This window comes from Alexandromys fortis, unplaced genomic scaffold (genome assembly GCF_014885135.2).
Source record: "Alexandromys fortis isolate MF-2015 unplaced genomic scaffold, M_Fortis_MF-2015_v1.1 scaffold_89, whole genome shotgun sequence".
Classification (NCBI taxonomy): domain Eukaryota; kingdom Metazoa; phylum Chordata; class Mammalia; order Rodentia; family Cricetidae; genus Alexandromys; species Alexandromys fortis.
In genome coordinates this window covers 1,030,299-1,171,990 of record NW_026067973.1, presented here as the reverse complement: position 1 = coordinate 1,171,990, position 141,692 = coordinate 1,030,299, and the positions used below count along the sequence as shown (strand labels likewise).

Here is a 141,692-nt window from a genome sequence, read left to right as displayed (position 1 = left end):
CATGTTCTAGAGGGTGCCATGCCCCTGTAGGAGGGGTGACACGGGTTCTAAAAACCATTAATGAGCAACAACGACAATGATAAAGCTAGGGGAGACTGCTGAAGGGCGTCCCCAGGAAGAGGGCAGTCTGGGTGGTGGTCAGACCTCATCTCAGCAGCAGTCGGAGCAGAGGGCTATTTGAAAACACTTTGGAGGGTGGGTAGAGTTTAGACAAAGAAAGTGGGGAGCTTGTAGCAAACAAATAAATAAAACCCCCCAAAAGTCATTAAAATTGTGTGCCCTAAACATGTGCAGCCAGGAAACTGGTCTGAGAGCAGAGGTCTACGCCTGAGTTTCACACCAGTCACCAAGAAGGCTCAGCTCTGTGACCCACGTTGGGTGCCGGTCTGTTGTGATTGGAATAATGTAGCTCACTAGCTCAGAACTGAGTATAATAAAGGTTTCTTTATTTAGGAGTAGACTCACAGATCAGCAGTCTTCTGTGTGAACGGGGAACAGAAACTGAATCCAGCAGCTAAGGAGCTGAATACATTTTTTACATCTGTATGTGTATATATATATATATATATTTTATATATATATATTACATTTGACCACACCCAAAGTGGGCCATATCTTAAAGGCTATTGGCTGAAGGAGTTCCCACAACATCAGGGCCCTCTCCAACCCTGTAATCCCAGAAGCTCACTTGTAGCCTACTTACAGCCTCTTGATGGTGTCCTGGAACCGCTATCCCTTTCATGTTTGTGTCCAACCTTTCGCAGCCTTTTTACTTAGAGAAGACACACAGGACTGAAGTTGCCTTAAGGTCACCATACATTCCAGAGCCAAAGCCAGCTTACATCTGTTTAGAGCATTGGGATCTCTAGACATCAGAGCTGAGGCAGGCAGAAGGTCAGGTCTCAGTTCCAGGGTCAGGGTTCAGGTCCCTATGTCTCCCATTAGAACCAAGAGCTGGTGCCCACTGCAGCCTTCATGGGAAAATGGCTATCTTGTCCACTAGTCTCCACTGTAGAAGTCTGTTCTCTATCAGAAAGGCCAGAGCCTCTGGTCACTGCACACACAGTCAGAGCTGGGTACTTAGTGACATGTTTCTGTCCCCAGCCAAGTTCAGGAGTCAGGAACAGGCTCTCCCTTCTGGATTGAAGTCCAAGGACAACATAGAAGACTTCTGGGGAACCTGCTCTAGAGAATCAGCAGGAAGCAAAATATGCCAGAAAACACCCCCTCCGCAATCATCTGTATGGCAACGAGGAAGATGCTTAACTTCCATGGGCCTCTATATTGTCATTTATAAATACGGGGGGGGGCATGATTTGTCTTAAAAGGTGATTGTGAGGATTAGCAGTAGAATACATGAAATGCCTAACCCAAAAAGAGGGTTCCATACATAATGGGCATCACCCTTAATCTTGTTATTTTTAATCATTCTGTTGCAGTGTTACGCTGGTCCCAGGGATAAAATGATGGGAAAAGAAAACCGCACACCCTCCTTTGCAGACGGTTAGAAATAATGGGAACAGAGCCAAAGGAGCCGTAACATCTGCGTCAGGCTTGTGGTGTAGGCTCATGGAAGGGGACACATGGGCACCAAGTCCCAGGAGAAAGGATGACTAGGGCTGCGATAGGAAGAAGACATGGGTAGATAAGTCAGGCCAGGAAAACATCAGAGACAAATGGAGAGAGATGGGAAAGTCCGTGAAAAGCCTTGAGACCCTCTAGTCTGGGACCAGTCACTAGAGAGGTTCAGAAGCCTGGTAAGGTGATTTACACTTCCCTGTGGGCAAAGGTGGGTACCAGGGCAAGGCACTGTCTGATGAGAATCCTTGAAGCAAGGGCTTTTTTCAGAGAGATCCCCTGCCAAACAGATTCCCTTTGTCCCTGTTTATCCCCTCCCCCAAGATGCAGAGTCCCTGATATACCCCCATGCTGGACCAAGGCCCAGTGACAGCCTAGCATCCAAGAGCCCCAATCCACACTAACAAGGCAGCTCAGCCAGGCTCATCTTCCAGGGCAGCAGGGGATACATCTGGCTGGCATCTGAGCTGTGTCCAAAACTCCCCACTGGGGCTAAGAAAGCCAGTCAGGATGCTGGGGAAGAGCATGCTGGGAAACTCCCACAAGGAGCCTGCATCGATATAATCAGGTCTGGTGGAAATTAAAAGCTATTAGGAACAGGGCCGGATTTATCTTTATATCCAATAACATGCATTGTAATGGTGATCATGCAGATGGGAAATTAAACCACATCTTGGCTTCGCTGAAGGCCTTCATTCTAACCTGTTTATATACCGCTCTTAGTCCTCTTATGCCTACCCTGCCCACTCCGAAGCAATGGTTTTATCTTTCTACACACACACACACACACACACACACACACACACACACACACACACGGAACTCTAGGAGGAACGTTGGGGTAGGAGTCTGGCAGGTCAAAGATTTTACACTTTTAGAAGGTTGAAAAACAACACATAGTTGAAGGGAGGAGAGGCTGGGGAGGCAAGCAGAGATGGGAGCAATAGTTAGCTGGGCTGTCTTTCTAGCTTCTCCCAGTTCTGGGAAATCATAATAAAAAGCTGGATAGGGCTTGGGTGGCCAGCTCCAAGACAGCATGGCCAGCCCAGAAGGGCAGCCTCTGAGCAAATCCTCAGCTCCCATACCAGAGCTTGTTTCAACACCAGGTTCCTTCAGAAAGAGGCACAGGAGGTCTTGCTCCCTTTCTGTGGCCAACAGGCCCTTCTTCCCGGGGTACATGCATGCTTTTCCTAAAGAGGATGCTTTCTGAGACCTCAACTGGTACATTCCGGCGTCTGGGTTTTCCTTTGACTTTCCAACACCTGATCCTGCTGGCCCTGAAGTGTAGAACATTAGAGACTAGCCCCATGGACCCAGAAACCGCAGTTAACACAGGATCCCTGCTCCAGATGCTAACACTGCTGCTTCCATTCTCTGCGTTCAGACCAGATTATCGCCTCCGCCATGCAAAGAAGTGGCATCCTGCTGTCACAAAACACGGGCCTAAACATACAGAATGCATGCACACTGGGCATGTGAGGACATGGGGGGGTATAAAAGCCCTATTTCATAAAATTTTATAAACTACTCACATTTTCCAAAATTAAAGCATGTGGCATGTATCCCCAATCTCTGGTCCTCTCCTACAGAGACCAGATGCTGCCAAGCCCCACTGTCTCCCATTCTCCTGGATTTCCCTCGGGGGCATATTAGTTAGACTCAACGTATTGGGAAGACTGCCTTTGGACCTAACAAATAGCTAGAGAAGGATCTAGAATGACTATGGCTGGAGCTGGAAGGCTAGGCAGAAGAGGAAAATTCTCCAAGACCAAAGAAAAGAAAGGCAGTTTACCAAAATTAACACAGTCCCACAGATTAACATCAAGGCCACTTCTCTGGTAATTATGCCCTTTGGGGCTACCAGCCTTGTCTTGACATCAAAGACAGCTCTGAAGAACCAACTACAAGGGGTGCCTGGGGGAGCTGCCGCCTCCAGCTCCTGGGTACACAAGCTAGCTAACCTTCCCTCCCCACCTGCTCTGCTCTGGCTACCTGGTTCGCACCAGCTTGTCCTTGCGTCCCCATCTGTCTAGACTGCCTCCCAGAATCCCTTGGAACTCTCAAGCAGCCATTCCTTCCTCACTGGACACTGAATGAGCCCTTACTGTTGTGAGTACAGAGGGCTCAGTGTGTTAGGAGCAGAGGATGCACGCGTAAACACAACACTCTTCTCATTCCTAGGAGAGCCAGTTGGGAATGAGATACAAGGTCAGCTACACAGCAGGAATACACACACCACACCAGGGACCAGTGCAAACATCGAAGGACTCTGTCTTGTACCTAAACAACGGCAGCTACAACTCAGCATATCCTCAGAATGGCAGACAACGTTCTAAACACTGTCTATTTTTATTCCAGCCCTATAAACCCATTCTATAGTTGTAAGAAGTCAGGCCCTATGTATGACGACAATTCACCCAGCTAGTAGCCACAAGGTGTCTGGTCCCAGATTTTAGGTTTGTTATCATCACCTGCATTTGGTTCCATCAAACCATCCCTTTAAAAATCAACATAGAGTATTTCCCCCAAAGCTCTCACTGCCTATAGCACACTGTTAAAGCTTCATGGTCCTCAGAGAAGCTGGGCACATTTGTGTGCACACAGGGGAAGCAGGAGCTTGGGGGAAATCCTGCTTCGGTTTAAGCCTCATCTGAGTGATCAACACGTGACCTGGAAGAAACTGAGTTCCTAGGTTTTTCTCTTCTGTAAGTGGAAAGAGGAAAACTCACTTCTGGGCTTTGTGCGAGGCTAAAATATGATGAATTAAGGTGTCTTAGCCCGGTGCCAGAAAAATAGCGAGTACTCAAAAAGTTTTAATTACATAATTATTATTTTAATGGACACAATGCTTCATCCATAAACCTAAGTGTGTAAGAAGTACTACATTTCCTACTGGTCTTTAAATGCCTTAAACCTGACTTTTCTAGAAATACAGGAACCCCGGTGTCTATCGTTTCGGAAGCTTCCCCAGAGATGTGCAGCATCTGCTAATCTGTGCTCCCTACTTGGATGGCATCTTTGGGTCTTTGGCTGTGTCTACCATGTCTCATTTGGGACCTCAGTCCCAGCCTTGAAGGGCTCCCACAGATGCTCCCTGAAGTCCAAGAAATCTTTCCATAGACACTTACAGTACCATTCCCAGCCCCAGATTCCTTCTCTTTCCTTTGTCTATTTCTCAGAGGCTCTCCTTCCAGGCAGCTCCCATTAACTCACGTTTTTCCAAAAAGGAGAGAAGGAATCTGTAAGTAGTGTGGAGTCTGCCTTGATCCCACCAGGCTGCTAACCTGTCTGCTACTGAGAGATCTTTTGGCCTGGCCATCTGCTTGGAACTGAGAGAAAGAAAGTTGTGAGAACAAGGCACATGCTTATGTCTTTTTTTTTTTTAAAGCACCTGCCATGCTAGCTACAAACATGTAAGCGTAGGTCTCACCCTGCTGTACCCTAGAACCATCTAAAGAGGTCTGGTCAGTGCTGAGACCAAGGCTGGCTCCCAAGTGATTTGAATTCAGCTGACCGGATCACACCTATTTCAAAGGAGCTGCTCACATCTCGAGGTGGAGGGGGCTCACTAAGATGAAGAATCCTCCTCTATGACAGGTTGCTACAGAGGCTTCTCATCCTCACTTCACTCCGAAGGCTGCGGATCATTCCAGACAACTGGCTGGGAACCTGGGTGCCAACAGCCTGCTTAAAGAGCACTGGTCAGGATGCTACACTTTACAGGAAGTTAAGGATGAACCTTGAGGAAAATGGAGCCCCTGTGGTGTGGGGGATGAAGGGATGGGATGGGGTTTTTATTGGATCCTTGAAGGTTGAATAAAGATTTAAGAGAGGTCCTTTTGTGAGGTTCCAAGACCTGTTTCCTGTTGGAGGGACAATCCTTCCCAGGTGAAAATGAACCAATGAGGGGTTTCCAAGACTCCAACACAGTGCTAGCTCATTTCCAATGTCAGTCACCGACGACGGGTCTTCTTACATTTCAGCCAACTCACGGGAAAGCAGAAGACCTGTATGCACACTTCCTTAGACCTGATTCCCCAAATGTGCAGCCTCATTACCCTAGTCATGCAGAGAACACACATGTACTCTGTCCTATATGCACACTTTCTTAGGCCGGGTTCCTCAGATATCCAACCTCATTACCCTAGTCACATACAGAGCACAAATGTGTCCTGTCTCTCCTACCACCCTTCACAGGTGAGATTACCAACGACTCTCATAAGTCAGGGCAAGTTCAAGAGAAGCCCCAGTATCAACAGCAACCCCCGACCCTGTGTCTGTGGGACCGTCCTCGACAGCACGGGCCTCAACACATGGACCATCCAACACAGAGATGATCAGATGGATGCCAAAGATGCTCGTTTGCCAAAACTCCACAGAGCAGTAACAAATCATTCCCTAAAGCCATTGTCACAGCCTTGCTCCATTCATAGACGAATTCAGACACCGTCCACCACCCAGGCAGCTCTGTCAGCCGCCACCCACGATTCCTTACCTGGAGTGATGGAGACAGTGTCTTTCTCCCAGGACACAACACTAACATATTCCTGCACTGAAGAGGGGATGAGGCACTTAAAGACGGCCACGTTGCCACGCATTGACCTTTGATCCTCCACCCGGACGGTGTAGGGTTCCCTGAAAACTGTGAGAGATTGAAAAAGGGGTGTCACAAGGTCATGGTGGTGGTGAAATGGAACAGCAAGTGGGTTCAGAACAGTGACCGTCATTTCCCAAAATAAAATCCAGATTATATGAGCTAACTACCATGTGGGGCTAGTTCAATGTATCCTGGGAAATGTAGTTCAGATAATTGAGTTCGTCATGGCATTGGTGGCATCCAATGGGCAGTAGAAAAGAATTATTTAGACCGGGGTTGTCTGAGACACAGGTACAGTCCTCATATTCCTATTGCCCTCCAACCTCTTGTTGCTTCTATCCTGTCCCAACTTTGGTCCTGATTTTAGGACCATCTTGTCCCTCTAGAGTCTACTCCTGTCTGCTCCAGCCCTGCACTCATTTTTTTTCACATGGTGTCGCCTGCAGTCACTCATGTGTCACATCCGCAGGTGAACTGGCCCTACCTTAAGAGTGGAATGAAGACCTCTGCCTCCCCGTCTTTCTCAGCTCGGCCTTAACCAGGGGCTCACTTTTTCCTTCCACTCCCTTCTCCGACAAGCAGAGTTTGACAGTCTAGAGCTCCCACTACCTACTGTCCTTGTCCCCAGCAGACACCTGGGCAACATGCCCTTCTGCTCTCCTTGCCATGGTTGCCAGGGCGACACCCAGGGCCCTGGCATCCTCCCCGCAAGCAGTGCACCTGCAGCCTCTCTGGCATTGTCAAGGGCCTCTTTAATTGGTTGTGTTTCCAGTGGACCTGGCCCTCCCCGGGCCTTCATCTTTCTTCGTCTCCGGGCAAGGGGAAAGGAGGGAGGGAAGGGAAGAAGAGAGAGAGGGGAGAGGTTGGCCATCGGGCTTTGGTCCAGCCCTCGCTTAGGTCTGGCAGCATTGCCTCCATCCAATCTCACAAAGGAGCCTCGCGGTGGGGGGAGCTGATCCGAGTAGTGGAGGACAAGGACAAGATGTGTTGCACACCAATCCTGGGTATCTTAGAGAGGCAGCCAAGGTGTATCAGACACGTGTATCAGATACGCAGGCCCCACTCCTCCTCTGAGCAGCATGGGGATGTTGGATACAGGTCAGTTAACCTGTGAGCCTAAATTTCCTCATCTGTGGAGCAGCATAGAAAAGACCAGGCATGTGGGAATTACTTCTTTGACTTGGCCTTCTCATCAGTAAGAAACCTTGTGTAGACTTACTGTGAAGACCGAATTCTAACTCGAGGAGAGGAGTGTACCCGATGATGGTCTTTCCCAGGGCTCCTAGATATGGAGGCTAGAACTGAACTTAAATCCAGGCTTCAACACTTCCAGCTCAACACTTGGGGTTGTATTGGGGTCCAAACAATGCAGAAGAGACACCTGCAGAAGCATGGGAGAGAACCCTTGCTCCGGTGGCATGGCCAACAGTTAACCCCCAGGTCACACAAGGGCATGGGGGAGCAGGGCCCATCCCTCACTCTCCTACAGCTCTGGGCTTAGACCCTTGCAGCCTTGTTCTTGTGAGAAGTCCTGTGGTGAGAGGTCAGAGTTCAGGAGCTCATCCTGAAGGGCCTGTCACTAGGCCTGCCCCCTAGTGATACTAGCTGCAGGACAGAAGACACACTAGCGTGACATGATAGGCTGGCCTCTTGCACCCAGAGTCCCTTGTAAGAAGGCGAGTGCCCACACCTGGGTGCCTTACTGCTCTCTGAGGCACTTCCTGTCAGTATCAGAAGTAGAGTGTTTTGTGATGTCCTAGTTCAAAAGAGCCGTTCAAAGCCACTTGCTCACTTCCAGGCCTGCCCTACTGAGATCAGACTTTTGGTTTCACCCCTGCCTCTCTGCCTCCACAGACTCTTCGGAGATCCGGCTCTCGGAAATGACAGTGCTCCGAGTTGTTTGGCGCTCAAATGTTCATCAACAGTGGGATGGACAAAGAGCGTGCGGCCTAGTTACATGGTGAAAGACCATGCATGAGTGCTAACGAGTGACCTTCCGCCACACACAACAGTGAGAAGAAATGCCATGATGAGAATAGTGAGCTGAAGATTCCAGAAAAGTCAGAATGTGGGCCCCCATTTTGTAAAGCACGGACAAAGCAAGACATCCAGATTATTCCGGCTCAGGAGAATGGCTGTCCTGAGGAGAACAGAGACCAGAGAGAGCAGGAGGGGACCTCCGAGGTGCTGTGGGTATAGCCCTGTGCTGGGTGTTAGCTGAACCTTCGGGAAACTGCTTCAGTTACATCGGATAGCACGCACTTTCCTCGATATAGTTCAGGGAGAGGTGTCCTAGGGCTTCTATTGCTCCAGCAAAACACCATGACCAAAAATAAACTGGGGAGGAAATGAAGTCAGGACAGGGACTCATACAGGGCAGGTTCCTAGGGACAGGAGATGATGCAGAGACCATGGAGGGGTGCTGCTTACTGGCTTGCTTCCCATGGCTTGTTCAGCCTGCTTCCTTACAGGACCCAGGATCACCAAGCCAGGGATGGCACCACCCGCAACAGGCTGGGCCCTCCCCCAGTTGCTCACTAATTGAGAAAATGCATTACAGCTGGATCTCATGGAGGCATTTCCTCAGCTGAGGTGCCTTCCGCTCTGATGACTCCAGCTTGTGTCAAGTTGACACACAAAATCAGCCAGTACAGGAGGCTTGAGAAAATGAAGCTCGAGCAAGTTTCCTGCTTCAGTGATGTGCACTCTGTCATTTAACTCACGGGCAGTGCTGTGCATGGTAGAGAGATTGGCACTTTGAATGTGCCCAAGCACCACAGTAGATGGCCAAGCTTACCCTAGGTAAATGTTTCTTCCAAGCTCTCGTGCACACACCACATATACACCCTCACAATGCCAGCCTGCCTCCCCCATTCTGTGTGCAGACCTCACAGGGAGCCCCCATCAAGGCGCAGGTGTCTGGTCCCTCACCTGCTTTGATGCGAATGTTAGGGCTCCGGATCTTGCCGGCTGCATTCTCCGCGGTGCAGAAATAGTCATTGTCATGTATAAAGCTATTGAAGGCGGAGGGGGAGAAGGGGTAGAGCTGCAGAGTCCCGTTGGCATGCACGTGCCGGATATGCGGTACATCGTAGATGTCGTCCCCCGTGGCCAGGTACCATCGAAGAGCCGCGCTGGGGGAGCCCGCGGCCGGGCAGGGCACCACCACACCCACAGAGCTGGAGAAGGTTACCTGCTGCAGGGAGTCATTTACAAAGTAGAGGCTAGTGCCAACATCCTCGGGGCGGGCTGCAGGGAAGAAAGAGAGAGATTTGGTTAGGGTCTTCTGGAGAAATGTGCATGGAAGCCTTGCAGTCTGGCACTGATTCATCCAGCCCTTCGTGTGTCAGCCAGCCAATAAACACCATTGAGTGCCAATTATTTACCAGGAAAATAGCAGAGAAGAGAAAGGACACTTCTGCCCTATAGATATTTCTTGGTTAGTTGGTACAGAAATGACAAAAGTCAAAAGTCTCATTTTCCAGACTGAGCCAAGTCCATGGAGAGAGGCTACCATACACCTTGTTGCAAGAAGAGTCCAAAGTCACCACCTACTGTGGCAATGCACATATCGGGAGAGACGCTGAGATGCCTAGATCCATAGCTACTTAGCACCGACCCTTCACAGCTTGGCTCCCAGCCATTTCTTTAACTCACTTGCAAAGCCCCAAGGGGGAGATGGTCTCTCTTCTCCCCACTCCCCTTCCTCTCTCTCCCTGTTTTAGAATGTTTTTGTTTTATTTTATGTACATATGTGAGTTTTTTACCTGCATGTGTGTACATGTGCACCACATGCATGCGTGGTGCTCACAGAGGCCAGAGGGGTACCAGATCTCCTGGTACTCTAATTCCTATGTGGGTGCTAGGCACTGAACCTGGGACCTTGGGAAAGAACAAGTACCTTTAGCCACTGAGCATTTCTCCAGTCCACAACTCGCCTTTCATCACCTATATTAATTAGAGTTTCGTGGCTTTGATCAAAACTTGACCAAAAGCAACGTGGGTAGGAAGAGGTTTGTTCGGCTTACAGGCTACAGTCCACCATCAGGGTAGGCCAAGGCAGGCACCTGGAGGCAGGAACTAAAGCAGAGACCATGGAAGAATGGTGCTTACTTACTTGCTCCCCATGGCTTGCCCAACCTGCTTTCTTGGGACTCAGGACTACCGGCTCAGGGGTGGGACCACCTACAGGGAACTAGGCCCACCCACATCAATAGTTAGTCAAGAAAATGCTGCTCAGGTTTGTCCATTGGCCAATCTGTTGGGGCATTTTCTCAATTGAGGTTCACTCTCCCTAAATTACTCTAACTTGTGTCAAGTTGTGAAAGAAGAAGAAGAAAAAAAACCCTAGTCAGAACATTGCCCCCTTCTACAAGTTTAGGATACCCAGGGATTGTCCAAGAGCATAGGGCAGTTATAGAGCTAAAATTCGGAGGCCTTGCAAAGTAGGGTCCCTTGCTCTTCCCAGCCTGCAGGTGGCAGGGAAAGGATCTCACTGTCACAGCCTGAGGAGACTAGGTAGAGGAAGTGGGGTGCTAGCCTGGGAGAAAGAAGGCAGTGGGGGTCAGTGAGGGGCTTGGATTCTTAGAGGTCATCAGAGCATTTTCCAGGTGACCTTTCTGGATGAGGAGCAAGAGGCTCAGACTTGGTCTTGACTGCCTGCAGAAGTCCATGCTCTTTCATGACCGACGCCTTCCCTTCTCAACTGGACAGTAAGCAGGGTGGACAAGCCTGGGAATACCCCTCCCATCCCTGATGCTCTTCCAAACCCCAGTCCCATAGAGTAACATCCTCCGGGCCACCTGGCAGGAAGGGCAGTGTCTGTTCCTCCCATTCCAGCATCAGGCTTTAGAACCACCTACTCCTGCCCTATTGTGGGAATTGGGGGGCCCTCCTTCCCTATTTAGGGGCCTTCCCCTTTAAGAAGGCCAACCCAAAGGAAGAAAGAACCTGGCCCCCAAATCTCCTGTGGGAAGCCGGTCCCTCTCCACCAGCAAGATGAAAGAGTAAGCAACGGGCTGCTGCTTGTTTAAAGAACGTTGCGGGGGACCCAACTTGACCTCAATTTCCACAACTTTATGGGGAGGGTGAGAGCCCACATCCGGACTGTATTAATATTCTTGCCTTAACTCGGAGCAGAGCCTCTAGGGAGAATAGACCAGGCAGGTCGTTGAGGAAGGCCATTAAGCCTCATTGGCCAGAGCAATTCACATCATCTCATAAAAAGCCGTGATGAAGCCATTAGCAGCTGTGCTGGAAAAAAAAAAACATCCGTGGGCTCCTGGCTGCAGTGTCAGGGGCATCCTCTTAGCATCAAATGCATTTGCTGTCCCCACCAGGCCCTGCACCCCCAGCGGCTGAAAAGCTCGGGGGGGGGGGAGCAGCATCGCTTGGTAATCTCCTCACACTGCCTCCCATGTAATAGTCCATGGTTGAGTGTGTCGGCTCAGGGAGACCCTCAGAAGCTCTTGTAGCAGGCCTGTTCTCTGTGGCTGGATTATTCCTCATGATCACAAGATCAGGCCTTTTTACGAGCTAAGCCATGGTTCAATGAGACTTTCCAGCATATATGTGTGGGGGTCCATTCTCACCTTCTGAGAGGCTCTCCTGACCAAGACGCATTCAACAAGTAATTGGCATTGTCTCCTCTGTGGCCTCCTGGCATCCTCCCAATGGCCTAAGACTGAGTGATCTACAAAGGCGGAGATTGAGGCACTTCCTTGTCTTCCTCGATACTCACACAACCAGTAGGTGAGCTCTCTGGGATGCCCACCTAGGCAATTTGTCCCAGCATTGCTTTCTTAACAGGCAATGTATGGCTGTAATATGATCAATGCGATAAAAAGAGGGCCTTCCTCAAACAAAGCCAGGCCACACCAACATCTCTCTCTCTCTCTCTCTCTCCCTCGCTATGTCCCTCCTAATAGACTCAGGGTCCCGCAGTCCTTAGCTTAGCCTTAGGGATCAGGGACATCCCCCTGGGTTTCTGGGTGCTTCCTCAGAAGGCCTAATTACTTAGCTACCTCTACCATGTCAGCTGCGTGAATATAAGGAGCCAACCTCCACCAAGATGTGCAATGACTCTCCCTTATGCCTGAAGAATAGACACAGGGAAAATGAGAAAGTTCCCAGACAGAAAGGAATCCAAGAAGTGCTCCATTCATGGGAAAATTCTCCCAAATACTTATTGTAGAGGTCTGAGGAAGAGGTTTAAGTCAGACAGAACCCTGTTGATGACAAGGGATCCACCATAAGAACAGCAATCACTGACTTCACTGTCAGCTCTGGGCCACACTTTGGGTCAGTCACTGTATTTCTATCAGTAGTTTGTAGCTATTGTCTTTCGTCTTAACTCCCTAAAGTGAACTATCATGATTATCATCATTAATATTATTTCCATTTTACAGATAAAGAAATTAAGACTGAGACGATAGACCTCTTTGCGCGGCTGAATAATCAAGATGGAGACAGATCAAAATCCCAGAAACCTGACTTTCCAGGCTTGGGAGCCCTGCCTATCCTCTCCCTACCCCAACCACACCCAAATGCACATTCCTGTCTCTTCCACCGGCCAGCCATCCCTTCCCCTCTCCTTGCCTCTGAGAACAGCCCTTCTCCAGGCCTTTCTGCTCCCACCAGGAGCATCAACCACAATGACAGCAGCCCTCCTGCACTTGGAGGCCTTGGCTCTTCCCAGAGCCAAGGACACGAGGTTCCCAGCAGCTACAAATGGGTAGATTTAATTGATGAATTGACTGGGATTGTCCAGCCACCTGTCAGGGCCGATGAAACAGCAGATTTATAGCAAAAGACGAGCAGCCTCATATTTCTCCCGCCCCAGGACGTGAGCCGCTGTCTTCAGAGTGTGGGGGAGCTGGGGAGCATTAGACACACCATTCGTTTCTGCTTACGGTTCTGACAGTGCATTGCCGTCGTGAAACATCACCCTCAGGTGTAAAACAATAGCATTTTGCACTTAGGTTGGGTTCATATTTTACCCTCCCAAGGCACCTGTCATCTCAAAATGCGGAAGCTCTTAAATAAACATTAATTTAGCCTCACCCTACCTGCCAAGGGGTGGGAGCGAACAACAGATCCATAGGAGGGAAACTGAGGCACTGCCAGGCGGATATCTGGATTTCTTGCCACATGGAGAGCAAAAAGCAGGGCAAGTCATCCGGTGAATAAATGCAGAAGCAGTGATACACAAGGGAAGCAGCAGGCGTTCAGCATCCCAGTCTGAGCCCACGGACTCTAGTGTGGCCTGTCCAGGACTTCGTCTCCTGCTCCTGAGATCTACAACGCAGCAATGTCGCAAAGGAGCAGGGAGATGGGGCACTACAGAGTCTTGGATGCAGTCTGATAGAACTGTCTGTCTTCTAGAGTCTCACATCACCTGCTGTGTGACCTTATGTACGTGGCTTAGCCTTTCTGGGCCTCATTGTGCCCATATCCAAAAAAAGCAGGGTAAGGTGGAGAAGGAGAAGTTGCATATCTTACCTATCTCGTGGGGTTGCTTAGTGTAAAAGAGGGTGAAAGCCTCAACTCCCCTAGCGAAGATCTGTGGGTGGGAGGTTCCAGGCTGCCTAAAATGATCAGGGCACAGCTCTGCCTGCAGCACTCCAGAATCCAAAGCCCTCCGTTTCCTCTTAGCTGACTCCTTATCCTTCCCAGCCCCTTCCCAGCTCCTCCTTGACTCGAGGCTTTCATCGCTCCAGGAAACACACAAAGCACCAGCTGAGTGCTCCAGAGTCTTCCAGGGAAGGCGGAGGCATCAAAAGGCAATGGAGTAGTGTGCCGTCTTTCAGATCTCCTAAAGGGAGAGCCAGAAAGGGGCTAAGCCTTGGCACAGAGCTGAGTTTGGGAAGGAGCTACTCTAAGTACAGCTCTCAGGTTAGAACTGGGTGCTGCAGGCCAGTTACTCCACAGGTCAGCCTTTGCTGGGCTGGAAGGTGCATGGGACGGAGAGGCTGGCCCTGAAGGCATCCCTGAGAAGCTCAACATGGCAGCAGTAAAGCCTGGCAGTGAGTTGTGTGTGCCTGGGGAAACTGTGGAGCCTCCAGGCTGGAGAGAAGAGGGAGCAGCTGCAATGACCTGCCTCCTGCCATGGTGGAAAGTGTGGGGTGTAGGCGGTGCCTATGAACTGGGAAAGGCACCAAGCAGGACACCCAGGTGACTCCTCACATTGGTGACTGCCCTCGTTCAAGTAGATCCAAGACACTCCTTTTAGGGCCGGACATCTCTCTGGGGACTCTTTGGCATGGTTGATGGTACCAGGTTCCAGAAAGGGAACCAACATTTCCTGAGTGGAGGCTGGACTGTGCAGCGGGTACAGGGTTTGGGTGCTTCCGTGCCCTTATTTATATGTGCATAGACATGAAAAGTGAGGGTCCTGTGAGTGAAGAAGAGGAGGTTGGGGGGGGCGGGTCGGTAACTTCCGCAAGATCATACAGGGAGGAAGAGAAGGTAGCAGCAAGCCATAAATGGTGTGCCCAAGGATTCTCAACTTCTCAGGAGGCTGAGGTAGGAAGAGAGCTTGAGCCCAGGAGCTCAAGACCAGGCTGGACAACAAGAGTGACTGTCTCAACAAAGAGAGAAAGAAATGGGAGAGAGGGTAGAGATATAGGGTGGGTGGGTCAGGAATAAGGAATGGAAGGGTCGGGGAGAAGGCCGGAAGAAGGAATAAAAGGGAGGGAGGAGAAAGAAAAGAAGGGAGGAAGGAAAATAAACAGAAAAAGAAGCAAGGAGAGAGTAGGAAGGAAGGGAAAGGGAGGAGGAAAGAGAGAGAAAGAAAGAAAGAAAGAAAGAAAGAAAGAAAGGAAGAAAGAAAGAAAGAAAGAGGAAGAGGAGGATGATAAAGAGGAAGGGAGGAAGGGAGGAAGAGAGGGAGAGAGGGAGGCACAGAAGTGGAAGGAAGAGATGGACCCAGGATCCAGCTGAGAGGTAAGGGCACCCGGCTGCCCAGCTGCGTTTTTCCCATCACAGTACAGAGTTCCTAGTCCGGTGCCTAATGACATTTCTCCTTCACCTTTCTCTCCAAACTAACCCCAGTTAGAAAGGAGATCCCATGACAGCAGACCACAGCTTTCTCCTTAAATCTCTGTCATCCCCTCCAGCGCTTTCTTCTCTCTGCAGACAGAACCGAGCAAATTTACAGAGAGCCAGGAAAGGCGGGGGGGGGGGGGAATCCTTCATAAATAAAGAGAGAGACATTCAGATCAACAGCATAGCTGCTTCTGGTCAAAGGGGGAAATGGCTTTTTAATAGAAAATGGAAGTTATGGGCCTGGCTGTCATGTGACAGACGTCCAGACTTAAACCCATTTAATCTTCTCTACCCGTGTAACATTGAGCAGCACCACCCGGACGCTGTGTTTCATAAAACAGGCTCCAAACCGCTAGGAGATTAGAAGTGTAGAAATAGCACGGCAGTATTTTTAAACCAGAAATCGTCCCCAGGCATCTGGCTGCCCCCAGGGTCACAGCTAGAACCTGCACATCCATCCTACCTACCAACTAGCTCACCCTTGGCTTGTCTGGGCATCACATGGGGGGATTAGCTTGGCAAAGGAAACCTGACACGGTGTCGCCTGTAGCGACACCAGCGGTCTCCCATCCACCTGCCTGGAGTGGGGTGAGGAGGTGTCTGGCTGCAGTTTAAGGCCCTCCCAGCATTCCTCTGGGGTGCACACTGAATTACCCCATGTCCTCATCGCCAGTCATCAGAAGTGACAACCAGAGGGGACTGAAATATTAACACCTCCCTGCCTCCACGGGGACAGTGAGTCATTTAGTTCTCTTCCTTTGCAATGTTTACTCCTCTCATTCACTGGGTTTTGCATGGAGGCGTGTCTGCCAGCACTGGGCACCTGAAACACCCACTCAGAGCTCTAAAGAACACTTGCCCAGGCCTAGCGTGTGAGTAGAGTGTGTGGCAGGTCTTCAGGGGAACAAGGACCAGAAGAGAGGAAGGACCAGGGGGACAGCAGAACCCCTCTACGATGCAGGACTTTGAGTTCCTGAGGACAGTGACCTTCCCAATGATCCCTGGGCGCAAGAGCAGGTTCTTACACAGTAGTAACAGCCTTAGTTCCAATACCACACTCCCTGGGTTCGAATCCCTGCTTTATCAGTTACAAGCAATGTGTGCAAACCCAGACAAGACAACCTCGCCTCTCTGTGCCTTAGTTTCTATAAAAACTGAGGTGACGGTATCTACCTCAGCGACAGCTTTTGGAGAATCCAAGTGTCTGGCACCGCTCAAGTGTTTGGAGCTGTTGTTGTATGTCTGATTGTCATAGGAGACAAGCGACAAGCAGGAAGTACTTATGGAGCAAACAAGTCCTTATGCAATAAATATTTACTGAGCATCCAGGAGGATGGCGATAAAACAGTGGTGGACAAACAGGAACATGTAGAAGAATCACCTGGGAGTTTGCTAAAGCTACAGCTCCTTAGACAACAGTCATCCTGTGCCTGTCACAGGACCCACAATGCTAGTTTAGAAGTTAGTGTCCTCTGTTCATGCTCAGTAGCAATTGGTGGGAAGAGTAGATAGATGTACCATGATAGATTTCGTGTTTCCCAAGCCCACTACATAGTTCTTGTGGTCTTGCTGACAAGCCTTCCCACCTTATGTATTAACTGAACTTGACAATGGAGTTAATCCAGGAAGAGTTACATGGTCAACGAACGAGCAACACAATAGCAGTCCGGCTGCTGTCCACCTCCCCTGATGCCCCCACCCCCAGCCGTCTCCCACGGAGTCCCTCAGGTAGGAGGGCTGCCCGGGCAAGGTTGACAACATCTATGCATTTGCACACAAAGGTTTGCAGGTGAGACAGACAGATTGTGTAGCATCACTCTGACGGTTCTTATGCCCCAGCTGGGGAAACTGGGCCCAGATGGGGAGCAATCAGAGGGCCTCTGTTCAGTCACCAGTATGTGCCAAACCCCAGAGGACCAGCTAGACACCAGAAAACCCTTTTGTGGTTCATTTGCACTTGGAGACAGTGTGAGGCTAGGCTCTGGGGAGGAGTGGGTGAGTCTCCCAGACAGCACCACAGTGCTTCCCAGGTAACACGACTTTGTGTTGTCCTTGGGCGAGATGAAGCCACCACAGGGACTTAGTCTCCTGCCTTACCCTTGGTTTGCCTCGTATCTGGGCACACCTGTTGCTCATCTGCTTTCTATTACTGTGTTAAAACACCATGACCTAAAGTAACTTGGGGAGGAAAGGATTTGTATAACTTAAATAACGGATGGACATCAGGGCACCCAGAACCGAAGCAGAGAGTATGGAGCAATGCTGCTTACTGGCTTACTGACTTGCTCCCCGTGGCTTGCTCAGCTTGGTGCTTTCTTTTTTTCTTTCTTCTTCTTCTTTTTTTTTTTAAATAATCAATCCAGTGTGTCCTTCCCAGAATGGCACTGCCCACGGTGACCTGGATCCTCCCACATCAATCATTAATTTTTAAAAATACCTTACAGGCCAATCCGATAAAGGCACTTTCTCAATTGAGGTTCCTTCTTCCCAAATAACTAGCTTATGTCAAGTTGACAAAAACAAAATAAGGAAATTAGCTAGGACACCTGGGTCACCACACTCCTCACACTGCCTCTGCCACTGATGCTTTTCAGCCTCTCGCTGGTGCCAGGCAACCATGGATGAAAAACCCTCCCCTTGCCCCATTACTCACTGAGTTCTTACGCCAAGCCTTTAATGCCACCATTGCTCAAAATCCCACTGTTAAAAAGACCGCACTTTATGGATAAGCAGATTGGTTTTTTCCTGACATTGCCCTCTCTCTCATACATATCTGTGTTTCAAACTGACACCCACCTTGAGTGCCGCAGCCATACTACAGACAATAGATTACACCTGGACTGTCTCCAATGGTGTACACGTTACAGAGGGGTGTCTGATACAGGGCAGCAATCTGGAACACGACAATTCTGCATTACTTGGGCTGTCTCAGGTACTGGCTGTTTTATTTCTCTCTTACCCCAGTGCCAGCAGCTCCTTACTCTAGTCACTGAGATGACCACTCTGTCAAAGCTCATTGAGAACGGCTGGTCAGGCTCTTCTTCACTCCCATCAGAAACAGCAGTGGCTTTGGTTTTTTTGTTTGTTTGTTTGTTTGTTTTGTTTTTTAGTATTCTTGACACAAACACAGTTCCTCCAACCAACATGCAGAGAGCTTTGAGATCCAGTGTGGGGGCAGTTAGCCTTCGGCCTCCAAAACCCCTGTCCCTGTGGCTCCAGGAGGGGTTATGAGTAACAGCTGTCAGTGGGGCAGAATCTTTAATCTTCCAGCCCTTTCTAGACAAGGCCTGTCAGAGGAAGGCCCCTTCTGGCTAGAAAGTTCTTTCTAGGGAGTCAGCTCAGACAGCACAGTTGTCCCTAGAGAATCCCAGACTTAGATTGTTAACACTTGAGGGATTTAAGAGATTATTGTCTCCAATCTCTTACATTCACAAAGCCCAGAGAAGTGGAGTCACTCACCCCAAGGACACAGCTAGCCAATACCTAGACTGGGGTCAGTGCTGGCTCTGAGGTCCCTTCTGTTTTGTCCTCCTTGGGCAACTCAGGCATGCTGGAGCTTCATGAAACAGATGCTGTCACCTAATGAAGCATCAGAGGGACTAGGGAGGTTCTACAGCTTTAGGAGCGACCCCATATGGGAAAATGTCTATTTATAAGTAGCTGATGGGTGACAAGTGGAAGAGGGGTTTGTCTTGATCTGTATTGCAAAGATGGAGCCAAAATGAGATTAAAACATACAACATCATGACAGGGCTGGGCTGGGTCTAAGACTGGACTTTAAAATACACAGAATCACAGGAAACATCAGCCTTAAGGAATACATTCCCTGCTACTGGACGTATAAGAGAAGAAGAAGGGAACCAGGTAGAGTAGCTGCAAAGGGACCATGTCTGGCTGGAAGGCCCATTCCGTGTCCTTCAAGGCGCCTTCCAACTCTGAGAGGTCACTCGTCATCACTAGTAAGATTCTTCTCCTAGTTCCAAAGCTGGATTCCAACTTCCCCTACCCTCCTTGACTCCAGGCAGGGCATAGGAGAACCAGGGTATCCAAGACCCTTGTACTTCAATGAGATCACCAAAGTGGGACTCCCACAAAAGACTGGATTCTCTAGAGGGGCAGTCATACCTGGGGGCTTTGGTTAGGGAATAAAAGCATATCTAAGAGCCTAGGAGGAGGACAGGGGAGCTGAAGTGGGCTTCTTTCCACCACGCATGCATGGGGGCGGGGGACTGCAGGAAGATGCATGGGGGTGGGGGACCATAGGAAGATGCATGGGGGCAGGCAGGGGGACTGCAGGAAGATGGCTGCTGCAGAACTGGCAGTATTCAATAGCTGTCTCCACAATGACAGAAAGCAAAACTAGGGAAGTTCTGCATCGGTGGGGAGTTGTGGGGGCATGGAGGGAGACAGGCACAAACAGCTGTCTTGTTGTGAGGTCTTCCTCATTACCTATGATGAAACAATAGTGATTATACTTTAAATTTTTATAAGATGAAAACCGCTTTGCTGTGTTTTTTCAAGTGTGTGTGTGTGTGTGTTTACACGGTATTTGATTTTATGCCCCTTATTCTTGCATGCATGCAATAATACCCGAGATACTGGCCATTCTACCCATTTTACAGATCATAGAAAAAAAAGCATCTCAACTTGCCTATGATAGACAGACCAAGCCTTGTTTTCCAGGTCCACAGAGAATGCTCTCTCCAACCACTCTCCAACCACGCATGTATTGTGAGTGTGTGTATGCGCACGCACACATCTCTTTAGGAAAATCAGCTTAATGAATATGCAGCTGGCATTTGAATAACTGTTCTTAATGAAGATGGTGACCTTGGAAACCGTCAGAGCAAGCTTCGTGTAGAGCAAGGGCAGGGGAGGGTGCCGGGGCGCTGAGCAGACATGGCGAGTAGCAGCTGGAGTGGCACGGGTGATACCTAAGGCTAATGCTGCTCAGGCCACAGCAGCACTGGACGAACATCTGTCTAACGGGGCACGCGGGTGGATGTGCCCACACTAACCCCTCCCCCCATTTACAGAGCCCAAAGGCTACAACCTGCCATGGGCAACCCTTGATCTCTGAGTCGCATGTTCTTTCTATATAGCAGCTTGTGTCGTAGAGAGAGGGATGATCAGGGACAGCAAAGGTCATGGGTATTCTCCCAACATTGGACTGACTACCTAGACAACAAAGAGGCTTACCCCAGCTAGGTAATGTCCAGAGACACGTCCAGAGACATTTGGAGGGCTCACCCTATGATGAGCACTTGTACACACTCCCAACTGAGTGAAACCCATGCTCCTTACTTTTGCTCCACCAAGAGTACATGGTAAAAATGCACTGTGCAGTCTCAGCCTTCACTGCAGGCAGGAAACCATCCCTGGCGTCCCTCAAAGGCTGGACTTCAGAGTCTAGACTCAACCCCAGCCCTCTCCATCTCCACTGCGGTCACTAGCCATGATGAAGAGAGCGAAGGGTGGTGCTGGACTCCCCAGGGACACCTAGGTGTCCACTTGGCTGCAGCTCTCTTGCTAAAGCAGAAACCTGAAGGTTACCCTGCGAGGCGATAGTTGGGAAGGAGCGCGTGTCCCCTGTCCCAGCCATCGCTTGGTTTTTCTTAGTCTCACAAGGACTAAGACAGTTGACCTTGCTGGAAATGTGACTGGATAATACAACTGCTCAGGAGAGACGAGATTTCCAAATATATTTTGGGGTCAAGCAGGAGGATGAAGGCGGGAGCAGTGTAGGAAGCAGAAAAGGCCTAATGTTTATTGAGCACCAGCTCAGTTCTGGCTACAGTAGTCCTTTTTCTTCCTTAGTCTCACTGCACAGATAGAAGAAAGGATGCTCAGAGAGCCTCTCCCCCTCCCCAAGTCCTATGCCTGGTAAACGCAGAGCTAGGATGTGTACAAAAGGCTTGATTTGGATCCAGATTTCCACCATAGAAGCCAGGCCAGTCTTCCCCGACACGTGCATGTACGCACGTGCACATACACCAACATACAAAACAGACAAAAGCACCAGTTGAAGGAACTGGATAGGGAAGGGCAAAGCCCTGTCCTAATTCTACCCATCCCCCCAATAACCCCATTTAACCCCTCAGAGCTCCACACAGCACCAGATGGAGCACGCACTCTCTGGGCTCTGGTCGGCCAGGATCCTTCCGGACCAGCAAGTATGCAGCACATTCCAGAAGGCCTCAGAGATGCACTTGCCAGGGTGAGTTTTGCCTAGAGTCCCAGAAAAACAGACAAGGCCATCCCTCGGCCCTGCTCCCATCACAGATGTCCCAGCTGGCTGCCCACGAGTAATCACGCAGCTCTCCTAAGCGCCTGCCCTTCGAACATTACTCCAAACTTTACACAGTCCACCTGCCTTCTCACTGCCCCCAGTGGAACCATCTGCACGCTCAAACTGCCTTCATCATGATAGAAGAAGCAGCAGGCTCTGGCTTCATCCCCCAGAGGCCACCACCTTTCCCCAAGCTGGATATTGACTGACCAGAGGACGAGAGAGCATTGTTCCTTACCTAATACCCCCCATCCCATCCACCGAATGTTCCTCACTCCGACCCACAACCCGAAGCACCCAACTCTTTCTTTTCAAAAAGGCTAATGTTGCCCCTATGCTCCAATAACTGGAACCCTGAGGCACCAGAGGAATGACCCACACCCCATATTTCCTCTGCCTCGGGCTATCTGTCCGTTGTTACCCATCCTATCCTAATCACCCAGGGCCACTACTTATCCTGGGTACAGAAGGTGAGAGCTGCAGGGCTTGCTCTGCCAGCACTAAGTGCATGGAGGCCTAAAACCTGGAAACTGTATGGAAGCTACTAGACCATTTGTCTCCCATTCCTGTCCATTCCTATTCTGTACAAGGAGGAAACCACCGCTTAGCTCCTAGTGAAGCTGGGATTAGGATGCTCCTCACAGAACTAGGCTCTTGGCCTGGCTAGGTGAGCATGCAAATCTACATGTAAATGATATGCAAATCTGGAGCCTGCTCTTGGGGTCCTGGCCTCCTGCCATCTCTGCTGCCTACAGCTCACCCTACTCTGATACCCGGGTTCCAGTCAATGTACTAGGTTAAGGGCTAGGTGCACTTCGGAAAACTCGGAGATCCTTCTTTTTAACTACTTTAATCCCCCCCCCCTTCAAGAAACATTTTCTCCAAGAACTCAGGGGAGGAGAGAACCTTCAGCCTCAGGCCCGAACACCCTGATAGAGCTCCCTGAACAAATAAAGTCATATTTTACCAGACAAGGCAGGGAACCAAACACATCACAAGGATGGACTCCCTGAAGATGCTGAGAAGGTAAATGCTCTTGTGGTCCATACCCTACCAAAAGCCCCATGCCTGTGATGTGCTCTAAGCAGCCCTTCACTCTGTGTTTGGGATTCCTAATCTTCCTGCTTTTTGAGCAAACCACCTCCAGACCAACCCTGACTGTTTGTGTGCCCACCTCTTCCCTCTTTGTAAGAAAAACAGCCGCTCTGGCCAGTGCCCAGCACCTGCTCAACTTCGACGCTGTCTTTGGGTCAACTGTTTCCTAGCTTTTCTTTCTAATTGAGCTCCTCATTCTGCGGCAGAAATATGTTAAGGCAACTAACTGGCTTTGATGCCCAGGAAAACGAGGCATCAGGAAGGTTTGCCTGGCATCGCGGCGATTGCCTTCTCCTTCATGTGATTCCAGCAGCCAGGGTCCCTCTGGCCACCCAGCCCCTCCCAGCCACTCACTGGTCCTTCGCCTACCTCCCCTAAGTTGTACTTGCCACTTTGAGATTTTAAAAACATGCCCCCCAGTAACCCCCCCTTTTAATTAGATGCTGAACAGAATGCTAGAGATTTTCTTAATGGCCTGACAAAGGCTTTTAATTTGGTCTTCTCCAGAGAGAGGAACCCTGAGTCTCCATCCGAGAGGTTGGGGTGGGAAATGAAAAAAAATCAATGCCAACCCATTATTTTTGCTTTTAGAAAACAGGAATTTTAGTGCCGTGGAAGCTTGTTCTTTTACACAGTAAAAATGCAAATTCGGGCAACACAGAGGCTGGCACGCTGGATGTAACAACAGAGAGAACCTCGCTGGGGTTCATCTGGCTGCCCAGACCTGGATTTGTTTTGGCAATAATAAGGCAGTTATTGGAGACTCGATAACCGATTATTAAAACACCTTCCCCGTTTAGTTCTGGGGAAACGGGCTGAGCTCAGGCTTCATCAAATAAAAAAAAAAAGGGTATTTTGAGAGGAATGGAAATAACAGAAGCTTAAAACATTCAATAACTGCTTAATTCCATCCAGAGGACGCTCCATCTCCCCGTTTTCTTCTCTCTGCCTGCCGCCTCCCGCTCCTCACAGATGGACGTACAAATTATTGCAAGAGGATATTGTTTTCTGTAACAGGCTGGAACATTCGCATTTACATTTTCCTTGGTGCCGCGGGGGTGACTGGCAACGGGAGAGGAATAAACCACGCCCCATCTTGCTTGCTTTCCCCACATTACATCTTCCCTGAGCCGCCTCCACCACCCACCTACCATGCCACCCCAAGCAGAACAGGCCCCTGGGGATCAGCCTGGCACCTAAGACCCAATTAAGGCACCAAGGAAAAGATAGGCCTGTCTGGCAAGGCTGCCTGGCACCCAACACAGATGCTGGCACTCTGAATGGCAGAGGAGCCAGGGATCCGCAGACCCAAAGGCCACCCAGGGCCGCCATACCTGCTAACTCCTATCTACCCATAAGACCTACTAGTGGCAACTTCTTGCTGGAGTAGGAGAGGGTTCTGCCCCTCCAGCTGTTGCCCTGTGGCCTTCTGGGCCTTTCTCCACTCCCACCCCCATCTGCTCCTTCCCTATCAAATAACTTGGGCTTCATTTATTCATGTAGAGCTCCTGGATGGGGGAGGGTGGTGTCCTGCAGGTATTTGGGAAGGGGTCTCCTTTGCTGAGAAATGGATTATTCCCGGGGCAAGGTTGGGGACAAAGCAGCTGAGCGTGGCCGCAGCTCTGGTCTGTGTTTCTTTTCTGACAAAATGGAAAAGGAATGGGGGTTGGAGTGAGAGCTATGGAGAGAGAAAGCCGCTCCTCACCTTATGTATATTTAATATTAACGTAATTAAAGCTGTGAGCCAAACCAGCCTGCCGGGGTGGAGGGAAGCAGGAAGAGTCCCAGCAAAGAAAACTGGGGTGTGTAGTGGGGGTCGGAGGCAAGCTTGTTGCCTAAGGTCGGATGAAGGGTCAGTTCAAGGAGCAAGGAGTTAAGCCACCTAGACCAGCCTTACTGTGTTACCCAGTGGCCCTCACTGGGCCTGAGAAAGTCCATTTCTTTGCTCACCTTCTAAGACCACCCACTTCCCAGCACTCGGATCTTCTGGGCAAAATCCCAGCAGACAAGGCCATCAAATTGGCTCTGACCCGGCCATATCCACAAATAAGGGTTAGCCGCCTCCCCCAACCTACTGGGTATTACTTTGGGCTCTAGCAGATTGCAAACTCGGCTTCCGCAGAGGACTGGACCCCTCCCCCGGGCTCTCGAATGCTCTCCATCGCCTAGGGGGCAAGAATTATTGCTGGGCCAGGCCAACCCAGGCAAAGGAGGCAGAAGGAGAAGCTGCCCTCCGGGCGCGAAGGAGAAAAGTTAGAGGGTTGAGCAGGTAGAGCCGAAGAGCGTCTGTGCTCTACAGCGCAAGGGCGCGGAGTTCGGCCGCCTCCTCTCCCTCCCGCCATCCGCGCGCCCGGGGGCACGTCCTCTGCCACAGTCTAGAAGCTCAACTGCCCGCGCTGGCCAAGTCCCAATTGAGTGCCCAGGTTGGTTACGATCGGGAATGCCTGCCTCTGACCCCTCAGTTCAGGCTACCTCTTAGATCAGGTGTGCTGCGCCCCAGGAGCTGGTCTGGATGTGCCGGACACTTGGACCCACCCCTAGTAACCTTTTCTCTCCCGGGAAAGGGACACGCCCCCCAGCCTGAACACTTGTCTCCACGTCCAGCAGCCCAAGCGCCGGAACGGAGAGTATCGCACCTTGGGGCAGGCTGCTTAAGGTGCCCAGGGAGACTAATAGAAGCCGAGGCTAGCGCCTGGGGCACAGGGGTGGGGTATAGGTGAGGGCGACCCTTGGGTCTGAAGAACAAACTTGCTGTCCGATGGAACCCCCGCTTCTCGGGACCCCCAGCTCTCCCAGCCCTGCACCCAGCCAGGCGCAGATAAGAGCCATGCGGTGCGCCGGCATTTGCGCCAGGGCGGGGGTCGAGGGCAGTCGAGGGGTGCACGAAGCTACAGCAGGAGTGAGCTTTCCTAGGTCCGAGGACCCAATTACCGAGGGCTCGCGGATGAAGTCTTGGTCCGAGGACCACCTGGCTCGCAGGGCACCCCGGGGTCCCAGCTCCAATAAGCCGCGGGAGCGGGCAAGGGGCTGGGGGAGGGGGTCAGGGCAGAACTGCGTCCGGACTAGGGGAAAACCAGGGGTTCCTTGGCCACCGCCCCCCACGGGCGCGCCCCTAAACGGCGCAGGGGGGCTGGCAAAGGGTCCCAGGCTGACTCTTACCCTACCCTTCTCGCTGAGCTGCCCCACCCCTCGCGCCCACCCAATGCCATACACCCGAGTGGGTCCGGCACCCAGGCACCTGGAGCCCACCGGGCACCGCACCTCGCCTCCAGCCGCGCGCATCCCGGCCCCGCCGCCTCCACCGCCCAGCCACCGGCAAAGCGGGTCTCACCTTTGTGTAAAGAGTCCAGGAGCAGGAGGAAAGTTACCAGCCACATGCCATAAAGAGGCCCTATTCTCCGGGGAGGTGGTCCTGTGGCCGGCCGTGCGGCAGCGCCTCTCCCCCGCTCAGCGCGCTCCCAGCCGCCCGCACTCGGCGCCCCGCTCTCTCTGCTCCTCAACCCAGCGCACGGCGGCGGCTCCTCCCTCCTCGGCTCCCGGGCTCCTGTCATCCGCGGGGCTGGGCTAGGCGGCCGCTCTCTCCGCCCCCCCGCGACACCCCGGGTGGTGAACGCCACTCTAGCCCCAACCCAGAGGTCCCTTAGCCCCACAAGCTCAGGGACAGAGGTGGAGACCCTGACCAGACGTCTCGATCTTGCTTCTCTGACCAAGAGAGGAGAGGGGTCCTTGCCACCCATGGGCTTTGAGCCTATGTTCTCAGAGAGGCATATGTCATACATGTGCCAAGAATCCGCCATGCACGGGGCAAGGACGCTGGGTTTCTCCCGGCTGGGTCATCCAAAGCCATTGCTTGGTATTTCTTTTGGACTCGGTTTCTCTGCACGAATGAGAGAGAATGTGGATACTCTGGCCAACATCTGGGCTAAGATCTTTGAAGACATCTGGTACCCTCCTTACTCCCCACCCCAAAGCTTGGACCTACATGCTGCCCCAAACCGTTATTCACTTCTGTAATTGGAGAAGCCAGCTCAGTCCACCCCATCCTGGCACTATCCAAATTTGCAACAGCACCTGATACATTGTGAGCTTTTAAAGAGTCGTGGACGATGCACAGAGAACGCCTGTTCTGTGCGTTCTTTATCCCCACCCCAGTCTCCATCACTACAGCCTTCTCCCTTCCAGAAACTGGTCAATAGGTCATAAGTGAGGCGAGAACCCCCAGCAGTTACCAAACGGAAGCCGAGCACCTGCTGAGCTCTGGGGCAGAGCTGTGGCACGGCTGACTGATGTGAAAGTCTCCTTTTGTCTTAATTCTCACATAAGAGGCCGCACAGGGTCCAAGTAGCCCCGCGGATAAACTAAGTGGCAGCACTGGAGTTCTCCGTGCCATCGGTCAGGTAGGTGGCCTTGGAGATCCTGTTTCCACCTTGACCCACTTGGCTCCGACTGTGTGTGCATTTGACCCGGCTTTCTGAGAGACAGGTAAGGGTGTGTGTGTGTGGGGGGGGAGAGCTTGCCATGCTGTTTTAACAGAGAGAGAGGTGTTACCCCCCAGATGTCTCACCCAAGTTCAGGCGAAGAACCAGGTTTTCTCATTCCCAGGTTTTGCCAAAATATGCCTAACATTTTAAACTAAATCTTGAAAACTCTGCGGTTTATTTTTTTAAACATAGTAAGATATATAAAATGTGAAATTGCTGTTTTAACCGTTTTTAAATTTGTGTGCGTGTGGTGTGTGTATGTGATTGTGCATGCAGGGGCATGTGTATGCGTGCATGTATGCATGTGTGTGTGTACCACTGGTTGATGTCAGGTCATTTTTTTTTTGCCCCCTCAATCTCTATTCACCTTATTTTTTGAGACAGGGTCTCTCACTAAACATAGAGATCCAAGCTCTGGGCTCCATGTTCACACAGCAATCCTTATATGGACTGAGCTGTCTCCCCAGCCCTCATTTTAACCATTTTTTTTAAAAAAAAAAAACCTCACTACTAAGTAAATCCCCAATATTGTCCAACCACTGCAACTTCCAATATTCAAACCTTTTCCACTAAACCAAGTAGAAATTCCTCACCTATGAAACTCTAACTTCCTCCCCTCAGGTTCTGGAACCATCGTCTGTTCTCTGTCCCTATGCATCTCACCACTCTGGGTATCTCATACGTGTGGGATGCATAGCTTTGGCCCTTTCATGTCTGCCTGAACATATTGTGTTCAAGGTTTAGCCATGTTACAGCACGTGTCAGGATTTCACTCCTCTTTACGGTTGAGTAGTATTCTATTGTGTGTCTATACAGCCCTCTTTACGGTTGAGTAGTATTTTATTGTGTGTCTATACAACGTTTGTTTACTCAACTCACCCATCAAATGCACACTTGGGTGGCTTCCTTTTCGGGGTTCCTGTGAATAGCGATGCTATCAACACAATTATAAAAACGTCTCTGTGTCCTTTCTTTCCATTCTTTGGGGTATAGAACCAGAAGCAGGATTTCTGGATAGTGGAGTCATTTTATGTTTAATGTTTTGAGGGACTGTCAGACATATTTAATTTGGAGAGTTTAAAGGACTCTCACTCGGTGTAACCCACATAATGTCTTTTAAAATTCCATTGGGCTCTTTTAAAAGTGGTTAAAAAAAATTGAGGTTCACACACATGATCGCCAGGCTTGCACCAAAAGCAAGACCTGAATCCAGGCCTCTGGACCCCAGCAGCTGCTTGCTCTCTGCTGCGCAGCCTCTCTGGTGACTGAGCTCTATGGTGGTAAAGTCAGCACTCTGAAGCAGATGCCCTTTGGTAGGTGACTTGCCTGTAAATGCACAGCAGAGCACAGGAGCCAGAGGTAAGCTCGCAAGGGGGCGTTTGAGATGGCTAGCTCCAAAGATGTGCTTTGAAGGTGGGGCAAACTGGTTCACAGAATGGAGAAGTCATGCACCTGTCTGAGGACATACAGAGTGACAGAGACCGCTTGTATTCTCTCCTGTATTGCCTTCTGTCTCCTTCCCTCACCATCCTAGCCTGTGGGACTCTTTCTTTCATTGTGTCCCTTCCTGCCAAAAGGAGATACTCATGGAGAAGAACCCGGTTATTTAAAGCTAAGCCTATTGACCCAGAGCACCTGGTCAGGCTGTGCCTAAAATAAACCACTAAGTCAGACAGGATGAAAGAGCTCTGTCTGCTGCAAGGGGAGAGGGCCAAGAGAGGGCCTGGGATGATGGCACAGCTGCTCCAGCTCTGAGCCTCCAGGCTGGAGGAAAAGGAAGCCTCTTCCCTCCATCCACCTCAAGTGCCCCCTAGATCTCAAATGCCTCCTTCCTGCCCATCACACACAACCTGTGTGTTCCCTGAGGGGTGAGGTCACCCACCACGTCTGTTGTTGGACAGGAGCAGACTATTCTGAAACAGAAAGAAATCTAATGGAGGGCAGGTGCAGGGACACATTCTAGCGAAGAGACTTCCCAACATCGCCCTTAAGAGTGTGAACTTGGACTCGGGCTGGGTTCTCAGTCCAACCTTGCCACCACTTGCTGCAGAGTCCCCTGGGAAATGCATGTGTGTCAGACCCTGGTGTCCTCACCTGGAAAGTGGAGACAGCTCAGCATCTTTGGCAGGAAGTCATGTGAGGATTAAGTAGGACAAGCCTGGTGGCCGGCACAGCGTGGCACAAGTAAATATTACTGATGTCATTGGCTTTGCTCACAAAGACCTTGACTCATGTGGGTAGGGGGGTTGAAATTGCTCTGCTGGGAGATAGTGGGGTGTCATCTTACACCCCATGCTACGATAAGGCCATAGCTAAGGAGTTGGGGACCCTGGCAAGTGGCTGTAGAAATATGGACAGATACAGAAGAAGACTGATACAGAAGGAAGGGAGAGGAAGGGAGGGAGAGAAGAAGGGAGAAGGGAAGTAAAGAAGGGAAGAAGGAAGGGAGGTGGGGAGAAGGGAGGGACCGAGGGATGGAGGGAGGACCTGGTGACAGACAGGCCTTACACTTTATGTATTGTCATTTCCTAGATTATGTTCCTCTCTCATACTCAGGAAAAGCTCATTGGGAGTGACAGCCTGGCTCAGATGTGCTCAGAAGTCCCCTTTCCTTCCCCATTGTTTGGGGGTTTCCCACAGTGACAGAACCCTAAGGGGGAAACCAAGAGGAGATCCAGACAGTTTGTCCCAAACCCGGTGGGAACCCCCACACCCACACGTAAGTCTATGTACAACAGTGTGAGAACAAACACAGTCGCCCAGGCAAACAGTCATATGTACAGGTAAACATAAACCCTTAATGACAGGCCCACCTGTGCTTAACTGAGATTTGAATGCAGTCCAAAACTTCACATTAACATTTCTGCATGGGCTTGAAATGCATGGGATGCGTTACTTACAGGGACACCACGTAGCAATAATGAATTGCCCATGTGTTCTTGCACTGGAATTCTGGACAAAAAAAAATTTTTAAGACCACTGTCAGCTGAAGCAGCTTCATAGAGTCACAGGGAGATTGGGAGGGGAGCCTTTCCAATTTAGGTTAATCATGGCTATTTAGGGGGTATTATTTTGCCATGTTGTATTACGAACAAGGCCATCACGAGAAACAAGAGGTGTTTTCATTGTTTAACGTAGACAATGAACTTATGTATTTTGGTTACTTCTCTAGAAAAAATAAAGCCATGTAGTTATTTCAACAAAGCCTTCATATGTGCTCAGACATTCTTGGGCAATTTCGGCATAAATATGGCTTTCATAGAAGGAATCAATACTGAGCCAGGTCGGTCTTAAAAACTTAACACTTGGGGTTATGTAGCTAATTTGAGATTGACCTCCGTGTTGCTTACTCATCGATCCGAAGAGTGGGAAGCAAGGATTTCCCTGCACTTCTTCCTGTTTGTGATAGATTTGAACACCCTGCACAGAACCTTGGTCTAGCATCTCAGGGCATCATTGTCGCCATCCATCTGTGTGACACTGGGCAATCCCCTTAGTCCTGCTGGACCCGTTTCTTCACCTACAGTGAGATGTTTGAACACAAAGATGGAGCGAACACACGCGTGCAAGAACCTTGGATGATCTACCCCACACAGTGTGTGTGCGTGCCTGCAAAATATGCATTCTTTCTAATGCAGAACACCAGGCAGAATTATAAATGTTTAATGACTGATAGTCAGAAATAAACAACAATACATACAACAAATACTAAGATTTCTACCTTTACACTTTTAAATTTTTATTTGCTTTATTATGGGGAGGCACGCGGGAGTCAGCGGCAGATTTCAGGAGGTGGCTCTCTCCTCCCACCACGGGTCCCAGAGACTCAAACTCAGGTTGTCTAAGCTTGCACAGCAGGCATCTCACCCACTGCCATCTTTTGGAGGCGGGGTGAACCACCATGCCTACAGAAAACATAGTGTGTGTCGCTAAATGATCCCAGTCAAGTGCCCAGAGGGAAGGCAGCCCATGACCTTCTCCACATGTCCTAACAGCATCTGGACTTGTCCATCTATTCTGGCCTCACTGAGCAAAGACCCAGAAATGCCAAGTTCCTCCTCATAGGTGAAGTCTCCAGGGCTTGTCTTGTTCAGGTTCCTGCCTCAACAGTGACCCCAGCAAGAGCCTAGGGCTATTGAGATCCCCAGGAAGGCTGGAGTCTCCCCAGCTGTGGCCTCTCTTCTACTGTGTTCTCTCAGCTCACAGCTCTGAAGCTGGCTGGAAGAGAGGCTTTGGGAAGTCTGAATGCAAGCTCGTGTTCAGAATTCTCTCTAGAAGAGAGACTGGGCTGGGGTGGAAGGCACACAGACAGCGACTAACAGCAATACCCCAAACAGATGAAAAACAGAACCTCCTCTGTGTGGGTTCCCAGGTTGTCCTACGGGTTTCTCTCTGATCTACTCTTCATCCAATCTTATGTAACTGTTTTCTTTACAAAACAAAAAAACCCTCTGAACCTTCTGGGTGTGGTGGCATACACCTTTAATCCCAGCACAAGGGAAACAAATCTCTGTGAGTTCAAGGCCAGCCTCATCTACACAATGAATTCCTGGACAGCCAAGACTACATAGAAAGACCCTGTCTCAAAAAAACAGACATCAACAATAACCCCTGCCCCTCCACCGTGTTATCAGACCCTTCACGGAGGGCTAGTCCAATAAGTACAGTCCTCACTCCTCATCAAATAAACTTTTTAGCAGCTGGAGGACACTACAGAACACCACGACCAATCAAAACAAAGCATCGTGGAGCCCAGACTGTGCTGAGACATCCACAGCACAACCCCTGGATGGAAACAATCACAGAAAACGGGGCAGAAAGATTATATAGTCAAAGGAGCAGGCGTTTGCTGTGAGACTGTGTCTCTTAGGAAGGTCAGAAACTACACCCGTAGTAGTTCATGGCGGCCTAAACATGAGCTGAACATGGACAGCAACAACAGACAAATTAACATGGGCAGAGCCAAGGCCTCAGCCCCACACAAAGAGCAACAGACACCTAAGGAATGATGGGAGGGAGAGCAGTGATCTCCCAGAGAAAGGCACACCGATTGGTTATCCAATACCCAAAGATCAGTCCTAAAAACACACGTTTACAAGTAGCGTTGTATAAAAACATATATATACAAGTAACATACAGAATAAACAGGTTGCACTCATGGGTTTAAGAATGTGCCTGTGTTTATAAAACAATAACTAATGACAATAGGGCTGTGAATTAGAAAGATCAAGAAGGGGTCTGCGAGAGACTTTAGAGTGGGGAAAGGGAAGGGAGAAGTGATGTAATTATATTATAATCTCAAAAATAAAAAAAAATTTTAAAAAACAAGTTCCGAGCCCTCTATGCCTCTCACACCTCTCTCTCTCCTCCAGTTCCCAGACCCCTTCCTCCACCTACCATGTGCTGCCCTCTGTGAGGCTGACAGGCACTCTGGCATGGCACAGCAATCTCTCTTGTCTGGGGCTGTCATAGACAGAGTGGCCTATGGCAAGACACTGGGCCCTTTATTGTGAATTGAGGCTCTTTCTGCACTCAGATGACGATCTCTTGCAGACATTGGGTGCCCAGCCCTCCTGGCCTTACCTACAGGCCTCCTCCTGGAGCTTCCGGGAACGCTGTGACTGAATGACTGGCATGGCTGTCTCACAAGGTGCCAGGCACTTTCCTATATCCCCACATGCCACAACCCCACAGGTGTGGCCTTCTTCTTGAGTCTGAGCCCTAAGTTTGGCAGTTCTCTTCTTGGCTCTCTGGTCCTTCAAGGCAAACTCTTGGCAGGATGCTGGCATCTACAGACGTACTGACCTCAAAGCCAAAGAAGCTTTGCCAGAGGCATGCTCAGCCTGTGTCTCTGCCATCTTCCTGATTGTCATTGTGGAGAGTTTTCTGGGGTTCCAAGGGCTGTGTGTCTTCTCAGATCTTCACAAAATAGGACCAGAGGCCAGGCATGGTGGTGTATGCCTTCAGTCCCAGCACTCGGGAGGCAGAGGTAGGTGGATATCCTGAGTTCGAGGCCAGTCTGATCTACATAGTGAGTTCCAGGGCAGACAGGAAGACATAGAAAAGCCTTGTCTCAAAAAGGGTGGGGGGAGGCTGAAAGGGCCAGAACTGCTTTTGCTCATTGTACAAAATGCAGCCACTGATGCTCAGAGGGGTTGTGGCATGCCCAGAGCCAGGTTTGCTATGGGGCCCAACACAGCTCAAGTTTGGGATCCTCCAGGCTGAAGAGTGTTTCTAAGCCCGGAGCTTATGGGGCAGTAGGCGGGGATGACCCAGCTGATCTGCAGCCATCACCACTGCTACTCTCTTACTCTCTAGCATCCCAGGGGGGCTGTGATCACTGGGTATCTGACTCGTGTTCAGCTGAGACATATTTGTGTAGTCCACAGGCAACTCACGCCTCTATCTATTCTTACAGCTCCAGGACAGCTCACACAGCTTTGCTTTCCCACAAGGTCTCGCTATGGGACCCGGGCTAAACTTGAATTCAATACTCGTGAGTGCTGAGATAACAGAAGGGCCCCACCATGCCAGGCTTGCCCACTTTGTGACCCCAAACTGCAGTGGTATGATTTAAATCCCACATGTTTGTGGACTTTGCTGCCTGAGGGAGGGAAAGGCAGGGAGGGAGAGGCGGGGAGGGAGAGGCGGGGAGGCAGGAGAGGCAGGGGAGATCAGGTGTAAAATAGTTGGAGCCAGCAGCTGGTCTGTGTAAGCTTGGAAGCACAAAGAACATTTCAAAGAAGAAGAGTGGTGGAGGCTTGTCAGGCCTCAGGGAAACATGTGACTGTCCAGCCTTTGTGACGGTTGTGCGTTCTTTTTCACAGTGTGTCAGTCTGACTTTTGTGTGTGTTTCTATGTATGTATGAGATCTGTACATGTCCATGTATGTGCACATGCTGACACGGGGTGTCTTGCTCAGCCACTGTCCACCTTACATTTTGAGACAGCATCTCTCGTTGAACCGGGAGCTCACAGATTCAGCTAACCTGCCTGGACAGCAAGCCCCAGGGCTCCTCTTGCTTCTGCCTCACCGGTACTGGGACTGCAGGTGTGTGTAGCACTTCGCTTTTACGTAGGTGCTGAGAGACCCACACTAAGGCCTTCCTGCTTGCACCGCAAGCACATCGCCGCTCAGCCATCTCCCCAGCCCCATCGTCATTTTTGCCGTTCTAAATTAGCAATCACATTTTATCTATTTTTAAACATTTTTAAAATAAATTTATTTATTTATTTTACATCCTGGCCGAAGTTTCCCCTCCCTCCCCTCCTCCCAGTTCCTCCATTCCTCCCACCCTGTTCCCACTCCCCAATCCACTCCTCCTTCTTTTCAGTTTAGGAAAGGGCGGGTCTTCTATGAGTAGCAACAAAGCCTGGAATATCAAGTTGCAGTAAGACTAAGCCCCCCCTTTCCCCCCATGTTTTAAGCCTGGGCAAGGCCACCCAGTCGGTATGAGGAGTAGAATCCTAAAAGCCAGTGAAGGAGTCGGAGACAGGCCCTGCTCCCTCTGTTAGGAGTCCCACAGGAGAACCACACTACACAACTGTAACATATATGCAGAGGGCCTAGGTCAGACCCATGCCGGCTCCCTGGTTGTCTGTTCAGTCTCTGTGAGCCCCTGTGAGCTCAGGTTAGTTGATTCTGTGTTTATTTGTGGTGTCCTCCTACAAACCTTTCTCCTTCTTTTCTGCAGGATTCCCCGAACTCCACCTAATGTTTGGCCGTGGGTTTGCATCTGTCTCTAAACATCTTTAAGGGATTTATTTTATGTGTACTGGTGTTTTACCTGCCGGTATGTCTGTGCACCACATGCGTGAAGAGCCTGCTGAAGCCAGAAGAGGGTTTTGGATACCTTGGAATTGGGGTTACAAATGACCATTAGCTGCCGTGTGGGTGCTGGGAATCCAAACCAGTCCTCTGGATGAGCAGCTGGTGCGCTTAACCCCCGAGCCGTCTCTCTAGCACCTCGCCTACCCTCAAATCTGTAACTCCTGTTGTTGCCTTAAGGTTCAGGCTCTAGAAATCGTGATCCATTCCAGGTGGCCCAGAGCTGGGCAAGCAGTTTTCCTGGATTCGGATGGTGGGCTCTCCCGTGTCTGCCGTCCGCGTGGAGTGACATGTCCATGCAGTGCTGTGCCCACCTAAGACTGCCACCTCCCTGGGAAGAGATCTTCACCCACAGCGAAGAAGACAGAGGTTAAGGCAGCGCCTGTGGCCATGACCTTAGCTTGGAGTTCTTTGCTAGGAAGTCTGCCTGCTTCTCCGCAGGCTTGACCTGTTAATGCTCACTCTGGAGAGTCTCCAGACACAGGCACCTAGTGCCACCCGAATGTCCTCCAGCCCCTCTTGCTGCTGTGACAAGCTGTCAGTGTTGAGGATGGAGCCACTCCTCAGAACCGGAGTTACTAGAAGACATTAGCTCCTCCAGCCACCTGGAACAGGAACCAGGAGTGGGAGAAATCCCTCCTGTCAGGGGACCAGGGTGGCTGACAGCGAGCAGAGGCTCTGTCGAGTGGCTGTGGGATGCACAGGCTGCTCGGGGCTCCCCTCACCTGGCCCCGTCTCTTCCCTGGGCTCTCTTAGGCCTCCACACAGGTGCCTTATCAGTCTCAGGTTCAAGGGCTCCCTCCCCGCCCTGAAGCCCAGCCTAACTTATCACCTATGCACACATTCTGGTCTCTTGAACCTCATCTGCCTGGCCTTTCTGGAGTGCATGCTCTGTGCACTCCACCCACACTCTCTCCCAGACGACGACTTTCCACGTGGTGGAGACGAGCCTCCAGGACCCCAAGTGTTCTTTTTTTACTAAGCTGTATTTCTAGTCTCTATTGCCTTCCGTTTTAACATGACCCCTCGACCCGTCACTGTGCTGGTTTCCCTTTCTGCCCACCCCACCCCACCCCCACTCTATAGCACAGGGTGGCCTAGAACTTGAGATGCCCCCACCTCAATGGGCATCACTTGGAGTGTTCGCCACCACGCCTGGGTAACACTTCCTTTTAAACAGAACAGACCCAATGTGGTAGATGAGGTCTGAGTAGGCAAGTACAGGAACTGCCATCCCCTGAGGGAACCCACCAGTCTGACTGCTACTATGGACCCTTTAGGTTTGGTGAAGCCTGGCCCCATAGCCCTGTGGATCCTTGGGAAAGAGGATTAATAATAATTAGGTGTATTATTTACTGACCATTGGGAGCTGGGATCAGTGGCTCCACTTACACACACTGGGGACACTGGGAACAATGAGGTAGAAGGTCAGTCCTACAAGGAGCAGATCCCCATGGCAGAATGCAGCGGTGAGAAGAAAGAGTGCCAACCTCAGGCCACCGTGGCACCGAATGCCACAGCCTTAGCAAAGCTGACCCCATTTTGAACTGCCTCAGCTGACAATGTGAGAAGACAGATGTTACGGTGTGGCATTTCTCAATTGTTTCATCAGAAGGCCACAGATGACACACAGAATCAAACTTATGGTGGTCAATGGGTTTGGAAACCCCTGGGACAGGTGCAGGTAAATGGGCTTCTCCCGAGAGCCTGCAGCATGCCAGAGGGGTGCTGAGACTTCGTGTGCCGTGCGGGCACAGCGCGAGGCATCCTGGCTTCCTTTGCCACAAAATCCTGTTCTTTCACAGTGTGCACCCCACCCGTGACTCCCAAAGAAGCCGCCCCTAGGGCTTCTATATGTATTTGCTTGTTTATTTCATTGTTGTGGTGCTTGTGACTGAACTCAGGGCTTTGAGGATGCTGGGAAAGCAATTGACTACCGAGCTACATTCCTGGCCCCATTTATTCTTTTTTTTTTTTTTTTTTAAGCTGTTTCAAACATGGTCACCCATTCCCCACACCCTAAAGGTACTGATAAATCTCTGGATGACCCAACTCAGAACCTCTGTCCTCACACATACCCTGCATGGGGGAGAACGGCTGTGGAGAAACACAGAATGGCCCCCAAGGCTTACAGACAACAGGGCAGAGCAGGGGGTACTTAGAGGACCTTGTTCTGTAAGCAGGTTAAACCAGGCTCAATGGATTAAAATGACAGTGGGCTGTTGGGCAACACTGCAAGTCACCACAGAGCAGAAATAAGTCTGCTTTAAAACAATTACACACACACACACACACACACACACACACACACACACACACGTTTTGCAGTGCCCACAGAGGCCAGAAGAGGGCGATCGATGAATTCCCCCTGGGTTTGTTGTGAGCTGCCATGTAAGTGCCAGGAATTGAACCAGGATCTCTGGAAGAGCAACCAGTACTCTTAACCACTGAGTCATCTCTCCAAACTCTCCCCCCCCCTTTCTAAGGTCACTAGTGGCTCAGGCTGGCCTCAGGCTTTCTAAGTAGCTAAGGATGACCTTGAACTCTTTCTTGATCCTCCTGCTTCTACCCTGGAAGAGCGGGCCTCTCTCACTATAACTGCAGAGACGGCTGCTGGTCAGCAGGGCTGTATCTACGATGGCGGGGCTGTCACTTTATGTCTCTTCTGTCACTCGTGGGGCTGCCTCTTTCTCTAGCGCAGTCTACTCAGCCCCCCACCCTCCAGGGGGACATTTCCTAAGTGTTTGCTGAATGAATCTGGGATGCTGTGGCTGGGATAGATGATTTTTCAAATCTCATTGAGAGCTGAGGTTTATGAAAACTAATAGAGAGCCGCATAAATTCGGAGAAAGGGACAGCCAGCAAGAGCAGAGGGAGGACTTGAGCTGGGCTTTGGGGTACCGAAAAGCCCAGGTTTGGCGTAGTGTTGGCGAAATGGATGTGGTCAGTGTCTGTAGCTGAGATAATCTCACATTGGGCATGTGGCATCTTAAGGATGTCTTCAGCCACACTTTAGTTAGCGCCCTGCAGCTAAGCAGAATCGATCATTTGTTGGCACCAGCTGTGCCCTTTGGCAAATTTCAGCCAGAGCCATGGGCAGTTGCTCATCACGATGACTGTAACAGGCCCTGGTGGCGGCCGAGTGCCACACACAGGTCCTCAGGACATCGCATTGTTTTCTCACACAGTCCTAGAAGGCCAGTTTCTTGCCTACCATTCCCATTGGGCAGACCACAAAGCTGAGGTTCAGAGAAACTTAGTTAACGTATCCTCACACAGGTGGTGACCTCTGTATGGTCACTCGTGGTGGTGGTAGTGTTTGCTGTCACCTTTCCAAAGCAGAGTTGACATAGAATTTCAAACATACACGAGCAGGGAGAGCGGTCTATCGGGCCACTTGGCCCGTTTCCCAGCAGCACCTGCCATTCACTTGAGGTCAGTCTGACTTCACAGGTTACCCCACAGCTCCTTCTCCTCACCTTGGATTTTTACGTTTTTATTCTATTTGTTATTATTGTGTGTGCACAAATGCCATGATGCACACACGTGAGGTCGGAGGACCATTTCAAGGCAGCTCTTCTACCTTGCTTTTCTCTGTTGAGCCGCCTCCCTGCACGCTTCGCATTGTGTTGAATCGTATAGAATTGCATTAAAGGACATCAGTCGTCTTTGCAGTCTCATGGTAAAGTACCCTGAGCCAGGGACACCCCGGTCCTGCCACTCTCCTACCCATGTTTCAAGCTAGCCACTCTTCCAAACACCCCAGTATTCAGGCACAGATGTGAGTTGTGGGGTAGTCTGTCCTAAAGCCCTGTCCCAATGCATGGCTTCTCTGAGTCACCTATGTTTCTATACCTGGAGCCTCGTCCCTCAGCCTGGTTTCTCTGTAGACAGAGACAACTGGATGTGTTGGGGGCTTTGGCTGCGAGTACAACTGTAAACCAGGTTTGTCCTAAACTCACACTCTGGTCGTGCACTTATGCCTTGTTAGTTCCTGCTTTGGGGTAGAGGAAGGGTAGGAGGACGGGCAGTCTCTGCTTGGGCGGGAAGGACTCCCTCCTCTTTCCAATCTAAGAGCAAGACGTACAGAAAAGACAGAAGAGGAGTAAGCTTTCTCAATAGTTTGGCCAGATGAGGATACAGTACCTTGTATGGCCAGTAGGTGTCGCCTAAAGAGCACCATAACCATAGGCAGCATGGAGCGGTTATGGTGAATTTTTTGGGTACAGCTAAATCAGGGCTTCTGACCCCTGCTTATATGACCACACACACACACACACACACACACACTCACACATTCACACATGCACACTCGTGCACGAATTGAGAGAGAGAGAGAGAGAGAGAGAGAGAGATCCCCGAGGCTGCTGGTTTTCTACATCTTTTACGTGTTTAGATGTAGGCAGCCTCTCACGGGTCTTGGGCTGGCATTAGCCCTGAGGATGCTCTGTGTGTTTCTGGTCAGCATTTTTATAGACAATCTCCACACTAGTGTGTCCAAAGGCCCAATACAGTGCCCGGAACATGCCGCCTGTTCAAATCTCCGATTAAAACACACAGTCCCCAGACCAGGATTGAGCTTGCCTTGAGCCTCAGCTAATTCCCTTTCTGCTTGGTAGCACGCTATGGCTTGGTCACAGATGAGGAAACTGAGGCACAGAGATGAAGAAGGATTTCCCTGGTGCTGTCCAGATGATGGCTGAGCTCTGCTCCACCTATTTTTCCACACCTTGTCCCATCTTTGTCCCTGCAGGATCTGAGAGGAGGGAAACACTGATTCTGGACGACAGCCAGGTTTCTAGATCTGCTCAGATCAGGGTGGTGACGCCGGGAGCCTATGCAAACAGAGGCATCCGGGTTTTACCTCATTCGGTGAAGGGCGGAGTGGGCAGGTTAAACGGTGGTGTATACCCACCTTGAAGGGATGATCGTCAGGGGAAGAGGGCAGAGTGTATTTCCAACTCCGCTTGTTCCTTCTAGAGGTTTGGTCACCAAGGAGAGGACTTTACTCTCCCGCTCAGTATGGCTGCAGTCCTCAGTGAAGCTTGGGACAGAGAAGCTGGTGATGTGGCGCCCCCTAGTGTCCAATGACAGGATGACAGCGTTTCAGGCTGTGCTGAAATCTCTACCATCTCAAAGTCTCACAGTAAAGACTGCAACCTGGGCCGGTTTTGATTCCAGCAGAGGCAGGCAGAACTCTGTGGTTCAAGGCCAGCCTGAGTTAGTTCCAGCACAGGCTCCAAAGCTACAGAGAAAACACTGTCTTGAAAAAAAAAATCTGCAACCTGCCCTGCCCCATCCCAGCTTGGGTCCATGACAACCCGAGACTCCAGTCTGGACCCCTTATTCTCCAATATGTGGGTCAAGCTCTGAGGATGGGGTTCCCGGTTGTAATTTGCTTGCTGTTGTGGTGATGAAACATTGGGGAAGCCTCCCAGTGGACCCACTCCCAGTGAACTGGACCCTCCTATATCAATCACTAATCAAGAAAATGCCCCATGGATGCGCCTACAGGCCAATCTGCGTGTAGGCGAATTCACGAGAGCCCACTTAGAAAAGTATCAAGAATTTGTTAGGATACAAAACACGGATACACAACAACCGCCGTGGTCTTCCATTCTGCCCCGGGGTGAATGGAACCAACAGGCTGATCTCCATCCACCACACAGGAGAACAAGCGACCTCCCCTGCCCTTCTTTTTTTTTTTTTCCTTTTTTTTGTAATTTTTTTGGTTTTTCCAGACAGGGTTTCTCTGATTTTTTTATTTATTTTTTTTAATTTATTAAAGATTTCTGTCTCTTCCCCACCTCCGCCTCCCCTTTCCCTCCCCCTCCCCCAATCAAGCCCCCCCCTCTTCAGCCCAAAGAGCAATCAGGGTTCTCTGCCCTGTGGGAAGTCCAAGGACCACCCTCCTCCATCCAGGTCTCGTAAGGTGAGCATCCAGACTGCCTAGGCTCCCACAAATCCAATACGTGCAGTAGGCTCAAAAACCCATTGCCCATGTTCTTGAGGTCTCAGTAGCCCTCATTGTCCACTATGTTCAGTGAGACCTGTTTTAACCCAGGCTTTTTCAGACCCAGGCCAAGCTGGCCTTGGTGAGTTCCCGATAGAACATCCCCATTGTCTCAGTGTGTGGTTGCACCCCTCGCGGTCCTGAGTTCCTTGCTCGTGCTCACTCTCCTTCTGCTCCTGATTTGGACCTTGAGATTTCAGTCCGGTGCCCCTGCCCTTCTTTTTAAGAGGTCACTTTGGCAGAGAAGAAGCAAGCCAGATAGCCCAAGGTCATGGGCAAGGCGAACACCCGTACAGAGTTTATCAATTGAGGGTCCCTCTTCCCAGATAACTCTAACTTGTGTCAAGTTGACAGAAAAACTAACCAGCACACTCCCTGAGGCACATGGACCTGTCTACCATGGCGTTTCCAGCGTTGCTTAAGGTGACAGCAGCCTTAACACTCTGGTCCACACATCCTCCTTATGTCAACTAACAAGTCACAGGGAGCAGTGACGACATTGAGGTCCAGGGACCCTCCAGGTCCACCCTGGAGGTCCAGACATGATGTTTAGTTTAAATAGACAGCAAGGGGAATGGGTAGCTGTGCAGTCCAGGTCAGCGTGTGGTCTAGCCTGGCCCTGATCCATCACTGTCTCTAGTTCCTCTCTCAGGCTGTTCTTATGAGTACTCAGAACTGTGAGAATCCTTCCCAGGAAACAAGCTCCCCTTTGGCTGGCACCACGGTCCCAGTCTTACTTCTCCCAGCATGAGATTTCCGGGGAAATTCCAGTTCTTCGGTTGAGCCATTGTTTCCACAGCTGATGAAGGGGGATAGACTATTCACTGCTGCTCAGCCCCCTGCATTAGTCCAGGCTAGCCTCTGCCCAGGCTCTCTCTGCTAATGGGTTTCTCTATCTCTCCCCAGTTCCAACACCCACCCCCCTTTCCTCACATAAAAGGAAAGCAAGCAATCCAGAGACTTTTCTCCATATCCGCTCAGTTCTCAGGATAACAGGAACCTCAGACCCCTTTTCCCGCTCGTCAAGGGAAGAAACCCAGAGCCCCCAGGTGAGGGAGCGGAGGGCCGAAGGAGGGGCGATATCCCCCATATGACCACCACATCTGCCCCTCAGTTCGTATGGGACCGGAAGGGGCCTGGGTGTTGTGGTCTATCCCTGGTTTCTGGTTATCTTCCAGGTGGGCTCATAGGGCACTGTCTCTTTGCCATCTCTGGACATGGTGCCCTGAGAAGAAGATGCTGGACAGAACCTTCCCAAATCACTGATGGGAAAGGTTCCCGGAAAGCCAGTGGCCTGGAGTGTTAGCTTGGAGATAATGCCCATCTCATAGATAGCGGTCCAGGGTTCCAGGGAGTTTTGCTGGTTCCCAAGACTCAGAGGATGAAATGAAGGGTGCCACAGGGATAGATCTCAAAGGCCCCCCACTTCAGTGAGCCTACTACACACCATGGACTCTAACTCAGACCCCACCCTGGTCGACCCTCCTCACAGGGCACACTGGGTGGGGTGGGGGAGTGTCACTCCTCATTCACTGTCGTCCTCTGAGGAGCCAGTGCGGTGACTCAGCAAACATTCACGCACTCGGTCTCCTCCTGGATCTGCAATGGGCACTAGGGAGCATGAAGGAACCCACTGGTGTTATTCCCACCCTGGAGTGAGTAGCTAACAGCCTGGGACACAGAGTGAAGGAATGTTCAGATCCCAAAAGATACGTCATTGGAGCCTCTGGAAGGGCCCCAGAACAGCTGAGGCCCATTTTGCACCCCTTACTCCTGCTGTGTCTCCTGGTGGCTGTCTGAGGGTTCAAAGCTTCTCCTGAGTAACTTTATTAACTTCCTAGTGAATGTTTGGTTTGCAGACAGGAGAACTGAAATGTTATTCATCACAGAGCAAGGACGCCTAGCTCCAGGCGGTCTGTGTAAATGCCCGCTCGGTTACTGATTGACAGGCCTTTCTGGGGGAGCAAACACAGAGAGAATCCGCCACGCTCCTGGAGAGGGTCACACTAGCTCATGCTCTGCGTCTCCAGGTGTCTCGTGCCAGCCTCCTTCACTTACCCAGCCGGTGTGACATGTGGCTGTGTATCCAGCTGTGTATTAAGAACAGCCAGCTTCCCCTTCCGAGCCAGCACCCCTGGACTTTTAGACCGCAACTCAGAATTGTTGTCTCCCGTTTTGTTTCCCCAAAGCCAAGTCTGGAGACAGACAAGGACCTTTCCAAGGTCACACAGCAGGCTCAGGGAGGTGGCTAGGAAGGCCAGTTTCAGTTTCCAGAGTGTGGTCTGCAGCCTGCAGGGCCTCAGCAGCTGTTCTGGGCCACCAGCTGCTGGCCTGGCTGGGAACTCCTCATCCTCCCCCATCACCCTTCTGCCTGGCCCACCTGGCCGTTCCTCCCAGCACCACCAAAGCTTCTTCCAGGAAGCAGCAGCGAGAAGTTCTCAAAACAGGAAACCTGGTCTTGAGATGTAAATGCCGGCAATGGCACTGTGAAATTATGGGAGGGTGGGACCCAGCAGCCCAGCAGGCTTGGAGAAAGAAACTTGCCAAATGGGGCCTGAGTGGTGCTGGCCTCTGGGCCTCCCAGATGTGAGGCCCATGACAACTGGGGAGCCTCCACCCTAACCCATGCCCTGTTGCCATCTCCCTTGTCCCTCCAGTGTCTGCCTGAAACCCTAGGCAGTAAAGTTCCTGATTGGAACAGCAGAGGTGAACGGCTATGGCATTCACCAACTGGGCTGCAGGTATGAAGTCTCTCTGTGAGGGTTGGGTTACCACCACCCAACTGCAGTTCTGAGCGTGACCACTTGGCCTCTGCAGGGAGGTGATTCACTGCCCAGTGGCGCGCTCCATTCCCGAGCAAGGTGTTGAGGGAGATGCGACTCATCCTCCCTTTGCCATAGGACCCACCTCTGTCCAAGGAGCCCCTCATTTTGGTGTGGGTAGGGTCAACAGAGCTACTCGAAGCTAGTCTGTTGGGGCACCCTCTTTGTTACTGAACCGGGAGAGCCCAGAACTGCTGGGGTGTGGTGGAGGTGATCCCCAAATCTGCCAAAGGTTTTAGAAAACCTGGAGGCCCGTGCGAAGAGTCCTTACACTTTAGATGAACCAGCGTCGGTCCTGGCTTTTGATAGGGAAGCTAAGTCCAGACAGGACAGGGCCCCACCCAAACCACCCTTCCCAAAATGGGCAAGTTGCCCTTACCCTAGGTGTCCCATACTTAAGTGTTAGTGAGTTTGGAAAGGGGCATCTGGAGATGGGAATAGATATAACTCAAGCTGTGAGGTCTGAGGCTTCTTGAAAAAGCGTCCAGAGTCTTCCCAGGAAATCAGGCGCAGGCCAGCGATTCAGGAATCGCAATTTTAGGTGACTCTGAGTAAGTCATGTGCTCCCTCTGGTGGTATGAGGAGAAATTACACCCTAAGGCAGCTAGGGTGTAAGCTATGTTTTGGCGAGGCAAGGGCCACTTTCAAGACTCGGTTTGCATTCAGTAATTTAGTAGCGTTCTGCTGTGTGGAAAGCCTTTCAGTGGACTCTCTCTCAGTGTGTGAACTTCCTGGAGTGCAAAGGGAGACGTCCTGGTCCAGGAGCAGGTCACAGAATCAGAATGTCCCCTGGAGCTGTGGTCCTCAGCCCTGGGCTGGCTCACTGAGCATCAGCCTGGGTGAAGGTGGCACCACAGACCTTGAATACCTCTTCCTGTCTACCTTGGTCCTGAATCCCAAAACCTTGAAGAGCTTGCTTGGCTCCTCCCCATCCCACCCCTGGCCAGACCTGCTCCAGCTCTGCTCAGTCCTCCCACCTCTAGAGGGAGCTCAAGCATAGCGGACCCTAGTTCTGCCTGAGTGTGTGAGGTCACATTTTGTCAGTGGCCTGATACTGAGGCTAGTAACCAGACTTTACCTAGCTGGCTACTGGCCTCAACTGGAGCCTGACCTTCCACCTCAGGCTTCTCTATCTCTTAGCTCTCATAGCAAAAGGCAGGCAGGGTGTCTGTCACCTTGTCTAGACAAGTCACTGCCTTTCTTGGGGGGGGTGATGTTCGGTGTCCCCTTCTTTACAATGGAATGGTCTCAAAGGATTGTCCACCCCTGAGGGTGGGTGGGTAGGTGGGCTTCAGAGCCTAGGGGCAGTGGGTTAGTGCAAAAGGCTTAAGAACAGAGTGAAATGACCTGTTCACCCTGACTGTGTGGTCCAGCAAACACAGCCTGTTCCTTTCAAATACTGTCACCCAGGGTTCTGCTCGGATACACTGAGATGCAGATAAGGAAGCCAGTCACCAGATGGTGCCAGCATCCTGCCAGCCCTCCAGTCTCCTTGGAGATTTCATGAGAATGGAGGGAGGGGGAGTTGGATCCCTTTGTAGGTCTCTGCTCAGATGGACGGGGCAGGAGGAAGCAAGTGACAGTGAACTCACTCTCATTGCTCACTCCTGGCCCAGGGATGAAGCAAGCCAACACCCAAATAGACAGGTAGGAGTGGGTCCAGCTGGAGTCCCTTGGGCCCCACCCACTCAAGGAGGGCGGCTTGGCAGATGTGCTGGGGGCATGCACCGAAGCCCAGCATCAGGCCTTTCAGACTCACCCACACTGGACAGCAGCACACTTTAGGAAAACCTATGAACATAGCCACAGGCAAGCTACCTCTTAGGCGGTCAAGAGCACCCAAGAAGCAAGTTCCCCATGGGAGCACCCAGGCTTCAACAGCATCCAGCAGGACCCAACAGACCCAGTCACCTTCAGCTTGACACCTTCAGGTCAAGCAGAAGTCAAGCAGAGGTCTCTGTCCCCAGCTGTTCAGGGGCGAGTGATGAAGGGCCCATAGATGATCATACCAGGCCTACTTTCATTGGCAGGTACTTGCCAGAATGATTCATTGAAAACCAGTGAGACGGGGCTGCACATATACCCCAACTTGGAACAGGAAGTGGGGTGTGAGAGGAGCTGGGGAGGGGAGGAAGGAAGTTAAGGGTCAAGAGGCATGAGTGGATGACCATGAGGGGGTCATAGCGAGCCCGGCACATCCTTCAGCCTGTGCAGGCTGTGTCGGGACAGTGGAGTACAGCGGGGAAGATGGGCATCCTTAGCGCCCATGCACTGGTGGGCACTGGTGGCTCTGGAAAGACAAAGGCAGGGTTTGAGATGGGAGGGAGGCCTTTGGGGCTGGCAGCTTTGTCCCTGTCCCTCTCACTATTCCCAGCAACCCCTCTGCAGCATCCCTACTCCACATATCCCACTTCAGACCTCAGTCCTCACTTTAACATTCAGGGGACAGCCCACCCGACCCCCTCATGTCTCTCTGATTACTGCCTCTCATTCATACTTACTCTCTATGCAAACCCTCACCACCTGAAGGGGACATACCTGTTGTCACAGCTCATCCTCATTGACCTGTCTGGGATGGGGAAGAGTAAAGAAAGGATGAAGGGAGATGGAGGGGAAACCGCACCCCCCCCCAGATTGTGAGTCCCCGCCTCCTGGTTAGGGAACACTTCCTGCTCTCCTCTTGCCCCACCCACCTTGTTAGTCCCCCCCCCCCACAGCACTCACCTGTGCCTTTTATTGCCCCCACAGCGGAATCTTTTGCCTTGAAAAGAGATGGTAAAGTTTGTTGTGGCCTTTTCCAAGGAGGCCCTGGAAGACTCAGAACTGCTAGGCTTGCCCCCTCCAGCATCATCACAGTGTGGGGGCTTGGAGTCTGTTTATATAGAGCTGGCCCACCAAGCAATGAGTCAATGAACGGTTGTTCACTGCACCAGAACTGCGATGGACTGTGAACATGTTTGGAAGTGGCAGCTGGGACCAGAGTTCATGATGCCACCAGCACAATGCTGGGCACAACAGGGCAGCTGCTCAGTACACGCTTGGAGGAGAACAGGCCAAATCCAAAGTTCAAATCCCTGCCTAGGCTCCTAACTTCCAAGAAATGCACGTCCCCTAAGACGGATCCAGGAGCCCAGCTTTCAGGTGGAGTGGCAGGAGCCAGAGTGTGGGGTCACTCCAGAACACAGAAGCCTGTTTGTTTCACCAAGGGTCTCCCTGATTGCCATTCTGGTATTTTTCTTTTGGTTGCAACAATAGAAAGCAACCAGCATTTACTAAGCACTTGCTTTTGTGCCGGCCAGGGCTGAAGACATATAGGACATTTGTCTTCCCCTAGAGCCCTCCATGCCTACCTCGGACCCTCTTATAACTCCCTCACGCCTATAGCTGTCTTAGGATGCTAGCTCCAATCTTACAAGACGGATGGGATTTCCCCCATTGAACAGGGAGAAAATGGAGCTTCTCCCATCCTCAGAGTTAGGATAACTCAGTGGTAAATCCCAGGGCCTGGATTCCAGCAATATGGGGAAGGGTGAACATCAGATGCACCTGGGGAGGGGAGCTACCACGAGTCTCTCCCCATGAGCCTCATTGTCCATCTCAAACGCTGACAATGGGGGTGGGGGTACCGTCCCTCAGTGTGCCGAGATTACCTAGTGGCTAGGGTGGCTAGGGTGTGGCCACCCCAGAAGCTGCCCAGATGGGGTTTGGGTCGGCCCTGCCTGCTCCCTTGACCTCCTCTGCCCAAGGGTTGCCCAGTCAGACTCCCTTCCTCAGTTTTCCCTCCCAAGGCCACTAGGGAGCACCCTGAAGGAGGCGGGAGCCTGCTGTCCCCTGCATTCCTCTTCGGGCTGGAGTGTGGGTTGGAGGCTGGTCAGTGTCCTCCTTACTGTATGACCTGGGAAATGCACCAATCACCAGTCTCCACTTACTGAGGAGGATGAGGAGCCCCACGACGAAGGCCAGGCCCGCAAAGATCAGGCCCCCTTTGCGGACAGTCTCGTAGTCTTGAAAGAGAGGAGACATGGGCAGTGGTGTGAGCATGGCCTCTACCTCCCAAGTTCACCCACCAGCAACCCCATACTCTTGAGAGCAGATAGCAGGGACCCAGGGATGGGAATCAGCCGATGGGGTAAGCAGGGGAGGACTGGCTTACCGTAGTGAAATGGGTCCTCTGCCCCCTTGGCGCTGCCACCTGAGGAGAGAGTTGGGGGGCGGGATGAATAAGACATCACAACCCCAAAGCAGTGGAAACGCTGGAATTCTCAAATGATCCCTAAGTGCCCAGGTGGGCAAAGGAAAGCCGGGTAAGAATGGCCTGAACATCCACCCTAAGGCTGCCTCACACAGACATGCTAGGTTCAGAGGCAGGGCATCTGTTGTGGAGATCTGTGTGGGCTGGAGGCGCACAGACCCAGCAGAGGGTGTGGTCCTCCCCAGCTCCCTGCTCTGTATCACGAGGACAGGCCAAAGAGCTGGGTTCCCAGGAGGCCCCTAAGTGGCCTCTGCTGATAGAATCCCACTTCCTCAAGGAGGAGCAATATCTGCGAATGGAATGAGTGGGAAAAACAGAGTCTCTGCGGTCAGCCAACAGGAGGAAGGAACCATGCGTCCACGGCTGGGGTAATGACCTTGGAAATGGAGGGCAGAAGAGGGCAAACGTAACAAGAGTGAGGCGTGTACACTCAGTGTCTGCATTATCAACCCCAATGAACAGACCTTTGGCTCAGACCCCCTGTGGGGTGCTATGGTTATTTCTCTCATCCACAAGGGACTGAAGCCTAGAGAGGGTCAGAGAGCCACACAGTAAGTAAGAGGTGGAGCTGGGATTTGAACCCAGGCTAAGGGTCACTGTGAGTCTAAATGCTAGGCTTCCTCACAAGTGACAGGTAGGAAGACTTGTCCACAGGCTGTGTAGCCCTGTCCCTGACTCCCGTGGCCCCCTTCGTTCTGATGGAGGCGAATATTCTGCTGTCCGCGCCCCCCCCCCAGCTCAGAGCTCTCACTCCGGGATAGCAGGTGGGACACTGCAGTCACCTCCCCCATGCCAGCTGCACTCTGCTGCCCTGCGGTGGACCCTCTTGGCCCTAGGGGGCTGAGGCCCTTGCCAAAGGAATGAGCAAGTTAGCAGTTCCCAGGCAACTTTGAACTGTGTCCATGTTGTGGTCACAGATAAGGCCTGGTGAGTCCAGCTGTTTCCAGTGGCCAGGGACGGGGCGCGGGGGGGGGGCAGTCAGTGCCTCACAGGTCTTGGGTATGGGTTGTTCAGAAAGGCCAGAATCTAAGGAGAAGCCTTAGGAACCCAGGCTTTGCTTCCATGCACAAAGTCTCCCCAGCTTCAGTGATAGTCAAGGTCACGGAGTGGGGGTTGCTAGTAGTCAGATCAGAGCTAGGACTCCCCTTTCAGAACCATTTGATGAGCCACTCCCCCACCAGTGCTCTAGGCCAGAACCCTCAAGATATGAGTCAGTAGGGGTCCTATGGATCCCAAAACTCAGGACTTTTCCTGTGACCCTAAGCCAGTTGGGGAAGGCTGGCCAGAAGGGCTGCTCTTCCCACTCCCAACCCTGGCAGTCACTGCCCACTGTGTGATCTTAGTTCTCTATCCAGTACTAGAAAGTCACACTGGCAGGGTGTGAGAGGCTGAGACAGGAGAATTATAGTGAATTTTAGGTTATTCTGGACTATACAGTGAGTTCCAGGCCAACCTGAGTTACAGAATAAGATTCTGTCTCAAAAACAAAGTCACACACTCACATATATACACTCACACACATACACATGCAACTCATGCACACGTGTACACACACACTCACATACACGTGTACACACATACGCACACTGACACACTCACATATACGTGCACAGCACACACATACACATGTACACACACTCACATACATGTGTACAAGCACATGCACTCGCACACTCACATGTACACACACATGCACTCGCACACACATATACACATGCACACTCACACACACACTTCTGCTATTCTGCTTCTTTTCTGTGGAGGTGGAGAAGTTAGGGTCTTTTCCCAAATGCTAATTTTCTTAGAGAGTCACCAGCTGGAAACCCTGAGGTAAGGGAGCAGGAAAAGGAGGGGGGGGTTCAGCTGCTCACCAAAGGCAGTCCCAGAGGGAAAAGGGGCTCAGCTTCCCACCGAAGGCAGTCCTAGAGGAAAGGGGGTTCAGCTGTCCACCAAAGGCAGTCCCAGAGGGAAAGGGGGTTCAGCTGTCCACCAAAGGCAGTCCCAGAGGGAAGGGGGGTTCAGCTGTCCACCGAAGGCAGTCCCAGAGGGAAAAGGGGTTCAGCTGCCCACCGAAGGCAATCCCAGGCAGTCCTGCCAACCTCACCAGGCACTACACTCACCATCACCAGTCGACAGCCCTGTCATTTTTCCAACCACCAGGGCTTCTCCACAGTCTTCCTGAAGCCTCTGCTTCGGGGATAGTGTCTGCCGTGGGGTGGCCAGGACAGAGGTGGGGGACATTAAATATTAACAGTGTCAGGTAATATTTACCCTGGTCACAAGAAAAGCTGAGTATGCTCAGAGGGGCTCCCGCTGAGCCAGGCAAGGGGGAGGTGTTGGGGGGGGGACAGAGGCAGGGAGGGGCTGGCTGCCGTCTCCAGCCCCTCCCAAAGGAAATTTCCAGAGAGCAGGGCCCGGATGGGCAGCAGCAGTATTCTTCCATCAGCTGGCGAAGCCGAAGCCGCAGCCGGGCTGAGGAAGTTGAAGGTTCAGGATGCGCTCACTGTGGATGGCACATGGGGGGGGTACTTTGTCAAGCTGGGAACCTGGAGTCCCTTAGTCCTCGGAGTTTCCTGCCAGTTTCTGTGGATAGCACCATGACAGCTAACATTCTCATGGGGCTCTCATGTTTCCCTGAGTGGTTCCTAAAGAGCCTGCCCTGCCTCCCCTCTCACCAAAGCCCGACCATGGCACTGCTCTCTCTGACAGCCAGTCCTGGCTTCTCTCATTTGTTCCAATCCTGGCTCCACTCACACCTTGGTCATCTCTGACTAATGTCTTATCCTAATGCCCGGCACTCCCTCACGTGGCTGTCCACCATGCACTTAAAGCTCTTTCAGGGCCAGGCCCAGGCTTGTTCTTATGGCATAGGAAACATTTTCTATCTGGCTTCTCCCTTTTCGGTTAGCTCCCTACTTGCCATGAGTGTCTGAAACACAGAGAAGTTAGGGGCTTTTCCGAAGGTCACACAGCCGGTGAGAGTTGAAGAGAAGGATTGCTGCTCGTTCAGATTCAGGGCACAGGTGCTTTGCCTATGCTTACCACTTTATTGTTAGTGTCCCCTTGGCAACTATGGTGTGGGTTTTCTGTGAGTACTATACAGTCGTTTATAGGTTCTACACAGTAGAAGGGGCCTTCAACCGGCTAATTAATGTTCATCACAGGCAAATGATATATAGATAGATACAAAGACGGTAGATGCATAAATAGCCAATAAGACATACATATATACGTATATACATATGTGCATGCATACAGGCTACATAGGTGATAGATGATAGATTGATGGAGAGATGATAGCTAGGTGGATAAAAGATGGGTGGATAGATAGATAGATAGATAGATAGATAGATAGATAGATAGATAGCAGATGGACAGACAAAGAGACAGACAAACAGATATCTACTTCCCTGGTAGTCCTCCTGACGGGAAGGGCTCCATCTGTGCATCCTCCTCAACCAATGCCAGGGCACTGATAGCTCTGTTCACACCCTGGCTCCACCACTTGCTGGGCATTTGACCTTTGCCAACTTGTTTACCTCCCCACGCCTTTGTCTCTTCATCTACGCAGTGGGCAGGGCACAGCACTCAGGAAAGTGTGTGGTGTCTGAGGCAGGAATATCAGAATATAGCCTAGGTCAGCGGGTGCCACTGTTCCTGCATTGCTTGGAAAGTGACAGACATTAGCCTTTCATGTAATAGTACCCTCGGAAAGCCAGGCACTCTCTGCTAAGTGGGTGAGAGGAGAGAGCACGCGCCCTGGCTTTGGAGCACTCATGCAGCTCTCGCGAGCTTTCAGAGCCCAGCGACACGCATACAGGAAAGCAGACAGCAGCCTGCCCTGTGATGGCCTGGACCCACATGCTGGCTGTCAGCACGCACAATCCCCATCTAAATTTCTGCTTTCTCTGTCTGACAGAGGAAGAAACTAAAGCTGAACACTCGCTTCTCCAACCATGCCTAGAGAGGCTTAGTGCCATAGCCTCCAGAGACCAGAAAAAACAGATCAAGGAGAGGTGAGGCCCAAAAAACAGAAAGGGGAGAGCCAGAACTGGAGTGCCGGCTGGGTCCCAAGGCAGCTGGTGAATCTGGGGGACACTCTTCACCCAATGCAGCAGCACCCACACACCTTATATTACCTTGGGGACTATCTCTGTAAACCACTATGAGTTCTCTCTGGAGTAAGAGATGAAAAATAGGTAGAAAGATACATGACAGACAAAAGGAAAGAATAGTGGATTGATAGGGAGATGGGCAGGCGGGCATGCAGGTAGACATGTAGGCAAAGCCACAGGAAAGCAGGCTGACAACTACTTTCTATTCCAGGCACTGGGAAAGTAACCCCTCCATGGCCACATGATTCAGTAAGGAGGAACAGGACCAGCAAGCATCATCCCGTTTTACTAGGATGCAGACATAACCTGCTAGGGAGCAGGCAGTCAGAAAGTATGGGGACTAAGATGTGACTCAGTCGTCCGAAGCCAGATGGATGGACACACAGCTGGATGAGGAGGCTGCTGATTCGACTTCCCCAGCCTCTGGCTCAGAAGTGCCCTGCGCATCACAGCAAGCCCGGGACTCGGGGTTGAGGTGTCCTTATTTAGGGCAGCCTGTCTTTTCCATTTCTCTTCTCCCACAATTATGAGGAGCCAGTAGGTACATTTGAAAGTGATTAGTGGTCCCCTGAATCCAAGTTGGAGAGGGCAAGGATGGGGACAGGCTTGGAAGACTCACCCAGGTACCACCTGTCCATGGCAGGCGCTGCTGGAAGCGTCTGAGGTACACAGGAGCCAGGGAGTGCCTGTCCTTGTCTGGGGGCCTGGGAGGGAAGAGTGACACTCTCTCTGTGCCGGATGACTGAGCTGGGACAGGAAGAATAAGGCAGAGGAGGGGCTGATGGGGGAACTGTTACCCTGCACCTGCCTGCCTGGGCTGGTTGGAGCAAGGTACCCACGTGAGGGTAGGGGAAGAATCTCCGGACTTCACTGGTCTGAGTATCCCAAAAGAAGGGGATACTCAGAGCAACAAAGTAAACTGCAGCTTCTTCCCTTCCCCCACAGTGAACGTGCCGCTGCAGGGTTCCTCGAAGGGCACTAGCCAGGACACAAGCTGACAGGACCAGAGTGTCGCCTCTCTCCTCCCCTCCCCTCTTGGGTTTCAGGTCCACAGCTGAAGGAGACAATCAGAGGCAGGTGTGGGTCCCTAAGTCTTCACTCAGGAGATTTTATCCTCCCTGCCAGTGGGCCCCACCCTGATGCCTCTTGCACACACACACACACCCCAGCCCGTTCTGAAACCCGGAGCCCCCTGAGAGCAGGCAGGAAGCTGCTCCAGGTGCAGTGGGTCTTTATGCAGGAAGCTGTTCCAGGTGCATGGGCCAGAGATGGGCAGTGGCTGGGGCCACAGCTGATTTAAGGGCGCTCCCATGGTGGCCTGTCCTTCCTCCTCACTTACACTTCCTCACTTAGTCCTGGTGATACTCCCAATTGTGATGCACCTGTGGGGTCTCAGCGTGAGTTCCCGCACACAATGATGTCCTCTGAGGAGGACTGGACTTTCTGTCAGGGAAACAGCTGAAAGGCAGACTATCTTCTAGCCTCCAGGGCTGGGATGGCACAGGAGCCAACAAAGGATTATAGGAGAGCCCTCAGTGGCTCCCAGAGTCCTTGTGACCTAGCCACTGTGACAGGCTCAGAGCAAGGCCACTACAAGAAGTCTTTGTGGACAAGATTGGACCACAGGGTCTCCTCAAGACTCCCAAGCTCATCCTGATTGGCCATTCCACTGGGATATCTGCAGAGCACTGATGGTGTTAGGTCTGGTCACCTTGGTGACTGGCCTCTCTGTTGCTCACAGCAGTACCCTGGGAGCTGGGGAAATGACACCCGCAGGGAGATGGAACCTGACCTCCCATCCGGGTTCTCTGGGTAGGCTGAGGTCTGTCTTAGGGCTCTGAACTGGCAGCATCTCCGCCTCCAACCCCAGACCCTTGTGAGATGAAGGGCAACTCCACCCAGTGACCTTGTCACATGTTCCCAAGTGAAAATTTTAACCTTCAGGTAGCCTGGAGCCCTGTGTGGAAATTCCCCAAACCAGGCACTGGGGAAGTTCAGGAATGTTGCCTGAAGTTCAGTGGTCTCTGTAGACCTAGGCAGGATCCCTACTTCCCCACAAGCCCACCACGAGCTCCCTCCCAACCTCAGGGTTGTGAAAGAAACATCCTCTTTCCTAATAGGCCCCCTGTGCTCCCACCCAGCCCTTCTCTTGGAAGGGCTTCTTCTTGCTTTCCTGCCCGAGATCTTCTGAATACTGATTCTAAGCCCGGGTCCTTTTGGTGGCCCTTCATTTTGTAAATTTCTTATGTTCATTTGTTGATTGATTGACGATTGATTGCATGTGAGAGAGCTTGCCTGTGACGTGTGCACGTCTGGAGATCAGAAAACAATTAGTGGGACCCGGGCTTGAACTCAGGGTGTCAGGCTTTGTGGCAAGTGCCTTTACTTGTCCTCTTGATAGCCCCCTTTTACATTCCTTTTTAATCTCACTCTAATGGCCTTTCTGTCCCCAGCTTGCCTGCTCTTCCGTCCATTCCAAACACACTGTCCTCTTAATGGCTTTCTGGCCTTCCAGGACTTTGCACAGATAGTTTTTGGGTGCTCAGCCTCCAGGGTGTTCCCTCTATCCTCGGATTTTTATCATGGGCTTCACTTAGAGACCCTCCTGGGTACCCTTTCTAAACTTTCACACTAGCCTAGCCCAGAGAGGTGGCAGCATTTTGCCAGTGACTCAGGTAGCCCCCAAGCTTGCCTAAGGCCACCTTCTTTCCAGTCTGACACCTGAGTGCAGCAAGTAACTGGGCTCAGTTTGCTCTAGAGAGGCAGCTAGCACTTAGGACCCTTGCCCTCAGACTCCTCTAACACCCTATTCTGCCACAGACCCGCTCCCCCTACACACCTACACACCCACCCACCCACACTCACACCCACCTCTCACACTCATACCTACCCACTCACACACACAACACTCACACACACACCCCATTCATACCTACTCACACACCCCCACACACCCCACTCATACCTACTCATACACCCACATACACACACACACTCACCCACATATCCCTCACACACCCATACATCCCACACTCATACTCACACCCCCAACACACACACCCAACCACCCAACACCCACATCGATCCACACACCTGCTCCCAGCCCTGAAAGCCCAGGTAAGAGTTAAGAGCTGCTGAAGTCTGCTGAGTCTAAGCCCCTAGCTCATGTCTAAGCCCCTCCTCAGACAACTTCCATCCACCTCCCAGCCCGCCAAGATCACCAAGGTTTAGTCACTGCTGGGGACAACAAACTCTCTCTGAGAAATCTTAATCCCCTGCAAAGGGACCCCTTTTCCAACTCCCCCATGTCCCACAGGGTACCTTAAAGCCAGACCACCCCACTGCAAATCCTTCTGTATACTGACCCTGCCCTTCTGACCCAGTGAGTCATAGCAATATCTCCCTGTACCCTGCCATCTGAAATGCATGGTGACACCTACCTCAGAGGCTTGTTGAGGAAGGAGATCATTAATGGAAGTGCTTGGCTAAAGACGGTCCCAACAATGGTAGTACCACTCTCTTCCCTAAGCTGGGCTGGTTCCCCAGAAGATAAGATTGCTCACCATATCCCTTTACATAGCTCAGGAGCCCCCTTGACTTCTACTGGAGGCTCCCTGACAGTTGCCCTTGACCCAGTGCTCCAACCTGGAGCCCCACCAGCCATCACCACCACTGGCCCTAAGCTTCTTTTCTTCCCCTGGAAAAACATAAGAGCATGCCCTAGCTATCAGCGTCTCAACCTCCATTCTCCTTCCTGGACTCTTGCATGGCGTGATGGGGCCCAGTGGCCATGAAAACGCCACTGTCCTGCTCTTTAAAAGAACAGGGTTGGGTCAGGAGCTTCTGTTGGGTTTCTCCAAAGTGGAGCCCCGGAGGAGCATCCATCTCTGCCCTCCTGTGTCCTCTAAGACCCAGAGACCAAGGCAGTCTGCCCACAGGGACCTCAGTGGCTCTGCCTCGTTCCCCCAAGTCCTCCAGGCAGGTCTGTCTTAACTCACAGGGCAGTCATGTGGACAGTCCCCACTGCTTTTGTGGGTATGGAGGTCACAGGCAGAGACAGCCAGCTGATCTTTGTCTCCTCAGTGCCAGCAGGAAGCATCAGAGTAGAGGTCCTCACCATAGCCTTCCCGAAACAGGACTCTGGCCCACGAGCCAGAACTTTGATGTTTCCTGCCAGAATCCACAGCATTGTACCTGAAGCCCCAGCATCATTTCCTCCACATGGTGTTGATTCGTAGCTCACAGGAGCTTCAAAGGGGCAGACACCCAAAGCCCCAAGAAAGCCCCGACTCCGAGCTTAGGACCATTCTCCAACGTATGGTCCCCATGGATACTGGGCAGGGAAGGTGGCCACTCCTTGTAGGCCGCATCTGTGCTAGCTAGAGGTCCTGAGTCCTAAGGAATGCCAGCTCCTGTCTCCTGCTGTGACCGCAAACGCCAGGTAACGGGGTCTTATAAGGCCAGGGCTTGGAGGAGGTGGGCCCCATAAGACGCAGCCCTTAAGTGTTGGCTTCAAGATGGCCCAAGCGGTGAGGCACAGCAGTTCTGGAAGCTGCCAAAGGGCAATGTTTGCTGAGAGTCAAGGTCACCACGTTAAGGTAAGGGCAAATCCATTAGTCCAGCCTCCTACACAGAGAACACCCTCGAGAGAAATGCATTATTGGCTTTCTCGGAACCCACACCTGGAAGTGATGTGTTTCTGGTGGCTCCCTGTGGCCACCGCCTTTGGAGAACCTTGGGGAAGCAAGCCATTCCTTTCCCTCTATGGCCTCTGGAGTCCTCAGGTGTGACTCCTGTGGCTTTTGTGTGGCCTCTGGCCATTCTGTCCTGCCTGTGGGTTTACACAGACCACCACATCCACTCACTGTACCATCCCCTCACCTGGCAATGACTCCACCTGCTTCATGGTTCTGAGCATGCCAAAGGTCTGCTTTGCTTTCCCTGACATCACAGTGAGTCAGGCTGTGGTGCCACTATTTTACAAAGAATGGGAACTACAGGTAATATGTGTACAAGTCAGGACTGGAACCCAGGTTTAAAGGGCAGACAGGGACCCTTGCTATCGGTGAGGAGGCAATCCTTACACAGCCAGTGTTGCTAGTACTGGTAACATGACATCTTCATGTAGAAAGTTAAATGTGTTTTCATGTGTGTTGTACCACTTTAACTCAAAGAAGTAACAGGAAAACATTGTTTATGTGTGTGTGTGTGTGTATATATACCGCACACATATATAACATATATATACCGTACGGCAACACTATACATATATATCATACTATATATGTATTTTCATACACGTATATATATACACACACTTGCATTTACATATACATATATAGTATGTAAATACACGCATATATGTGTATAATATAGTGTGTATGTGCTGTACAGTTAGTATATTGTATATATAGTATATACACTGTATAGTATAGTATGTAGTATATATAATATAGTGTATGCACTGTACAGTATAGTATATAGTCTATATATATAATATAGTGTATGCACTGTACAGTATAGTATATAGTCTATATATAATATAGTGTATGCACTGTACAGTATAGTATATAGTCTATATATAATATAGTATATGCACTGTACAGTATAGTATATAGTCTATATATATAATATAGTGCATACACTGTATAATATAGTGTATAGTACAGGCTACTCCCACTTTGGTGGCTTTCTCAGAATCACATGGCTAACCTACGCTAAGGATTTCTAGAGCAAGAAGAAAGTGACAAGAGAGGTGGGGACTGAAGCTCACACAGTTGGAGAGAAGAGGGGTTCAGGTTCTGAGGCAGGGACTATTTCCAAAAGGCCCACTCCTCCTGCCCAATATCTCGAGTCATTCAGGACATCAGTGCCAGCATTGCTCCTTGGCAGGGCACCTCTTGTTGCTCAAGGCCATGGAGCTGGTGCTGGCTCCAGAAAACAGCAGGTGGTTGGCTTGAACTGGTTGTTTCTGCCACCAGGGGCTTAGGGGTGACAGCAATGAATCACACTAATGGCAAGAGGTGGCCCGAAGTCAGGTATTTTCAAAGCTCCTCCCCTGGCTTGGGCAAACACACCTGACCTTTCTAGCTTTCTCTGGGCCTCAGGGGGACAGGGTGCAGAGCAGCCAGGGACAAGGTGAGCACCAGACTGAGCTGGAGAGTTCTCCATCCTGTGGAGGGCAGAGCCCTGCCTCTGGGTGTGTGTGTGGGGGGGGGAAGCCCTTTGACCTTGGGATGTACTTCAGCCTGGCACCCTCTTCCCACCTCTGTTGCTAACATCAAGTTTTGCTCTCTGCCTCTGCCCCTCTTCCAAGAATAGTCTGGCCAATTCTAACCTCCATCCTGCAAGAAAAAAAAATCCTCTAGAGGCTGAGGGCCACAGCATTTGCTGACCCAGGTGCAGATTAGTGACGTTAAGAATGAGCAGCAACAACTTTCAAAGAGGCTTCAACATCTTCGGGGACAAATTCATATGAGATGGGGGTTTTCTGGGAGTTCAAATTTGGAGAACCCTCAAGGACACTGAGAACGAGGGACTCACCGACCCTTTATTACGGTGGTCCATAGCTTCCCTATCCAACCAAGTAAAGTTGCCACATTAAACCAAATCACAGGGACTGGGGATATAGCTCAGTCGACCACAAGCTCACATCGAATGCACCAAGTCCTGAGTTCAAACACCAGAGCACATCTGTAACCCCAAGTCAGGAGGTGGAAGCAGGAAGACCAGAAGGTAAGGTCACTCTTAGCTACATGTTTTGCTTTTGAGTTTGAGGCCAGCACAGGCTATATGAGACCCTGTCTTAAAGAAAAAAACAGAAATCAAATCACAAGTAGAAACAGGTATAGGGTATCAAAGGCTGGGTAGCCTGCAGGGCCCCATCCTCCTGAGGTTGCAGTGTTGATGTGAGTGTGAGAGGGGGGGCTCATGTGAAGCCCCACCCCCGCATCTGCCTAGACCTTGGTAGATGTCTAACTATATGGTTTTGATGGCCAAGTTTTCCATCTCTGCGGGTCTGGTCTCCAGACCACTGGCCTCCTATAGGAGCCTCCTCAGGGCACAGCCAGGCATGCAGTCTAGCTAGGTCACTTCCTGAAGGGACATGACCAAAAAGCGAGTTGGGGAAGAAAGGGTTTATTTGGCCTATACTTCCAGATCATAGCCTATCATTAGAGGAAGTCAGGACAGTAACTCAAGCAGGGCTGGAACCCAGAGGCAGGAGCTGATGCAGAGGCATGTTTACCGGCTTGCTTCACATGTCTTGCTTGACCTGCTCTCTTAAAGAACTCAGGACCACCAGTCCAGGGATGTTACCACCCACCATGGGCTGGGCCCTCCCCAGGTGATCCCTAATTGAAAAAAATGCATTCCAGCTGGATCTCATGGAGGCATTGCCTCAACTGAGGCTTCTTTCTCTCTGCTGACTCTCGCTTGTGTCAACTCGACACAAACCCAGCCAGTACAGCAGGTAAACTAAGTGGGTGCTTGCAGACACCTTGCAAAGCCAGGCACCACTTTAGACATATAGGAAAACAACAGTTACTCCCTTTTGTTGGTGCCGTGAAGGAAGGTCGGAACCTCTCATCGGACTTCTTCAAAGCTTAATGCTTTTGTTCTAGTAATGCCTGCACTGTACCCACAATCCTTTGTGTGTCTGGGGCCTCTGGGGTCTCAGTCCCCTGCAAGGACAGGAACTCCCTGATGCCTGAGTGTGCTGTGAACGGAGCTCACCTGCTTCTCTACCAAGTCCACGTGTGACCAGAGCTATTTTAACCCCTGCCACCACTGGCTTGACAATATTAGGCTTGAGCCCTGCTGAAAGACTCCATCTTTTCCGAGTCCCAAGGGGCAAAACACACCAAGGGCAGAGGTAAGGGCAGGTGTGGGAAATGCACCAAGCAGGCCTTGATATCGTTAGCAAGAGAGTGAACCCATCTGCTCCCTCAGACCTGTGTCCTGCAGCCCTGTGGACGGAAGCAACTCAGAACCCTCACTGGGTCTATGGAGGTTCTCTTGAGACCCTAAGATGTTCCAGACAGTCTTGGGTTAGAACAAGGCTCATTCCTCCCCCTCTAGGAGTTGTGTCTTACCCAAGACACACAGAAGGCTGGAGACTGGGCTGTGCTTGCTACCTTCAAATGAATCTGCCTGCAACTGTGTTTGTTTGGCCAACGGTACTTAAAAAAAAAATCACCAAACTCAATCAGAATGTCTTTGGGAGGCTTGCAGGTCCTTTCTACATTACTGTCACTGTCACTTAGGTGACCATGGCTCTTTCTACTCTAATTTGCCCTGCTGTGAGAAGAATCTGAGACCAGCGATCTGTTGAAAGGGAGCAGGGGAGATGGGATCCAAACCCGAGCTCTAGGAACCCTTTGTGAAAGAGGCCCAAATGCCTGGTGCCTCCCCAGCACCCTTCAGGCTTGACCTCCTCCCTCTGACTGGGGACAGGCTCTCTTGTCCTTTAAGGTTCCCAAACCCTCAGACTCTCAGAGGAAGGAAAGCCAATCAGAGCCACTAGGAAACAAGGTTTTATTTACTTATTTTTCCATTGTCAGAGGATAGATCACAAGACAGAGATCAGCAGTCCTGGTACACAGTGTGGCTTGGTGAGTTTCCAAGGGAATACAATGGACAGGTGGGGCAGGGTTTGGTCTGAGTTTCCACTCTGATGACCTTTGACTTCTAGCCTTGGCTGTGCACCCAAGGCTGTCCATACCCTGTTGGTCTCTGACCTGCAACCCTGCCGCTCATGCACCCTCCCATCCCTTTCCACTCTGACCCCTGACAGGAGGAGGAAAGAAACTGCGGTGGCTGACAGATCCACCCCGTTCTCTCTGCTGCCCATCCCCTCAGCCATCCCTGCCAGACACCCTCTTCAGAGAAGGAAGGAATCCTCGGGTCAGATGAACTGGGCTAGAAATGAAAGTCCCAGAAGCTGAGAAGGTGGGCGAAGGTAGGAGGATTCCGGAATCTGTAGGGTTATTGCTCAAAAGGTATTTGAGGGGCTCATTCCCCAGAGGCAAGAAGCCCTGCCCTGGAATTCCCCCCATGTTTCCTTCTGCAACAGGTAGGACAGACTGGAGCTTTGCAGGGGTCACCCTAAAAGGATAAGGCCCCCAGGAGGCCTGGAAAAAGGTCACCCTCGGCCTCTCCAGCAGCTGACAGACCTTTGAAACGGATGTAACCGGTAGCAAGCTTCCTCTGAGAGGAAAGAAAGAGGATATACACTTTTCAGTCCCAAGACAGCTGGGGACTCCTGCCCTGGGCACAATTCTCCCTCAAATCTAAATCCAGAGATGGAGTAGGGCTTCTCAGGGGCAGAGCAGACTGCAGAGCGCAAGAGGAGATAGAGGCCACAGGAGAGCACAAGGCAGGGATGTCAACATGGCCCAGCCCCTCCCGGGAAAGGGAACACACACACAGTTCACAGGAACAATGAAATTCACGAATGAGTAGCCACAAGACCACAGCCAGCAGACACACACACACACATAGACACAGCCCAAAGGGGCCAGACCCCTGGCTGCGGTGAGAAAGGAAGGGCTGTGAGTGTTGGGTCTTTAAGTACAGGACTGGAGTTAGTGGGGACAGGGAGAGGCGCCGGGAACACGTGTTCTTGGCTTCTCCTAGGGAAGGATCTGGTCTGAAGCAGCCGGTTTTCTCAAGCCTTGGCACCAGCCGCTAAAGGATCAGGTGCTGGCCTTGGCTTCTGGAGGCTGCAGAAGCAGAGAATTCACATTAAAACCCCAGATCCTTTCTGGGACCCATACCCGGTCATCTCTCCACCTTCCACATAGACCCTTTGCCTGTTAACCCCCCAGATGACGTGCCCTTGAAGCCCCGAGGTCTGGTGAAGAACACACAAGCCTGGGAGGCAAGGAAGGAAGATGGAGGATGGATAGGCTTCCTGGGCTGGAGTTGTTGACAGACCCCTGTTTAAGTGGTTACATGTCTTTAAGACATCCATTCTAAAGATGGGTACAGCGAGTCCCGCTCTGCTGCCCGGGGCTGATATGTGGCGGTGCAGACACTGCAAGGAATTAAAATGCTACACAGGTTCACAGTAGTAAAAGTCTGGTGTCCATGACATAAGACAATTTTTTGTTTTTTTTCTTTTTTTTTTTTTTGGTTGTTGTTTGTTTGTTTATTGAGACAGGGTCCATGTAGCCCAGACTGACTTCAAACTCACTGTTAGGCAGGGTTGACCTTGAACTTCTGACCTTTCTATCTCTTTCTCCTATAGGCTGGGTTTACAGGTATACCCCGCTATACCTGGCTTGAGAAAGCCTTTAATTTGCAACTTTAGCTAAAGTTATGCACTTGTCTGTTAAGCCTTATTGTGTGGAGTCTGGGGCAGAAGTAAGGGGACAAAACTGGCTTTCTTGCCTTTGTATATCCCAGGGTCTGCTCTCCAGACCACAGCTTAGTGGCTGCTGTGGGCTACCCTAACCTATAGCCACAGAGACCTAGACTCCGGGCCCAGCTTGTCACATACTGTCTGTGCTGGCTGATTTTGTGTCTACTTGACGCAAGCTACAGTCGTCTGAGAGTAGGGAACCTCAATTGAGAAAATGCCTCCAAAAACAGTGGGCTGTAGGAGAGACCGAAAGGCATTTTCTTAATTGAGTGATGGGGAGGGCCCAGCCCATTGTGGTTGGGGACACACGTGGGCTGGGGGTCCTGGTCTCTATAAGAAAGCAGACTCAGCAAGCCATGTGGAGCAGGCCAGTAAGCAGCACCCCTCCATGGTCTCTGCTTCAGCTCCTGCCTCCAGGATCCTGCCTTGCTTGAGTTCCCCTGTCCTGACTTCCTTCAATGTGGAAATAACCCTTTCCTCCCCAACTTGCCTTTAGGTCAAGGTGTTTCACTATAGCAACATCAACCATGACTAAGGGCACTATCTGAATGGCTTCTCTGACTGCAGGTTTTTCCATTATAAATGGGGCCGGCCCTGCATGTCCTATTTCTTGGGGGTAGGCTCCAGAGGCTCCTATAAGGCCTGCTGACTGGAAGATTTATCTAACTGCTATGTACTCTCTGGCACACCCTACAGTAAGCAATGGATATGAACACATGGTGAACCCCAAATGTTGAGGACAGTGAAGGTGTGTGTGGGGGGGGGACATGTTATTTTCTCTACTTTTGAGTAGTATTGGAAAGTTTCATAATAAATGTGTGTGCACGCACATGCGTGTGTTTAAGTGGTTTTCAGCTCATTATTAGTGTCACTTTGATATAGAAGTTTCACTAAATGAGCCCCACCCAACTCACCATGGGAGCCTGGCCCCAAGGCTGTTTGGAAGCCTTGGTGCCCTCCCTATGCATGCTGTGTTTGGGTGAGGACCACCTCTGGACATCTCTGGGACTGGGCTGTCCACTGTCCCTCCCCCACCTCTGGGAGACACTCAGAGTAAGTGGACTGGTAAGAGAGCCCCATGGAGAAGTTGGCATTATGCCAATGCCCAGACTCAGCTAAGACAGTGGTAAGACAGCAGACAGCGGGGGACTGGGTACAGACCGATACCTTCCTGCTGGAGGCTGCGCTTCAGTTCTCAGACTTCTGGGGCTCCGCAGCTGGAAGAGAAGGCAGACTGATGAAGAGGAAGGCTGCTCACCCAGAGGGTGTGCCATGCTGAACCCTCGCTGATGTCTGATACTTGGACCTAGGTTGTTCAATATGGTAATGATGGCTGCCTTATGGGGCTTAGCACACGGGGAGAGATGGAGTCTGCTAGGTATGAGCAAGTACTCATAGACAAGGACTATCACCAGTAGTCTGCTCTTGTTGCGACTGTTTGACAGGAAATAGCAAATAGCAGAGAGGAGCTTAGTGTGGGTTTTTGTTTAAGCTGGGGCAGTATGTAAGGGAGTGGTTTCCAGGATGTCAGCAAAGAGAAAAAGTTAGCCAGTTACTACTCTAACTCTCTGAGCTTGCAGGTTTCCACCCTAACTTTTGATTCTCCAGTTTTATTAGAACTATAGAGATTCACTTAGAACTGCCTTTAGTGGTAGCAACAGAGCCATTGACTGGGGAACAGACCTCTCTCCAGGCTGCGGCCTCTAGGCGCTAACAGTTGCAGTTCACAGCACAGCCACTGTGAGGAAGGTAAAGCAGTCCCTGGTACGGGTGAAGAGCTAACATCACAGAGGTCCTGGAGAGCCCTTTTCTGTCATTCAGAGGCATGTCTGCTGAACCCCAAAGTGGCTCACGGCACCCAGTCTGGTCCCTCTCCAGACCTCGGGAAGACCCTCTCCTGGCACCCTTTCCCGGCGGTTACCATTTGTGGTGATGAGATTCTCCACCTGCGCCTCTTCATCCCCTGGAGCCCTATGACAAGAGGAGAGATACATTCTGTCCCAGTGTCCAGGGCAAACCACAGAGCGTCCCATTCTCTTCACTGAAGCAGGGCCTCTGGAGCCCGATCCCTCCGAGTCTCTGAAGGATTCACTCTACCATGGGTCATGTAAAGCAATGGAGAAGTCAGGACTGATGGGGACACAGGCAAAGAGAACTTATGGGTACCCTTCAGGGTCTGCTCCTAGGCGGGATTTGGGTGCGCCTCTGGTTTTTGAGGCCCATGGCCACCATGGCTGTTTTAATAAATCGAGTGTAACCCAATGTGGTATAGAAAGGAGGTCAGGTTCCTATGCAGTGCACAGAGCCTCAGGAAGAGATGAGAAACAGGGACAGTGTGTTGGCCCTGCCCCTCAGAGCAGCCATGAGGTCCTCTGCTTCTCCCTTAGCCAGCCTAGCTGTCTCAAAGGCCTCCAGACAAGGTTCAAGCCCGTTCTGACTCAGCGTTCCTATTTACATAGAGACCTAACCTCCATGTCTTGACCTCTCCTTTGTTCCAAAGTCACTTGGAAATCCCCACATCCACACCTTGGCCTCCCACATTCGCTCTCTGAGACAAACGCCGGGTTTGCAGCACAGTCCTTCCCTGTCCCTTCTGCTGTTGCTCCCATTGGCCACAGCCCCTGCACCCTTACCTGGGCTTCTGATTGAAACTGCACTTGCACCTGCGACCTGAAACACAAAGAAACCATCCAAGGTCGTGCTCCCAACAACAGCTCAAGGTCAAGCTCCCAGCTGGGACGGGGAAGATCTACCTTGAATCTGTACAGGCCGAAGGCACAGCTAGACACAGCCAAAGGACATCTGCACTACCACACGAAGCAACTCCAGGTAGGGGGCAGGGGTCAACTGAGGCCAGGAGCTGCGGTTTATATGGCAGTGTGTGTCTGAATACCCACTCCTCAGTAGCAGTGCTATTTGTGGGCAGATGAAATCTTTGGGAGGTGGGGGCCAAGTTAACCAAAGTGGGTTGTTGGGGTGAGGTCTTGCATGTGCTTCTGGTTACACCCTGAGCTTTCTGCTTCTTGGTCAGCCTTAATAAGAATAAGTCAAAGCCTGCTACCATGGACCAAGCTGCCCCACCATTGCCTGCCCACTATGATGGACTTTGTCCTTTCATACGGTGCACAAAAATAATGAGGGTGGGGCACTCAGTGCCACAGCTCATGGAAGCACATGGGGACACATTGCTAGGAGCGCTAGGAGAATGGCATCTGTCTCCTGGGATGGGCGAGCTCCTGCCCTAGGGATGCAGAGAACAGCTTGCTCTTTTTAGCTCCGTCTGTTCTCACCTACAGTTTTCTGAACTCATCTTTCTTGTTTTACTGAGCACTTACTACCTGCCCCGCCCTGTATTGGTCCTGGAGATACCATAGAGGCAGACCTGTCCCATAGACAAAACGGCTGAGCTTCTACACTGCCCCCCATCTGTCTATCAGCCACAGAGGAGATAAACTTACTTAGGATGAGGAGTATCCCAACAGAGAAGAGGACCACAGCGAACACCAATCCCCCAATCCTCAGGGTCTGGTAGTCTGCAAAGGAACCAGGGATGAGAGGTGGAAGAGGGGCAGGGCCAGGAGAACACGCCTGCCCCTCCCCCTCCCAGATGGGGCCACGCCCTAGGGCTGCTGGGCTACTCACCATAATAGAATGGATCCTTTTCTTTCTCCTTCTCAGCTGCTGCAAAAGTAGACAGATATGGTCAGGAGGAAGGCAGTGGTGCTTTCTGTGATGCCCCACCTCTCCCACAGCTCCCCGTCCCCACTAAAGGAACCTTGCGAAGCAGGACCACTGGGCAGAGACACAGGAGATCATGGAAGATGGGTTTCCTGGGCTTAGGGATGACTCGGCCTCAGTGGGGTCCTGAGGTTACAGCATGCCCTTCATGTATTTACTCTAGAGGGCCAGGTCTGTCTATCATCTAGTGACAAATGGGGACACTGAGACCAAGCGACAGGTCTCATGACTTGCACATATGGTCAAGGTGGGTAATTGCAGTCTAGGCTGCAAATCCACAGGAGGATCAAGGTTCCTGGAGAGATTAACAGATGGTCAGCTGGACCTATGTGGGGAGCAGTGGGGACACCTCTATTAGGATCTGTTTTTCTCTGCTGACTGAAGGTGAGGTCCCTGACCAGAGGTGAAGCTGCCTCTCAAATATTCAAAAGGGCCAGAACCTTCTACCAGAAAGGGCTACGGCTGCCAGCTTGGTATAAGTAGGTCCTAAAGGAGTCTTACCACTAGCCAGGACTGCCGGGGCCAGCAGGCTGCAGAGGATCAGCACCGTCTCCATGGTGTCTGGAATAAAGGAGGAAGACATTACTCCAGGGACAGAAGACTTTCCTCCTCAAGCCATCACCCCGACCCAGGCTCATCCCAGCCTTAGCTGTGCTGGGAATATGTGTGACCTGAGGTTACTTCAGATCACGGGGACCACTGTACCTATTGCCGGCTAGGACTCTCAGAGAGCTTTGCCTGCTCCATTCTGTTATGCCAGATGAGGCAGAACACTGAACGGACACTGTCATAGGTCCCTGCTGCAGGTCTGGAACTGATAGAAAATGACCTTCACAGAGGGAGCAGCAGGGCCAAGGTCATATGATGGCCCAGTAACTCAAAGCCTGACACCCCAAAGGCTTTGGAGATGATCCCCCCAGTGTCTTTCTTCCAGGCCATCTCTGCCTCGTTAAGTTTGGGGGCTCCTGGTCCAGCTCTCACAGTCAACAGACCACCAGGAAGTTTTTTTTTTTTTTAAAAAGATTTATTTATATTTTATTTGTGTGCGTGCATGTGTGTCTATGCATGTTTGCTATATGTGTGCAGGTGTCCCTGAAGGCTGGAAGATCCAGGATATCGGATCTCCTGGAGCTGGAGTTACAGGCAATTGGGGTGTCTGGTTTGAGTGCTGGGCCTGTGGAAGAGCAGTGAGCGCTAGAAGCACTGAACCGCACTGAGCCATCTCTCCAGCCCCTAGGAAGGGTTTTCACCAGCCCTGTAGTACAGTCAAGTCTGTAGTACAGTCAAGTGGAGGTTACTCTTTTTTCCCCAAGCTCTACAGCAAACCCTGACACCCATATATGACCTTAAGTTGCACCCCCCCATGCTGTTTCCTCTGTATTCATCAGCTTCCCCTAGACGACCAGGTCATCATCTCCCAAAAGGTGACTTGATTCCATAAAGGGAACGTGGACAAAGGTTCCTGAGCATCAGCCCCCAGTCCCTCCTTCCCCGGAAGACACTCTGTGCTCTACCACTGAATCCTGGGGATGGGATGGGGGGCAGACCTGGATTGGACCCTAGACATATATCAGTGGAGTTACACTCATTACTCTCAGAGTCAGAGAGTTATACAGAGTGAGAGGGGAGAAGAACTCAAATCAGGAGTGCACAAAGCTGCTCAGTCTTTTCCAGGTAGGGTTAGCCTGGCTTCAGCCTGGCTAGTATGGCCCTGGCGCTCATTCTAAGTGGCTCAGCTGCCATTCACCAGTCAGATACCAGGGGGCAGCATAGCTGTACCTAGAACCATGCCTAACCAGATGTAGCTGGCGGAAAAAGAATAATCTCCCGCTGTATGAACACACACACACACACACACACACACACACACACACACACCATGCTCTTCTTAAAACTGTGCTTGACACATATATCCAGTCACGTTGCTTAGTGTGGTTTCATGCGTATGTAAATGCTCAGAGTCTGCTCGGGGACACACGTATGCATGTTGAGCCAAGAGATCAACATGAGACGTCTCCTTTATTTTGTGAGACAGGGTCTCCCTGACCCTGGAGCTGACGGATTTGATTTAGCTTGATTGGGTGGCCAGAAAATCCCAGCAATCCTCCTCCTCACCTTCTCAGTGCTGAGACTCAGTTAGTTTCTACTCCACCCCCCCCCCCTAAATTCAAGGGATCAAACTCAGGTCCTCAAGCTGAGGGGCCAACACTTTAGTGACTAAGCCATCTCCCCAGCCCCTAGTAAAGCTTTCAAAAACATTTTTAGCTTTATAATTTTAATATAATATTTAGTCTCCAGAGACTTGATTTGATCAACATTGTTCTGAAGTTTTATCTATACTATTACATAGAATCATAGTTAATTCATGTTTAACATGTGATATTTCATTGTGAAGGCAAATTACTATGTAGTGATCCATTCTCTTGTTGATGGATGTCTGGTGTCTTTAAAAAGATATTGCTAACTCTAAATGATATAGTTATGGACACTTGGGTGCGTGCTACCCAAAGCACACCTATAATCAAGAGGCTTTAAAAAAAAAAAAAAACCAACAACAACAACAAACCATTTTGAGCACCCACTCTCCAGAGGAACAGGATTTATGTTACAGACCAGCACAAACACACATTCATGGATTCTAGAAAGCACGGCCACCAAACAGCATTACTGTGAATGATGTACACTTCACTGTCTTGTTTCTTTTGCAAGAAATACAATGCAGCCCCTTGACGCTGCAGCCCGGAAATGATGGCCTAGAGTGAGCATGGCTCTGGAGTCTCAGCTGGGGTTGCCAACTGCCACCGCTACACAGGTTCAGCTGTCCCCTGTGGAGGTCATTCCCGTCTTAACAGCCCATCAAATGATGTGGTTTGGCTCTGCTGCTCTCGGTCCTAAGTAGTATCTGACACTATCAGATGGCATCATTTTTACTAAGCTAAAGGCATAAAATGTGGTGTTAATCCTGTCACTTAGCACTGGGTGTTCATTGCCTGCATTTCTTCACAGGTGGTGGGATGTTTCCATCCTTTTTCTTTTCATTTTCAAACCATTTTCTCAATCTTGACACTCAACCTCAGTTATTGAATATTCTAATATCTCCTCTCGGTCCATGACTCTTCTTTTTACTTAATTTATCTTACTTTGTGTGTGCGTGTGCGTGTGCGTGTGTGTGTGTGTGTGTGTGTGTGTAGGTCAGATGACAGCTTGCGGGAAGGGGGTCCTCTCCTACCACATGGGTCATGGGATCAAACTCGGGTAGTCAGGTTTGGAGGTGTGTACCTCCATCTCCTGAGTGTCTCATTGGCTCTGTTTTCATGAGAACTGTCGTGAAAATACCTGGAGGAACTGACATTCTCCTGATTCCAATTGCCTCAAGATTTATAAGCTTTTTTCTTTTTTTTTTTTAATTTTCCAGGACCTTGCCAATATTCTCTATGACACCTTCACATAGGTGCTAGATCCATTCAGGTTACATTAAAAATTATATTGCTATTTTAAATACTAACATGTTAAGTAGTATAGAACAAAACAAGTGGTTTTTATCTATTGGTTTTAAATACAGTAATCTTAAGAGTTTTTATTTCTTTTTTATTTATTTTTTAAAAGATTTATTATGTAAATAATGTTCTGTCTGCCTGTATCCCTGCAGGCCAGAAAAGGGCACCAGATCTCATTAAGGATGGTTGTGAGCCACCATGTGGTAGCTTGGTATTGAACTCAGGACCTCTCAAAGGGNTTTTTTTTTTTTTTTTTTTTTTTTTTTTTTTTTTTTTTTTTTTTGAGACAAGGTTTCTCTGTGTAGCTTTCAAGCCTGTCCTGGAACTAGCTCTTGTAAACTAGGCTGGCCTCAAACTCACAGGGATCCACCTGCCTCTGCCTCCTGAATGCTGGGATTAAAGATATGTGCTACCACTGCCCAGCTAAGATCTTCTATTTCTAATAATTTACCCAGATACCTTTGGGTTTTCATTGTGGACAGACTTTGCAAATGACAGAGTGGTGTTTCCTCCTAATTAGCATACAGGTTATTTCTAGTTCCTGTCTTCATGCACCAAGACTTAAAATGAAATGCAGCCTAGAAACAATGATCTCATATACATATGCACACACACGTTTACACACATGTACACAAATTTGGTCTTCTTACGTCTTACTGATCTCAAATGGAGTTCTAATGGCTTGAAAATTCTCCTTTAACACTGGGTCTCCAAGATGTTTGCTTTATATTAATTATGAATAAGTAAGTGTTTTATATATATAAGATTTCCCCTTTTAATCAACCAAGCAATTTTTTTTGTTTTGTTTTGTTGCTTTTTGTTTCTCTGTGTGGCCCTGGCTGTTCTGGAACTGGCTCTGTAGACCAGACTGACCTCAGACACCTGCCTACCTCTGCCTCCTGAATGCTGGGACTGAAGGCGTGCACCACCACCACCCAGATCAAACAAATAGTTTTGTATATGAATTACTAATGTTAAATCTGGGATAGAACCAATGTAATATTTAAAGACACGGACAGACTTGGCATTATTCTCCTTAGGATTTTTGCACTTCTGTGCATGTGCGTGGGATTGGATAGTAATTTAATTTTACTATATTGACCTTGCATGGTTTTGGTTATGTGCTGTGATTTCTAGAAGCTAAAGGTTTGAGAATGCAATCCTGACTCACGTCAATGCTATTTGGAAGTTAACTCTTTTGGGAGAAGCTATGGTTTGAACTCGAAATGCCCAATCCCCATGGGTTCATGTGTTAGAATACTTGATTTCTAGCCTGTGACATTCTTTTGTAAAGCTGTGGAACTTTTAGGAGGTGGAGTTTCTCTAGAGCAGTGGTCCTCAACCAATGCTCTAGAGGAAGTGGGTCACTGGGGGTGGGACTTGATATTAGCAGCCCCACCTCACTTCCTGTCTTCTCTCTGCAGCCCGAGTGCCAACGCTGCCGCTGCCACACTCTTCCTGCCATGACAGACTACCCCATTACACTGTGAACCAACGTAGTTCTTCCTTCTTTAAACTGCTTCTCATCAGTTATTAAAAGTTATATTCTGTTTGTGCTTAGACTATTGTGAGTTTCTTTGGTGAGAAGTTACATATGCTGAATAAGCGTAATCCTTTCCATTTTATGTTAATGAATTTGACAGTTTGATTTACCCAAAATGAAACCAGAAATCTTAAAATATGCCATAATCAGGAAGGACTTAAGAAATTCACCCCTATGCTTCCACCATAATCTACTAGGAAGTTTTAAATTGTTTTATCATCCATTAGCTGGGCCGTTTAGGGACAAGAAAGTGGTTTTCTTTCTTTCTCAAAAGATTTATTTATTTATTTATTATGTATATAATATTCTGTCTGCATGTATGCCTGAAGGCCAGAAGAAGGCACCAGATCACATTATAGATGGTTGTGAGCCAACATGTTGCTGGGACTTGAACTCAAAACCTCTGGAAGAACAGCCAGTGCTCTTAACCTCTGAGCCACCTCACCAGCCCCCCATATAGTGATTTCTTGATGTATATTCCATTTTTTTATAATAGTTGCTAGTTTAAAAAATCCTATGAAATAGATATCAGGATTTGTAAGATTTGATCAGACTCAGCGACAGGAATAGTGGCCTTCCAGAACCTTGTGTTGGGTCTACTAAGGACTTGGGTACCCCTGTAGAGAGCCCCAGGTGACAAAGAATTAAGGGTCTTGGTCTCAAAGCCGACTAGGATTTGCCCTTCCATGAACTACCAAGTAAGCAAGCTCGGAAGCAGGTGGCCTGGCCTCCCATGACCTCTACCTGGATGGGGAGCTTGGCTGCAGCCTCTTCAAGTGGCCTGAGCCAGACCTGCCCAGCTAAGCTGCTCTCTGATTACTGACCCTCAGAAAATACGCAACATAACAAAGGTCAGTTATTTAAGGCTGAGGTCTGGTGAGTAATTAGATATGAAACAGATACTATAACCCAGTCACCAGGAGAACCGTCCACTATTCTGTTAGCTCTGAGCCTCTTTTCAAACTGTTTTCCTTCCGGTGAAGACCAATTTTTTCTTTTAGAATATCCTTTAATAAAGACATATTCATTGTAGACCCTCTTTCTGTGTGTCTGTAGATCCTCTTTCTGCCTCCTTCTCTGTATTTAGTGTTCGGAGTTCCACTGAAGTCTAAATGTGGGTTTATTTCTATGAATTCTGTTGTTTCTTTTGTCTGTTAGTTCATCCTTCTCCTAACCAACTCTCAGGCTTCATCTCCTCACGCAATTCCTCTTTTGCATTCATCCTCTTTTTTTTTTTCAAAATGGTTTTTCAGTACGATTTTAAATATTTATTTATCTTATGTACATGGTGCTTCATCTGCAGATACACCTGCATGCCAGAAGAGGGCATCAAATCCCATTATAAATGGCTATGAGTCATTGTGTGGTTGCTGGGAATTGAACTCATGATCTCTGGAAGAGCTGTCAGTGCTCCTACCTGCTGAGCCCTCTCTCCAGCCCCCTATTTCTCCCTTCTAAGACTGTGGCTTGGGAATGTGTTGGGGCCTTTACTCTGTTCTGCAAATCATCAAGCTGCTCATTCATATTTTCCACTCCCTGGCTTTCCTGCACTACATGCCGGGTAATTGTTTCTGAATTATTTCTTTTCTCCCTTTAGCTGTGTTTAATCTGCTGTTTCATTCCCCACTTAATTCCCTATTTCAATGATTGCATTATTTCCATATGTTATGGTTGGTTCTTTTTCTAATATCTTGGTCATTTCATTAGTCTTTGTTGTCTGTTCATTTTTAGGATCTCATTGTTTGCTTTCGACATTGTTTTTAGTTTTTATTCTTTAATCTTCTGTGTCTGCTAATTTCAAAGTCCTGAATTCTTAGGAGCATAAATTGCTTTGCGGTTTCTGTGATTTGGTTTTTCTTGGTTCCTTCCCAATACACACACAAACACACACATACACTCACACCCACATGCACACACACACACACACATACACACGCACATACACACACACATGCACATACACTACTTTGGTTTAGTAGTCTTTGATTGTGAGTTCAAATTTGTTATATTAAATCTGTGGGAAATTCTGAGATTTTGTTTTTCTTTCCCCCCTGAGGACTGAGAGTAGCCAATGCCAACCTAGGAACAGGTTGGCCCCTCTCACGGGTCAGCCTAATGAAGAAGTCATGGGTGTGGTTCCTAACCTTGCAGGTTCCGTGTTTACTAGTCTCTAAAAGGCAGCAGTGCCTACTGGCATGGCATCACTCTCAGCAGCTCTGTTTCAATTTGGTTCACACTTTACATAATTGTGCTACTTTGATTTCATAGGATTTTAGTCGGAAGGTTTATTTTGGTTTTCGAGTTTAAGTGGTGTTTGGTAATGTAGAGAAGAGTGACTGACTGTTAAGGGCACCTTTCTTCCTTCTTGTTGGGCAAGCCCCGTGACAGCAAAGCTGGGACCACTGTTTCACGGTAGAAAAATCATCGTTCAGCCACTCAAAGTGACTTAAATATACTGGTCAAAGAGGGAAATAAGCACTCAGGAGGCAGAGGCAGGCAGGTCTCTGCGAGTTTGAGGCCAGCCTATTCTAAAGCGAGTTCCAGGACAGCTAAGGCTGCACAGAGAAACCTTGTATTGAAACAAACAAACAAACAAACAAAAAAAGAGGGAAATAAGTTGTATGTACCTGCTATGTGTGAAATCTTCCTTCCTTTCTCCTCCTCCCTCCCACCTTCCTTCCTTCCCCTCTTTCAAATTTATTGCTACTTCCAGATCAAGTTCCATCTCAAATTACACAGTCAAAATATATCTGTGCCTTGTTCAGAGAAGCCCAGACTGAAAGACTGGAAGGAGGGGGAACTGACATTAAAATCCCTCAATGGGGCTCGGGCATCTACTCCTAGCACTCAGCAGACTGAGGTAAGAAGGTTCCATGAGTTCAAGGCCAGCCCAGGCTACTTAGAGAGACCTTCTTTCATAAGTAAAACAAAATTCAATCAGCCCTTAGGGGCCTTCATAGAGCAAAGACCCTGCTATTCCTAAGGACAGTCTGACAGAGGACCTGGAGGTGCTCACAGAGGAGCTGACATTTCAGTCTGGCCTTGAGAGCAGGATGGGATTTTGATAGACAAGCAGGGGTGGGGGGAGAGGGAGGTGAGCCAAGGCAGTAAGAGGGAGCAATGGAAAGAAGGGACGGCAAACAGAATTCAAGTTCGATTTAAGCTGAATCTCACAGTACTTCACTCAACAGTGGCTGCCGGCAGCGTCTTCCTAGAAGGCATCAAAATGAGGCCGGGTCCACTGGTAATGTCTACATAGCACAGGAGGAGACTGCGACAGCAACCCAAGTATTTCCATTTCGAGTGGCAGACACCTTCCAAAACAGTGAATAATCCAGTCTGGCTGAAGCACGACGGGTGGGCGGTGAGAACCCCGATAAGATGGCTGGAGTCGGAGTATGGAGAACGGAGAATGCCGAGCTCCAGAGTGATGACCTGCCTTTGTATTCTAAAGCAGACATCTGCGATCAAGCTGCAGAGCGCTGACAGAAACACGGTCATAAATCAGAAGTGACCGAATCTCAATCCTCCGAGCTGCTGCTGGGGCCTGGGCTATGCCAACAGTCCCCCTCAGCATGAGTCTCCTCCAAGGTTGCCTCTTGGCACCCAGACCGCATTGAAAGATCACAGCCATGGTACAGCTGGCGCTGGCTGGGTGTCCAGTGGCCAAACCACATACACAGATGCCTTTGTTCCTCCACCAACCAAGGAATTCTATCCTGGCCTCTTCTGCCCCCATGGTTAGGCTCCTGGCTCCTCCTGCCCTTTCAAACTCTGCATTCCTTTCTTCCTCCTTACAGGATGGAAACTACGCACGCACGCACACACACTGGGGCTCAGCTGAGGTGGGAGGACCAAGATGGGGAAGCATAATCATTGCACTTCCAGTCCCAGAGTTCGTGGAACAGATGGGAGGAGGGAGGACTAAGCTAGGCAGACGTGGATAAAACTGGGAGGGAGGCTCAAGAACATGCCAGGCCTCTCAACATGCGTACTGGTAAGGTCTTGCTTTTGTGGCCCTGCACCCCTGGCTGGCTGGGACAGGGCACCTGAGCTGTTATCACTGCTGGAGTTCAGGACTCTGTCCCATCTTAGCATCCTGATCAACACTGCTCTAGACCATTCTGTCAGATCTCCGCGGCTTCCTTTCTAGCCCAGTATGAGGAAGAACTCCACCTCTGTTTCTTCTCCTTCCCATGATCCATTCTATCCGTGGCCCGGCAGGCACACAGCCACGCTGCAGCTGATAGCAGCCCTTCCATGTTAATCTCTTCTCCGGCCTTCCTGCTGTTTGCGCAGTCACCCGCCGCACGTGCGTGCGGAGAACGCAATCAGAAGAGTTCCTCCAGCGATTATCTTTCCACACTGAGTCACATAATTTCACTTAATTGCTGGGTAAAAGCTGCTCAGGAAGAGACGCCACCAGTTGATGATACGGAAACACGCTGTATTACTTCTGATTCCACGCAGCAATGAGATAGGCCAGAATGCCCGCGACTATTGTGATATAATTTGACAACCATTTCTCTTTACAAGGTAGGAGTTCCAAATGGGGTGAAATTGCCTCGCTCTACCTGCAGACACTTGTCCCTTCCCTTTCTGCAGCCTCAGCCCCTAGATGATGCATCCTGAGATCATCACAGCCTGGATATCCCAGTGAGATGTCAGTGGGGAATATCCAGGAGGTAGCCTCCAAAGGGCCACCTGAGCCCCATGGCTTAAGTTTACAGGTTGCCTAGGCTGTTATAAGAGACCATGGGACATGATTTAGCTTAGTGTATCTCCACATCTTTCAACGATGTCATGAGTAAAGGCTGTGCCCGGTATAGCACATAGACAAAACGTGAAGGTTCCAGATGGATGTGGGGTCGCTGCAGGCCAGACTGGGATAGAATGAGACAAAAGTATCTGCCTTTAATTTGGGAAGACTGGGATCTGATGAGGGAGACCTGATTTGGCTGCCAGTCATGGGTAGGCCTGGCTCAAGGACCCATGCCTTTGACTCTGCCTGCTGTTTTGATGAACAGAGGCTGAGAACAGTCAGCCTTGTATCAGGAAAGCTGGGCGGCACTGCAGAGTTCCTGGAGGCAGCCTGGCAGGCGCCAGGGCAGCAGGGGCAGGGGAAACAAACTGACAGGCTCCTTTGGCTGGAGACTGAACTTGGGTTGGAGAAGCAAAGTTGGGGAGGGGATTAAGGGAGTCCCGCTGGCTTCTGGGACATGAGGGAGTTGGTACAGAAAGGGCCTCTGAGAGATACAACCTAGCCCGGAGCTTTCTCCCACAGAGGAACAAGGCTGAGGAGGCCTTAAAAGGAGCAGGCCAGTGCCTGGGAGTTCTCGCTTGACACGTGCAGAGCAGACCATTCTTAAGAATGTAAGCCTCCGCTAGTGTGTGTCCAACAGGTTGGTCTCTGGGTTTTAGCCCTTGGCTTCTTTGTTATTCTCAGCAGCTTGACCTTGCACTATTTACAGCTACGACATGGGATGGCTGCTTGGCCCAGCCCCCACACAGTCAGAGTTATGGCAAAGACCAGTTCCCATCACCTACTCACTCCTCTGTGGGATGAGAAAGACTCTCCTGAAGGCCGTTGTTAGCATCACACCCATTTCACAGGGAGAGAAACTGGGGCAGGAAAAGTGAGTGAGAGCTGGATTCTACACGTCTACCTTGCTCAGTCTGCTTCTCCATTGGTGGAGGGAGAGTAGTCTTCCTGACATGAGTGGGTAGTCCTTGGGGAGGGCCAGACAGCCCCAGATCACAGAGGAGGGCTTCCGTCCCACACAGTGGACTACCTGCACTGTGGCTCTATGATGGACCCATGTCCCCTTGGCAGGTGCCACTCTACTTGTTCCTCCCCAATCCTGCAAACTCTGAGACCTAACTGCCTAGGGAGGGAGTCAGATGAACTCCTCAGGAAAGGGTCCTGCTTTCCCCAGCCAAGCTCCCAGCTTCTCCCCTTCATCCATATTCACACGAGCAAGAGGGACGGCAGGGTGCAGAATGCCTGCCAGCTCACCCTGAGTGGGAACTGAGCTGTTTGTTCGGGAGGGTGATTTTTTTTTTCAAGACAGATTACAAGTCCATGCAGTTCACTAGGCGAGGGTGGGAGTGGGGAGTCAGCTGATCATCCTGCCCATTTCTCAAGGCTGCTACAAAGGTCAAGTGACATGACACGTGTGAAGGAGTCTGGAAAGCTGCGGAGCCCCGTGATCGCAATATGCAACATTTATCGGGTGCTCATGCCACACAAGCGTAGTCCTACATGGCTTGCTTCAAGAACAGGATTGTGACCTGGGAAGTGGCCACCATGACGACTATTGCCATTATGCCAACAGGCCAACTAAGGAGGGAAAGTGTTAGCTATTTTCCAAAGCTCTACAGGCCAGATTCAGTTCCAAGTACCCTGGCCCATGAGTCCCCACTGGGAAGCAGTCGGTGTCCCTACTGGGAAGCACTTAGCTCTCCTGTGTATGCTGCTCAGGAGCCCTAGGTCTTAAGTAAGCAATGGGAGCCCTAGGAGGCTTTCCTCCTGCGACCGTATGAAGATATGGTGGCAGTCTGATCTCAAGTCTCTAAGATGGATGCCATGGCCTTTGAGTTGACACAGTTTCTGTCTGCCTTCCACAGCCCCGCTCTTAGCACTGCTCTCCTCCTGGGAGGGAGCCTGACCTACAGCCTCATCTCCTTTGCCCTCAGCCTGAGGTCTGCTGAAGTTTGCCTCTCACAGTCTCTCTCGGCAGGAGACTCCAGGGTCCCCTTGCTGCCTGAGATGTCATAATTGAGGAAGGAAGAGACAGAAAAGCCTGATGGTGAGATGCAAGGCTGGAGGCATGGCGTGTGTGTGTGTGTGCGTGTGTGTGTGCGTGTGTGTGCGTGTATGTGTGTGCATGTGAAAGAGAGAGATAGGGTGGGTGTGTGCACGTATGTGTGCATGTACATATGTGTGCATGTGCGTGTGTGTGTGTGAAAGAGAGAGAGATAGGGTGTGTGTGGGGGGGATGGTATGTGTGTGTGTGAAAGAGAGAGATAGGGTGTGTGTGTGTACATGTATGTGTGTGTGTGTGTGTGTGTGTAGCTGAGCAGGAAGCTGCCAAAAGGGGCAGGGAAGGGGTTCTGATGGGCACCAGGCCATCTGTCCCTCAGGCAGCAGAGCCTACAGTTCTTGAAGCTCAGCTCTGTGAGTAACCGTCCCTGCCTTGCCTGGTTGAGGACAGGCTCCACTTCAGTTACGTGCAATGAAGACAGACTGGTGTGTAGCCTGGTATGGTGGCACACACCTGCAATCCCGGAATTCAGGAGATGGGGGCATAAAGATCGGGAGTTCAGGTCATGCTCAGCTACAGTGAGTCTGAGGTCTCAGCTACACAGTAGTCTCACGAATCATGGATTTCATGAGACCCTACCTGAGAAAGGACCTGAGCTCAGCAGCTGGCACAGTACTAGCTCTGTAAGCATCACCTGTTGGTATTGCCTAGCTCTGTCCTCTCCTCCCTTCCTCCCTTCCTGCCTTTTCCTGGAAAATAGGGACATGGAAAAGAAGAGGGGCCATGAAAAGTCCTCTTATTATCTCTCTCTTCTTCCTTGCACTGTCCTGTAAACACTAGAAAGTTCTAGTGTCCTACCCTGACATGAGGCCGGGAGGACTTGGCGCATAGCAAACACTGGTTCCCTAAGCTCTGCCACATGATCAACAGCTGTTCCCAGGGCCTTGAAGCAGGTGACACAAAAAATATGCTGGAGTAGGAGTCAGAGAATAGGGTGCTGACTAGGACCAGGAAGCACTCTCACTGGCAGGCAAAGAAGGGAAAGAGGTCACAGGATGGGACTGAAGTGGGCCTGGGGACAGATGGTGCTCCCATCAGAAACTGAGCCAGCAGAGTGGACAGGAAAAACTGAGGGGAAAGAAGACTGCATGGAACACTGAAAATCTACACATGAGGAAACTCCAACTCTCTCTACCACTGTCCTCCCAACAGGGTCCTGGCCTGACAGTCTAGCTGGGCTCCCTCGGCCATGCCCCTGACTCTCTAGTTACCCAGATGCTCTGAAGAGCAGAGAAAGGAAAACACACAAGGCTGGAGCCTGCACAGGAAAAGTCAACATGCAGCTGTTGTGCAGGAGAAAGCATCTCACCGTTCCCTGGCAGCCGGGCAGTGTTAGGCACAGCAGTGTCCCTACCCTTGAGGTCCCCAGGCTCCTCTTTAGCTAGCAAGGCCAAGCTTCTTCCTTTCCAAGAGCCATTCAGAAAGGCTGCCTTCTTCAAGAGGCCATTTCAATGTGCTCCTAGGAGGACTGGGTCTCGAGGTGCATAAGTCAGGCCAAGACAACTTCTCTATGACCTGGGGACTATTCCTAAGATGTTCCCGGCCCTTCTGTATCCCTGGGCTCAAGGAGTCTGATGTATCAGATCATAGACTCTTATCCTTTAGCCCTGAACCCTCCAGTGAGCTGAAGCTGGACTGTGACCCTAACCAGCTGTAGTAGATACAGCCCATTGGAGATCAATCCAAAGCCAATACCAACAGAACCAGCAGCCCAGCAGCTGACAGCCTTCCATAAGGGGCATGGAGCGACTGATCACTTGTGTCTCGTCTGGTGAGAATTTTAGGGCATGGAGCTGAAAGGAAGGCATCTTCTCCCGTAATACCATCTCCGACACAGACTTTTTATGTCAATACATCTACTTGTGAAAGAGAAATACCCCTGATGCTAACAGCCTCTGATGCCCTAGTCGGGGTACTTATTCGAGTTCATTTCTGTATGGCTGAGATGCAGAGAGAGAGTCATTGTGAAAGAGGCTGTGATTTGAGAAAGAACGTCAGTTTTATCATCCTAATAACAATGGCCACCTACTTTTGTCTGGACCCCTCGCTTATCCACCTGATTATTCCACCAAAGCAAGAGAGACAGAGCCTGGCCGATGGAGCCATGATCTAGCCATGTTCTCAGGCTGTCTTCTCCCTCCCCGACTCCAGTCTCATTCTAGAGCTCATCTGTAGTCACTCTGAGGGCAACAACCCTTTAGGCTGTTCCCTGCTCTGTCTACCAGGCTGGTACGACGGTCTGCCTCAGTCTGCAGCTGCTGGGCACATCTTTAAGCTTCTCCTGGCACTCAGTCCCAGACTTGCAAGTCTTGGGTGGCGAGCTGGCTAGAGAGAGTATACTGGTGGGTTAGTATGTCTGCCTCAGGGAGGAGAGGGAGTCGAGTTCTAACAACAGGTACCTGGACTGTGTTGCTGGGGCATGAATGGGTGGAGACCCGATGCTTTCAACATGGCAGGATGTGATGGCAGTGACTCCTTACCTCTGTCATCTTCCTTCCCCAAACCCATAGCCCAGTCTAGTGATGGGAAAACAGTGGCCAGATCCCAGGAGCAGAACACCCTACAGGAACCTGGCCAGGTTCCTTCGAATGCAACAGTCATCAAAACAGAGACACAACCACAGCCAAAAAGAGCCCAAGGAGTCATGATAACGAAATTCAAAGTGGTGTCCGGAGACAGGATCCTGGGACAGAAAGGGGACATTGGGTAAATGCTAGGGACATCTGCATAGAGTATCTATTTTAATTTACAATGTTACAGCAGTAGCTGGAATAAGGTAAAGACAGTGGCAACAGCAGAAGCTGTGAACAAGGAAAGGCTTTGGGCTTTGCGTTGTCCACCCAAGTTTTAAAACTGTTCTTAAAAAAAAAAAGTGTGTTCCTAACTGAATTTGAATATTCAGTTAAAAAAACCAAATGAGTTCTCCTTCGCTATCCATCCCTTGTCCATCAGCTCGCTTCCCGGGCACAGTGCAGAACACAGGTGTTCCTGTACCACATGGCTTCTGTAATAGGCAGGGCCAAGCTGGTTCACAGCCACAGAGCCAAGAGCCTGCCAAGGCATTTAAAGCTGTCTGTTAAAGCAAGTGTTTTGGGTTGCAATCAGAGAGGCCACTGAAAGATCCGTGGCCCGTTTGCTTGCCCTGTATTGTAAATGCCTACCGCGTAAACAATTAAACACCAATTCTTCAGTTTAAGAGCCTCATTTGAAACAATTCCTCTCTCCGTAGAGACTGCCCGCTCGACCCCCCACCCCCACCCCACCCCCAGTATTCCAGAGCAGAATTGATAAAAAGATGGCCTCGAAGCTGGTAAGGGAAAGGACAGAACAGAAGGTGGTGACATTTGGAGAGACCTGGAAATCTGGTGGCTTGAGTTACTTTGTCTTGAAATCCTTGTGGTGCCCAAAAGGCAGCTGGGCAGCCTAGCAACAGGGCAGTTATGGCTCCTCCCCACCCCTTCAAGAGTAGGCCTTCATGACTGAAAAGGGCCCAGTGACTGGGGGTTCTTCACCATGCCCTGGTCCCCAAGACCAAAACTGTTTCTCTAAGAGCCTAGTACCAAACCCAGCTGTCTGTGCAGGCCAGGGCCAGGGGTTAACTCTAGGAGCCTTGACCTTTAACCTGAAGTTACTTCCGGGAGAGGGCAAGTTGACCACAAGAAGAAACAGTGAGAGCAGGGCCTGGGAGAGAGTCCAGGCTCTTCCTCAGAAAGGAAAGCACTGCACACAACTCAAACCCACGCCTGATTTCTACATGCCTTCCTGGAAAGACTCCAAACTGACCTACCAGCAAGGGCCTGGGGCTTGTCACTGTCCACTGAGACAGTCTTCTCAGTGCCATCCTAGCCAGTCCCCAGAGGAACACTGCAATCATCAGGTTATTATAGCCAACGCAAACACAGGCAGTGGCCATGAGCTGCCCAGCACGAGCCAGGCCCAAGCATCCCACACCCAACACCAGAGTTTGGGGTTTCTGTCTGTCCAGGACAACTGTGTCCCATTCCAGCAAGTCTAGGTAACCAGTAGCATCACACAGGAGCCATGGGTTGGGTGGGAGTGACCCAGCCAGTTAGAGACAGATCACCCCCTATCCTGCATGTGCATGCATGTCTGACATACACACACACACACACACACACACACACACACACACACACACCTACTGACAAATGCCCATTCACAGAGGCCAAAAGAGCAGTTCCACCAGCAAAGACAGAAACCTAACATCATTGCCAGGCCAAAGACCCAGAGACCAGGTCCACGCTATCCTACTCAGGCACTGATCATATTCCAGGGATCGCCATCTTCCCTGTGGAAGCACAGCTCTGGCCTTCATGTTTCTACCTACACTTTGCATGGATTAATATTCTTTCCCAGAGATGGGAGGGGCAAATGAAGGTCCTTTGGGACTTGATACCCACAGTGTGTGGAGGCTAAGACTCCCGACTTGCCCCTATTTGTCTATTTTAGGGAGTTGTCCCTTCCCGTCTCACCTTGTACCTTTGTTGCTCCACTGCCAGGATGACATGGCCTACACCTTTTCCATGTATGGGTGTATGTATGTGTGTGTGTGCGTGCGTGTGTGCATTCGTGCGCCCCAGAAAACTATAAATGCCTTGGGCCAAAGACACACGCCAATATCTCTGGATCCCCAGAAACTGGGTACAGCAACTTTTCTACAGATACTGACTGACATTAATTAAGAAATTAATTGATATTTCAGCATCATTGTCCCTTTAAGTCACAATCCACCCTAAGCTCAGAACACCTGAGAATCTCAACAATATATTTTAAGCATTTTGAGGCCATTTCTTCATGCTTCCCCCAACTCCAGGCCTAACTTTCTCATCTCTGCCATCTGGGTCTCGTCAAAATCCAAAATGGGTCAGTGAATCAGTCTTCAGCATCTGCCAGACTGCCAAGGAAGTCATTCCAAGACCAGAGATGGGAAGAAAGAAATAGACACCTTCGGGATGGGAACAAGGGCATGGATTCAACACTTCCTAGTGGAGTCTCACTCCACCTATGGTCTCCCTCACCTCAGACTTCCTCCATGTGACCCTGCCTTTATGGAGGAGGGAGAATGGAAGGGGAAGGGATGTCTCTAAGCCCACTTAAATGCTAACTGAGAATTAGAGCGTGCTTCTTGGAGGAATGGGCACTTGAGAGGAACCTTGAAGGATGACGTTATCCTAAAGGCAGTAAGATCGAGTAATCAACATTGTTCAGTTGCTTTGCAGAGCTAGCCCCAATACATCTCTTCCTCTTCCGTGCTCATTTGACATATAAGGAAAAGGTACAAAAAAATCCGGAAAGCCTCAGAACCTAAATTTATGGTTCTACAAAGGCTGTCACCACCAGCTCCACAGGAGGAAGAGCATGTTCTAGTAAGTCTCAAGTAGAAGGCAGAGCACAGGGCTGGGGAGGGCACCTGCATGCAGCTGACTAGGAAGGGCCTGCAGGGTAGGACTACGCACCTGTCAGTGCTCAGTGACAGATAGACATACACAGGGGCTGTGGCAGAACCAGACTGGAGCCCCGGGCGCCACAGATAGCAGATCTGGTGGCTGAGAAGAACTCACTAGGGCCAACCCAAGGGTGAGAGACTGCTGCTGGGTAAAGGAGGGAGGTGTGCAGAAACATGCAGGCACCTGCTTATGTGTCAGCGACGAAAGATTATGTATGTGTAAGGACGGGATTGTGCGTGAGCGTGTACACGTGCTTGTCTATGAGTTGGGGAGCCCTCCTGTGGAGGGAGAGGCCCCCAAGGAGGGTCTCCTGATGGAAGATAGAGGTGAGGTCAGTAGGCAGGGGGAAGGACAGGCAAAATCATCAGATCCACCCCAGTGGGAGTGGAGGAGAAATCAGGGCACCGCAGCTCCACAGGCTTCTGAGAAGCCCACAGGGCCTGCCTTGTTGAAGGGACTTGTAATCTGCTAAGATGGTGAATGAGTGAAACCAAGGCCCGGCTTTGCTCTGGAGCTGTGGAGAGCAGGGGCTCTCTGTCTCTCTCTACCCAATTCATGGTTCTCAACGGGGCAGACTCCCGCAGTCCCAGCTCGATCCCCGGGGTCTGGAGCTCTTCCTCCCTTCCCTGCTCCCTCACCCAGCCAGACATCCTTGTGACAGAAATTTTCCTATGTTGTTTCCAAGCTGGCTTTAAAACAGAGAAGATGCTACTAAATGGGCTCCCAGCTTCTGTCTTGGCCAAGGTAATGTGTTCCCGACCTCTCTAAACTGTACTGAGGTCTTCAGAGACCCACTACATGCTGGTCCCAGTTCCATGCCCTGCAGAGGTGGCCCTTTAGGTCCTTTAAGCCTTTTAGGCCTCATGTGTGTCCTGGCAGAACAGAAAGGTGACTCTTGTCCAGTAACCACCCCCTCCCCCATTCAGCCCATCCTTGGCCTCTCAGCCATTGGCTGGCCAGTGATAAAAGAGGACCTTTCTCCAGAGTGGCTAGACAGTCTCTTTACCAACTCTGCTTAGCCGCATCCCCACCACATTGGTACCTACAGAGAGAAGTAATCTTTTTCAAGATTGTGGAATCCGCACACATTTAGAGGAAGGAGGTGGCTCGGAAGTGAGTAAATCCCCTGTGGACAGATGCGGGAACAAACTCCTAAGGTCTTGGAGGCCTCGGGTTACTTGAGCACAGGCCAAGCCATTTTAGGTTGCATCAAGAGACCTGTGGTGTGTCCAATAAGATGATATTTGTGGGATAAATGCACTTGCCCTTGGGAAGCATAGCACTCAGAGAGTGGGCCAGGGAGCCAGACCCAGGCTTTTTGTGGGCCACAGGCTCTGTCTCCTGTGAGTTGGGCCTTTCCTGCGTACTCCAGGAGGGGCAGACAGGCATTCAGTTAGATGGTGATCCTGGTGATCCTAGGGGCTCCCTGGCACTCTCTGCACCCAGATGGTAGCCTGTTGCATCCGACAGGGAGAGAGTGGAGGCTGAGGACTGTGTGCTCTCCATGGGGGAATCTAGGTGGCTTGGTTCCTCAAAGGCTGTGGGGGGTCCCAAAGGTTGTGGGGGTCCCAAAGGCTGTGGGGGGACCGGGTCTAAGTTCCATGAAATTGCTCTTCTCACCTCTCCTTGCCACAGCCTCCAACGACACTCTAAAGAAAATATGATGTGGTAGGTGCTTCTATTATCTACACCTATGAGGCAACCCTCACTTTAGAAGGGACAGTCCCATCTCCAAAGGACTGACAGGCTCCGAGGGAAGAAGGTAAGAGGTACAGGCCTGACAGTGTGAGATCCAGAATCTTGCCTGAGTGGTCCCAACCACTACTGGCTGTGAGACTTCGCCTCAGTTTCCCCACCTGTGTCATGCTCCTGAGACACTGGAGTCAGGGACTGTATCTCCTTCCTCACTGTCATGACCCCAGAGGTTAATAGATAGACAGTAGGTGAAGTTAACAGTTAGATAGTAGGTGAAGTTAATAGATAGTAGGTGATTAACAGTTAGATAGCAGGTGAAGTTAATAGATAGATAATAGGCGAAGTTAATAGGTAGACAGTAGGTGAAGTTAATACATAATAGGTGAAATTAATAGATAGTTGGCGAAGTTAATAGATAGATAGTAGGCAAAGTTAATAGATAAATAGTAGGTGAAGTTAATGGTAGGTGAAGTTAATAGATAGATAGTAGGTACAGTTAATAGATAGATAGTAGGTGAAGTTAATAGGTAGATAGTAGATGAAGTTAATAGATAGATAGTAGGTGCTCAAATCGATTCAATGACTGAACAAAATGGGTTCTCCACCAATCCAAATATCAGCTGGAACCTGGAGGGGAACGCTTCCCTCAAGCTCCCACCATCTGAGAACAAGTCTTGGAAGTGTCCTAACAATTTACAGCCCGTGACAATGCAGCTTACTCTCCCAGAGGCACAACAGTGATTGGAGGAGCAATCAGGAAGCGGGAAAATGGGACTGAAGGGAGAGAGACCTGAACTCCACACAGCACAGGTAACCTGACTTCCATCTCTTTGGCTCCTCTCTCTGTCTCTCTGTCTCTGTCTCTCTGTCTCTCTCTCTCTCTCTGTCTCTCTCTCTCTCTCTGTCTCTCTGTCTCTCTCTCTCTCTCTCTCTCTCTCTCTGTGTGTGACATCTCTGCTCCCTGCTTCTTCTTTCTGTTTGCTTGTGTTCTCCATAACTGGCTTCCCTCCCCTTCACAGAGCCCCCTCTAGTCAGAAGGGACTGTTGGGCTCAGGGTGGGAAGAACATAGCCCGCAGATATATAAATTCTGGTTTGAGCCAAGCCTAGCCTATGGAGTCTGGCACCTAGCAGAGGTGCCCCTCTACTAAGGAGGCCTGGAAGTTTTTCTTTCACCTTCTCTTGAAGGTCCCTGGGAGACGTCAGAGGATCCCTTCTGGACTGCTCCCTCTTCAGACTCCAGGAATCCAGGACAAGGTTGAACAGTGAAGAAACTGACCTCTCTCTGCTTAGCCTCACCCAGTCTGGTGTGTGTGTGTGTGTGTGTGTGTGTGTGTGTGTGTGTGTGAGAGAGAGAGAGAGAGAGAGAGAGTATTTATAAAGCGAAGGTTTGTGTTACAGGTGGAGTTTGTGTGTTCACACACAGTGAAGGTTGAGTGTAAGTGGTATGCAATGTTAGTGTGCATGTGGGGGTGTAAATAGTGTATTTGGTGTGGATGTTGTATGGTGTGTGTTTGGTGTAATTGTTGTGGATGTGGTATGTAGGGTGTGTGATGTATTCGGTATTTATTTGGTTGGTATGCATTTGGTGTCTTTATTGTTTATGTGCTGGTTTCATTTTTTTATTTCACTCATGTATATGTGATATAAACGTATGTGTTGTAATGTGTGTGGATTATGTTAATGGACTGTGTGGGGTGACAGGCATGTGAGGCTGTGATGGTATTGTGTGTGGCGTGTGTGCATTTGTGTTTGTGGTGCTCGTGGTGATGGGGTGGGTAAAGGGCCAGGCAGTTTGGAGTGGGAGCTAGGCATAGGGTGTCCTCTCTTAAAAGCCGAGGGTAACCAGTATCTAGGCAACCATATTGGGGGGAGGGGAGGCAATCGGAGGTGAGGAATGGGCAGAAAAAGGGGGGGTTGAAGTGGAGGGGTTTCCATGGCAACCATGAGACAGGTCACGTGCAAGAGGCCAAGTTGGAAAACAGATACACACATTCATACATCTACAATATGAGGTCAGCCAGAACCCCAGAGCCAGGAGTCCTTTCTTAGAGGGTTGGGATGTCCACGGGTCCCTCTGCAAAGCTGGAAATCCCAGTTCCAGCAGCGAGTGAAGCCAGGTTATACAAAGAGAATAAAAGCACATCGGTGGGACCAAGCCTTCAGTCGCTCAACCTCTGGTTCTGGAGGTTGGTGGTAGCTTGAGTGGACCCATATTTCCAGCCTGACTGTTCGGCAGCAGGCGCCCAGGGACCTAGGCTCTCAGCCAACTCTACAAGAAAGCCCATGCAGACACAAAGGGGGAGGCTACACCAGGGCCAGCCCTGCTAGGGAATGGTGGGGATAGGGTACCAGTGGCCCTGGAAAGAAAATCGGGCTTGGCAGACCAAGAGAAGGCAATGCAGTCTGATGAATCCCTTCGCCCTAGAACCACAACGCGTTCTTCAGACCCCCCCTTTCCACTCCCCAGCCCACGCCCACACCCACAAGCACCAAGCCAGCAAGTTCCATTTTGTGTGGCTCGTGTGTCCACGTTCACATCTAGCCACATTCCCAGTTCCTGGCATCTCCACTCCCAGTGGGTCCCCAGCTTCCAAGTAACAAAAGGGAAGCTTCCCGTTAAAGGGTCCTCTCCCCTTTTCCTGGAACTCCTGACCCAAGCTCAGAGCTGCCTCGAAAGCATTTCCCAGTCACTAGCATCGCCCACCGCCCGTGCCTGTGTCCCCATCCCAGGACCCTTGGTTTACCTCCTTGTTTACATTCTCAAAGCCATTTCCCGCCGCCCAGGCGGGGACGTGGGCACACCCCACTGAAACAAACAAGACTCGGAGAAATCTGGCGCTAGAGGAATGGGTCCCCACCCGAGCCACCTCCCCTCGGAATAAGGCGCCAACTTTGCCCACCTCCCCAGCTGCTCACCTAGGCGTTGGGTCCCCTCCAAGCAGATCCCGGGAGGATGTGCCGAGTCCCAGTTGCCGGGAGCGGCGCGCTGGGGGCAGGGCGGTGGGCGCGGCTTGTAGCTTTCCCGCCTCCCGGAGCGGGTTGACGGGCTGAGATTCCCGAGTCGCTCGCGTCCTCTGGCTTCTCGGACCCTCCCAGTCCCCTGTTCTGTGACCTGCGCCTTCCTCTTCTCGAGCTCTCCGCTCTTCGCAAAGGGAAGTAAGGCTGGAAGAAGCAACAGGAGACGCGCGCGCACGGAGGAAGCGGCCAGCGCCCGAGCCAATTTGCCAGCAGCTGTTGCTTTTTGATTTTCCTCCTCTGGCGAGGATAGGAAGCTGGCCAGACTTACACCGCGACAGGCTTGTATCTTTTGGAAATAGTAAACTCAGGGGAGGAAAGCAGAAAAATAGGAGGAAACCACGGTACATCAGCTCCCCGCAACCTGCGTTCTTTGGGTGTGTTAGCAGTTAGCATGAACCGATCCAGAGGTGGATGTAGTTGTCATTTTCAAATAGAGCTGTGAGCGGAGGACAAGGCCCTCACCTGAACCAGGGTTTTGCTGCGCAAGAACCCGTTTTCAAGACACGCCCCCTCAAACCCTGACCCTGTCAGAAGGTTGCAAGAGTAGATCTCTCCAGTCTAGTCGCTAAGAGCCAAAATTCGAGATACCGAATGAATTTGACGATGTACACCCTCGCTCTGCAATCCTACCTGTAGCATCAGCTCGAATGCTCACATAGGGCGTCTTCCATTCTCTCAGCCATAACCCCCAGCAAGTGTTTGACTCACTGACTCTAAGTAAGAGGGCAGCTACCTCACCAGGTTGGCAGCCAGCTGCCGTAGCCAGTCAAGTGTGTGCTAAGGGCTGAGGAGAGCAGCTGTTATCCTCCAATTCTAGGTCTGATTGCAAGGACCCCCCCCACACACAACTCCAAACCCTGAAGTAATGAATACTGCTAGCAAGAGCCCCAATCCCGCCTCTCCAGCACCCCAACCCCAGGCCAGTTCTCATTTGTGAAAAGAAAAGAGGGGAATCTCTGGGCCCAGTGTTAATCAACTTTAATCCTAGCCGAGGCAGGCAGATCTGTGAGTTCAAGGCCAGCTTGGTCTACAGAGTGAGTTCCAGGACAGCCAGGCCTACACAGACTCAAAAAACAAAGAGGAAAAAAAAATTAAAAAAGAGGGGAACTTGGTAATTCTGTGGTCTTTCAACTTGACTGAATGATTTTAATAAATGGTCAGCTCTCAAAAGCCCAAGGCAGGAGATAGACACGAATCAAAGAGGCCTTGGAGCTGGCAGAGGAGTCATCAATGGCTGCTTAAGCGGAGTCTGTGGAGCATAGTTTGACCCCTTGAGTGCAGGACGTTGGACTGAAAGGACTCCACCCTGGCCCAGTTTCAATGTCACTAGGGTTCCTGTGACAGTGAAAATGCTTTTTACCAAAGTCTGGCTCAAGTCTTGCTGATCTACGTGGCTAGAGACAGCTGCCTGGCCCTCTGTCCCCAACGTTTCCTCTGTTGCTGAGGACTGTAATCTCCTATCCCTTTCCACTTGCCCAGCATGGGGGAGATGACACCACATCCCTAACTAATCCTGAGTCCTGAAGCAGATAGGCCCCTCCCTCCCAGTGCCCTTGAGTCCTGACATTTGCCCACTTCAAGTTGTCTTTTGGAGCCCCTCCTTGTAATTGGACGCCAGGCCCAGGCTTTGCATGCCTGGTTGGGAAAGAGCAGACCAATGGGTCAGAACTCCAAAGCCCAACCACCTGTTGGTTCAGTCTGTTTCCCGCCAGAGGATGTGGCCATGTTACTTCCCAGGCTTGTGCCTGCAGCTGCTGGCAGTCCTGGCTCAGGAGGACAATGGGAGTCAAGGCTGTGAGGACTGGCCAGGGCTTGCCTCTCAAATAACACTTCTTTTTATTTATCCAGGTGGAGTTTGGGGTGCTAGTGCCACAAAGCAACAGTAGCCCTGCTCTGGGAGAGTCACTTCTCCCTTCTAGGGGGTAAAGAAACACATCTGCTTCCTGCGATAGATGTACCCCGGGGTTAAAAGAGGTCTCCAGTTGCTCCACTCATTCAACACAGCCCTGTGAGGGACGACTCTTCTGTGACCCTGGGTCAAGCTTCGCAGGTAAAACTGAGAAAGGAAAGCCATTGTCCGGGATAGACAATGGGTGAAATAGATGTTTATAAAATGATTCAGAGCCCTGAGAATGTAACGTTTGCAAAGCAAGCCGGAGGTTCGGGGAGTGTTCGGGAAATGAGGTGAAAGGAGCAAGAACTGAGGTGTCAAGAAGGGTTGGGAAATGATTCCAGCTCTGAAATAGAAGCGAGGTGTGTGCAAAGGCCCCGAGGCTGAGTGCCTAGGGTAGGAGTTTCTCCTGGCGTGGCAGTGAACGGAGGAGACAGGCTGGAGAAGGGCATAGATGCCAGGCCAGGGATCCCAGCTTTTGTTTTCAGGGAATGGGAAGCCTCTGGGGGCCTAAGAAAATCTCTGTGAACAAGAATTAGGGAGAATTAGGCTGGCTCAAAGAGTTCCTGAGGTTTCTGCAATCAGAATTTAGAAGGAATGAGTGTGGAACCCTGCTAAGCGATTGCTTCTCTAGAAGCCTGAGGAAAAGGGGAAGCAGAGGCAGGACTGCATGCCAGGGTGGGAGTCAGGTAAGAAAGAACAGAAGGGTTTCTAAATATCACAGGTGCAGGAGTAGGTGTGCGGGCACACGCGCACGCGCACACACACACACACACACATAGACACACACAGAGACATGAAGACACACATACACGGAGCATGGGGGGAGCAAGCACTTGAGAGTGTCCCAGGTTTGGAGCCATGGAAAGATCTAGAACCTGGTTTTTCAAAACAATGCACTGTTGAGTGGGTCACCATGCTACAAAGCTTATACTAAGCCGCATAGCTGATCTTCATCCTCAAAGCAGTCACCTAAGTCCTTGTGCTATGGCAGAAGTAGCCCTTCCAGGGGCAGTGGGAAGGCTGCCTTGTCCAGGGACTAGGAGGCTCACATGGGCGATTAAAGGGGTAGGGGATAACCAGAAGTCTTAGTTACCCTGCCCCTCCTAACCTTCAGTGCTAAAAGAAAGACTGAGAAGTCATTGGATACGGTTTCTTCCTGGGGAGCAGACTACAAAAAGGGAGATGTTCTCTTCTCTAGCTGCTGCTGTGTACCCATTCACCCCCTTCTTTATGCAGACTGTTGCCCCAGAAGAGGGCAGCTCCCAGATTCTCTGGTCATTCCAAACCATTCCTTCGTCCACCTCCCTAACCTTTCCCACATTCCTCTAACCTTTCCCACATTCCTCTGGACTTCCCCCTCGTGAAACTGTGTCAGGCCCTTTGTCTCTTTATATAATTTCCAAGCAATCTGATCAACAGCGAAGTTTTTGGCACTGACTTACACTTAGTCCTCTTCTGTGGACAAAGAATCCAGAAACATCACATACTGAATCTGGCATCCTGTGTGTGTTAGTCAGCATTCCCCTATGTAACACACACCTAAGTCAAGCCAGTTTAGAAAGAGAAAGGGGCTGTTTGGCTCACGGCTTTGGAGGGTTCAGTTTATGGCAAAGCATCTCCATTGATCTGAGCCTGTGTTTGGAGTCACAGGGCATGGTAAAGGAGAGAATCTCAGCTCCTGCTATCTGAGGTAAAGGAAAATAAAGAAGAGAATGATGAGGAAGGGGAGGAATGGGAAAGATAGGGGGTGAGGGGGCAGGTGGGTTCTCACTAGCTCCTTCAAGGACCCTCAGTGAAGTCTCACTAGGCTGCATCTCTTAAAGATTCTCCCACCTCCCAATAGTGCCATGGGCTGGAGATCAAGCCTTTATTTAGAGCATGGGTCTTCGCAGGATGGTCCATATTTCAGGGTGAGTGACCCCTGTTTTTTAAGGCTCTCTGGAAATGCCCTCATACACACTCCCAGGGGTCTGTTTCCACGGTAACTCTAAAGCCAGCCAAGGTGACAATGAAGGCCAACCATCTTTGTAGACCTAACTCCCTCAATTCCTGTAAGTCTGTGATCCACACTCTGAGCATCACATTAGTGTTTATAGCCCAGTGACCACCTACTGCTCTTATTTCATCTTCTGAATCCCTCCGTCACACTTGTCATCCCCATGAAGGAAGTGCTGGGCACCAACCCTAGAGTTCACATCGTCTATATTCATTGCCTGCTTTCCTGCCCTCTAACCTTGGCTCATGCGGCTTTCTCCTTTGAAACATCCTCATCCAAGACTCCTCCCTACCTCTCAAAGCCAAAGCAAATACTGACCTGTTGGAATGAAGGCTCTTGTCCCTGCCGTCATGAGTAACAATGTGCTTCTACTGTAACTGTACATATAGCACGGTCTGAGCTATGTGTACAAAGGAGTAGGTTGACTGCCCTATTGGAAATGGGGCCTCTTCAGTAAGATTTGCATCTTAGTCCCCTCACAGTGTGCAGTGTGTCTAGCAGGGTGATCCATTGACAGCCTTTTCATTGTAAATAATTGTAACTATTGACTCGTGAGCCCCTTGTGTGATCTCCTCCCTAAACAACCTTTTTATCTTCATCTTGGACACTTTCCTCCTTGTTGTCTCTTCAGCCAGAGACTGCCAAGCTCAGCCAAAGGTCCTTACCAGAGGCCATTAAAGGTCTCTGGAGCTGGTGCCCTGAACTTTGGTACCCTCAGCCTAGACCACATCTATGCCACGCATCAACTATGTTAATAAAGCCTTGCCCTTCACTCAAGAGAGCTAAAGAAGCAAGAAAATAGCACTACACCAGGCAAGCCAAATATGGATGAAATTATTTTCTCTGAGTGGAAAAAAAGCACCCCCATCCCATTAGTCTGGAGGGCCCATTGCTGCCTTATTAACTTAACTTGCTTGTAAGTGTGAAATATCACCCCTAGGTGCCGATCGCTAAGTTCTCTAATTGGAAGCACACATCTCCCAGAGAGCAGGGCTGGTTTATCCAAATGAGTGTCTATGGCCACTGCTCCAACCCCTTTCCACTCTGCAAATCCTCAGCCATTTTTCTTCCTGTGCATTCAAACAGAAGCATCAAGAAACAATGTTGCTCTTTGGAGATAATGACGTTGGAAACCAAAGACATAATGGCTCCGTAGACAAGACCAGAATAGCTTCATATTCCTGCTTTTCCATGCACAGAGAAACAGCTTGTGAACACATGCAGGAGTCTGAACTCCCCGCCTCACCCAGAGTGCCTGGAGCCAGCATTCATGGGGAGACACACCTGTTTATCAACATCTACTTGCTCCGGGATCACAGGATGAAGGCTCAGAATGGAAGCCTGAGCTGAGTCCCTGAACTAAGAGGAAAGCTAGCGACTCAGCAGGGCTCTCCTTTCAGTCTACCCAATAGCTGTGCAAGGAGTCTGTACCATGGCAGCCTGGTCGTGTTTGCTGGGCACGGAAGGCTATTTGAATCTGCCTGTTTTCTCTGGCATCTTCTGCTCCCAACTTCATCCCCACCCCCAAAAGTCTGAGCTGCAAGGGAAACAATCGGTTGGTGACTGTGGTTTCTAAAGAACTTATGGGGAATCTAGAGAGTGACTGCCACCGTGGCAGAGTAGAGCTTCCCTCCCCCAGTGGGACATCAGGACCTATAGGGCAAGCCTGTTTCTCTGAGTGACGTTGGACATCCAAGAGGGTCTTGGGCAGGTGGGGGAAGGGTTCAGCAGACACTGTGGCCATAGTGGTCCTGCCTCTTTTGTTTGGGTAGAAAGGACTTGGGTCTAGAGTGCGCTCCACCTCCCAGCTGTCTGTAATCAGTATCTCTTTGATGATACTGTAATTACTTCTCAGAACAGGGCCTGTTTTAGGACCACCATTTAAAGTGTCACACCACACCACCCCCCAATAATTTTCTCTTTGGGGCTTTTAAGGATCTTAGATGTGATAGGTGAGAAGTGATGTGTGTAAAAACAGATTCCTCCCTGTATTCTCCCCCACTAAATACTTACATAGCCCCCTGAAACATTTCCCCACTAGGTACATTGTCAAAGAGATTCACAGTTACTTCCCTAAGCCTAACTCAGAACCAAGGGAGGGCTGCAGCGATTCAGCCAGACAGTTAGTTGACGAAGTTGTCTGCTCCTGGATGAGGGGCAAATTGAGGACAGGAAGGGGAAGGACAGCTGGTGTGTTTTAGCCTCCTTCCTCCCCTCCCCTTTCATCAAGACCATTGGCGTATGATGATCACTTTCTGAATACAAAGACTGGTACCACGGGAAAACACATGATACATCCATCATTGGTCCATTAGTGTCAGTATTGTGATGCTGTCCGAGGCTGAGCCTTAATTGGCGGGAGAAGAAAGGGGAAGATGACAGCAGGTCCTCAGGACATGGCTGCTGGACTTCAGATACATCAGGCTCACCGGGAAAGTGTTTTTACAATGATGACTATCTGGATGCCCAGAGCTGGCCTCAGTAGCATTTCTTGTCTCTCTGACTCATCTGTAATGACACGCTGTCACTATTCCCTCTTCAAAAGGGGGGGGGGGGTCTGCCTATTCCTCAGCCTAGGCTTGTGATTTATTATTATTGTGGGGTACCTGACTGTGAGAGTGTGTATGTATGGATGTGCATGCGGAGGCCGAAGGACAACCTCAGGTACTACTCCTTAGGAATTGATCACTCTTTTTCTCCTCCTCCTCCTCTTCGCCCTCCTTCTCCTTGACCCCGCCTTCCCCCTTCTCCTTCTTCTTTTTACATAAAGTTTCCCCACTGGCCACTGGCCAGTCACTGGCTAGGAACTCACTGGTTAGACCAGGCTGGTTGGCCAGCAAGCCCTAGGAATCTCTGTCTCCCTAGTGCTGGAGCTACCAATATTCACCGCCATGCCCATGCCTGTAACTCAATTTGAGCATTAATAAAAAAGAGAGAGAGAGAGAGAGAGAGAGAGAGAGAGAGAGAGAGAGAGAGAGAGGTAGAGCTCTTTCTGACTTTCTTGACTGGGCTTTGAACAACTGTGTGACTTCTCCCTTCCATGTGTGGAATGTGGACTTGTCTGGTGGAAGGCAGCCGCCTGCCTTGCAAGACGTCAGACACGGATTCCCTGCAGGGGAGAGTCCTGATGTCATTCATGTAGAATGTTTCCAGCCAGCCAGGCTCTCAGCCAGGTCCCTTCCATGACCTTAACTGTTCCCATTCAGAGGCCTTATCCCTATTCCTTAACTACGGATGGTGAGCAAATAAAGTAGCCATTGTTTGAAATATAACAACAGGGGCTACTTCATCCTACATCAGTGGATGACATACATGGGTAAGAGGGACAAGTGGATGTTGACACGGGAGAGAGGGACAGCAGAGAATGCTGACGTGGGTGAGAGGGACCTGGTTCAGTCCTGTGAACCAGAGCAAGCCCTGGGCATCTGCATCTTCCCAACCCCCTCCCCCGGGACTGAGAACAGAGGTTCCGGTGACTTCTGCACAGCTGTGGCATATGACACTGTGCGTCTGGAATAGAGTGACCTGACCTGCAGCCCGTCAGGGATGTGTGTGTTCAGGGGCTTTGGACAGCTTTAGAAAACAGCTTCAGAAAAAAGAAGGCTTAAGAGACTTCTGTGTCTGGGGCTCAGAACTGGACAAAATGAAGAGAAACAAAAGAGTCAGAGCCAGAAATGTAATAGGATCTGGCCTTAGAGAACACCCCGAGAGCTAGGAGTCTGAGACCCAGAGAGGGCTCCTGTTCTAGTTTGCTTTTCTACTGATGTAGTAAACACCAGGACAAAACCAACTTGGGGAGGAAAGGGTTTGTTTCATCTTACAACTTTCTGCTCATTGCATCACTGAGGGAAGTCAGAGCAAGAACTCCAGCAAGAACCTGGAGACAGGAACTGAAGCAGAAGCCCTGGAAGGACACTGCTTACTGGCGTGTTCTTCACGAATTCTCAGCCAGCTTTCTTATAGAGCCCAGGTCCACCTGCCCAGAGACACGGCTCACAGTTCACTGAGCCCTAAGACATGGTCACAAACCAGTGTAACGATGGTGACTCTTCAGTGGAGGTTCTCTTTCCCAAGGTGTTCCAGGTGTGTCAAGCTGACAACTAACGTTAACTATGACAGCAAGTGGCTTCCCCATGGTCACACAGTTTGTGAGTGGCTGCATTAAGACTAGACTGAAGTCTCCTGAAACTAGCTCAGTTCTCTTAATCCACACATTTCTTGGGATTTTTGTGGAGTGAGGAAACACGATGCTTTCCTAAACACACGAACTATTTGTTGATGAGTTACACGCATGAGAGGCCTTCTCATTGCTGTCCCAGTCAACGTGTGTCTACCGATAGCACCCAAAGCAGCAGGATAGGACTCTGCTGTGGGACTCATGGGGCCATCTTCCTGGAAGAAGGTTGGGGATGCGACAGGCATTCTTAGGTACCGGGTAGGAGCCAGGCAGGTGGATCTACAGGCGAGTTACTGTACAACAGTCAAGAAAGTCCTGGTGTGGAGCCGGATTTGTACATTTCTCCCTGGGAACATTATCCCTGGTGGGAGGACCTTGATACAGACTTCCCTGTCATTCCAGGTCAATTGTGCTGATGAGAATGACATGCAGGTGGCCAGTATGGGGTGCAGAACCATTTGTCTATCAGGGCTTCTCCCTGCTTCTTTCTTCCTTCAAAGTCTAGCCCCCCTTTATCCTTAAAGGAGGACTCTAGACATGACCCAGACAAGACTGTTTCTAGTGCCTCATTCTTTTAAGAAACACTGGTCACGGAGCAAGCTATTGAACCAGTTTTGGCTGCTTTTTGCTGAAGGCTGGATAAAAGAGAAGGCATTTTTGCCTGTAGCAGGAAAGGCCATGCTGGGTAACAAGAAAATAATTTTCTCTCTGCCTCCCTCCATCCCTGTCTCCCTCCTTCCCTGCCTCCCTCCATCCCTGCCTCCCTCCATCCCTGCCTCCCTTCCTCCATTCCTCCCTCCATCCCTGCCCGCCTCCATTCCTGTCTCCCTCCTTCCCTGCCTCCTTCCATCCCTGCCTCCCTCCATCCCTGCCTCCCTTCCTCCATTCCTCCCTCCATCCCTGCCCGCCTCCATTCCTGCCTCCCTCTCTCCCTCCCTGCTTCCCTCCTCCCTCCCTGCCTCCCTCCCCCCTCCCCCGTCTGTACATATACAGGTACCTGTGTGTTGTGGCACATGTTTAGAGTTCAGATGACTGTCTTGGTTGTCAGTCTCCATCTTTCACCTTGTCCATTGCAGGGAGAATATCTTGTTCTCCATGCACCGGCTAGCTGTCCTGGTAGATCCCAGGAATTCTTCTGTCTTTACTGGGATTACATAGGTGTGCTGTGTCCTGTTTTAGGTGGGTGCTGGGGACCTGAACTCAGGATCCCAAGCTTGTGCAGCAAACACTAAGCCATCTCCCCAGCCCTCCTTGGTAAATAATTCTTATTCAGTAGAGGGTTCAATAAATCTTGTCTGCGGACTTCCTGCCACAGAACACGGTGTTTTCAGATACTATGGAGGGGCGGAGAATGAGCTCACGTGATCATTCTTTGGAATTCATTCATTACTGTCAGTCTTGAATAAGTGACTCAGCTTCTCTGTGCATCAGCTTCTCTGTGTGTTAATTCATGGTATGTATTACTTATTCCGTTGTATTACGAAGATTGATTCGCATAAATAACATAGCTGCTGAAGTGTCAGACAATTGTGATTGCACAATAAATATTTGTTTCTTCTAATGTGTGTGGGGCTGGGGTTGTAAATGTGTGTATGTGCATGTTTATGTGCATTTGGAGGTGTGTAGGCATACATGCACACATATGAGTGGGTGTGCATGTAGGTATGTGTGCATGTATGTGAGGGGAAGAAGACAACCTTGCATGTCATTCTTTAGGCACTGGCTGTGAATTTTTAAGACGGCCTCTCACTAACCTGGTGCTCATCAAGTAGGCTGGCTGGCTGGCTGGTCAGAAAAAAGTCCTGAAATCTGCCAGTCTCTACCTCTCCAGCGCTGGGAATATAAGCATGCATCTCTGTGTCTGAATTTTTTTTATGGGGGTTCTGGGAATTGAACTCATGACCTCATGCTTTTAAGGCAAACATTTTACTTACTGAGCAATCTAACCAGCCCCAATAATTGTTCTTGACTTTCCTATATTAGCAAATCCAGAACCAAAATGGAACTTCATGTACTATATGCGTACTATGTGCCATGTACCAAGTAGGTCTGTGGCACACCTTACCACACACAGCAAACTGGCAGCTAGGTTTCTTTCCTATGACTCTGTCTAGGTGCATCTGTTTAAACCTTAAGTCACGGGGTGTGCAAGTTGTAGGACAGGAATCTATATGACCAGACCGTTGCACAATACTCGGAAACTGTGTGTTCCAAGAGGGAAGAAATAGCCATTGGTTTTAGCCCAGTGTCTGGGTAGTCCTGGGCAACCCCTTTTAACTCTCTGAATTGGCTCGGGTGGTAGATTGAGGAAACTGATGTAGTTTTCTGGGTAGGAGAGGCAACAAGGAAACAGACACAACAGGCAGCTGAACTGGATCTTAAGCCAATCAATTCACACTTCCCATCTTATTGAATTGCCACAACAGGCCTGCTCTGTGGATCCTATTGCCATCTGTGTCCAGAGACAAGGAGACACAGAAGAGATAAAGTAGCACGTACAAGATCAGTCAGCTGGCAAATATTAGAGCTAGAACAGAAATCCGGGTGCGAAGAAATGCTTGCTTAGGGCCTTCTTTGGGGAAGGTGGTATGGCTTCTTCTACACACATTCCCACATCCACCAGCCATTCCAAATCCTGCCCAGCATAGGTCTAAGGTTTTGCTCCCACTCCCTCCCACCTACCTCCATACCAAGTTATTTACCAAGGATAGATAGAAACTATTTATTTCATCATGGCAAAATTTAAGGCAACAGGCAAGCGATCTTTTTCACTCTGAATAGGTCATCGTTCTTGTTCCTGCTTTCTGCACTGTTAGGTTAGATTTCTGTCTGTGATAAAAGGAGGGAGCCATGTGGCTACTCTCCCTCAGGTCTGGCACATGTGATGGGCTAGGTTGGCTGGAGATGCTTCTGGCTACCAGCAGCAGCAGCAGCAGCAGCATTTATATTTGCAAAGTGCCCCCAGAGTGGCTGCCCTGGACTAGGAGGGCTCTGGAGAGGATAAGGCCAAATGAGATGGTGTGGATCTCCTGTCACAGGATACACACATGCAAATCTCCACCTGTAAGGCAAATTAACCCCAAGCCTTGCCCACATTCAGGTGCATTCAGACAAACACAACCTCCAAGCCAGGGTTCCTACGCTTGAGTGTGTATCACCGTTGTGAAGGAGGCTTGATGAGACACACATTGCTAGAGCTACCCCCAAAGGAGGCTGAAGCTGGGCCAAGCGATCTCAGTTTGAGAGCCAGTGCACTCTTAACTCCTCCCAACAGCACTTGGGTATTCAACACGGACTCACACACATGTACACATTCATATGTGCACAATCAGACAAAGGCACTCTTATTGCCTCTTCCACACCCTCTAGCTGCATGCATCCTGGGACCTTCCGAACTCCATCTTCTCCAGAATTCTTTACTTTCTTCAGCCTGTGGTCTCCTGCCTCCGGAGGGGAGACTTGGAACCAGAACTGAGGCTAAAGGCAGGAACCCCTCCACGTGGACAGAATTCCGGGCAAGATGCTTGCTTTGTGGCAGCCAGGAGACACGTAGAGTCCCAGTGGATGTGGGACAAGGGATATTGCTTATTTTCCCTGAGCACGGCTCCTGCCGTCTCATGAAGTCTCCTCGGCTTCAACTCTAAGCTCTACATTAACTTTCCAGTGAAGCCTTTCTTCTCTCTCCTACTTCTCCAATGACCATCGCCAGACAAGGAGGAACCTTGCTGTAGATGATCGGATGTTTGCATAATTTTTCTTGGTGTATTTTTAAAATGTCTGTTTATATTTATTCATACAATATATTTTTGATTAGGTTTTTCCCTCCCTGAACTCCCCCCATATACTCTCCCTTCTCTATTCCTCCATGTGTCAAAGGCAGGTGAGTTTAGTTGTTATGTTTCTAGATGGGAGTTTGCTGAGAATGCATTGGGTTTCTCATGGTTTCAGACCTAGTTTGTAAAACTTTGTTCCAAACCAGAAGCTGTCCTGCTGCATTACTCAAATGCCCATCACTGTATCAGACTTAAGTTTCATGAAGGAAAGGTGTGTTCGGGCTCATGGAGTTGGAGCTGTTGGCTCCTAGTTGGCTGGCTCTGTGGATTTTAGGTGCGTGGCAAGGAAGAAACTTCATGAGAGGGACTTGGTAGAGGGAATCTGCTTATTCCGTGGCAGCCAGGGAGCAAAAAAGCAGACAGGAAAGACCATACAGAGATCCCAAGGACACACCTTTAATAACCTCACCTTTGACAACCAGCCCCCAACTCCTAACATTGCCATAGCTTCTCAATAATGCTGTCAAATTATGAATCCCCCAGTGGACAGGTCCACTGGTGTATCCGAGCCCTCATGATCTGCTTATCTGTCTGTGACTGGTTGCTTTAGCTAGAGACCCAGGCTCTGACCAGGAGCTCTTAAGGGGAAAGTTTCACCTATGAGCCATCCTACTTACTACCCTGACACTGCTCCACTCACACATTAAGTAAACGGATCTAGCCTCACACCAAGATACTCTGAAACAGTTAGAAATGATGATAATACCTAACTCCTGGAGAAAGCATTGATCTCTATTATTAAGAAAAAGCTTGGCATAGTGGCTCACACCTTTAATCCCAGCACTCAGGAAGCAGAGAGGGGGAAGATCTCTGAGTCCGAAGCCAGTTTAGTGGACTACATAGAGACATCGGTTGCAAAAACAAAACAATCAAGGTATCAAACCATCTATATAATATGATCTTACAGACATAAAAGTGTACCTTTATCTGTGACTATGTAGAAGGAGTTCCTGGAATATTTCACCCAAATGCTCACAATATTTTCCTTTATGTGGTGAGACCTGGAAGGAATTTAATTTTTTCCTTCAATAATACCGACTTTATAATGTTAAGAGATTAAATGAAATAAAGTATGGGACAATATGATGAGTTAATTGCTCAATAAATAGTAACTTTTATATTTTCTTTGTACTTTTCAGGGGCCTCTCTCTTTTGGGAGCTTCTGTAATGAGATCTAAAGTACATGACAGAGACAGTCAGGCTTTGAAATGATACAATAGGGCTGGGAGGATGGCTCAGGGCTAGGGAGCTTGCCTATGTAATGGCCTGCACTTGGTTCCTAGAAAACATATCACACACGCATACGAGAGACAGAGAGAGAGAGAGAGAGAGAGAGAGAGAGAGAGAGAGAGAGAGAGAGAAGGAATCAGAGAGAGATAAACACTGTTCAGCTCACTTCCTCCTTTTCATTCTGCACAGGACCCTGTAGGATGGTATCACTCACATTCAGGGAGGTCATCTTACCTTCATTCTCTTTTGAAATACTCTTAAAGACATGCCTATGTGGTTTTAATTCCCAACATGCTGATATCAAAATTAACTATTCAGAGGGATTATTAGTGAGGGACAGTCTTAGTTTTTTGTTGCTATGATAAAATTCTTTGCAAAAAGCAATTTAAAGGAACAAAATTTTATTTTGGTCCTTGGTTCAGGCAAGGCTAGATCCTCATCACAGCAAGGAAGTCAAGGTAGGAGCAGAACCAGCTGGGCACATTGCACCCACAACTGGGAAACAGAGAAGGGTGAATGGAAGTTGCTATTTGGCTCCCCTTTCCCACTTATGTAGTCTAGGATACTAGCCAAGGGAATGGCGCCACCCTTAGTAGGTAGGTTTTCTTTCGTTTTAGTTAACATAATCAAGGTAATCCCTGCTTCTGGGTCTGCATAGAGATCTATCTCTCTGGTGATTTTAGACCCTGTCAAAATGATAATTAGGTGATTTTAGATCCTTTCAAGATGGTAATTATTAACACTAACGGTAACAAAGATCAGTATTTTTCTGATCTCTTGTTCCAACCACTAAGACATTACCCCAACTCTACCATGGATTTTGAGAACATCAGTCCTGCCTTCCCCAGGTCTAGGGAAAATGATTCAAGTGTTTCTTACTAGTATTAGCACACTCACCTGGGTGCTAATGCATCAAGAACAGAAAGTTAAGAACACACAAATTCCTAGTCAACTCTTCTTTCCCTGTCCACTGTGCTTTCTGTGAAGCTACAATTACATCAATGTTTCTGTTCTTCAACTAGACCTGGCCTCTTAGCACAAAGCCTTTGACCTCTTAGTTTACCCACTTTCCCCCTCTCCCTGTAACACTGGAGACTGAGGGAAAGAGGACACAGTTCCAGGAGAATTTCCAGGAAGTATCTGAAATCAGTCTCAGCCGATTTCATTGTGGTGGGGCTCAGTGTAGCGGTGGTGGGGTCAGTGTAGCGGTGGTGGGGTTCAGTGTAGCGGTGGTGGGGTCAGTGTAGCGGTGATGGGGTTTAGTGTAGCGGTGGTGGGGTCAGTGTAGCGGTGGTGGGGTCAGTGTAGAATGATGGGGTTCAGTGTAGCAGTCCTCAAACTAGAACCTGAGTACTACTAGAGTCCACAGATGTTTTCCAGGGACCAAACATGTTTTCCTAATCATACCCCAGTGTCCTTTGACCTCTTCATTGGATCAGCATTTGCACTAATGGCACAGAAGTGATGACAGAAAAAACTCTTGGCTCCTTCCCATGAATCAAGGCAGGGGCATCAAAGGAGACCTGTAATTATTGTGTCCTCAGCGTTCACGCGCTTGTCAATTTTACTGAAGAACCTCCTCAGTGAAGCAATAAGCTTAATACCATCATTGAGTCCCGACACTGAGCAAACGTTTTTTTTTTTTTTAATATTTGCTGTGACAAAAAGGGAGGGCTCACAAAGCATTTCTGAAGCATGTCCAAGTATCATGTTTATTTCAGGGAAAAGTACTTTTTTTAGCCATATGCTGTACTAGCCACTTTTCTCCTGGAAACATTATTTTTCCTTGAATGAAAATTGACAGACAAACTGTGATTACTAAGACTTGATAGTTGAGAGTCATTTTCCCGAATGAACAAAATAGGCTTGTCACTCTGAGGAAAGAAGCTGATAATATTTACTGCTAATCACAGACAGTTTTCAGGTAAAAATTAGAATTTTCAAGAAAGCGTGTCCCTTTCACCATAAACTTGACAGTTGTCTGGTCTCTAACGCTTTTCTCAGATGTAAATACATGTAATTTCCACAGTGCATGATGAAGTGGGCCGACATTAAAAGACATTCGAAATCCAGTTAACTGATATTTTCCAAATGGCCATTCAAATGATGCTACAAAGTTAGACATGGATGAAACTCAGTCAGAGCATAACACAGAGCAAGAGACCTCAATTTAAAATAACTAGAGAAGTGTCCTTGGTATGGTTTCAGCTGCTATGTTGCCAAGTTTGGGTGTAGTCATAAATAAAAACATCCACATATCCACATTTATCAGGAAAAGTTTTCAATTACCTTCTTTACAGTTCTTCTTAAAGTTGTTTTTCTTCATGTATTTCAACCAAATAATATACCACAACATATTGAATAGAGAAGGAAGTATTAGAATCCAATTATTGTTTATTAAGGTATATACAGGATTGGAGAGGTAGCTGAGCAATTAAGAGTGCTATTCTTCCAGAGGTCTCCAGTACCCATACAGGATGGCTCACAACCACCTGTAAATCCAGCTAAAGTGGATCTGATATCTTCTAGCCTCTACAGGCACCTGCACATATGACACTTACACAGACACGCATTAATAAGACATAAAAACGAATCTTCAAAAAGATATATATTAAAGAGTTTTGCAAAAATATTCAATAATTCTCTCATTTTTTAATGGTTATTTTTATTTAAAATGTTTTGTTAGCACATGCATACTTAGCTGGAATCTAGCCAACTAGAGTGAGGATATGCATACTGAAAACTACAGAATCTAATCATTTTTTTAAAGAAATAAAATAATCTAAATAAATATGACAGCATGCCATGTTTATTGATTATAAAATTCAATTATCAGTGACAGATTAATTCTTTCCAAAGTGATGTATAGTTTTAACATGATCTTATCCAAAATTCCAGCAGGATTCTTCAGAAATTACAAATTAATTGATTCTAAAATTTATATTCTGAATGAATATATCAAAATAAGAAAAAAATTATATAATAATAAGAACATGAGGATTCACTTCACCCAGTTTTGAATCATACAATAATTAACACAGGGTGGTACAGGTTAAAGCATAGACAGGACTGAGGTGGCTCAGCTCAGTGATGGAGCACTTGCCTAGTGTTGCCTAAGGTGCTGGATTTCATTCTTAGCACGGAACAATAACAATAATAATAATAGTAAATGATAACAACAGACATGTAGCTCAATGGAACAGAATGGGGAGTATATATAATACATATATGCATACAATTAGTTATTGATGAAGTACATAGACAATTGGGTGAAAAATATAGACTTTTCAACACAGAATACTGGGATCCCGGGACATTCATTTGCAAACAAGCAAAACCAAATCTTAACCTATATCTAAATAGTATCAAAATGGATCACTGTCCTGATTGTAATACATAAAACATTAAAATTATTTAAACATATCAAATGACATTCTCATGAACTTGGATTTGGCAGTCTGACTGTTAAACAACCTTAAAAGACAAAGTTAATAAACTGAAGTTACAAAATTAAAATAATTTGTTTAGATAAGGACACAGTTAAGAGACTGAGGCAAGTTACACAAAGTATTTGCAAAGCACATTTCCAACAAAGACTTCTGTAGTGTGTGTCTGTGTGTGTGGGGTATGTGTGATGTGTGTGTGTGTGGTATGTATGGTGTGTGTGTGTGGTTTGTGTGGTGTGTGTATGTGTGTGTGTAGTATGTGTGGTATGTGTGTGATGTGTGCATGTGTGGTATGTGGTAGGTGTGAATGTGGTGTGTGTGTGTGTGTAGAACTCTGAAGATCTGTACTGGTTACTTTTCTAATTGCTGTAACAGAATACCTAACAAGAACAACCTAAGGAAACAAAGGTCTATGTTGGTTGACAGTCTGAGATGCACTCCACAGTGGTGGGAAGTCGACGGCGACAGTGGAAGGCATGTTCATATGCTCATATGCACACACAGACACACACACCCATACATAGGAAACAAAACCAAATCCCACCTACAGTCGTCATTTGTTTAAGAGGAATAAAAATTTAGATTTGCATAAAACCTATGCATAATTATTGAAACCTATGCTCATCTTGATTTTTATTTAAGAGTCTTTGGGCAAAGTTTTTTTTGTTTGTTTGTTTTTGTTTTTGTTTTTCAAGACAGGATTTCTCTGTAGCTTTGGTGCCCGTCCTGGAACTAGCTCTTGTAGACCAGGCTGGCCTCGAACTCCCAGAGATCCTCCTGCCTCTGCTTCCCGAGTGCTGGGAATAAAGGCGTGCGCCACCACTGCCCAGCCTGGGCAAAGTTCTTAAAAGAAGCAAGTTGGTGTGTCTGCTAGAGAAGTGGCTCTGGGAGTTAAATGGAGGAGAGCAGCCTGAACCTGACCAGAGTGTGCAATTTCAGAGACCATACGCTCAACAAGTTCAGAGGTTCTCCCCCTGGGCATCCTTGTAGGTGGTGCCTGTGAAGACACCCAATCTGGAACACTGTCTGCCCTGTACTCTCTGAGGGAAGAACCTGAAGGTGGGTAGCGTTCCGTCTGACTGCAGCAGCTCAATCAGATTATAATGTTGGAGGGTTTTTTTTTTTTGCATTTGTGGCATTTCTTGCACCTTAGTGATATGAAACAAATTCCTGCTGGCTCTACAGAAATTATTGGGAAGCCCAGGAAGAGGATGATGTGGACCCTGGAACAGTGAGCATTAGTAGAGCTCCCTGCTATGGTTTCATAAGAAATGTCCCTCACATTTGGTCCCATGCTGTTGCTAGCTGATAGTGATGTTTTTGGGACCGTGTGTGTGCGCGCGCGCGCGCGTACAATTGTGGAAGCTTTAGGAGGTTGTGGTTGTTTGAATGAGAATGATATCCATAGGTTCTTTGGAGGAAGCACATCACTGGGTAGGCTTTGATGTTTTAAAAACCCTAAGTAGGCCCAATAGCTTCCTCTTCCTGTTGCCTGCAGATCCAGATGCAGAACTCTTAGCTACTTCTCCAGCACCATGTCTGCCTCCACGTCACTATACTTCCTGCATGACGATAATGGACTAAACCTCTGAACTGTAAGCCAGCCCCAATGAAATGCTTTCCTTTATAAGAGTTGCCGTGGTCACGATGTCTCTTCACAGAAACAGAACAGTGACTAACACAGAGTTGGAGCCTAGCTGGAGGAAATGAATCTGGCTTTGGATGGCTGTTGCCTGAGGCAGAGTTTGAGGAGCAGACAACACAGAGTTCTGACAGAGTGCTCTTTGCCTCCAGTCTACTGCCAAGATGTAACTAGCCGCTCGGCCGTCTTGGTCCACTGTGCCTTCCCCATCAGCAATGACAGAAACTCCCCCAAATCATGAACCAGAACAAAGTCTTCCTCTCTCATGCTGCCTTGGTGGGGTGTTTTACCACCATGAGAAGAGAAACAACCAACATAATCATGTACCACAGAGGAGAAGATAGCCTGAGGTAATCTCCCGGAAGCTTCTTCACAGAGTTTGTGGACCACAGAGAAGAGTTCACCAGAGGTCCAGAGGAGGAAGGGACAGAGTTGGTGACATTTTAGTTGAGTTAATTTTGTCAAGAGGGAATGCTCAGTAGTTATAAGCCACGGACATTTCTGTAAGATGAGAACTTGCAAGTTTCTACGGGATATGATGACACAGGCTTTCAGCCCTGTGATGGGGCCATAGGCAGATGACTGATGGATGAGGATGAGGCTTGAGGACATGTGACCCTCACAGTTCTGAACTTGCCAACTCCATTAGCTGAAGAGTTAGAGGCCACTGGACATGATTCGAAGTTCTAGAGGAGAATTCTTCCATGGGCAGGCAACTAGCTCATCAACAACAAAGGGAGAAAATGAACTCAAATCGGGGTTTTGTGGTTTTAGAGAAACGGCCAGCTGGATACCCACCTGCCCTAGGTAATAGTGTCCCCTCCTGAAAGATCAGTCCCCTGGGTACTAAAGAACTAGGGGAAATTTTACTCAGAGAAACGATAAGTTTACTAGAATTGAAGATTTGCTCACACGCCCTCTCAAGTGATGCAGTGACGGAGGAACTGCGTAATCTCTTTGTGTCTCTTGCTTATGTCTACCACTCCATTTAATTCTACAGCACACAGGAGGCACACACACACTCAACATACGAGGAAACAGAGGGATTGGCTTGCCCAGGATCACACAGCTAAGTGAGTGGCAGAGCTGGAATTTGCACCTTCACGTCCTCTGGGTCCAACACCACTCTACTACAACAGGGTAATTAGAAGGAGCTCCTCAAAGCACAGACGTGACCACCTCTTCTAAGACTTGGGTAGAGAAGCCATTGGTGGCAGCCACATTCCTTGTCTTGCTAGAAGGAGCCGCGCTGGGGAGGCCCAAAGATCAGGTTTGGCCCTCTCCTTTTTCGGGGGTCTTCTTTAGCAGTTTTCTTTCTGGGTGGCCCAGGACTGGACATCTAGTATATGACCCTCCCAGTTGTCTGGACAGATGTGCTGTAAGATCGTGATGTTGTTTACTTCGGTGCTGAGCCGCAGCTTTCTCAAATGACAGGAAGTGAGGACCAGTGCAAAGCAGGTAGGGAATGAATGGCATGTGCCTTTTAAAGCCATTGACCCAGATCAAGGAGCCATGGAGGTGTCCTGAGTGACAGCCTTGTTGTGGAGTCCTGGGAACCATCCGTTTGTAGGTGAGGGAGGGGCCTCCTCCAAGGTGCTGAAAACTGCCAAGTCTAAGCTTCTGGTCATGTGACACTCCAAGGGTTGTTCCCAGCTGTCTCTGGGGAGTTGTTCCCCTCCTCCTATCCTGGAAAGATACACAGAACCAGTTGGCAGACTCTACTGAGGTGGCAAGTAGGAGGAGCTTCCCTGGCTCTGGGAATCTGCCGTGTGCAGAGTGCAGGGAAACAGCTTTAACAACCACAGTCCAGACTCCAAGTCCAGCTCTGGAGCTTGAGTGCCCTGTGGTTTGGGAGGCACACTTGGCTCAGCCAAGCCTTTGTCTCCTTGTTTACGGAGAAGGAGATAGCTTCCGTGTGTGCTCTGTGGAATGGCAGGCGCGCAGGAATAATGGAGGCAGGTGATCAGCGTGGCATCTGCTGAATTATTGTCCCTCTCCTCCTCATTGTCATTGCCAGGAGCTCTCTCCACGTGCATCTCCTCGTGTTCTCCCAATTGCATCAGAACAAGGGTGAGCAATTATGAGAAACAATGGCCCCCGGGAATCTAATCAAACCCCAGAGGCAACCAGATCTGCAGCCAAGCCGGAAGCTGGAAGTGGCTCTTCTCCACAGAGCTGTCACCTGCCCTGCTCCCAACAGCTCGCAAGGTTCTCATTTGCATCCCAGAGAAATTCCCATGGAAACTCAGCAGCTAACAGAGATGCCAAAGGGTTTGATTGCTATGTGGAGATGTTTGGGATCTGAGAACCTGGGACAATATTCCATGTTTGCCCCTTCCTGCCACTGCACACCTCCCCGGAGATTCTGGACTAGTTTGGGAAGTTACCACCCCCTTTCTGTAAGATTTTTAGCCTTTATAGATGTCCCAGGTTAAAGAAATGTATTTTCCATATCCTTTACAGAATCTGATTTTTTTTTAAACATTCTGTTACCTTACCCTCTCCTACCTGCCAATCAGCTTATAATTTGAAAAGTCTGACTGACCTACCTCGGAAAGAGCTGGTTAAGTGAAGAAAGGTGAACAGAAGTGGCCAAAGCCCTGCTACTCTGCCCCAGGTTTGGCTTCCAGAGTCATAGCCAGCTTCTTCTGGTGGACAGAGGTACCTGGCTGTTGTCTCTAATTCCTGGCCCCACAGCCTCTCAGGGACACCATGTGCTATCCCATCTGAGCCAGCCATTTAAGAAATGGGTGTGTCGTCCACATGTTTTCCTTCTGGCCACCAGCAGACAATATGGCTGTGACAGTCACACGATGGAAAGTCACAGGTCCTGGAAACCCCATGTGGAAGAAAGCCTCCAGCTACTGGAACACCCTCAAGGGACTGTTAATGGATGAGCCCTAGACTTTGATTCAGTTAAGCCGTGGAATATAGAGGCACTATTAGAATCCTGATACTGAGACGAGGAATACAGTGGTCACCACCCCCACCACCTTCCTTATGCCTTCGTGGGCAGACAAAGCAAGGAAAGAGCCAGAGGAGGGATCGCCTGGGCACAAATAAGAGATACAAAGTAAATAAGAAGTATCACAGTCTGGGCACATATAGACTGGGAAAAAGCTGTCTGTGGCCACAGACATGCGCATGCGTGGCAGTGGTGCAAGACAATCACTAGTGGAGTCGTAGTTGTTAAGGTTAATGCAGTAAATGCTAAAAAAAAAAAGTGAGGGAGCAGCACGGAAGGGTAAATATGACAGACGAGGCCAAAGGTCACCCACCCAGACCTGTTGTAAAGAAGTGGGTATTGACTGGGGCTTATGAACATGCTTCTTACTGAGCTAATACAGGCAGAGGGAGAGGAAGAGGGGGAAGATTGACACCAGAGGGCTGGTTCTGTGACACGTCTACTTTAGGAATGTTCTTCTCTTTCAAACTCGCTTCAAACCTCCTCTCCCAGCCAGGCCTTTGCCTACCTCTGGAGACATGGCTGGCTCATATGTCCGCGTTCCAAGCATGGCATCCACACTTCCTCATCACTTGCATCACACAGGGTAGAGGGTGCTGGGCTGCTCTGGGATCTCCTGGGCTTGGCGTGAGTACCTGGTATCACTGAGCTCTGATATCACTGGGGAAGGAATCAACGGACATTTGTGGGGCTGGGTGGTCAGAAGCCAAAGGTGAGAAACTCAGCAAGAAGCATGTCTGCGATGCCTGGGCACTGGGGCAGAGCACAGGCCATCTTGATTCTCTACCTCCATCATCAATGAAACATGCAACAGCTTCTTCATGTCACACACTTTTATTACTGAAGCTCATCTCTGGGAACTTCTGCAGATGTGAAGACTGTCCCCCTTCCCAGCCTGGAAGATATTCCCGAATGTTCCAGCTCTGAGGATGCTGCCCAACCACTCTGGCTACCTCCAGCTTGTGTGTGCTGTCCCGAGCTGCTCTGATCTCTTTGAACTTGCCTCTGAGACTGAGTCTCACAAGAAGTCTGGTAGGGCCAAGGAAGGTGAGGGGAGTGGAGCTGAGGAGAAGCAGGCGACCAGGAGAAAAGGCCTTGAGGAAGAACAGGACAACTTAGGCCTCCTAGAAGGGCTCTTCAGAGCTTCTGGGAACAGTTCTTGCTTTCTCCTCATGGCCATGTGAGTCAGTACAAAACTGAAAGATGAAGGAAGCCAGAAACAAACCGCATAGTCTCGGCTCAGTCCCTTGGGTGTAAACAATGCAGAGTGCCTAGACTTTGCCAGGGTTGCCAGGGACCCTGGGAGGTTAAGCAGGGCAGCACACACACCTTCAGTTCTTCGGACTAGCTGTAGTTCTTGGAGGCTAGAGCAGCATTTATCTTTTGGCAAAAATGACGATTTTCCTCCCTGAGTATCTCAAAGGGCCCTAGTCACCATACTTGTTTGTCCTGAGGATTTCATGAAGTCAGTAACATATCACAGGATGTTTCAGCAGTACAACTCCCACGAGACCCCTGGAGCTCATGAAATGATTCATGCCGAACTTCCCAAGGTCCCGAGGATTTTGAGACTCCTTAAAATTACATAGATTTCTATATTTTAAATATAAAAATAAAATAAAATCCATCTCAATAGCTTGTGACCAAAAGTACAGCAAGCCTGGGTCACAGTCATCACCCAGAGATGGAGAGCCACAGCAGAGGCCAGCTCTGGGACCCACAGCAGCACCCACAGACGGGCAGCCACAGTGGAACCCAGCTCTGCAGTCATCACCCAGAGAAGAACGGGTACGGCAGAGTCCAGCTCTGGGGTCCACGGCAGTCCCAAGAGGCCGAGAGGGCCTGCAACTCGCAACACCAATGGGTTTGGCTTTCCACCGAGGACAGATGGTCCAGGCACTGAGAAGGCAGACTCTGGCAAAAACTTGCTGCTGTTCAAGCGCAGCAATGGACACTGGCTGTTGGGTGCCTGTGCAATCTGGGCTGGCCGCCAAATCAGCGTAAGAAGAGTGACATCTGCGGCTGTCATCTCCCAGGCCCTTCCTGGTCTCAGTTTTGGCTCCACCTCCACTTATAGACTCTCAGGAACACACCTGGTGCCCAAACTCTTAACGCCAGATATCCAGCCTGGGATTCTGGGAAGAGCCAAGTTTTCCTGTTTGCTGAAGAATTTGAACACACACAGACACACAGAGAGAAGCACGCATGATGTAAGCACACGTGCACTACATATGAACTCTCACGGAGGCAGCATACATAGGTGGAAGGTTAAATGGGCCTGGTGACCATTGGCCCAGGTCCAGCAAACGGCCAGTCCCTTTAGCCAGGATCTTCATAGCAGTCTGTGATGTACGTGGAATTGGTTAAGATTTCTGGAAGCGTACCTCACTCTGAAGAGACCAGGAAATCAGAGTAAGGGTGGGCATGAAACATAGAAGCCCAAAGACTAGAAAGTCCAGAGCCTACCATCCCCTAGGACTGAATGCCAGCAGGCACATTCTCTGGGAGAAAGGTGTTGCACTCTGAGGCCCATGGCAGGGGTTCTGGTACAGTCTCCCTCTGCATTCTGCATTGTCTTCCCCTGCCCAAAGAATGGGGGGGGGGGGATTGGCCATAGCCCCAGCTTTATGGTTATAGACAGGAGACTGGCAAGGAGGCAGGGCCAGTAGATCCTTGTGTCCTGATGGTCACCTCCCTGCCATGGAAGGTAGCCTCCTAGCGCCCTCTAGTGGCCAATTTGTATACCTTTGGTTCTCGCTGGGGGAAGAGAACAATATTGGTGCTGGAGCCAAGCCTAGATTCACCCTTTTATAACCCTCTGGGCGCTGTTCCAAGGGACAGGAAGGAAGGAAAACAGACATACTGGTCGTGTCCCAAGCCTGACATCTAACCCAGACATCTTGGTCTGGTCCCAAGCCTGACATCTAACCCCGACTTGGACATTCCCAAAGGCCCAGGACTCAGGTGGCCCCTCTCTAAACACACCCCACCCTCCTCCAGGCTCATCCCTGTGCGGACCGCTCACCTCCATCTTGCTATAGATCCAGGGGAGTACTTCTGTCACTTTGGTGTACACACCAGGCTTGTTCCTCTGGCCACAGCCTGTGCCCCAACTGGTGACACCTGCCAGGTACCAGCGGTTGTTCTGCTCACAGACAAGAGGTCCTCCGCTATCTCCCTGCGAGGAAGAGCCAGAGAGTGAGTCAGCCTGGTGCAGAAGGGGGGGGTCAAAACCAGGAAAGGATGGATCTCCGGTTCCCATGTTATCCTAGCACCCCCGCAATCTCCCATCTCCAGGGTCCTGAGACCTGAGCCCCACCCACAAGGACTTCACCTGGCAGGAGTCCCTCCCTCCTCGAAGGTCCCCAGCACACATCATCCTCGGGGTAAGGTAACTGTCATAGACTGAGTAGCCATTGCACTTCTTGAAGTCGATGAGGTTGACCTGAACCTCTCGAAGATAGATAGATGTCTTCTCTTCAGTGAGGTGAACATGGGGAGAGAGGATTAGAAACCAATGAGACAGCGAGAAGCTTCACAGCCGTCAGTTGCTCCCTCTGGACCCAAACTCTGGGTCTTCTGGGAGTAGAGAGCACCATGTCTGTGCCCAAACCCACCCCAAGGAGGCCGTTAATGGTGGAACACACATTCTCACACTATACACAACTCACTGGCCATACTGAAACAGAGACTTGTTCCCACGTGAACTCACAAGCCTGTGGGGTACCTGACTGTGATGGTTTGTACAGACTTGACAGGGCCTCATCACCTACGAAAGAAACCTCAGGGAATGTCTGGGAAGGATTTTCTTGACTAGTTAACTTAGGTAGGGAGACCCTCCCTAAATCTGGGCAGCACTGTTTTGTGGGCTGAATAAAAACAAGACAGAGAACTGAGTAGCAGTACCAATAAAAGTAATACTAGTAATACTACTTAATAGTAGCCTCTCTGCTTCCTGACTACAGACACAGTGTTACCAGCTGCCATGACATCCCTGCCGTGAGGGATTGTATCCTGGAACTGTGAGCTAATAAACCCTTCCTCCCTTAAGTTATTCTGCCAGGTGTTTTGTGGCAGCCACGGGCAGGGTAATGAACACACTGAGTTGGCACACTCGTTTACATTCAAAGAACCATCTCATATGCCATTTGTTTCCAGAAGCCTCGAGACTTTAGGGCAGGTCTTGATCTCCCACTTATATGTCTAGACCCATAGGACTGAAGAAATGGTTTGCCCCCCTCTTTGTAGCTAATCGGTGAGGTTTCCACTAGAGGGAGCAGGAAACAGTGACCTGAGTGGTGAAGGTGGCCTGAATGTAAGGACCAGGCTGGCCAGGCCACAGTGTTGTGGACAGTCATCTATAGCTGACCCCAGACAAGATGCTCAGACTGAATGAGTTCAAGTAAAACTACTCCACCGTTCCTCCTTCGCTGTCCCAGCCAGGCCTAGTGGTGCAGGTCTGTAATCTCAGTACCCGGAGGCTAAGGCAGGAAGATCAGCTGAAGGCAAGCCTAGACTGCAAAATGAGTGTGGCTTCTGCTTTGGCAGCCTACTGAGTACAAAGGCCTAGCCATGCCATTCAGTAGTAGAGCACTTCTTTTTAACATGAGCAAGAGGCTCTGGGTTCAAGACCCAGTACTGCAAATAAAAAGTCCTTATGTAAACCACAGACATTAACATCCTCTCTCCCAGTCAGTCCAGGGCTCATTGCTTCTCCTCCATCATAGTCGTAGACTCTACCTTCCTTCTGGATGAGATCATTAAGTTTTCCAGCCACTGCTCCTCAACAGCATCCAACCTAGAGGAAAGTACCACTTCCTAGAACTCTCCCCAGCTTCCCACATCCTACAATAAGCTCTTTTAATAGTTTCTTTAAAAAAATATTCATTTTATGTGTATGAACTTTCTTGTCTATGTCTGCTGTGGGATAATGCTCTTGAACACTGTAAAAATTTATCACTAGCATTAGCTTAATAAAATATTTATTGGCCAGTAGCCAGTTAGGAAGTATAGATGGGGCAACCAGATTAAAAGAATTCTGGGGAGAGGAAAGGCAGAGAGTCAGTCACCAGCCAGGTGCAGAGGAAGCAAGATAAGAATGCTGCACTGAAAAAAGTCACCAAGCCGCGTGGCTAAACATAGACAAGAATTATGGGTTAATTTAAGTTGTAAGAACTAGCTAATAATAAACCTGAACTAATAAGTTAAACAGTTTATAATTAATATAAGCCTCTGTGTGTTTCTTTGGGACTGAATGACGGTGGGACTGGGTGGGACAGAAACTTCTGTCTACATATGTCTATGTTACCTGGTCCCCTTGGAGGCCAGAAGAGAGCCTTGGGTCCCTGGAACTGGAGTTACAGGCTATTGTGAGCCACTATATGGGTGCTGAGAATAAAGCCCAGGTCCTCTGAAAGCGTAGGAAGAACTCTTAACAACTGAGCCGTCTCTCCAGTTCTTCTAACAGCCTCTTACTGAAAAGTGTGTTTCCCCTTACTGTCGTGAACAGTAAACCCACGTTGTTCAGCTGGGGGACTTCCTAGCAGTCTTGCCTAGAAGGTGTTCTCACACAGACTGTGCTGATAGAATCACAGGCATCTATGTTCATATATTAACCATGAGTCTGTACATTCAAACTCTCGCCTGGATAGACCTTCATCTCCATACATATGGCCTACAACAGGCGCACACATTCTCAGGTGTCAAGTTCATATATTAACCACGAGTCTGTACATTCAAACTCTCGCCTGGATAGGCCTTCATCAGCATACACATGGCCTACAACAGGCGCACACATACACACACACACAATGTACACACGTGCACACACACAGCCTCGCATCTCTTCCTCTCACCGTCTGTCTCCTTGGTTTTGCCGAAGCCAGTGATCCAGCAGGTCTCATTGAGGCCGAAGGTTTGTCCGTGCATAGGGAGGCAGGCAGGGTGGATGTGAGCTGCAACAAGACATTTGGGTGTCAGTAAAAGAGCAAGGCTGGGGGTTTGGGTAGAGGTCGGGGTGAGGCAGAGCAAATGATTTGTAAAAGTGTGTGATCCTTGCTCTCTCACTAGCTTTGAATCCTCTAAGGTTTTGGACTGACCAGACCTGAAAGTCAGTCATTTCAACTGACCCTGGCAGCCCTCAGTGTGCTGCCGGCATCCACAATGCCATTCTGGTTCCAGTGTCATTGTGTACACTCGACAGAGAGCTTTGGGGGCTTGCTGAAGCCAGGCTGGCAAGGGGGGAAAGTCTCTCCCCAGCAACAGCAGTTCTGGCTAAGAATCTCCCAGGCCTTTCTCTTAAAGCATGGAGAATGAAAGGTACATTTCTGATGTTAGGGCTATGCTGCATGCCACCTGACCCAGGTGGGCACCTGTTGGCTGGCCATCACTTGGGGCTCTCTGTCTGAACAGTCATCCGACATAGGGCAAGTAAACCTTCCACACAGAAAGAGTACACACCTGAAAGCCAAGTCCACAAACCCCTGATAACCAGCTCCCGTGCTGGGCACCATCAACCAAGTGTTACTGCCCATCACTTCGCAAGCTCCCTCAGCGTGGGATCCCCTTAGGTGGTCTGTGTTACTGACCACTCAGCTCCAAAGCGTAGGAGGAAAATACTCGCTGGTAGAGTTTTGCAGTATGCTCAGTCATCTGATAGGTCACTACTGCATTCTGCACCCATTTCTAGGCCTGACCCAGGCTCAGGGATCTATGAACATTTGAGGAGGGAGGGAGAGGCGAATTTGGGTTGTGATTGTTGGTTTTAGATGCCAACTTGCAATATCTGGCATCCCTTGGGAAAGGACTCTCAATTGAGGAGTTATCTAGATCAGGCTGGCCTGTGGGCATGTCTGTGGGGGATTATCTTGATGTTAACTGATGGAAGAAGATCCAGCTCTTTGTGATCAGCTCCAGTGCACAGGCGGAGCCCTGGACTGTCTAAGAGAAGAGAAAGCAGCAAGGATGCCTCTGTTCCCTCTCTCTGATCTTGACTGTGGATGTGATGTGACTAAGCTGCAGGAGCTCCTGCCTTGACTTCCCTGAAAGGATGAACCATAACCTGGAATTGCAAGCCAAAAAAAAACCTAACCCCCATCCCAACCTGTGTACCTTTTGGTCAGGGCCCTTTATCACAGCAACATAAATGAGACTGGAGCATGTGCTAAATTCTTTCATGAACTGGGTCTTAAACATTGGTATCTATACATTTTGTCTGCTAGACCAAACATTGGTATCTACACACACACACACACACACACATTAGTAAATGAAAATGAAAGGGTAATATCAACTATTAACAAAAAAAATCAAATCATGATTCCCTCTTTATGCTCACTGTTGAAAATGTGTCTTAACGTGTAACATGGTTGTATATGTTCTGTAGCTGTAGATTGCTCTTGTTTCGGGGGGGAGGAGTTTAAATTATTGAGTTTTCACAGAAAATACTGTAATTCAGGAAAATCCTGCCCAGATTTGTAAACCAAAAATCCAATCATATGGTGACCACAGGGTTACATAAATCTGAACTGTGGTTCTTAGACTTCAGGTCTGCTTCATGCCCCAGGACCACACCAGGAGGGAAACTAGGTTAAACACAGGTAGGTGTTCAGCCAGGTGGGTTTCAGAGTTGTACAAAGTTGAGAATCCCTGTCGAGGTTCATGTTTTGTCTGTTGCAGGGGAAAATGCTGCTTGAGCTCCCAGCTTAGGGCTCCATAGATGAGCCTGGATGGATGTAGTCATAGCCCTAGGCTCCATAGATGAGCCTGGATGGATTTGGCCATAGCCCTAGGCTCCATAAATGAGCCTGGGTGGGTGTGGCCATAGAGATGCAGTTCAGAGACAAGACTGCACATCAGAGTTCTGCCCAGCGCTCTTTCTCCTCACCCCATTCCGATGAACTATCTGCTCTGATGGGTGGCAGACACTGTTTCCTATGGATGTGCAAGGAAACACCAGTTCATAGACTCAAGGCTCCAGAATGTCTGGCCTAATCAGAGCTCTCCAAGGAAGGAGAAGTGCCTGCTTCACTTTCATGAGACTTTTCTTGGGCTTTTCTTACACCCCATTCTTCAGACTCTCTTCTAAGCTTCCTTAACCTGTCTTCACCAATCTCTTTAAAGACTTTAATTTTTAGTTATGTATGTATGCTTGTCTGTGTATGGCTATGTACACAAGAGTTCAGGTGTCTATGGAGGCCAGCAAAGAGCATCAGGTCCCCTGGAGCTGGAGTTTATGAGCCGCTGGACACAGGGTGCTGGGGCCTTGGGTCCCCCTGGTAAAGCAGTATCTTCACTTAGCCACCGAGTCTTCCCGCCAGTCCCACCAGTTTGTTAAGAAGTCACCTTAGCTATCCTCTGCACTGTCCCTAGCCTGCCATGCCTGACTGCCTTCTCATCTCCTTCTGATTCCCTCACATGACACCATGGGCCCTCTCTGGTGGTCTCAGTGCACCTGTTCTAATTGCCATTGTCTGTGTGGAGGACACATAGGAAGGAGTGAGCACTTGAGCGACCAAATGAAAGAAGGCTCCTTTGACCATCAGTGTCCCCACTGATCTGAGAACATCTGTAGCCTTTCTGTCATGTAGCTTTGCTCCCAAGTTGGAGCAGTGAGCCCCTCAAACCTGGGCTCATCTCGTGTTCTCTACCAGAGTCAGGTAGCGAGGACCTTGACTTGGAGTCAGATCCTTCTGGATACCATCCAGGAGCTTCTACTGCCTGTCACTCACACCCTCGGTTAACCTCTCTCTCTAAAGCTCTTCTTCCCCATAGGTCAGAAGGAGCCCATAGGCTCAGCTCTCCTGGGCTGGTGGGGAAGATTTCACACAGTCATACATATCAAGTATCTCCCAATGTGTTATGGCTCAGATGTAAAATGCTTCTACATGATTGAGCACTGGATCCTGGCTGGTGGCTCTGCTTTGGGAGATCATGGAACCTTTAGAAGGTGGTCTTTGCCAGAGGAAGTAGATTGCAGGGATGGACCTAAAGATTCATGTCCCATCCCACTTCCTGGTCTCACTTGGAACAAGCAGATACATACTCCTGCTGCCTTGAAGCCACATGCTTTCTACTGTGCCTTTCCTCCATGGACTGCATCCCTTCAGCCATGAACCAAATAAATCCTTCTGACCTTAGAATGCTCCTCCTAGGTGTCCTCTCACAGCCATGCCATGAGCAGCTGATGCACACTGTCTGGCAGCTACTATGTGCATAGTTACTAGCATTGAGTCAATTCAATCCATTTACATTTATTAAGGCCAGTATACAAGCCCTATCGCTTTGGCCAATTTATAATGTGAGACATGTCATTTGGGGCACACATATTTCTAAGTCTTGGGCCTAAGTCTCCCCAATTCGTATTCTCTTTCTTCCTCTCCCTGTGTGTTGTTCATATGTATGTGTGCGTGCATGCACACACACATGCACATGCAGACACGTGTAGATGCTGTTGCCCATGCAAGTGTATGCAGTCAAGGATTAATGTCAAGATGTCTTTCCTCATCCATTTCCACACCTTGTGTTTTGAGACAAGTTATCTCATTGAACTAGAAGCTTTGGCTGGCATCAAGCCCCTGGGATCCTCTTGTCTCTGCTCCCCAGTGCTGGCATTGCAGGCACATGCCGCCATGCCCAGCTTTTTACTCTTGTTCTGGGGGTCTGAACTCAAGTCCTCATTCTTGAGTGGTCATCACTGTATGCACTGACTCATCTCCTCTAAACCCCCAGTTTTCTGACTTGTAAAACAATATTTCATGTAATCTCTAAGTTTCCTTGGCGTTTGCTACAACGACACCCTGGAGCCTTAAGCTGGGCGAACAGGGGCTGCAAGTCCAGGTGCTGGGAATCGGGGACCCATTCACTCACGTGACAGGGTCAGAGGCTTGGAAAGCCTCATGAGGGCGATGTCATAGTCATCCTGCTTATCGGTGTAGTTGCCATTGATGATGATCTGGGAGATAGAGGCAGCTTCAGGCAGCTGGTGCAGGTTACTGGTGCCTGCATACACCTTCCAACCCTCCAGAACCATCTCCTGGGTCCTACAAGAGCCACAGAGTATGAGGGCTGCAGTTATACACCTGACACAGTTCACTGGCAAGACCTGCTACATACGGGCAGTCAAAGCAGGAGCACTAGGCTGGAGACAGGGGGATGGATAAAATGACCTCTGAAGGAGTCCTCTCTCTTGTGAAGCCTAAAAATGGCCTCTCGGTCTCCTCAAAATTGTTCTGAACTGGCTGCCCTGAGCCTTAGAGTGGGGGAAAAACCAAATGAATGAATAACTCCTCCGTGTGTCATGCACTCCCACTACCCCATCTGTGTGCTGCTAAGGATGGAACGCGGGAAGTGAGACAGATGTCACCAGCCACGGAGATTTAGACAGGACAAGGTAGTGAAGATTATTTACGCGGGGAGCCAGTTTCCACAAGATCTGTGCTATGGGTCCCCAAAGGCTGCTAGGGACCCTCAGAAGCCAGCTGTGCCACCCTCTAGCTGTCCCTGTCCCTCACGTCCTGAGACAGCATTCTCGATCGTCACTCTTGTGCTGTTAGGTCTTCAGCTGTTGTTGCAGAAGGTGGTAACAACAAGCCTGGGCTTCATTTCGTCTGCTCTCTGGGAAAGGGTCTGAAGTCTTCTGATCTGCCTCACTCTTCCTAGGGGCCTCGTTTCTCATCCTTAGCTCAAATTCAAAGCCAAACCCTTAGTCACATTTGATCTTTGGGGCAGTAGCTGACCCTGAGGACTAGGCTTACACTAAAGTGTCCATAAGCCCTTCCTAGTGACTCCAAGTCCCCAGCAGCATCTAATCAGGGCCTCTCAGGCACTTACGCAAAGAAGCAGTGGGCAGCGGTGAGCACCCACTGGGCATCGATGAGTGTGCCCCCACAGATGTGGGTCGTGCGAAAGTGCAGGCTGACTTGCCAAGGCCACTTGGTCTCTGAGGTCACGGCTCCTCCCACGATCCGCCCGGTCATAGCTCTCAGACCACAGTCTGGGGATAATGGAGAGGACAAAACATGACACATGCTTCTTTTAGAGCCTCTCCTACCCCTCTTGGGACTCGCTCAGGACAAGGAGGGGCAGCCTGATGGGTGTGCTCAGATATGGGGCTCGCAGAGGAGAGAGTGCAGCATGCTGCCTGAGCAGTGGGCACTGCAACCACAGCCCGCACCCTGACTTCACCAAAAACATAGCTCTGGTGGAGCTCCTCACCTGCCCGGGTTCTGATCTTAGGTGGGGGACACTGGGTAGTAGTGGCAGTTGCCCTGTAGGGCTCTCAACGTCAGTAACTACAGCCATATCTGTACAGACGGAGGTGCGGTACCCTCCACGGACAAGCACGAGTGTTGACACAAAACTCCCAGCTAGCCCGCACCTGCTGTCCTCCCTCAGTTCTCAGCTCTTAGCGAAAGTCCAGGGGACTCATGTGAGATGTCAGGGCTGGACTTCCCAAGGTCAGAAGGACCAGGAGGGAAATATTACCCAGAACAGACTCACTGGCCTGGATCCTAAGAGCAACCATCTTCCCTAGAAAGGTTCCATCCCTTTGCCCTAGAAAGCCCCCTCACTCCCATCCTCAAAGGCCACACTCCAAGAAGAAAAACAGCTTACGGGAACACTGGAGGGAGACATAGCGCTGGGAGGGGCACTCAGACCTGCAGCATGAGACAACAAAATGTGAGAAAGGGGTCAATAGCTGCTTCATTCTCCAGACTGGCACCTGCTCAGATCCTGTCCCATTTCCAAGGATGCTACCTTTAACAAAGGAGGTGGGGACTCAGACCGTCCCTCTCCCAGTGGGTGATTCTCCTTATAGTGCTTTCTCCAGAAATATGGATGCGAGGAAGCTATCTCCACCATCATCCCCTTGCCCTCCCAGCTTTCCTCTGGTGAGCCACACATATAGTCTAGTTCCACGTTCTTTGAGCCCCAGTGAGCCTCCATGGTCCCAAACTCTTTCCACAGCTAAACAGACCCTAATGTTCCTCTTCTATAGCCTCCTGCTTCTCATTGTAGCACACGGGGGTCCTAGCCCAAAGCAGGCACCGAGGGACCATCTCTCAACTGGAGGCTTGTTTCTTCTCTCACCCTCACATTAGGTAAGCAATCCATGGAAGACTTCCATCTTTAGGGGCAGGGGGTGACTGGGATGAAGAGGAACTGCTGTATACAAAGATGACAGGAGGGGCCGAAGCTTCGCAGATGGACCTCCTGGGCCCAGGCCACTTGTCAGTCCCCTGTTCCTGTCCCCAGTGATGCATCTTTCCATTCGAACACCACCAGGTGGAGCCTTGTGGACTAGATCTCTGTGGCCCCATGGTTTCTTAGTCATCTTTTAGATCCGGTAAACTGTTTGAGATTAGGAGGCAGGGGCCTCTGACCTTGGGGTGATCTCAGCCCCAGATCTCAGATAAGATCTTTGAAGCCCTAGGTGTCCATAGCATTTTGCAATGGAGCCTGGGAGTCTGGGTTCCAGGAAAGCATGAGAGAGGGGCTCCGTGACACTAAGCACCGCCCCACCTCAGCCCTCGGCACTGTCGGTTGTTACACTGCACCTGTACAGGCTCTCCTGGATGGTGGAATTGTACTTGGACAGTAGAAAGCTGCTGGTGACGTCCCTGTGGGCCACCGCGGATGTTCTGTAAGCGCTGCAAAGAGGAGGGAGAATGAGTACCTGCAGTCAGCAGACCCTAAGTCCTCCAGCAGCATCAGAGCCCTACGTCCTGGCAGACAGGCAGGACAGAATGGCCCGTGTGGTGGCCACACCTGCACAACATCCAAAGCCTGGCTCTGCCACATGCTCCACCGCTCCCTGGCGCCAGCCCTATAGCTAGCCCAATAGCTCTCCAGTATGGTGTAGGTCTGGCCACAGCACCAGTTCCTGGTTAGAAAGGCACGTTCTTGGCTCCACCTCAAATGGACCGAAACCGCTCTGAGGGGCACCCAGCCACCTATGTCTTAACAGCTCCAGGCAGTCTGGTGCATCCTTGACTGTAAGAACACCCAGCTAGCCCTTTATGTCGGGACTGGCTGGTTTTTACATCAACTTGACACAACCTAGGGTCATCTAGGAAGGAAAAAAAAACCCTTAATTGAGAAAATGTCTCCATAGGACTGGCCTGTAGGCAATTCTGTAGGGTATTTTCTTCCTTAATGACCTGGGAGGGCCCAGCTCACTAAGAGTGGTGCCATTCCTGGGCAGGTGTACTAAGTTGTCTAAAAAGTCAAGCTGAGCAAGCTGAGCAAGCCAACAGCTCACTCACGGTCACCCGGAGAATGATCTGGTATAAATGATGGTGACTCTCAGAACAGTTTGCCTCTGAATTATTGTGAACATTTGCTTAAAAAGTTCTAAGTCCTAATTCTAGAGATTCCGATGTGCGGTCCATTTTTACAAGCACCCCGGTGATTGCAGTATGTTCTACTCTGCCTGGAACTTATGTACATTTCTAGAACATTCTATATCCTTTCGTGAACTGGGCCTGAGAATATGCCCCATTCCTCTACCCAAGCACAGTTAAGAATCTCCTCCATTGTGTCCCAACAGAGCCCCCCACAAACCCTTGGTGTGGGACTGTTGGGATAACCCTTTCCCACATCACATTAGAGGGTCTGGTTCTGTTCTTTCATGCCTATGAGTCCCATAATCTCCTAGAAGCTCTGTGGATGCTCTTTGCATAGATGGCAATGGAAGAGAATGCTGAGGACTTTCCGCTTGTACGAGATCACACACAGACAAAGATGCTGGGACTTAAGCCTGGAATAGTCAGTCCCTCCTTTACACACCAGGACTCTGAGACTGAGGTAGGTGCAGAGAACACACTCCGAGTCCTGGCTCCAACCCTATCTTTCTAGGTGTTTCTTCTAGGGGAGCTCACAGTCTCACACTCACCCATTCAACCCTAAACCACTCAGCTGAAGAACTCGGAGAAAGGACTGAGGATGATCCCAGCTGGGAAAGTGCTTGTCACAAAAGTGCGAAGTCCTACGTAAAGGCAGGTACTGTGAAGTTCACTGTGAAGTACAGACAGGACGATCCCTGGGGCTCGATGGCCAGCCAGAATAGCTCACCTCACAAGCTTCCAGCTGATAAGAGACCCTCTCTCAAAAAATAAGGTGACTGACTCCTGAGAAACACCTGATGCTGACCCTACACACATACATACATACTTGTGCAACCACACACATACACACACACACACACAACTCAGACCACGATGGTGAATCTTCGAGGTGCCTATCTGGCCTTCAGGTGAGAGGACCCTTCAGGTAGGAAGGCTCCCAACACTGGTTCCTTGGTGTAAAACGTTTAAAGCTGAAGCCTCACCGGACTGGCCAAACCGCACCTGTCCTATCCTGTTTCTCATTCAGTGAGCCTCATAACTAAGCCACAACTGCTGCAGTTCAAAGCACACTGAAAGTTTTGCACGTCTGAGCTCTTAGTGCCCAGTGTAAGAAATGAGATCTGTACAAACACCCACCCTCCTCACAGAGCCATCCCAGAACCACTCAGTTGGTGATGGCCCAGAAGGTGTTTTCACAAAAAGAGCCCTCGAGAGAACAATGCAATCACAGCTTCCCCAACACACAGTGGGGAAAAGGCAGTGTCCTGGCTTGGTGGCATCAACAAGGGTCTTGTAAGGCTCCTTTCCTTCTCCCTCCTTCCCTCCCCTCCTTACTCTCTCTCCTTTCTTCCTCCTCCCCCTCCTCTCTTCCTTCCTCTTCTTTTAGTTTTTGAGGCAGGTTCTAATGTGGGAGTGTCATATATCAATCTGTTTATTTCATTGGTTAAGCAATAAAGAAACTGCTTGGCCCTCATAGGTTAAAACATAGGTGGGAGGAGTAAACAGAACAGAATGCTGGGAGGAAGAGGAAGTGAGCTCAGACTTGACAGCTCTGCTCTCTGGAGCAGAGACACCAGGCTCCTCTCTCCCAGGCAGCTCCGACCCAGGATGGACATAGGCTAGAATCTTCCCTGTAAGCTCACTTAGCGATGCTACACAGATGATTAGAAATGGGCTAAATTAATATGTGAGAATTAGCCTAGAAGAGGCTAGATAGAAATGGGCCAAGCAGTATTTAAATGAATACAGTTTGTGTGTTGTTATTTTGGGGCATAAGCTAGCGAGGTGGCCGGGGGTGCTGGGGACGCAGCCCCGCCGCTCATATTACAACAAGGTTCTCTCTGTCCAGCTCATGCCAGACTCTCATTCCACGCTTACCTGTTAAAACCCAGCTGCTGGCAGGTCCTGTCAGAGTCGCTGTCACTCCAGCTGCTGCTGCAGACAGGGAGCCACTCGCCAGAGGACCCAGAGTAGACCTTCAGCAGAGACCTGTCCCAGTCGAACCTGACTGCAGGACAGAGAAGGGCAGAGGAGGGTCTCAGCACCCAGGAAACTCCAGGCTCATGGGAACAAGTTGTGGGAGGCTCTGGGAGAGGTGTGGGAAGGCTGGGCTGGCCAAACAGTGATGTCTGGAGGCCCAAGGCCTTCATAAGCACAGAGTTAAGACCAAGGGCTATGGCTGGGCATTGGTTCATCCATCAGGACCCAGGAGGCTGTTGCTGGGAGACGAACAAGCATCTCACCCTTAGAAGGTAATGACATGATCAGAAGAGAATATGACAAGGAGCACAGCATTGATGACCTGAGTGTGTGCTCATGGAACAGCCTTGTTCCCAGATAGGTGCAGTCATGGGCAAGGGTGTGTGAGACCACGCAAGCACAACCACAGAGGTCTAGAGCCCAACAGGTCTTTGTGCTTGGCTAGGACTTGAAGAAACCAAAGGGGTCACAAGTCTGAACATAGAAATTGGGCTCAGAGCACCTTCGGCCTGTTCTCCAGTCAGATTTCCTGTTTTTCTCTGTCTGACAGAGTTTACGTCACCGTCACCAATCTCATCCAGACCGTTCATTTTAAAAGTTAGCATCAGAAGCTCTAAGATGCAGGTAATACATCCATGTCATATAATGTTCAAAACCAAGTTCAAATCTTTGTCTGCTGTGACTCAAACCAAGATCTTCTAATTCTCTGCCCATTGCCTTTGCCCGAGCTACTACATTTCATATTGTGTGTAGTCCCCAGAGTGTACAAACAGGTGCCGACACATGCACACACACACCCATGCACGTACACACGCACGCACACACACACATGCTTCCCCCTGCTCAGCCTTCTTACCACAACCCAGCTCGTCAGTTTTAATTTTGCAGTCCGCCACTCCATCACACACACACACACACACACATGCACGCACACACATGCTTCCTTGTGTTCAGCCTTCTTACCACAGCCCAGCTTGTCAGTTTTAATTTTGCAGTCCGCCACTCCATCACACACACACACATGCACGCACACATGCACGCACATGCTTCCCCGTGTTCAGCCTTCTTACCACAGCCCAGCTCCTCAGTTTTCATTTTGCAGTCCACCACTCCATCACACACACACACACGCATACACACACACACATGCACGCACACACGCATGCACATGCTTCCCCGTGTTCAGCCTTCTTACCACAGCCCAGCTCGTCAGTTTTCATCTTGCAGTCTGCCACTCCATCACAGCGAACGGCGTGGTTGGAACAACTCTCTATCGGTTCTTTGTGTTTGATCCCTGTGTGGCCTCGCCAGAAGTAGACTGGAAAAACAGAACAATCGACAAAGCAGACAGCTGGTCATTACCAGCAATTGCAGGGCAGCATGCTCAGCAGCCCAAGGCCCTGGGGATTCTCAGACACCGACCTGCAATCCCTCTTGGACTCTGGGGCTCTCGTCCCCCATCTGTATGGAGAGAAAGGCTGCTCAGGAGTGTTCTAGGAAGCTCCCACAATCAGAGCAGCCCCAGAAAGATTTGAACAGCCAGCTACCCAGAAATGGAAAGAAAGAGACCAAGAGAAATAACCAGAGATGGCCATGAATTGTACTGTGGAAGCTTCCTTACCCTATGTGTTAGAAAGGACAGTAGTCAGAGAAACTTTCTCTTTCAGTATCCCAGAGTTCCCTATTGGAACCCCTCTGGCAACTCCTCTTCTCTGTGCTACATACATACAAACATACAGAGAGAAGGTGGAGGGAGGAAGAGAGAAAGAGAGAGGACAGAGAATACTGGTACCTGGCCTGTCTTCTTACCAGATAGCAGTTTCTGAGTTTGCGTCCTCCTCCCTCACCCCTAAACATGTGTGTCTCTTGTATTTGGCCCTTGCTTCTCTGCCTCTCCTTATGCCTTTCTGTGTTTTCTTATTCCACAAGCAACATTTGGTTCCTTTCCAAATGTGCAAGGAAGCTTCTCACACCTTCTTGGGAACCAGTTCCAAGTCTTCCTCTGCCTCTAAGCCTGATCTATCACTCTACTGCCCAAGACAGCTCTCTATGCAGCGCCCCATCCCCCAGGCCTGTCATCTAATGCCAAATCCCAGCCTCTGCTTCTCCTCAGCTCTGACCCCATGCTGTCTCCCCAGCTCCACCATGGTCGTGGTCACTCAGGAGACGGCCCCCTGCTGAGGCAGTCTCTTCCTAGTGCAGACACACAGTGTCCTATTCCCTCAGGGCTGTATGCTCTCCTCTCAGCGGCTTTCTCTCCTCCTCCCACACCCCAGATGCTGAAGCTCTAAGGAGTCCTGGGCATCCCTCTCAGGGCTTGGGAAACTGCACAGCCAGGGATCCCTGGGAAGTGTTTTGGATGGAGTGATGATGGGAGAAGAACCAAGAGGCTGGGCTTGACTAAAGATCATACTACCTCTCTGGCCTCCATGAAGGAGTGGTGGGGACTTCGGGAAATGTTGTAGAACCAGGTTAGAGCTTTAAGGCTACTTGGTGAGCTTGCCCTTGAGTGTCTCTTGGCCCTCCACGGGTCATTCCCATTGTTCTCAGAAGCAAAGAGGGAAGGAGCAGATACAGGGTATCAGCTCAAGGCGACCTGGAAGCCATTGCATGACCACACCACCTGGTCAGCAGGTGGGAAACTGAGACTCGAAATGACAACTAACTTGCTGACATCATACAGCTCATGAGCAGCAGAGGCGGGATGCTGGAGCAGGAATGTGTGGTCGCAAATCTATGCTCTAACAGCACGCTTCCCTCTTCCCCTAACAGCCGCGCCACCAGAAGTATCCATGCACCCATCCATCTCTCCGTTTACCATCTCATGCTGCCTCTTCCACAGTCTATGGTTAAAGCTTTCCGGCCTCGTGTAACTAAACAGATGGGCTCCAGGCTCCCAATGTGCATCTCCTCGTTGGGTGGATGCATTCCTCCCCTCCACCCAATGCAGACCTCGACCACCTGCCCCCCCCCCATATGCACACACGCCTCTGACGTTCAAGAGAGGCACCTCTGCTCTCACACTTTCCAGGTCCTCACTAGGAATTGCATGCACCCTATCCGGCGCCACTCTCTCTTTTTCCTGACAGTCACATTGAGGTCACTTAGCCTGATTTACTTTTAGCTCTGTTCCTCAGGAGTGGATGACCTTTCCTGGGACGGAATAGCTTGAGATTCGCTCATCCTTGCTCCCTCCTAGGCTCCCCCTTTTGGGCTGGCTTCTAATGGATTGCTGATCAAGGAGCTTAGGGCATGTTCTGAGTATCTTTTCCCAAAGGACAACATGAAGGGCCTGGATCCCAGACAGCACATCTTGACCCCTTGACCTTCGGAGGCTTTTCCGTTATTTTAATGGCATATTGGTTTTCATAGACAGCTATATGTTTTCATAGTGAGATTTTATGCCAAAAATTGTACACTTCCCTTATATAGTTCTCCTGGTCCAGGTAAATTGGAATCTTATGAAGTATGGGCTGAATTGAATGATTAATGACGAACTGGATCCCATTTAATGTTACTGAAACACAGCCCAACAGAGTTCGTGCAATTGCTCCAGTGAATCCTCAGAATTCAGCTGCAATGATGGGCCCTAACCCACAATCCCATGGTACTCCACACTCTTAGCCCAGTCGTCTCAAAGGACCCATAATCCAAGGTCCTTATGCTGATATGAGTCCCCCAGTCAGTCCCTGTGGTACGGCTCCATGACCCCATTTCATTCCGAGATGACCCAAACCCACCCTGTCCCCTCTGTTCAACTCACAGAGAAGGATGAGTGAGATCACCAGGCTGATGAGAAGGATGATACACCCGATGAGGGGCAGCTGTCTCTGGGTCTCCTGCCAGGAGAACTTGGGCGAGCTGGGACCTAAGAACAGGGTGGCAGGGAAGGAAAACTGCTGGGGAGGAGTTCAGCATGGTGGAAGACAGAGAAGGAAGCAAAACTGGCCCTTGCGGATCTTGCTAGGACCCTTGCGCCTTGCAATGTATCTGCACCCCTATCTACCCATCTCCACCTCTCTTATGCAGCCCCTCCCCTTGGCCAGGCACTGTACGTGTGTCCTGCTATTTGATCTTCACAGCATCCCATGAGCTGAGTCTTATTAGGTCCATTTCTTTAGATGGGGAAACTGGCGCTCATTGAAATGCAATTAGTTACCCAAAGTCGCTAAGCTGGTGACGATTTGGTCAGAGGTTCCAATGCAGTATCTCATTTCAGAATCCATCCCACCAAAGTGCCTCTCTTACCCTGGACAGGGACAAGCAAGAATGGGCCCTAAACCTTGAGTGTTTCTTCACAGTCAAATAGCAGCCAGGCTGGAGTATATATATGGGGGTAAGGCAACGAGGTCAGGCTGAGAGCAGTCTCCTGAGGGGAAGAGCCGAGGCTGGAGGCCCCTCGGGCTCTTTGACCTTCCAACAACTGAACTGCTGAACCCCCATCCCTCCTCACCGCCTCCCTGCCACACACACACACACACACACACACACACACACACACACACACAGAGTTTGGAAGCTTGGAGAGTGTCAGAGTCCCTCTCATTCTTCTTCCACACAGAACAGACACACCGATCATGACCTTGCACTACTGCAGACCCTAGCTTCCCCGGCACACACGCAGATCAGCCCCTCCTCTAGCCAGAAGTCCTTGCTCTTGGGATCAGAGCTCTCCGATAGGCAGAGCAGTCTTCAGTGTTGCAGCGTCCTAGCTCCTGGCTTTGGGATCCCCTTCCTTTTGTTTAATTTTCCACTGTCTAAGGCTCTCATGTTATGGTCCCTGTCTACCCTCACCTCTCCAGATACCCCATGTCCCACTCTGGCTGCCTCCCGTGTCATTATCCCAGGGTCATGAGGAGCAGGGTGATTTCTGAGAACATCCCTCTGCCCAAAGATACTGCCCTGGTTCTCTGCCCTCCCTGCGATGGTCCCCTTACCTGGGCTCTCCCCGGTGGCCCTGGTGGCTGCTGCTGACCTGGCAGGAGATGCCCGGATGGGGACAGCCCCCAATGGTGTTGCTCTAACAAGGTACACTCTCGTTGGGGAGGATGTCGTGGAGGCTGACCTGGCCGACGATGACCTGGTAGGTGATACCCCAACTGAAGACGATCTTGCTGGAGAAGCCTGAGGAGGAGAAGCCCGGGATGGAGATGCCCAGACTGGAGATGTCCTTGCTGGAGAAGCCTGAGGAGATGTTCTTGCTGGAGAAGCCTGAGGTGGTGTCCTTGCTGGAGAAGCCTGAGGTGGTGTCCTTGCTGGAGAAACATCCTGCAAATAAAATGAAGGACATTCCTGTGTCTACTCCCAGCCAACCCATTCCAGATATGGGCCCTACTGAATTGGAGGTGAACACTCTGGGGCAGGTGGCAGGGGACAGAGAAAGGCCTGTGCTTGAACATACTCAACACAAGTCCTGAGCAGAGCAGTCCAGAGTTCTCCTCTTGAGAACATCTGACACAAGCTGGGATCATTGTCACTACTGAGTAGACACCACAAATATAATTTTCAAGTCCTCTCCTCCAGGATTCAGAGGCGATGGATTGGCCACATCTTCACTTTCCTGGGGCCCATGTGCTGTGTTCAAGGAAGATTTTGACCACACTCAAGGCAGGACCCAGAGAGCCTCCCGTAGAGAGCTGCTAGAGCCCATCCATGGACAGGGGTAGTTACACATGAGAGCCCTTATCCCAGCTGGCAGCACGGGGATGTATGTGACTGTGTTTAGGGACATTCGGGCACCTGCTTCTGCTGCCCCAGCTGTTCCAACACCAAGGTCATCCTCTTACTGCTGCTGTCTAGAGAATAGATTTCCAAAATAAGCTGACTTTTTTGGCCCCTACAAGGAGGATGGGAACAAAAAAGGCAGAACTAGATATAGAAGACATACTTGTTTCTACGGGTGCCGAGAGGTGAAGCCAGGGCACTGTGTATGGCAGGCAAAAGCTCCATTGCTGAGCTACACTCCTTGCCCAAACTTGGCTTTGGGTATAGTAGGCAACTACTCTGCCCCTGAGCAACTCCCTCGGCTGAGAGTGCACTCGACCACAGAGTCAGGGAGCCCTGGGGCCCAATCCTGGGCCCATCCTTGCATAGCCGAAGGACTGGAACCAGCCCCTGAGTCACTAAAGCTTTCTGTTCATCTGTCAAGTAGTCTGGCACTAATCGGGGGAGTCCTCGCTGGGGTCCAGGATGCAGAAGTTCACCTGGTAAATAACGTTTTCCTCTCCCCGTTGTCTCTCCACGCAGAGGGTCAAGAGAACCAAGATTCGGTGGCCATGGAGAACGGGTGAATGAGGGGAGAAAAGAGTGTTGGGAAAAAGCCAGACTGTGGCCCTTTATTTAGAGGGACAGGCCTCAGCGATGTGATATCCTGAGTGAACTTCCCAGCAGTGGTGGCCTGAACCATGGCTCCTGGCAGGGGCCTGTATGACAGCACCTCCATTGGTGCCCGTCCTTGCAAACCCGCTCCACTCTTCCCCACCACTGGGGAACTTCCTATGGTTTGATATAACAAAGTACACTTTAGAATCTACAGCAAACTTTCACGTCTGTGTCCTTGTGGGGTTCTCAACTCATCCTGAGAATTGATTGGTTCATCTAGAAGATAATTTTCTAGAGTTGGATTACCAAAACCACAGAGTCAGGATCCCACCCGGGGCTCCTTACTTCTGTCTTCATGCATGAGAAACTGTTGGTGCTGTTTTCTGAACACTGACCCAGGGCCCTCTGAGCATTTGAAGCCTGACCAAAGAATTGGTGTCTGGAGCCTTATAAGGCAGGAGTTCCACAGGGGGCAGAGGCAGAGCCCAGGGATTTCTTAGTAGGATCTTGACCTTGTGGTACTTTTTGTTGTGAACTATGGTTGCCTCCCTGTCCCCATTCCCCCTGCCCACCAGGCCTGATTGGAGTCTTGTGACCCAGGACTGCAGCCACTAGGGTTACAGCGACTATGCCCGAATTCAGCCTCGTGATATGAGCAAGCGACATCACGCCTTTCCACGCCAGCTTCCTTATCTGCAAGGTGGGGGTAATCACCTGGCTTCGTATCCCAATAGTCATAGATGTGACATGCAAAGCACTTGTCCATAGTAAGGGCTGGGATGACACTGGCTGTTGACAGTTGGGTCTGCCTGATGTTTGAGAATGCTTGGCTCGAGATTCATCTGCTTGAGCAGAGCTGCACCCATTCTCTGCTAGGGCAAGAGCCAGCCAGAACTTGTTTGACTTGCATAAACAGGGCTAATCTCATCTCCTTCCCCATACAACCGGGAATCTATGTGAACAAGCCTGGGCTATACACGAGGGTCCAGCTAAAATGAAGGTAACAGCCCATGAGCACCTTACTAGGTCCCATGTCAAGCTCCTACTCGCTTTCTGTAGTTGGCAGTGTTGGCTCCACTTTACAGATATTGGAACTGAGGGCTGGTAATAGAGCTTGCTGCCAATCCTGAAACCTGAGTTCGATTCCTGTCACTCACATGGTAGGAGAGAAATGATTGTTGCAAGTTATCTTCTGGCCTTCTTGTGAGTGTACCACACACAACACACATGTAAAAAATTAATAATAAAAATGTGATCCATTTTCAAATTTCTAGGTCGAGTAAGGAAGAGGGCTTGTGTTCTAAACAGACCAACTTGTAACCAATGATGTCACAAATTATCAGAGCAGTCTCCCTCCTGTCTCCTGGGCTCACCATCTGTAGAGTTTCACACATACTGTCCAGTCTGGTTTTCCCAAGGGGCCTGGTAAGCAAACTGGTGAGAATGTCCATCTCTGCTCTCCTTCTTTGGTTTTGTTTGTTTACACAGTTGCTTGTCTGTTTGTTGAGATGGGGGTCTCATGTAGCTCAGGCTAGTCTTGAAAATCTGGTGTAGCCAGAGATGATCTTGAACTTCTGATCTACCTACAGGTATGTGCCATCACACCCAGTTTGGGCAAAGGTGAAGATTAAATCCAGGGCTTTGCACATCCTAGGTTTGCATTCTGCCTGCCTAGCCACAGCCACGGATCAGCCATCCACACTCTATCCAGGGGAGCTGGGACTCGGGGAATGGCCCCAGCTTCCCACTTAAAGGAACTCCCAATATTCTGATCCCCAGCCAAGGACTCTAGCTGTCTCCAACTGAGCTTGACCCTGTGATCCTGGCTTGATCACAAAGGGCTTGAGGGGAGGGGGCTAAGAAGGTCCGGGGCAAAGAAGGTCCGGGGCAAGGAATACAGAGAAATTAGGGGAGGGGAGATTTGTGAAGTTGGAGTAAGAGAGAGAACAGAGAAGAAACTGGTGATGGGACAGGAAGGTGAGACGTTGGTAGAAGTTAGAGGAGGTATTGCTGGAAAGCTGGTAGGGAGCCCTGGGTCAGAGGCACTCAGCCCCAGCCTTCACAGACTCAGCCCTGTGTTATCAGGGTGGGGATGGGGGGACTGGGTAGTGTAGAGCCTCTCAGACCTATGCAGGAGGACAGACCTAGAACCCTAAAATCTGGATGAGAAATGACACTTGGATAACTGTGAGCCCCAGGAAGGTGTCAGAATGGAAGGACAGCCCTGAGACAAGAAGACCGGAAGTCGCTGAACTTTGACCCAGACTTCACAGGTCATTAGGCAGCACCCTCATCTTCAGAGCCCATGAGAAGAATTCCAGAGCCCACAGCCTCCCTCTGTACACGTTTCTTGTCCTGCCACTCCACCCCTCTGGAAGTGCTTCCTGATGTCTAACCTACTACAGCATTAACTCATTTCCTCCCCCTCCATCCTCAGAAAGCAATGGCAGAGATGTCACCCTCCCATATGGAGGCTTGACTTCGTCCTGACAACAGATGGGGCACCAGGAAGGGAGGAGACTTCTTGCCCAAGGTCCTTAGGTACTAAGGTAGAACCAGGGGACCAGAACTCAGGCCTCCCAATCCCAGCCTTTGCCAGTGAGCACAGCTTCCTGGAAAAGAACTTGTGATCAAGTCCTTGCAGGGCCCTGCCCTGTGCACAGCCTCCTACAGACCAGAGGCCATTCAAGCTGCATGGGCAGGTGTGGATGACCGAGTTAGCACCTGGGTAACTCGGGGCATTTCCTACCACTACCATTAATTCCTTCTGACCCCACCCCATGGTCTCAAAGGTCATCCTTTTTCATAACAATCAGGCATCAACCACGCTGCACGCTGTCACCTCTGATACTCCTGGCTGTGCCTGAGAAGCTCCAGAGAACCTGTTCACAGTTTGTTGGGCTGTCTAGAGGTCCTGGTGCATCACTGGAGACCAAGAGGGCAGGAAGGGCATATACCATGAAGGAAAGCAGAAAGCTGGACATGGCTGTGTGTGGCTGTCATCCTAGTGTTGGGGACACGGAGACTCCGATCTTTAGAGCTCACCAGCCACAGCCTAACAGAATCAGTACACTTCCAGTTGAAGGAGAGACCTTGTCTCAAGGCAATAAGGATGATGTCAATAAAGGAAGCCAGTAGTCACCCTGCTCTGACTGCCACACGCTCATACACCTGTGCACTCACATGCACGCACCACACACATGAGCACATGCATGTAGTTGATCATGCATGTGTGTATGCGCTTGTGCGCACACACACACATATGTATATTTTTTCCAAAGTCCCATATAGCAGAACAGGAGCTAAAGCCCCCCTCCAAGCCCCTATTTCTAGTCCTGTCTCCCTTCTACCTCAGCTCCCAGGGATGGATTCCTCACCCCCAGGTGAATGGGGCATTCTTTTGTTCTCTTAGGTGGTGGGGCACCGGAGCTAGTTAACAGCCGAGTGTGGCTTAATTGATCTCCCCTGAGTTTCCTGTGGGTTAATCAGATAGCTAGCGATTGCTGCAGGCTGAGCTCCCTGGCTCCTCAGCCGCACACAACCCACAAGAAGAGCCCCACACAGGCTTTTCTGCTGGACCCAGAAAATGTGCAGTGGCCTCTGCAGTGACAGACCAGCAGCCTCACCTCAGACAGGCCTGTGGGGGCTCCCTTCCAGAGCCATCAAGGGATGGAAGGTCCTTGAAACCCCACTAATTGCAGCTTCTTTCTAAGATGGGGGCCAAGGTCCAGAGAGGCTCTGACGATCCCAAGAGGCCATGTGAAGGCAGTGGTAGGGGCCACAGGTCACCTGGTCCCTTCCTTGAGTTGCTGCTATCTAATGCTGTACGCGCCACCTCCAGTGAGCAAGCCCAGACTCGGGCTCTGGGGCACCCCTCTTTACCAGTGACCCTGAGTTTTAGGGACTGTCAAAGGAGGAGGTGCATGAGCTAGACCATGGTCAGAGCCCAGCACTCTGGAGTCCTAGTCCTTACTGGAAACTATTTTTTTTTTCTATTGTTGTGTTTTCAAGAATTTTGCTATATAGCCCAGGCTGGCCTGGAACTCCCAATCCTCTGCCTTTCAAGAGCGGGAATGATAGGTACGCTTCCCCTGTCTAGTCCAGGAACTGCCTTTGATAAGGCCTAGAAGGTCCTGACTACTGGAGTGAGGACCTTGGACCAGACTGGTTCAGGGCATCAGGCTTCACGGTGCCCCTTGGGTCATGGCTCTCCCCGACGCTCCTCCTCTAGAGAACCCCACAGACACAAGCCCCCTCAGAAGGCAGGCTGTCCTCCATTGCCTCTTCCCAAACACAGGACCAGCTTTCCCAGGCATATGCATGCAATATGAGCTCAGGGACCTCGTCAGCCTGACCAGCAAACCCTGTGTGAAGTACAAGAGCTTGCTTCAAGCCTAGGCAGCACCTTCCTGCAGGCTCTCGGCTCTTTAATGCCTAAAATGAAGGGATTGGCCACTGTTTCCCAGAGGCTTCCATAACATTAAGGTCACATGGAGTTACCATGGAGCTCGGTCATGGGCCTTCATGGTAGGGCTTGAACCCCAGACAGAAATTCACATTTTTCCCTGCAGTGGCCTCTACCCAGTGTTTCATTTGAATAGAAGGGGCAATTGCTGCAAGGACTTGAAAATGACTGCCCCAGATGAGTGAGCACCCAGGTCTTTCAGTTTAGAATGTCTCTTGGCACATGAAAGAGACTGAAAGGAGGAAGCATGAGATCATACCTTACTCTTCACTTGATGGATCATTCATTCGTTCATTCATTCATTCATTCATTCACTCATTCATCAGTGTATTCATTCATTCATTTCATTCATTCATCCATCTGTTCATTTACCAATGACTTTAAAGAACATGGTGTGTGAACCCAGGGAGATGGCTCAGGGGTACAGTACTTGTCATGAAGGTGTGAAGATCTGAGTTCAAATCCCCAGAACCCATGTAAAGTCGAACATGGCAGTGCACATCTGCAATCCCAGTGCTCCTGTGGTAAGATGGAAGGCAGAGACAGGAGGATTCCTCTAAGGGAATGGGCCAAATAGCCTGAAGTATGTATGCAACTGAAAACCAGAGAGTCCCTCTCAAGAAAGGGCCAACTCTCAAGGATGTCCTCTGACTGCCACACAAGCCCTGGAGAGAGAGAGAGAGAGAGAGAGAGAGAGAGAGAGACAGAGAGACAGAGACAGAGAGAGACAGAGAGAGAGAGAGAATGTATATAACACCCATACATCATATAAATACATAAAGATTAAAAATAAAAATGAAACACTGAGTGCTCAAAATGTTGCCAAGCAAATGGTATTGTCTGCCTCTGTTTCCCTGCTCAGCCTCTCCTGTCTACACACAAAGGTAGTGATGTATGGAACTAGGGCCTAGAGGGTACTTTGGGCTGTCTCCAGCAGACGAGCCTCAACCCATGAGTGCCAAGACCTTCGTTTGGAGGACAAGTTGATGTCCTGTTGTGTTTTCCCACCTGTCCACCTGCCAGGGTACGGGCCACCCCCATTGTTGCTAGACAGGAGGAAGCTGTGTTGCCAAAACAAGACACTTAAGCTAAGTGGCCACTGTTACATCAGCCAGTCTTCCCGCCCAGTGCTGAAGCTGGAGCCCAGTGTTCACTCCCACATAGTCACACCAAGTCACAGGGGACAAGACAGAATGAGACTCGGTGGGGTGTGCCAGGTGCATGCTGATCAGCACCAGTGACAGCACAAAACAGGTGTTCCAGAGAGGGGTGTGGCCCTACAGGACAAAGGCAAGCTGTTGGCGGTGCCTCCAGGTTGGGGCAGTGGGATGTCAAGGGGTCCTGAGAGTACTGGTCCTCCATCTTGGGAACGTGGCCAGCCTCCTGGGAAGGGTATGCATCTTGGCTCAATCTGGGCCTCACATATAGTTAGCTGCACAGCAGGACATCTTCCTTAGAAGGCACTCAGTTCCTCCAAGCATTGAAAAACATGACCCACTTGGCAAAAGCACAAGAATAGCATGTACACCCAGTAGGACATACTTGCAATCCCACTGTGTGCATCATTCCAGCAACTTCCAGTGGAAGCAGAAAGAGATCTTCGGGACCATTAGTTCAGCCCTTCTCTTCATCAGGTGAGGAGACTGAGGTATAGAGAGAAGAGTCTGTCTCAGTTTAGAGGGGCCAACATTAGACTCCAGATGGAGATGAAAAAGCTACATGTCATGACTGTGTCTGCAGCTGTGGTAGACCAGATGCCATTCAAAAGGACCCTGACTATACAGAAGACTTCTGGGTGTCCTTGAGACAGGTGCTCCATTTTACAGATGAAGACACCAAGGGACGGGAAGCTGAAGTGAATGTGTTCTGTCACTTCTGTCTACCATGACGAGTGGCTCTTTCTTGGGTTATTTTGCAACTTCAGTCTTGCTATGTAGCCCAGGAAGGCCTGGGACTAGCTCTTTATCCTTCAGCCTCAACCTCCAGCATAGTGGGGATAGCAGACGGGTACCACCCAATTCATCCAACTCTGCTTTCCATTAGAATACGGAGCAGCAGCATTGCCTTCTCCTCCCCTTCCTATGATCCTCCTGAAGGTCAGCACATGCTGCAGGAGCACTGACAACTGAAGCCCACGGACCACCACTGGAACTCACTATGCTAGGATTAAAGACATGCACCACCACACCTAGCTGCTCCATCCTACTCTTATTTAACTTAAGAAATCCTATGTGACAAGATTTGGAGGCAACTATAGACTCCTTGCTCCTAATTCTGGGGAGGTAAGTTCCTCAGCTGGACATCACCAACCCAGCACAGGAGGAGGGGTAAGCTCTCTGACTGCGCCCAGCTCAAACTCACCACCTTTCAGATAACTCAGGCCCCTTCTTTGAATCTGGGGACTAGCAAATTTCCAAGGAGGGCAACCCATGACTGTGGCCAAGGGGTCCCATGCCTCCTATAATCCATCATTCTTCCCTGTGTGGCCCCTTTCTGCTGAGCTTAAAGACATGAGCCAAAAGGACCAGAGGGGAGAGAGAGCAAGGGAGGCAGCCGAGGAAAGGAAGAGTCTAGATGGGTCTGGGAAAGTAGGAGAAGAAGACAAAACCCTCAGCAGACACATACCCAGGATCAGAATGGACCACAAGCTGACCGCAGCCTAGAACAGAGGATGGGTTGGACGTCCTCAAACCCAGGGCTTGTTAATCCTTCCCAGAGTTTCAGACCTCACAATATCAATAAAGTACAAAAGTGTGAACAGGAACAGAAAACATGAGCCAAGGGAAAGTTAAGGAGAAAGGGGCGCATTGAACAAAGCTTCGGGGATACCTGATGTATACACGACTTGCTTTTCACACAGGACACCCCCCACTGCTCTCCGTCACCTCTAAAAGCAGCAGAAGAAGGAAGCCTGAGTTGTAGCAGAGGATACTATGGTTAGACATAAGTAAGAACTTTCCATGTGCATTAAGTCCCCTAGTAAGTGACCAAGCATAGATAAAAACCTTCTTGAAAATCTTAAATGTATATAGAAAAGTCACATTTTTTTCTGGGAAGGTTTAGGAGGTTCTTGGTTCTCAAACTAGCAAAGAATAACTTCGATTAAATCAGATTCTCAACCATCCAAGTTGACCATGTAACAGCAGGGATGTCTTTGCCAGGCACAGATTAAGTCCTATCCAGGCCTCAGCCACACAGTCCTGGGGTGCCTAGTAACCAGACCCATGTTTTACGGTTTTCTCCTCTTAGGGCTCCTTCTAGGGATGAAGATAAAAGGAGGTTGATATCTCCGGGTCCCAGGCAACGTCCAGTTAGAAGAGGCATTCTATTGTCCCTTAACCCAGGGCAGGCCTTGGCAGTGCCCCTCCTGTCTCCAGCATGTCCCTGCTCAAGTCTGGGAGAGCCTGGGAGATGTTGGCTTACTCACCCGGTGGCTGCCTCTGTCCATGGTCTAAGAGGATGCGTCTTCCAGGCTCAGCTAATGTCAAGAGGAAGATCCATGTTGACCCCCAGGTCCTCCAGCATGTGGGGAAAAGGAGACTGAGGGCTGAGGGCCGGCCCCCAGCAGATGGGGCGGGGAAACTGGTCGGATTTGTGAGGTAATCTCAGGTATAAACAGCCTGGAACTTGCCAGACCTGTCCTTCAGCCCCATCCCAGGCCATCCCTGTTACTCAGCTAATACCTGGGCTCTTGAAACTTCCACCACGGGAGTTTATGTGGAGCCTCTGTGTGTGGGGTCCCCTTCACTGTCCCTCCCAGAAAGCATCAGATAGATTCTGGGATTGTAGGAAGCTCTCTGAAGCACTCAAAATATGTGCACCCGAGCACACCTGGGACAGTCCTGTCACCATAGTGTGTTCATTCCCAAGTGCTCTCATGTCCAAATCCCAAATATGGGCACCTGAGATGGACTTCTAGGTTTTTCTGAATCCTGTTTATTTTTATGAAAACACTTAACAAAAAAAATGAAATCGTGTGGTTTTGAATTACACACATAACGAATTACATCCATTGACAGCAGTAAACTATTATGAACTATACCAAAGTCAATTAGTATAAAACATGTAGGTATGTGAATGGAAACCGGTCCAGGGAATATTGAGGTGACTCACAACCTCCTACCCTGCGCTCCGTTCTGATCGTCAGAGGCAAAAGAAACAGGAAGAGACGTGTGTCCTTATCCTAGAGTAGCTGTGCTAAGAATTGTGGGGGAAGAGGCGTCTGGTGGACTTTGGGAAGGATGCTCCAGGTTCCGAGCATTTAGAGAGCTCAGCACTGTTCTGACAATTTCTTCCACCTCACTCCACAGGCTGGTGACCAGAATGACTAGGGCATTGGCAGAACTCGCAGGGAGCGAACAGCCACAGACAGCCGCAGCGGCAACTGGGAGATGCCAGCACCCGTGACAAAGCTTCCCTATCCATCACCCATTCACTCGACAAGTGTTTACAGAGTGTCTGTGACACGTCTGGCCCCGCTCCAACAACTGTGTGGCCGCGGAATGGTCAAAACTAAACCAAAATCCTTTCCTACGTTTTGGGGATTTTTTGTGTCAGCAAATTACCTCAGAGATACCAGAGCAGGAACTGAATATGATAGAGAAACTGATTTCCGAAATCTAACAATACCTGGCAAGGGTTGAGAAGTATTAGATTGACCAATTTGCCTCAACCTGGTCCCGCGAGAATAAAAATTAAAATTGTGGCCACTCTTGTCTGCTCCGGTTTCTAACCACCGAATTTGCCCCAGTCCCACCTAATTCCGCTAGGCATGCTCCTTCTGCAGCAAAGTCCCAGTCTTCCCTCAGGTCTGAGGAGCATCAGGATTCCCCAGTTGGGTCTGTGTTCCCCCATGCAATGACTCTGCACCTGAATACTACTCTTAGGTTTTTATTTTTGCCTCTTTTACGATTCTTGGTTTACATGAAGTCCTGGGAGTCCACAAGGGCTAGACCCCTGGACCTGAAGTACCAGCACTGACGTGGGGGGCGGGGGGGGGGGCATTGACGAAACTCAGCAAATCAATGGAGCCATTGGTCATCAGGCAGGGAAGTCAGAGGAAAGCAAGGCGGGAAAGCATGGAGGAGACTGGGGTTGCCCTGACAGTTAGGCCCAGTGATCAGAAATGGCAGCTAGGGTGAAGTCTGAGGCTGGCTCTTGCCCTCATTTACATGAGTGGATGTGGAAATTGCTCCAGTTTAGGATGGTCAGGGAACTTAAGACCACAAAGGCTCATGGGAAAAATCCTGGAAGGTCCAGGAAGAGAGCCAAGGAGCCTCTGATCTGGGTGCACTGCTTCTCTTGCTGCACTCCTAGGGAGCAGAACTTAGCCTTGGTCCATTCTCTCTTACTGTCCACGCTCTGGTCATCCAGGTCTGGGCACAGGCTGGTGTTGTGTCCTGGATCCTCCTTCCAGGGCACCACTGAACCACAAGGCTATGTATGCTTGAGCCTCTCGGCATCCAGATGCTCGGCCTGGAGGTCTCCACTGAGTCCGTCAGGCAGGTCCTTGCCTTTTTCCATCCGGGTCTTCCCAGCCTCTGGAAAGCGCTCAGACAATGGCGGTTCTGATCGAGTCAGGGGGAACAACGGAAGGCAAAGACAGTTTAGAAGTCTGCGTGCGGGTGTGCTGTCTGGAAATCGGCGAGGATGACGCATAGGACCCAAGAACACAGCTTTTTGGCAGAGTCAGCTTTTTCTTGGTTTCCTGTCCCAAAGTCTTTGCTAACCAAGTTATGTGGCCCATACAGAGTCCTCATCAGAGTGGATTTAGGAAGCACAGAATCCTGATCCTCCGGCTCCTGGAGTCTGGCTGGGACAGGTACGGGAGGAGCAGGCCGCTGCCGGGGAGAACACGGTGCCTCTCTGGGCTCGGCACACCCAGGCAGTAAGACTTCACTGGGAGTTTTCTCCTTTTAGAGGGAGACTGGGATGCCTGGACAAAACTCAGGCCCTTCCTCCTGCAGAGCCGGCCTTGAAGCTGCAGCCTAGGCTTTGACTTCCACCCATGACCCTGGTTCGGATTTCTTTCCTAGAGCCCTTATTCCAGGCTCTGCACCCTCCTACCTGGCTGTCCAATCCGTCTATCTCTGCCTGGCCTTTTCCTCTCCCGCCTTAAGCTCCCTAACTGCTTTC

General features: G+C 49.9%; 4 protein-coding genes and 2 long non-coding RNA genes across 8 annotated transcripts in view; 2 read left to right on the top strand and 4 right to left on the bottom strand.

Moving 5' to 3' along the window:
- Dscaml1 (DS cell adhesion molecule like 1) overlaps window positions 1-6,191 on the bottom strand; it is a 310,097-nt gene extending 303,906 nt beyond the window's left edge. The window contains exon 1 of the mRNA XM_050156418.1: window positions 6,074-6,191. Coding sequence (XP_050012375.1) covers window positions 6,074-6,176 — 103 coding nt within the window. The 5' untranslated portion in view covers window positions 6,177-6,191. The remainder of the gene's footprint in view (window positions 1-6,073) is intronic.
- Window positions 6,192-45,754: 39,563 nt separating this feature from the next.
- Fxyd2 (FXYD domain containing ion transport regulator 2) lies at window positions 45,755-52,862 on the bottom strand. 2 transcript variants are annotated; one of them, XM_050156375.1, is made up of 6 exons: window positions 52,735-52,862; window positions 47,902-47,940; window positions 47,678-47,752; window positions 46,473-46,509; window positions 46,287-46,317; window positions 45,755-46,038 (listed from the first exon to the last, which is right to left on the bottom strand). In XM_050156375.1, exons 1-5 carry the CDS (start codon window positions 52,751-52,753, stop codon window positions 46,293-46,295), a joined length of 195 nt encoding a protein of 64 aa, XP_050012332.1. In that variant the 5' UTR covers window positions 52,754-52,862; the 3' UTR covers window positions 45,755-46,038; window positions 46,287-46,292. The 2 variants fall into 2 exon arrangements, with proteins under 2 accessions (XP_050012332.1, XP_050012331.1); XM_050156374.1 differs by lacking the exon at window positions 52,735-52,862 and adding an exon at window positions 50,121-50,309.
- Window positions 52,863-60,633: 7,771 nt separating this feature from the next.
- Fxyd6 (FXYD domain containing ion transport regulator 6) lies at window positions 60,634-88,400 on the bottom strand. 2 transcript variants are annotated; one of them, XM_050156377.1, is made up of 8 exons: window positions 88,161-88,400; window positions 66,718-66,777; window positions 66,121-66,159; window positions 65,937-66,011; window positions 65,112-65,148; window positions 64,400-64,449; window positions 63,646-63,695; window positions 60,634-61,837 (listed from the first exon to the last, which is right to left on the bottom strand). In XM_050156377.1, exons 2-7 carry the CDS (start codon window positions 66,770-66,772, stop codon window positions 63,667-63,669), a joined length of 285 nt encoding a protein of 94 aa, XP_050012334.1. In that variant the 5' UTR covers window positions 66,773-66,777; window positions 88,161-88,400; the 3' UTR covers window positions 60,634-61,837; window positions 63,646-63,666. The 2 variants fall into 2 exon arrangements, with proteins under 2 accessions (XP_050012334.1, XP_050012333.1); XM_050156376.1 differs by having other exon boundaries at window positions 60,634-61,841; window positions 63,654-63,695; window positions 88,161-88,294.
- Window positions 65,155-71,273, top strand: LOC126510065 (uncharacterized). Its single transcript, XR_007594314.1, has 2 exons — window positions 65,155-65,307; window positions 71,138-71,273. It is a non-coding gene; the product is annotated as an uncharacterized lncRNA (long non-coding RNA).
- Window positions 88,401-88,422: 22 nt separating the features above from the next.
- Window positions 88,423-109,818, top strand: LOC126510066 (uncharacterized). Its single transcript, XR_007594315.1, has 3 exons — window positions 88,423-88,603; window positions 90,111-90,312; window positions 106,337-109,818. It is a non-coding gene; the product is annotated as an uncharacterized lncRNA (long non-coding RNA).
- Window positions 109,819-111,808: 1,990 nt separating this feature from the next.
- Window positions 111,809-139,005, bottom strand: Tmprss13 (transmembrane serine protease 13). Its single transcript, XM_050156373.1, has 13 exons — window positions 138,985-139,005; window positions 129,709-130,039; window positions 128,535-128,639; window positions 125,967-126,089; window positions 124,670-124,799; window positions 122,003-122,095; window positions 121,059-121,102; window positions 120,276-120,438; window positions 119,313-119,485; window positions 115,301-115,399; window positions 112,780-112,922; window positions 112,471-112,623; window positions 111,809-111,835 (listed from the first exon to the last, which is right to left on the bottom strand). Exons 1-13 carry the CDS (start codon window positions 139,003-139,005, stop codon window positions 111,809-111,811), a joined length of 1,605 nt encoding a protein of 534 aa, XP_050012330.1.
- Between the last annotated feature and the right edge of the window lie 2,687 nt (window positions 139,006-141,692).

Coding starts and splice junctions, on each gene's coding strand:
- Fxyd2 (XM_050156374.1), bottom strand. CDS start 50,241: ATGTCCCCCACCTCTGTCCTGGCCACCCCACGGCAGACACTATCCCCG. Junction 47,753..47,901: donor AGAGGACCCATTTCACTACG/GTAAGCCAGTCC, acceptor CTCTCTTTCAAG/ACTACGAGACTGTCCGCAAA. Junction 46,510..47,677: donor GGGGCTCCTCATCCTCCTCA/GTAAGTGGAGAC, acceptor TCTCTTTTCAAG/GCAAAAGATTCCGCTGTGGG.
- Fxyd6 (XM_050156377.1), bottom strand. CDS start 66,772: ATGGAGACGGTGCTGATCCTCTGCAGCCTGCTGGCCCCGGCAGTCCTG. Junction 66,160..66,717: donor CCCGGCAGTCCTGGCTAGTG/GTAAGACTCCTT, acceptor CTACTTTTGCAG/CAGCTGAGAAGGAGAAAGAA. Junction 63,696..64,399: donor GAATCTCATCACCACAAATG/GTAACCGCCGGG, acceptor CTTCTCTTCCAG/CTGCGGAGCCCCAGAAGTCT.
- Tmprss13 (XM_050156373.1), bottom strand. CDS start 139,005: ATGGACAGAGGCAGCCACCGG. Junction 128,640..129,708: donor GGCCACCGGGGAGAGCCCAG/GTAAGGGGACCA, acceptor CCCTGTTCTTAG/GTCCCAGCTCGCCCAAGTTC. Junction 126,090..128,534: donor GATCTCACTCATCCTTCTCT/GTGAGTTGAACA, acceptor CTGTTTTTCCAG/TCTACTTCTGGCGAGGCCAC.